At 41.4% G+C, this 111,521-nt stretch overlaps 2 protein-coding genes across 3 annotated transcripts; one reads left to right on the forward strand and one right to left on the reverse strand.

Annotated features, from left to right (window-relative positions):
* The first annotated feature begins 11,407 nt into the window (after nucleotides 1-11,407).
* On the forward strand, nucleotides 11,408-47,189 carry mmut (methylmalonyl CoA mutase). The gene is made up of 12 exons (XM_078541991.1): nucleotides 11,408-11,800; nucleotides 17,811-18,178; nucleotides 20,263-20,420; nucleotides 22,512-22,683; nucleotides 23,718-23,966; nucleotides 28,033-28,144; nucleotides 35,515-35,630; nucleotides 36,725-36,840; nucleotides 40,378-40,509; nucleotides 41,294-41,441; nucleotides 43,057-43,224; nucleotides 46,691-47,189. Exons 1-12 carry the CDS (start codon nucleotides 11,446-11,448, stop codon nucleotides 46,817-46,819), a joined length of 2,223 nt encoding a protein of 740 aa, XP_078398117.1. The 5' UTR covers nucleotides 11,408-11,445; the 3' UTR covers nucleotides 46,820-47,189.
* Nucleotides 47,190-59,729: 12,540 nt separating this feature from the next.
* On the reverse strand, nucleotides 59,730-104,620 carry LOC144680719 (protein downstream neighbor of Son-like). 2 transcript variants are annotated; one of them, XM_078541993.1, is made up of 9 exons: nucleotides 104,086-104,620; nucleotides 82,851-83,323; nucleotides 80,553-80,744; nucleotides 75,500-75,678; nucleotides 73,434-73,612; nucleotides 72,890-72,995; nucleotides 64,554-64,673; nucleotides 61,947-62,133; nucleotides 59,730-60,897 (listed from the first exon to the last, which is right to left on the reverse strand). In XM_078541993.1, the coding sequence occupies exons 2-9, from the start codon at nucleotides 83,046-83,048 to the stop codon at nucleotides 60,700-60,702; spliced, it is 1,359 nt and encodes a 452-aa protein (XP_078398119.1). In that variant the 5' UTR covers nucleotides 83,049-83,323; nucleotides 104,086-104,620; the 3' UTR covers nucleotides 59,730-60,699. The 2 variants fall into 2 exon arrangements, with proteins under 2 accessions (XP_078398119.1, XP_078398120.1); XM_078541994.1 differs by lacking the exon at nucleotides 104,086-104,620 and adding an exon at nucleotides 90,006-90,119.
* Between the last annotated feature and the right edge of the window lie 6,901 nt (nucleotides 104,621-111,521).

The following is a 111,521-nucleotide window of genomic DNA, read 5'->3' on the forward strand; positions in this document are numbered from 1 at the left end:
GCAGCTCAATTTCCACCAAGCATGGCACAGTGGTACCATAACTGATCAAGCAGGCCAAGTCTTCAAAGATTTGGTCGCAGACTGATACTACATCAAATGATTAGTGAAAGAGCACTTAGAACCGACCTACTTGACCTTGAAATTAAAACAAGAAATTCGAGAACTACTCAGCACATTTGGCAGCATCCATGGCCAGAGAAACAGGGGATTCCTCTAGTCAATGCTTAAACTGAGGAATTGTAAATCACTGGTGGAACATCTCTATGTACTACACTATGCCTACATGGCACTCCCTCCAAGGTAAAAATATATCATTCCGAAGGTGTGAAATTCAGAACTGCTCACAGTACTCCAGGTGTGGTCTAGACATTACTTTGCATAGTCGAAGCAAGACTTCTAGACCTTTTTATTCTAACCCCTAGATTTAAATGCCAGCATTCCAAAAGTCTTTTTGATTATTTTCTCTACCTGTTCATGACATTTGAATGATATATTTACCTGGACCCCCAAGACTCTTTGGATCTCCATAGTTTCTAGATTTTCATCATTTAGAAAGTACCCTGTTCTATCCTTTTTAGATCCAAAGTGGATTACATCAAATTTGCCTACAATGAAATCCACTTGCCATGGTTTTGCCCAAATAACTGAACCTACCAATAATTCTTCGCTGCTTATAATATCACCTATCTTTGTATCAACAAATTTGTATATGTGGCTTTCTGTCCCATCATCTAAGACATTATTGAGTATAGAGAATAATTGAAGCTCAAACACAGGACAACACTGGGCACATGCTGCTAATTAGAGCACCTATCCATTTTTCCTACTCTCTCTCTTCTCTGCTCAACCAATTAATTTCCTAGCCAGGCTAATAGTTTGCATTCCACTGGTTCCAACTTCAGCCAACGGCCTCTTATAAAGGACTTTATAAAGTACCTTCTGGAAGTCACCATATCAAGCATCAAACTTGCTCAAACCAACGACAAGTTTTGGAGACAAAAAGCAGGCACATTCTTCTCCTTCAGGCCCAAATTTTGCATTGCACTAAATTCACAGCTTTTGCCCTTTATTCTAGAATTTCCATTGAAGAATCATGTTGATATCGTCCCCTCTCTGTTGAACAAAGCTGGCTTGTGCCAGAGGTAGATATACTTTAATTGGAATTACTCATCAAACAGATGATCTGACTTCTTGCCCAACTCATTCAGCTTAGGGGGGTATGGTGGAAAGGTTACCCTTCATATTGTTTGGTGTTCAACTTCCTCAAATAGAGGTGGGACAAGTTGGGTTGGGTGGCAGCTGGGTAGGGTGGTAGGCGGGTGAGGTGAGTAGGGTGGGTGTGTGGATTGGTGAGTCAGGGTAGTTGGGTCAGGAGGGGTTATCAGGTTGGGGTCTAGTCAGGTCTGGTCGGAGGAGAGTCAGAGGTCAGGCAGAAATCGGGTGGTGGGGTTAATCAGGTCAGGGTGGGGGTGTCAGGTGGTGGGGGTTAGTCAGGTCAGGTTGGAGGAAGTCAGGGAGTCAGGGAGAATCAGGTGCTGGGGGCAAGTCAGGTCATTGGGGGCAGTTTTGATGGGGGCATTGTCAGCAGGTACTCTGAGGATCCAGGGGCGAGTCTGGGATGTCAGTTGTGGAGTCTCCCAGGAGTTAGACTAAGAATTTTCTGCAAGGACAATTAAGTTGGAACTCTCCGAAGTCTCCGACTCTAAGAGTGGAATCTTCCCAGATTTGCACTAAATGCGATAGCGGATGGGGAAAACGATGTTTTACCTGCCGGCTGCAATGGTGGCTTTTCATGCCATATCATCCCAAACCGCCGCATTAATTATGCATTCACAGGAAATACACGGTTTCATGGCAGACAGGCTCTCATTTGCCCGCCACACTATCTCCTCGCCACTTCATTACACCAGGCGCCATATTTAAACGCAGCCTTGCGCACACTTCTCAGTGCTTCCAGCACATGACTGCTGCACAGAAGACATGGCCCTGAAAGGCAAAAAGACTGCAGTGCCCAGGTTCAATTGCGTGTCCCGCGAGCGCCTTTTGGATGCAGTGGAGGCTCACCGTGATGTGCTCTACCACTGCTCTGGCTGCAGGATTGGCAGCAACATCACTAATCCGGCTTGGGAAGTGGTGGCAGCGGTGGTCAACGCCAATGCCCTTCAAAAGAGGACAGCCGCCCAGTGCTGCAAGAGGATGAATGATCTCTTCCCTTCTGCCAGGGTAAGTCACTCTTCTCATCACTCTCGACTCACACACTCACAAACCCAACACACATCCACAGGGATCTCACTCACTGTCAGTTCAAGGGTCATCACCATTCACTCTCTTATACGCTCCTTCATTGTCCTTACCCTGTCCGTGGGGCCACTCACCACCCACACATGCCAGGCATACATCACATGGTCTGGCAGGCGTCCCGCTTACATTCTCTCCATCTCTATTCATGCAGGACACGCTGGCACACAAGAGGGAGAGGTCGCTTTCCTGTGGAGGAATGCCTGAAATCAAAGTCACGGACTTTGAAAACAGAGCCATCTAGCTGGCCGGTGAGGATCTGGACCGTTCCTGTGCTGGCGTTGAATTCAGCGGTGCTCTATCAAATGAGGATCCAGCAGTGCAACATCCATCAGACAACAATGCTGTGAGTGATGTGTCCTCTTTCACAGGCCACTGCCATGCACTAATTATCTCCCCTTGCTTTCGCAGGCACATCTGCCAAACAACCAAGGGAGTCCATGACCCAGGACCTCCAATCAAGCCCTGAAGAAACCTCTGAAGAGGAATCTGAAGACACCCTCCTTGAAGTCCCGTCACAGCGCTCACCCACAACTTCCACTAGTGCAGAGACACACACCTCAGTGGGACCTAGCTTTAAAGTAGCCTCAGGATCACAATCTGGTGAGCACACCATACTTTCTGATCCACAGCAGGCGGCGGCAGGGACTTCCCAGCTGTCCGGCACTTGGAGGGATGCTGGAGGCCAGAAAATTGCTGAGTCCGAGTCAGATGACGAGCATCCGGACTCGGTCATGTCACAGTTGCTGGAGCTGCAAAGGCAAGCTCGGGAACATCAGGAAGGAATGTCCGCTGCACTCCTCAGGTTGCAAGGCGCAATGGAGGAGTCCATCCACCTTCAGACTGAGGTGATAATGTCGAAATGCCAATGCACCAAGACCAACACTGGTAGGATGGTGGCTGCCTTGGTCCAGGATGTTGCTCCTGCAGTGTTGTGTGGGCTTAACTCCATGGCTGACGCCATAGTTGGCCTCCAACTGTGTGTATGTGAGACGGGTGCTGGGCAGTTCAATCTCACTCCAGCTACCCTTCCTCCTAAAGGAGTCAACCAAGGTTGCATGGGCACCCATAGGGAGGAGGATCAGCAGGTGCACACCCCAGGGCCATCCACCCATGTGACTCTGGGAGCGTCCAGCCCATCCGAATCCCCTCTTCCTGTGACCTGAGAAGCTCCAGCTCCACAGGTTGAGGAGGGTGCCACTGCCACACAGCAAGTCCCTGAAAGCAGGCCGGTGCCCTCCAGGTTTTAGCCCTCGAGAGGACGCCCATCAAATTCATCACAGACAGGGCGTTGCAGTCAGTAGGCTGCCTCCACCTCCGCTGTGGATGTCTGGGGCGCACAAAAATGTAGCGGCAGGGTTAGGAAGGTTAAGAAGATGTAGTTACACAGCCTGGGCACGGGTGTTAATCACTTGTACATACTGTTCACGATTACCAATAAACTCCCAAGAATGTCTCCCTGCCTATGGCTCCTTGTTCTGATCAGCATTGTCCCTGTCACTCAGATGTAAAATCTTTCTGCACAAGATAAAGGCAGGTATCTCAGTCCAGGGCCTCTTCCCTGTGCTTTGTGCAGCCTTCAGACCACAGTGATGGTCCAGCCTCACAATCCCTGGACACATTTCTGATGCCTGCACCTCGATGGTTCTTGTCATTGCTGCCAGAATGTAGTGGGGAGGTGTCACAGAGTTCCGTCATTCTCTCTGTGTGCTCTCAGCACCTTTAATGTGGGGCTGAGCCCTATCTCTTCAGCTTCTGTGACCAGTGATGCTGTGCTCCTGAAAGGGTCAGGTACTGAAGGTAGACAAAGGACCAGATGCTTTTAAAGTTTTATGGATGCGTCTTTATGATATGACTGAGCTGCCCTCGGACAGACAGGAGTCAGACATTCTCAGAGGCTGTGTGAAGGTCTATGGCGTGTTCTCGCTGCATGTCGTCATCATCTTCCTGCAAACGTGTGACTATTAGGGCCTCCACTGCATCTCCATCACAGGAGCATTATCACAGAGTGTATGTGTGCTGCCTCAAGCCAGGTTGGAGTCAAGAGTTCATAGATGCAATGTGAGGATCTTATGGTGTCTCCTCACTGCATATCGTCATCATCCTCCCCAACCCTGCAGCTATGAAGGCCTCCCAAGCGTGCCCGCCTCGTCCTGGCCAGTGCGAGGTCATCATCATCTTCGAGGACCTCCTCACCCTCATCACCATCGATGTCCTCCTCATCGGAGGAGACCTCCATCTCCTCCATCTCCTCCTCAGCCAGCTCCCCTCCCCATTGCAGCGCCAGGTTGTAAAAGGCACAGCAGGCAACAACGATGCTTGACACCCTCTGTGGACTGTATTGCAGGGCTTCACCAAACTGGTCCAGGCAGCAGAATCTCATTTTCAGCATCGCAATGGTTTGTTCCACCAAGTTGAGAGTTGCAATATAAGCCTTGTTATACCTTCACTCTGTTAGAGTCTGAGGCTAAATCTTGAGCGCCACGGTCACTTTCACGGCCACTGGCATTGGATGCCCTCTATGTCCCCATGGTGCCTAATCCTGCAGCAGGTGGCAGGTGTGACCAACCAGTTCCCTGGACATGCACAGTCTTTGATGACACTGGTTGTCAGTCATTTGGAGGAATGAAAGGCGGCTTCTATAGACCCTGTGTATAGCTAGGCGCTGACCAGTGAAGGCTCACTGTAGCTTTTCAGTGGTGTGTGTGGGAATCCCAGTCGCCCCTTCTTCCAGAGGGTGCTGCTCCTCCCTTTGAGCAGCCTGGCACCTCAGTCGGTCTCTTCAATGCCTTCACTCTCTGTACGCCATGAGGCATACAGCTAGTTGACCAGGATCCACGATCCTGATGTACTCCTGCTGCAGGATGAAAGAGAGAGATGTGTGAGTTAGCATGGGTGTGCTAAGAAGTTCTCTTGGTTAAATCTGAAGGTCCCTTAACACATCCCGGGGAGTGTTGGCCACCACTTGGATGGCCAGAGATTAGTGTGCTGTACGGCTGCCCGAAATGCAATCTTCCTCCACTCCACTCCACCTGACCAATTGGTGGCAGCTTTGCCCATTGGACTGTGTGCTGTGCTCACAGCTCAGGCACAGGCATTCTCCTAACCCACACTGTAAGGCTGCACTGTTAGCTTGAACCATGGGGGAGACTGGTCCAAACGGGGATGATGACATTGCAAGGGGCTGTGAGCACCTCCACCAGTGACTGCTCCATGGCCAGCTTTAGCAAGTGGATTGTGCAACTTGCCCAGTCATCCAACTGTTCTTCAGTCCACTAAAATGCTCATTAGTTTGCAGTCTGTGACCAAGGGGTCAAAAGCTCTGGAGCACTTGGTGCCACTTCCATGCCTCTGCATTGCTTGAGTGGGCAGATAAACTAGGGGCCTGACTCCAATCATATCAATATGGCTGTTTCTGAACTGTCCCAGCTGCAGAGGAACGGTCACTTCGTACAAGGTATCCCTAATGCGTGGCCACTTCCCTTGCCCACCCAACCCCCCATGTGCTTGTGTGCTACCTTCAACCGCAGGGAAGCCTTTGCACCCTCCCCCAAAGTCGCCTCAACCACAGGGCAACCTTTGCACCCTCCCCAAAAGTCGCCTCAACCACAGGGCAGCCTTTGCTCCCCAACCCGCCACCCCAACACGTCTCAACTTTGAAGTCCAACCGGCGTCCCTTGTGAGCGCTCCGCAATGTTACTGTGCACTCATCCCTGAGTTCCCCTCAAAGTACAGACCACCAAGTGCACACCTTTTATATGCTGTTGTGAAACATGTCGACGTGATTCGTGGGCGGACAATCCAACGGTGGGGGATGATTGCGATGGGCTAACCGTATAATGGTATACTAATATATTACAATGAGGTTCCTGACATCCGATGGCAGGAAATGCGGCCCGCCATCGATGGGCTGAGCAGACGATTGCAAACTGGTTTCATGATGTTGTGAAACCGATTTTTGGCCTTCTTGCCATATTGTTCTGTCACGCCACCAAACACGCTTGACGCCAATGGGCATCGATTCCGCCCTAACTCAGAGTTGGAGACTTTTCTGCGGATCCCAGGGAGCAGAGAAATTCCCCATCAGAAGTTTCAACTTCTCATGGAGTAATTGCATCGACACTACCGCAGGGTTCCAAAACACATCTGATGGGGTACATCCAATCTCCTAACTTTTGAGGAAAATATCATCCAATTGCAGTTTTATGCTGATCGTGGCCCCTTAATCCAGAATACTGAACAGTACTGAAGCAAACCCTGGGTTCACTTGGCGTCATTCATAACCTCAGTATTTCCTGTGCGGCAATTAAAATAACATTGGATTCCTAACACAAGAGCAAAATACTACAGATGTTGGAAATCTGAAGTAAAAACAGAAAACGCTGGAAATACTCAGCAGGTCTCGGAAAAACAGGGCTAGTGGCCAGATCTTCCTGTCTCTGGATTGTGGGAGACTGGACATAGCCCCCAATTTGCGTTTTGGGACCATGCAGAAGTCCCGATGCAATGACTCTTTGAGAATTGCCTGGGAAGTTTGAACCTCTGATGGGCAATTCTCCTGATCCTAAGGTCCCTTTGTTATGACACGGCAGATGATGTGTGCCAGGTTGATCAAACCCATGAGGGAAAATTGATCATGCGATCACAATGGTTTTGCAATTTATATTTATTTCAACATGCGTGCCCTGAATTCAGAAGTAATAAATCCACCAAGACTTCAGAGCTTCTTAAGAAAACTAAATTAAACATTTATTAACAAAAAGAAAGATTTCAAGCACATACATAGGTCTACAAATTATTACTATTATAACTCCTAAAACCTCTAATTAATCTGGCTTCCAGTTACACCACCATTAAGGCAACAATTTAAAAAATTGAGTTTAAACAGATTCCAGCAAGTCAACACAATACCCTGGACAGTGGAATTCAAAGTGGCTTCTCCTAGCTTCAGTTTCTGTAGACAGCAGGCTTAATGCACAAATACTGGAGGCTTCTCATACTTCTGTTAGATCTTACAATGCCTTTCATGACACAGCCTCATTCTCCTTTTTATATGTTTCTCCCTTTTAATGTAAAATCCACTGTACCCAAATGTCTTTGGAACTTTACCTTTCTCATAATATAAATCTTTTTATGGTGCTAATATTGTCAGTAACCTTTGGGAAAAATAAACACACTGTTTGGCCTCACTTATCTGGCTAGGTGTAAACATCCTACCATCTCTTTGAAATTGCTGCCCTGCCCTGATTTATCTAAAAGTGTTAATTCTCCTCACCTGACATTCTAAGACTTCAGCCATGTTTACATATTTAGTATTTCAAACCTAGCTTCTTTTGATGAGTCAAAGCCTCCAGACCAGCTGTCTCCAATTCAATTAAATCCACCACCCCCCTCACACACACACACACACACACACACACATACACACAAACTATCCAAACCCCACTATTAACCTACTTTTGCAATAAATCACAATAATATTATGAGAATTATTATACTTTCATGACACCTTTGAAAAAGTCTCCAGCTCTGAGTTAGAGTCAGAGACTTTGGACAGTTCCGACTTACTTACCTGGATAGTTTCGCAACAAATGTTAGAAAAATCCTAGTCTAACCTTTGGGTAACTATACAACGGACACCCCCGACATCCCACTCGATCCCCGCCCCCCGCCCCCCGCCTGCAGCAACTACATCTCCCCAGGATGCCCCGACTCCCCTCACAACCTGACTTTCCCCCTGAACCCCCAACACCCCTGACTTTCCCCCCCACCGCCGACAAGACCTTGCCCCCAGCCTGACAATGCTTCCTAACCTGACCAGAGCCAACCACCCCAACCCACTTACCCATCCTACCCACTTCACCCACCTAACACTCTACCTAGCTTCCACCCTACCTAGCTGCCACCCTATCCCCTTGCCTACTTAGCTCACCCACCTCACCCACTTACATGGCTACACATTCACCCATTCACTCAACACTGGAAGGCTACTTAAATGCCCCAAAGCTTTTCAGTGTGTTCGTGAATACTTAACAGAATATGACAGCTGGTGCTGTAGAATGGGGACATGGCTTGACTTCCCCCGGTGATCCATTGCTACAAGGAAGCAGTTCGCTGGAAGACCACTCCGCATTTCTGAAGCCAGTATCAGAAGACCCGGCCAGAAATGCAGACCAAAGTTGTGGCGCAGCAAAGTAGGAGTGGAGCAGTGATCTGATGGTAATTGCTGCTTCATGGAAGATTCGGGCCAATGTTTCAAGTCAACATTTTTTTTTAATTCATTCATGGGGCCAGCATTTATTTCCCATCCCTAATTGCCCTTGAGAAGGTGGTGGTGAGCTGCCTCCTTAAATCGCTGCTGTCCCTGTGGTGTAGGTACACCCACAGTGCTATTAGGAAGGGACTTCCATGATTTTGACCCAGCGACAGTGAAGGAACGGCGATATATTTCCAAGCCAGGATGGTGAGTGACTGGGAGGGGAGCTTCCAGGTGATGGTGTTCCCATGTGTCTGCTATCCTTGTCCTTCTAGATGGTAGCGGTCATGGGTTTGGAAGGTGCTGTCTAAGGAGCCTTGGTGAGCTCCTGCAGTACATCTTGCAGATGGTACCAATGGCTGCCGCTGTGCATCGGTGATGGAGGGAGTGAATATTTGTAAATGGAGTACCAATCAAGCGGGCTCCTCTGTCCTGGCTTCTTCAAGATGAAGCCAAGTATTTATCTTTGCATAACATAAGATCTTTAATCAGGGCTGCTTCTGAGAGTTCTTTTTGGAGGAGTGTCTACTTATATTTTAAATTTGTTTTTTTCTAGTTAGCGCAAGATATTTTTCTTCTGTCCATTTTTTTTTTTTAATTCTGCCTACTTGGTGTTGGAGCTGCACTCATCCAGGCAAGTGGAGAGTATTCCATCACACTCTTGACTTGTGCCTTGTAGATAGTGGACAGACTTTGGGGAGTCAGGGGGTGATTTACTCACCACAGGATTCCTAGTCTCTGATCTGCTCTTGTAGCCACAGTATTTATATGGATAGTCCAGTTCAGTTTCTGGTCAATGGTAACACCCCCAGGATTTTGGTAGTGGGGGATTCAGCAATGGTAATGCCATTGAATGTCAAGGGGCAATGATTAGATTCTCTCTTGTTGGAGATGGTCATTGCCCGGCACTTGTGTGGAGTGATTGTAACTTGCCACTTGTCAGCCCAAGCCTGGATATTGTCCAGATCTTGCTGCATTTGGACATGGACTGCTTCAGTATCTGAGGAGTGGGGAATGGTGCTGACCATTCATTGCACCATTCACTACAATCATCAGTGAACATCCCCACTTCTGACCTTATGATGGAAGGAAGGTTATTGATGAAGCTATACTCATTGTAGTTTAAAAGTATGAGAGATTATCTTATTGAAACATAAAAGATTCTGAGGGGATTTGACAGGGTAGATGCTGAGAGGATGCTTCCCCTTTGGTTGTGGGTGGTGGGCGGGGGGAATCCAGAACTTAGGGGCATAGTTTCAGAATAAGGTATCATCCATTTAAGATGAACATGAGGAAAAATGTATTCTCTCAGAGGGTCATGAATCTTTGCAATTCTCTAACTCAGAGAAATGTGGAGGCTGACATTGAATATAGTCAAGTCTGAGATAGATAAATTCTTGAACTATAGGGGAGTCAATGATTACGGGGATCAGGCAGAAATGTGGAGCTAAGGCCAAGATCAGACAACCTTGACCATATTGAATGGCAGTGTTGGTTCGAGAGGCTGTATGGCCTCTACTGTTCCTATTTCTTATGCTCATATGTTCAATACACAAATATTAATGAGTCTCCTGCCTCTCCATCATAGGGGGCTCATCAGCCCTTATACTCACTGGTTAATAACGTAGTGGTGGGAGCGACGTTTTTACAATTTGATCCCTGTTTGACTATTTTTTTGGCAGTGTGTAAAGATGAAACCAACTAGTTATCTTTGCATAACATTAGACCTTTAATCAGGGCTGCTTCTGAGAGTTATTTTTGGAGGAGTGTCTACTTTTCCTTTAAATTTGTTTTTTTCTAGTTGGTGCAAGATATTTTTGTCCATTTAAAAAAAAATTGCTGCTTACATGGTTGCTCAGGCAATCATGTATTATGCTGTATGGGCTAAGACAGATGACCTGACCTTGAAATTTAAATAACTACCTAAACATGCTGATTCAAATACACAGGAAGGAAAACCAGGTACAAGTTTCTTGTATCCTCAAATCACTTGGTCGGTAGGACCTTGTGTTCCTGTAATGATTACAACATGATTATGGAGGCACAATGCATCACCTGACCTCCCAACTCCATTTGGTTTGACTTGCTCTCTCGTTTCTTATTTATGGAGATAAAAATTGCAAAAAAAGGCAGAGTGGAACTCGGTGAGTTGTTTTTGATAAGAGTGGGCCAAATGTCTTCCTGCTGTACTTTTACCACTTTATGGCATCCTTTGTTTTCGGATGGCATGGGTGAGTTGGGTAGGTGGGTAAGTGAGTGACTGAATAAGCCAAGTTGGGTCAAGAGGTGTTGTCAGGTTGGGTTAGGTTGGGAGGAATTGGGGGTTGGAGGGAGTTGTTAGGGGAGGGTGATGTTGATGGGGGAGTCAGGGGTGTCAGTTGTCCAGTTACCCAGGAATTAGATTAGGATTTTTCTGTCTAACATCCTCAGGGGAACTATCCAGGCAAGTACGTCGCAACTGTCCAATGTCTCCGACTCTAATTCAGAGTTGGACACTTTTAGGGAGGGTCCTGGGGAGCAGTGGAATTGTCTATCAGAAGTTCAAATTTCCTGGGTAATTCCCATGGAGGCAGTGAGTCGGGCCCGCCACACTTTGGGTTATACATCCAATACGGAGACTGGAGGATCTGGGCCATTAACTTATTCTCTCTACAGGTACTGCCTAATTTGCTGCGCATTTGCAGCATTCTGCACTCAACTCCGTGACACTTTGACATTCGCAAGATCCGCCCCACCCCTGGCGCCCATTGGCTGATGGCACGTTCCATTGTGATCACGTGTGATTGTCAGAGGCTGCGATTGGTCGGTGTTGCTGTCACTCAATCTCCGGGCCGGCAGTGACGGACTGACCCCCAATTGGTTTGTGGTGCTCCAGGCCTGGAGCCGGCGACATGTTGCGGGCACGGCGAGTGCTCTGTCAGTTTTTGAGGCTGCGGCCCTCCGGCGCTGATGTGCTGCGCCGAGGCAGGCACCTCTTGCACCCGGAATGGGTCGCGTTAGCGGAGAAACAGCTGAAGGGGAAGAAAGCCGAGGATCTGATATGGGAAACGCCGGAGGGGATCGCCGTCAAACCCGTTTATACCAAGCAGGACACGGTGGATCTGCCCGAGGAGCTGCCGGGCTTGTGGCCTTACACCAGGGGCCCCTACCCAACCATGTACACGTATAGACCTTGGACCATTCGACAGTACGCCGGCTTCAGCACGGTGGAGGAGAGCAACCGGTTTTACCGTAATAACATCAAAGGTCGGCAGGGGGGAGGGGTAACGCTCTGTTACCACCTTGCACTTATCTATGTTGAAGTTTACTTTGCCAATTACTGACCCATTTTACAAATATACCAATCTCTTTCCAGTATTTTGTCACTTTCTCCTTTGTGTTAACTACACCACCCAATTTGTTGGTATTCGCAGATCTTGAAATTGTACTTCTGATTCCCTAATCCAGACTGTTTATGTAAATAGTGCACAACAGTGATCCTAGCACTCATCCTTGTGGAATACCACTTCCAGCATTTGCCAAGCTGAGTAACTACCTTTATCCCTTTAGCTCTGTTTTCTGTTTTGTAGCCAGCTTGCTACTTATAAGACCATAAGACATAGGAGCAAAAATTAGGCCATTCAGCCCATCGAGTCTGCTCCGCCATTCAATCATGGCTGATAAGCTTCTCAACCCCATTCTCCCGCCTTCTCCCTGTAACCTTTGATCCCCTTACCAATCAAGAACCTATCTATCTCGGTCTTAAATACACTCAATGACCTGGCCTCCACAGCCTTCTGTGGCAATGAATTCCATAGATTCACCACTCTCTGGCTAAAGAAGTTTCTCCTCATCTCTGTTCTAAAAGGTCTTCCCTTTACTCTGAGGCTGTGCCCTCGGGTCCTAGTCTCTCCTACTAATGGAAACATCTTCCCCACGTCCACTCTATCCAGGCCTTTCAGTATTCTGTAAGTTTCAATCAGATCCCCCCTCATCCTTCTAAACTCCATCGAGTATAGACCCAGAGTCCTCAAACGTTCCTCATATGTTAAGCCTTTCATTCCTGGGATCATTCTCGTGAACCTCCTCTCGACCCTCTCCAGGGCCAGAACATCCTTCCTGAGATACGGGGCCCAAAATTGCTCACAATATTCTAAATGTGGTCTGACCAGAGCCTTATAAAGCCTCAGCGGCACATCCCTGCTTTTATATTGTAGTCCTCTTGAAATAAATGCCAACATTGCATTTGCCTTCCTAACTACCGACTCAACCTGCAAGTTAACCTTAAGAGAATCCTGGACTAGGACTCCCAAGTCCCTTTGCACTCCAGATTTCTGAATTCTCTCCCCATTTAGAAAATAGTCTATGCCTCTATTCTTCCTACCAAAGTGCATGACCTCACACTTCCCCATGTTATATTCCATCTGCCACTTCTTTGCCCATTCTCCTAACCTGTCCAAATCCTTCTGCAGCCTCCCCGCCTCCTGAATAATACCCATCCCTCCACCTATCTTTGTATCATCTGCAAACTTAGCCAGGATGCCCTCAGTTCCTTCATCTAGATCATTAATGTATAAAGTGAAAAGTTGTGGTCCCAACACTGACCCCTGCGGAACTCCACTTGTCACCTGCCACCATCCTGAGAAGGACCCCCTTATCCCCACTCTCTGCCTCCTGCCAGACAGCTAATCTTCTATCCATGCTAGTACCTTGCCTCTAACACCATGGGCTCTTATCTTACTGAGCAGCCTCCTGTGCGGCACCTTGTCTAATGCCTTCTGGAAGTCCAAGTAGATAACATCTATTGGCTCTCCTTTGTCTAAACTACTCGTTATCTCAAAGAATTCTAATAGATTTGTCAGGCATGACCTTCCCTTGATGAAACCATGCTGACTTTGCCCTATTTTATCATGCACTTCCAAGTATTCTGAAATCTCATCCTTATTAATGGACTCTAAAATCTTACCAACGACCGAGGTCAGGCTAATCGGCCTGTAATTTCCTGTCTTTTGCCTCACTCCCTTCTTAAACAGGGGGGTTACTTTAGCAATTTTCCAGTCCTCTGGGACCCTCCCTGACTCCAGTGATTCCTGAAAGATCACCACTAACGCCTCCACTATCTCTTCAGCTATCTTCTTAAGAACTCTGGGGTGTAATCCATCTGGTCCAGGTGATTTATCCACCTTCAGACCTTTCAGTTTTCCTAGCACCTTCTCCTTGGTAATGGCCACCATAATCACCTCTGCCCCCCGACTCTCTTGAACTTTGGGGATGTCGCTCGTGTCTTCCACCGTGAAGACTGACGCAAAGTACCTATTCAGTTCCTCCGCCATTTCTTTGTTCCCCACTACTACTTCTCTAGCGTCATTTTCCAGTGGCCCAATGTCCACTTTTGCCTCTCTCTTACCCTTTATATATCTAAAAAAAACTCTTGCAATCTTATTTTATATTACTGGCTAGTTTACCCTCATATTTAATCTTCTCCCTCCTTATTTCTTTTTAAGTTGTCCTCTGTTGGTCTTTGTAGGCTTCCCAATCCCCTGGTTTCCCACTGCTCTTCGCCGCATTGTATGCTTTCTCTTTAGCTTTTATGCTGTCCCTGACTTCCCTTGTCAGCCATGGTTGCCTCGTCCTCCCTTTAGTATGCTTCTTCTTACTAGGGATGAATATTTGCTGTGTCTCCCAAATTACTCCCAGAAACTGCTGCCATTGCTGTTCCACTGTCTTTCCTGCTAGGCTCATCTCCCAGTCAATTCTGGCCAGCTCCTCCCTCATGCCTCTGTAGTTGCCATATCCCATGACTCCACATGTTCTGACCTTAGCCATGAGTCTACTATGTGGTAACTTATCAAAGGCTTTTTGGAAATTGAAATGCATTACATCTACTGTTATGGAGATGCATAATTTGTCCTGCAGCTCACTAAATTCCCAGATGCCCTATTGCCCTTGCTGTGCTACTATCAACTTGCATGCCCAACAAGTTACGGTACAAATTATATTCAAGTTGAACAAAAACAAAAATACCTGGAAAAACTCAGCAGGTCTGACAGCATCTGCAGAGAGGAATACAGTTGACGTATCGAGTCTGTATGACCCTTCATCAGAACTAAGGAAATAGAGAAATGAGGTGAAATATAAGCTGGTTGAGGAGGATGGGATAGGTAGAGCTTGATAGGGGGCCAGTGATAGGTGAAGGCAAAGAGGAGAGATTGCCAAAGATGTCATAGACAAAAGGACGAAGGGGTGTTGACGGTGGTGATATTACCTAAGGAATGTGCTAATGGGGACATTAAGGGTAGCAAGCAGGACAAGCTAGTGGCAGATGGCCCTAGTGGGGGTGGGGTGGAGGGAAGGGATCAAAATGGGCTAAAAGGTGGAGATAAAACAATAGATGGAAATTTAAAAATAAACAGGAAAAGAAAAATATATTTGTAAAAAAATTATAAATTATTGGAAAAAGGGGGATCGGAAAGGGGGTGGGGATGGAGGAGAGTTCATGATCTGAAATTGTTCTGTCCGCAAACATGACCCAGACCTCCCTGTCGCTTGCCATTTCAACACACCACCCTGCTCTCATGCCCACATGTCCAGCCTTGGCTTGCTGCAATGCTCCAGTGAAGCTCAACACAAACTGGAGGAACAGCATCTCATCTTCCGACTAGGCACTTTACAGCCTTCCGGACTTAATATTGAGTTCAACAATTTCAGATCATGAACTCTCTCCTCCATCCCCACCCCCTTTCCGATCTCCCTTTTTCCAATAATTTATAATTTTTTTACAAATATATTTTTCTTTTCCCGTCTATTTTTAAATTTCGATTTATTGTTTTATCTCCACCTTTTAGCCCATTTCGATCCCTTCCCCTCCACCCCACCCCCACTAGGGCCATCTGCTACTAGCTTGTCCTGCTTGCTACCCTTAATGTCCCCATTAGCACAATACTTAGATAATATCACCACTGTCAACACCCCTTGTCCTTTTGTCCATGACAGCTTTGGCAATCTCTCTTCTTTGCCTTCACCTATCACTGGCCCCCTATAGAGCTCTGTCTGTCCCACCCCCCTCTACCAGTTTATATTTCACCTCATTTCTCTATTTCCTTAGTTCTGATGAAGGGTCATACGGACTCGATACATCAACTGTATCCCTCTTCGCAGATGCTGTCAGATCTGCTGAGTTTTTCCAGGTATTTTTGTTCTTGTTCCAGATTTCCAGCATCCACAGTATTTTGCTTTTATATTCAAGTTGAAGTCTGCATGAGAAAGTCCAGCTAACAGTGCATAAAAGGAACAGAAGCTGGAGTAGGCTATTTGGCCCTTCGAGCCTTCTCTGCCATTCAGTCAGATTGCAGCTGAACTTCTACCTCAATTTCACCTTTCTGCACTATCGCCATATCCCTTAATTCCCTTAGCACCCGAAAACATGTCAACCTCTGGTTTAAATATAATCAACAACTGAGCTAACTGGCCTGTAGTTCCCCATTTTTTCTCTTCTTCCTTTCTTAAATAACGGGTTAATATTTGGGAATTATTCTAGAAGCTAAGGAATTCTGGAATATAAGAACCAATGCATCCACTATTTCTGCAGCTACCTCTTTTAAAATCCTAGAATGTAGATTGTCAGATCCAGGGAAATTTGTCGCCACTTAGTCCCATCAATCTCTCCAGTACTAGTTCTTTGTTGATACTGATTTCTTTAAGTCCCTCATCCTTGCTAGACCATTAGTTGCCATTATTTCCGGAATGTTTTCTGTGTCTTCTACTGTGAAGACTGAAGACAGATACAAAGTAGTTGTTTAGTAACTGTCATTTCCTCATTATAGTTTCACCTGGCTCTGCCACTGATGGCCTATATTTGCTTTCACTAACCTCTGGCTATTTACAAATGTATAGAAACATTTACAATCTGTTTTTATGTCACTTGCTAGTCTACTCTCATGTTCTCATTTCTTTTTCCTTATCAATTTCTTGGCCCTCCTTTGCTAGATTCAATCCTTAGGTTTAAATTCCTTTTGGCAACACTATAAGCCCCTTCTTTTGATCCAACACCATCTTTAACTTCCTAGTCTTTGTTGAACCACATTTTCTCTGGGTTTCTTGTGCCTTAAAGAAATATATTTTTGTTGCAAATTATGTATTAATTCTTTAAATGGTGGTCATTGCTTGTCTACCATCATATCTTTTTCAATCTACATTAGCCAACTCACCCCTCATACCTAAATTGTTTGCTATGTTTAAATTTAAGACCCTATTTTTGAACTTAAATCATTTTCAAATTCGGTATAAATCCTATCAAATTATGGTCACTTCCCTAGAGGCCCCCTTACTACAAGGTGATGAAATAACCCTTTCTCATTGCACAACACTAGTTCCAAAATAGTGTGATCCCTAGTTGGTTCCTCAACACTGATTTAGAAAACTCTAATGATTAAATTCCATGAACTTGTACTATTTATTTTTTTTATATTCATTCATATTAATGTAAAGATTAATGTATTTTTTTTTATTCATTCATGGGATATGGGCGTCGCTGGCTAGGCAAGAATTTATGGCCCAACCCGAATTGCCCTCCTTGTTCATAGGACATTTAAGAGTCACATGGGTCACATGTAGGCCAGACCAGGTAAGGACAGTAGATTTCCTTTAAAGGATAATAGTGAACCAGATGGGTTTTTACAACAATCGACAATGGTTTGATGATCAAATTCGAGATTTTCATTGAATTCAAATTCCGCTACCTGCCGCGGTGGGATTCGAACCCTGGCCCACTATTAACCTGGGTCACTGGATTACTATTCCAGCGACAATACCACTACGCCATTGCCTCCCCCTTATTATCCTTATTACATGTACCTCAAATTTCCTACCTTATACTCTTCCCTAGACCACAGGGGGCTGATAAACAATTCAATGTTTTTTTGCCCCGGCTGTTTCTTAGCTCCATCTGAACCATTTCTACTTTATTTTATGAGCTAAGATCCTTTCCTTCTACTGTCTTTGCCCATCCTTTACTATTAGGGCAACCCGTTCTCCCTTTCCATTTTTGCCTAGCTCTTCTAAAAGTTAATTATCCTGGAATATTTTGTTCCCAAATTTGGTCACTTTGGTCACAAGATGCTCTGCTACAGCAAAATCTGGCCCACTATATTATCAGCTCACAGCTCAATAATATGATGCTTTTTGATGTCAAGCTAAATAATTTTGTATGTTTCAATGTGTATTTTAACATAGACAATTCTGGCTTACAATAATGGCTGATTCATTTATTCTCCTAAAGCTGGCCAACAGGGACTTTCGGTGGCTTTTGATCTTGCCACTCACAGAGGGTATGATTCAGATAACCCTCGTGTTCGTGGAGATGTTGGAATGGCAGGAGTTGCAATAGACAGTGTTGAAGATATGAAGTTGTTGTTTGACTCAATCCCTTTGGAAAAGATGTCTGTTTCCATGACTATGAACGGTGCGGTGCTGCCAATTCTGGCTATGTTCATTGTGACAGGACAAGAACAAGGTGTTCCTGCAGAGAAATTAACAGGCACCATTCAGAATGACATACTAAAAGAATTCATGGTCAGGAACACTTTCATTTACCCACCTGAACCTTCCATGAAGATTATAGCTGATATATTCCAGTATACTGCTGAAGTTAGTATGTTTTTGGTTTGTATATCAAAAATGTTTTGTTCAATACATTGCTACATAGGAATGTGGGTGCGTTTTTCTAAAAATCATTTATCACAGAATTGTTACAGCACAGAGGAAGCTATTTGGTCTGTTATGTCTGTGCTGGCTCTCCGAATGAGTAATGTACCCAGTACCATTCCCCTGCCTTCTCCCCGTAACCCTGCACATTCTTCCTTTTCAGATAATAATCCAATTCTCCCTTGAATTCCTTGGTTGAACCTGCCTCCGGCACTCACTTAGACAGTGCTTTCCAGATCTTAATCATTTGTATTAAAAAGTTTTGCATGTCTCCATTTATTCATAAGAAAAGCCCTTGAGACACACTGCCATACGACTAAATGTAGGCCATTCTCCTCCTCAATGACAGGCCAACTTCACATAGATCATGGTTCATTTGTATCACCTCCTTATCTGCCTTTGTTCTGCAACCCTTAATTAATACCCTTGCCTAACAAAAGTCTATCAATCTGTTTTGAAATTTCCAATAGCCTCACCAGTAATTTAGGGAGGGAATTCCATATTTCCACCACCCTTTGTGTGAAGAAGTGCTTCCTGACACCAATCTTGAATGGTCTATCTCTAATTTTAACTTTATTCCCCCATCTTGTTAAGGACTTCCACACTGGGAGAAATAGTTTCTCTCTATCTACCTTATCAATTCCTTTAATGTTCCTCGATATCTTAATTAGATCACCCCTTAATCTATGCTTGAGGGACTACAAACCTAGTCTATTCAACCTGATCACATAATTTAATCCTTTCATCCCTGATATAATTCTAGTGAATCTGCACTGCACTCCCTCTAAAGCAAATATGTATCCTTCCTGAGATGATTTCCCCAGAACCGATTTAAATGGGGCCTAACCTGAACTTTATGTAACTGTATTGGTTTCCATTGTGATTTGTACTCATGAATATGTCGTGGATTTTTACAGCAGTCGCTAAGATGAGAGTTTTTTAAGTGGCGGTATTAAACATTTTTTAAAAATTCAAACAGGAAATGCAGGTTTGCTGGCACCTGAATAAAGAAAAGGATAGTTTAACATTTTATGTAAAACACACTTACCAACACTGCTATTAAACCTAAAGGAAATTTTTGTGAACTGGCTTTTTAACCTGTTGAAAATTGTGCTGGTGTTTCAGTGACTGAAATAAATACTCTTGCTGAGTAACACCCTGAATAGCAAAAAAAATTCAGTAGCAACATTGCAACTGATGTAAAAGGTAATTGCAAATAAATAAACCCTTAAATACACCATCAGGACACCCTGATGATTTTAAGTATTAGTACGATTCTAATGTTACCATGGAGAATAAACTGCATAATGAGTAATCTGCAGTGAGAAACACTACTCCGAGCAAGAAAAATAAATAAGAACAGGACTTTTAAGCTGAAAAAGCCTCGCTCTCTGCTTGATCATGAAAGATATAGGAGGAAAAAGTGCTTAAATGGTGAAGGAAAGAATCATGTGCATAATCAAGTTAGACTTGAATACAAATCTCTACTACAAAATGGAATAAGACAAGAGTTACATATGAACGTACAAAATAGGAGAAGAAGTAGGCCATTTGGCCTCTTGAGCCTGCTCCACTATTCAATAAGATCATGGCTGACCTGTTTGTGTTTCGGGTTCTACATTTCCATCTACCCCCGATAACCTATGATTCCCTTGCCTAACAAGAATCTACCTCTGTCTTAAAAAATACTCAGTGACCTCGCTTCCACCGCATTCTGCAGCAGAATTGCAAAGTTGCACAACCTTCTGAGAGGAAAAAAATTCTCCTCATCTCTGTCCTAGAAGGGTGACCCTGAATTTTAAAATAGTGCCCCCTAGTTCTGGACTCGTCCACAAGAGGAAACGTCCTTTCCATTTCCACCTTGCCGAGACCTTTCAAGATCATAAATACTTCTCTTTTGTTTCACATTCAATTTCCATATTGGTCAGTAAAGAAACATATTTTCTTTCGTTCTGCTTTAATATATCTATAGAAACAGCAACATTGCTGAATGGTTTTATTTTAAAAATCTGCTTTCTTCTCCACAGCATATGCCTCGATTTAACTCCATTTCTATCAGTGGATACCACCTCCAAGAAGCTGGTGCTGGTGCTGTTTTGGAATTAGCTTATACCATAGCAAATGGTTTAGAATACTGCAGGACTGGTATCCAAGTTGGACTTAACATTGATGACTTTGCACCACGGTAATTAATATTACAATTTTGCATTTTTGGTGAAACAAAAGCAATTTGTCTATTAAAAAGTAACTTGTTAACCTGATGTTATCAGACCTTCTTTAAATCATGCATTTAGTTGATACAATATAGTGTTTAAGATATTTTAGTTACCTGTAGATTTAAGAAATACTTTAATGGGGAAATCAGTTAACTATATAACATTTGGAAGAAATATGCCAACCATTGAGAAGTGCATGGAACACCATAATTGACACATTGTTTCAGAAAATGGTATAGATTTGGGTTAGTTAAATTATCCCTTGTTTAAAAAAATGTAATATTCTGGGGTGTGTTTTTATGGCACCTTTCAATTTAGCACTGCATTGATGTAATTAAATGCATGTTAATACAGCAATTGGCATTTTAATGTAAGTGAATAATGGACTCTTGTCTTGGCTCTGTAATATTAAACAGTGGTCCAGCAAACTATCCAGGTTGTTTCTAACCTTTCATTTGATGTGGTATTTTTAGCTTTGCATAGTATGTGGCTGCTTCAAGTGGTTTTACACTTTGTACAGAAATATTCTGAACAGTGCCAGTTTGGCAGCATTTATACTGAATATCTGTATTTTGTGTCAGCGCAATGTTAACACTGCTTTATAATGATGTAAATGACAATCAGATTAAAATATTTCAATCCATGTAGTTGAAACAAAAAGTAATGGAGATGAGACTGCTCCATCCTTTAAATTTTTATAGCTTTAGTGTATGGGATTGAATCTTCAATGTGATTTTTATAATATGTAGCACATTATCGTACATCTGTGTATTCGTACGGTGAATTAACCACAGTTAACCAAAATGCTGAGCCCTTTGGCTCCTTGGATCCAATATCATTCTGTCTTATGTTGAATTTCCGAAGATGTCCTTCACCCCATCTCTTGCATTGTAGAAAGTAACTGGACCCTGCTTCATTTTCTCTAATAATGCTGTTCAGCTGTACCTTTATTACACTAGCTTCTAAAGTGCATTATGGTTCCCCCAGCTTCTGCCCACAGTAATGCAAATGAGATATGACCTTGTATCATTTTTGTACTTTTAAAAAAAAAAGTTTTGTACAAGAAATTATCTTTCTATAATCTACCATTGAAGAAAGAAAGAACTTGAATCTATTTAACGCTTTTCATGACCTTAGGACATCACAAAATGCATTAAAGGCAATGAAATATTTTTAATTTTAGTCACTTGTAATGTAGGAAATATGGCAACCAAATTATGCACACCAAGATCCCACAAAAAGCAATGACCTTTCAGGATCTTAAATACTTCTCTTTTGGTTTCATGTTCGATTTCCATATTGGTCATTGCCTGTTTCAGTAATGTTGGTAGGGATAAATATTGGCCCAGAGACCAGGGAATCTCTCCTGCTCCTCTTCAAATAGTGCCATGGGATCTTATGCGTCCTGCTGATAGGACAGATGAGGCCTCTGTTGTCTCATCTGAAAAATGGTACCTCCAACAGTGCAGCAGTCCCTCACTACTGTGCTGGAGTGTCAACCTAGATTTTGTGCTTGCGTCTCTGGAGAGGGAGTTGAATACACAACCTCCTGACTGAGATGAGAGTGCAGCCTTTGAGCCATTGCTGACCAGATCAACATCAAACTTATTGAGAGAAGATGAAAAACAGGACTCCATTTCAATTCTGAAGTTCTACAACCCAATGTTGTATAGAAGTTGCATTTCCAACAAATACCTGGATCAATGGGTTTATTTGAAAGAAAGCTGGTGACTAGAGTTATCACATGAGCAAGTCTAATTCTAATTGAATCTTAATTAAAAATCACCATGCTGCAGGTGCGTAAATTCTGGCAGCTTACATTTCCTTAGTTGAAAAAAAATTTTTAATTTTAATGACCATAAAGTTATAAGCTCATTTTATATTTTGCCCCAATTCAGAAAATTATACTGATAATTGAAGCAGTATTGGGCCATTCAATTAACAACAGTATATCCAACAGAAAAAATAATTGGTAGTATTAAAAGTAATTCTAATATTAGTGGGAAATTTGAAGGTATAGAATTCTTTCAGATATTAATTTTGTCACCTTTATATTACAGACTTTCTTTCTTTTGGGGAATTGGTATGAATTTTTACATGGAAATAGCAAAGCTGAGAGCAGCTAGACGGCTCTGGGCTCATTTAATGAAAGAAAAATTTAATGCTAAAAATTCAAAATCTTTGCTGCTGCGAGCTCATTGTCAGACCTCTGGTTGGTCCCTCACTGAGCAGGTTAGTGTACCTAATAGAAATCTAGCATTGAAAGGACCAAAACAATGGCCCAGATTTTATTGTTGTAATGACGACAGCAAATGTGAACAGTTTGGCTATCACAACTGTAAAACTGAAAGCAACTTCTGGCATTCGTGCGCAGTTAAAGGGAAATTCAGAAGTTGCAGTCAGAGATTTCCCACTGCTCTCCACAGGTTGCATTATTGAAATCCCCACAGATGGATATCTTTAGAAATCACTTGCATTGATGTGAACTTTCACCCTTAGTCTCGTTGTAAAAATCCTTGTAACGGTTATGCCTTGTTGAATGAAATATAACTGAGTTTTTAATGGCACATTAAGTTTATAATTTGAATTGAACAACCTCTCTGATCCTGAAAATTTAATTTTATAATTTGTGGAATGTCATATTTCTTCAATGAGAAAATTTCATTGATTTTTTTTACATTTTCTTTTAAAGCTTATGATGTTTCAGTTTCTACCTCAATCTCGTGTATGCCCCAATCTTTATTTTGCGGTCTAAAAAGTGAAGGATAAAAAATGTTTTTTTAATTTCCTGGCTCAACATTCTGAAGTACTTAGTTTGTTATGCAGGGACTTTGATCCGATTGTTTTTAAGCAGAGGGATAAAAGTTGACATCACAATTTCATCCGAGATGGGCTTGGAAGTGATTATTCTCAGATATGTGCATAATAAGAAAGGGAGAGTATGATGTAACAGTCCTTATTTCTCATTGCTGGGACATGATTTGAACAATGAATGTAAAATCTGAATCATACCCAAATATATAACATTATCATTCATCAGACATGGTGAATTGCGCATTTTAAATATGGTATCTCCCTATTCATGAGGGAAACAAAAATACAAATATTCTCAAGCTGGAGCTCAAATATCTCCTAATAGTTCTTTTTTCCAGAGTGTGTTTGTCTAAAGTAGTTTAAAGTGAATTATTCCTTTGCACTGTAGTTATTTTACTTAATATTCTCAAAGTTTATATTGTTCAAATGTTAATGTAATATTTCAATTTCAGGATCCACATAACAATATTGTTCGCACAGTGATTGAGGCAATGGCAGCTGTGTTTGGAGGAACTCAGTCATTGCATACTAATTCCTTTGATGAGGCATTAAGTCTACCCACATTACAAAGCTCACGGATTGCCAGGAATACTCAGATCATCCTACAGGAGGAATCTGGCATCCCAAAAGTGGCAGATCCTTGGGCAGGTTCATTTATGATGGAGTCTCTTACTAATCAGGCGTATGATGCTGCTTTAGAGGTCAGTGCATCTAAGCATCAATGTTAACAAACACTATTGATAATGGTAAATTACATGGTGCCTATCTATGAAACTTAATACAGTGCAACATTGAAAAAATAAATTATACTTTTATAGGATGATAATTAGAGATATAGACCACTGAAATGATGTTTTAAAGGGAACATTCATGTCACAATAGTTTTACAGATGGAAATCTTCAGCCAACTTGTGTCTAGAAACCATTTTTTGAGTTTTTTGGGTTTAGTTTTGTTTTTAAAGTATGGTTTTTAACTTGTTTTAGCTTTAAATGCCTGCCTGTTTTTGTTCATCTTGTTACCTTTGCTGGATTCTGAAACTGGGACCTATATCTCTTAAATTTAGAAACAAGGCCAAGCCATTTGGAACAAGAATTTTCTTAGGCATAACAACTTTTAAAAATCCTAATTCTGCATCTTTTTCCCCTTATCCCTTGCATTACAAAATTTCAGATCTGCACAAAATATTATTCAATGTCACTAATTTCTCTTGTAAATGAGTCTCACATCCCTTATGAACAAGAGTTTACCTTTGCTGCCCAATATCTAGTCATGCAGTGGCAGGACCCAGGACTGCAACCATGAAACCCATTGTTATGTGAACTGGATACTATAGTCTCACAATTCCCCCTTCCCCATCATGTACGTGTCTCCCATCTTATAGAATGCCAATTGTGAGACACAGTAGTTAGATTAAACAAAATATAAACTGATTTATGTTTAACTTGTGAACATTTACAATTTTGATCTGTTCTGCAACGCTTTTCTAACAGAAATTAATAAATTACCCCATGCTATCCTGATTAGCAGGCTAAATACACTTCACTGACTAGAAATTTCTCTGAAACTAGTCAGCACTAAACTTACTGTTGTTCTCTGTCTGACTTTGGGTCTTTTGCATCCACCTGAGAGGAAAGACACGCTTAATGTCCCAGTGAAAGATGGCACCTTCAGCAGCGCAGCACTCCCTCAGAACTAGAGTATCAGCCTAGATTTTGTGCTAAAGTCTTTGAGGTGTGGCTTTAACCCACAACCTTCTGATTCAGAGGCAAGAGCGCTATGACTGAGCCATGGCAAGCAGCATATGCTGCATAAAGAAATAACAATTCCTCAAACCTGTTTAGTATAGCAGTTGCGTTGACATGCTATATCACTCTGATTCAAATTTCCCCTCCCATCCCTCCCGATGGTTTAGTAGATTATGTTTGTATATGCCTTTCCAAGTACCGTCCTCTGAAAAATAGTATACAACCCCATTATTACCATCCCCTCACATAAATCATGGCTCGTTTATGTCAGTAATATGTGCCTTATTACTTACTTAGAGTTTGGCAGGAGCAGAGGATTGTAGGGCTGGAGAATGTATTGAAATGATATGAATAGGGGTAAGGCAATGGAGTGATTTAAACACAAAGCTGAACATTTTAAATTTGATACATTTGGGAACATTAATGAGGACAGGTAGGATGGACAGGCATGACTTGGAGCAGAACAGGATATAGGAAGCAGAGGTTTGATAAGTGAAGTTTATGAAGGATAGAACATTTGAGGCTGGAAAGGAAATCTATGGAGAAATTGAGGTGACAAAGGTATAAATGAGCATCACAGCAGTGTATGGGCTGAGATGGGAGAAAAATAATGGGCAAAATTTTGCCGTCGGTGAGCAGGGGGCGGGGCCCGCTCGCCGATGCATAAAATGATGCAAGATGACGTCGGGCGAAACCCCCGACGTCATCCCGCCCCATTTAAATTTTCAGGAAGGCGGGGGCACCGCAAAATCAGCTGTGCGCCCATTGACCTGGCCAATTTTTTTTTCTCTGTTTTTAACATTTTTCAAAGTGGAAGCGATCTCCCTGAGGCTGCAGTTAGCCTCAGGGAGATGTGTGCTCTTTTGTACGCATGCGCGAAAGAGCGCACTCTCGCTTTTGGGGTTTCCCCCCGTCCGCACAGGAAGCGCATAGTGCTTCCCGCCGGACAACACGCTGGTCGGGCCTTAATTGGCCCGCCCACATAAAATGGTGGTGCGGCCCGCTTCGCTGGCGGGGATCAGCTCCCCGCCTGCCGGAGATTGGGTCAGGCCTGCCTGCCCGACAGGCAGAAAATTCTGCCCAATGTTGTGGAATTAGGCAGTTTTTTGTAATAGAGAGGCTATGGTGTTGGAAGTTCAGCTCAAACAAGATGCCGTGGCTTTGATCTGCCCCGTGTTTATCTGGATAACGTTAAAAGCTCATTTGAGGCTGAATGTACATTGACAACACCCAGCTGTACCTCAACACCACCTCTGTTGACCCCTCCAGTGCATCTGATTTGTCACATTGCTTGATGATAATTAGATGAGCAGCTATTTCCTCTCATTTAAAATTTGGAAAGATTGAAGGCCCACTACAGCTTCCATTCCCTACACATCTGCCTCCCAACCTACTTTCTGAAGCTAAACCAAGCCATTTTAATCATGGCATCCTATTTGACCCAGAGATAAGCGCTATATCATCGCCATCACCAAGACCAACTCCTTATACCTCTAACATTACCTGCTTCCACCCCTGCCTCAGATCATCTGCTGCTGAAGCCTTTGTTACTTCTAGGTATGACTCCCACCTTGTACCCTCTGTAAACTTGAGCCCATCCAAACTTGCTGATCTACATTGGCTACTGGTCCAGCAACACCTTGATTTTAAAATTCTCATAATTGCTCCAAATCCCCCCAAGGCTTTATTATGCACCTGATAGCCAGTTGGTGAGGAAGAAACCAGAACCAGTCATTACTTGAAATAGATTTATTTGCAGAGTGAAATTTGACAGGCACATATTACCTGACTCCACTCCTGTGTCAGTAAGTGTCTCTTTATATATGCTCAAGTATCCATCCAATCAATGCCCTCCACATATCTATACTTAACCACAACTGATACAATTAACAGGCCTCATCTCCTTCTCTGTGTAATACCCTCCAGATCTACATCCCCTCCACCCCCAGCAACATCTCTTCAATCCTCCAATTCTGATCTCTTGCGTTTCCCAAGTTTATTTTGATTGGCCATTAAGGCTGTACCTTCAGCTGCCTAGGCCTTAAAAGTCTGGAATTACCATCCCAAACTTTTATGTTTCTCAACCTTTCTCCTTTTAAGATGGTGCTGGAAGTCTACCCATGACCAACCTTTTTGGCACTGATCCTAATATCCTTCTGAGGCTCTGTGTCAAATGCTTCTGTGAAGGGCTTCAGGAAGTTTTATTTTGTTAAAGGCACTATATATAAGTTGTCAAGCAGTCAGACAACAGGGAGGCATTGGAGGGGTGAACAGAGGTGTTGCAAAGAGAGGTGGGGATCATCAGTGCATGTGTAGAACACGACCTCGTATTAATCAATCACGATCTGCTTTTTACAAATGTATGCTGAATGTCCCTGATTAACCTTTTCTAGATGTTCACTAACTTCATCTACTATGATAAAGGTTTACCCACAGCAAGAATAGACTTATTGGTCAACAATTTACAAACTTCTTTCTTTATTCAACAATGATTAAAGCATTTGTCACCTTCCAGTCCTTTGGTGCAATTCCCAATTCTAGAGCATTTTTAAGGATTTGTGGACAATACCTCTGCTGTCTCCTTTCTGTATTATGTCCCTGGTTAACATGTTTCTTTTTTCAAAAAGAATTCTAATTTCTTTATTCGTGAAACCCTGGTTTTCTCATTGGAATATATTTAACTGCTGCTTATTCTTCTCTGATTTTAAGCATCTCCTTGGTGATCCACTTTTTGATCTGCCGTTTGTTTTCCAACCAGTCAGTCAGGGCTAGGTGCCCTTTCATCCCATCAAAGATGGCTAATTTCCAGTCCAATATCTTTTATCTTGGATTTTTTTTTTCTTCATCTATTCTTTAAAAAACACCTAGGTGACATAACCATTTTCCAGTTGTTCTCCTTTCTTTAGATTGCTTAATTATCCCATTTCCTATCCACAATCAAATCCTGTGCAACACTACAGTTAAATGAAAATATTGTTGCAGCAATTTTCTAGACTAAAATGTAATTGTGCTTAATTTTAGCTTATTAATGAGATTGAAGAAATGGGTGGTATGGCTAAAGCGGTAGCCGAAGGGATCCCAAAACTTCGTATTGAAGAGTGTGCAGCCAGAAACCAAGCAAGGATTGACTCTGGTAAACAGAACAACAACCATTAATTGATGCTGAAAGGAAATGGTGGATGAAAGGATGAAAACTAGTCTTATTACAGTAGGCCAGATATTGTTTTTGGTTTGTTTTAAAAAGATAAATTTTTAGTTTTAGAAGTTTGAGTAACAGCACAAATGCAAAGTAATTGTGTTATACATTGTGCCATATCAACAATATCATTAAATTGGTTCAATAGAGAGAAATTGATACTGAATTAAAAAATAGGAAATTACCAGCACTAATAATCTTGTAACTGTAAATTCGGTATAATGATTTTTTGGACTGGATTCTGTTTAAAAAAAAAAAGTATTATATTCCAGTGTTTGTAATATGAGTTACCTGTTCATCTCACCAATTTCTGCTACATTGAAATGCAGGACAGAATTTAATGCTTGCGACAGTGGACTTGCCCTTGGGCTGGAGAGCAGGTGGCAACCCCGCTGGGACCAATGGGCACCCCTCTCCTCCCCACCCGCCCACAATCCTGACCCCGAGTTAGTGCCATTCAGGCACTTAACCTGTTTGGGGTCGGGCTCCTTGTCATCCTCTGGAGGAATTTCCTGCCCCTGAGAGCTGCCAGCCAATCAGAGGCCAGCAGTACTCCAGTACTGGCATTGCTACTGGGAGCGGTGGCCACCGCTCGTCCTGCAGGAGACCCACACAGAAGATAAGCAATCGAGCCCCAGGAGTAAGGTAAGTGGGGCAGGTTTGCCAGGGACAGACAGGGTGGCCCTGGCGGGAGCGGGTGATGGCGTGGTTGGTACTTAGGGCAGGCATGATCTTCAGGCATGAGGGCGGCCTCAGCTTCAGGCAGGTATTTCCATTGGGCATGGGTTGCCCAAGCAGGAGGGGCCCTACCCCACCAGGGTTTACCTAACAGGTTGCTCACATAGTGTGCGTTCCGCCCCCCGCCCTTCAATTGTTGCTGGTTTAATACCAGCAACAGTGGGATGAGGCCCTTAATTGGGTTCCACGTGGGAAGGCCGTCCATGAGCATTCCTGCCTTGGACTTAATCAAGGGAGTGGGGGCAGGAACGTGATGGAGTCTCTACCCCACTCCTTCCTTTCCAATTAAACAGGTCCCCCACCTCTCCTGTTTGCCTCCTGGAGGAAAATAAAATTCCACCCACAATTCCCAAGGGTGAATGGACAGTACCTTGTCCATTCTACATTAATTAATATCTAACAAAGTTAACTGAACCTTCCGTGTATAGCTTCACAAAGAAGGATTATTGAGTTGTTTCTTTACAATTGTGTGTATAAGAAATCTTGGCAATATAACTAAACTTGGATTACACAAAAGAAACAAATTAGATGTGATATAATATACAATTTACGAAAACACAAGTATTTGGCATTAAAACATTTTTACTTTACAATTTCAAAGATTAATATCCAGCTTTGCGTTTGTTGAACAGTGCTTTTTAGTTGCATCTCCTTGTTAAGCCGCACGTTGTATGAAGAACACTAACACTGCTGCATGTGCATTCACTGAAGCTGGACAAATATTTAGAAACTACATGTAGCTCTTAACTGGGTAGGTGAACCATACAGATCAGGAAGGCTGTAAGTTTGTTCAGTCTTTGCTGAGCTAGCTGATATTAGTGAGGTTAACAATAGGAGGGCTTCAATTTGTTCGGGCAGGGAAATCATCCAGGGTTCCTGTTCCTAATTGCTTTGCAGTGGCCTCTGCTGAAACTTCCTGCATGTGAATGTGAGGGGCAGGACATTCTAAGACTTGGTTGTAATGCTTTCTGCAGTTGAGTAGCTTGCTGACTCTTGTTGGGTTTGCACTTGGGAATGGCCACTTGGATGAGGTACTCCAATTACCATGAAACTGCACCCAAGCAAGGAGTAATAGAGGACAAAGTATTAATGGAAAAAGGATAAAAACAATAAAATAACTTGTATTATCATGTTTAAATCAGATACATTTCTTAAACTTGCAGTTTTTCTTTGTCTTTCTGAAGAAGATTCCATCATTATAACTTTAGTTTTATCATAAACATATCACAAGACTTTGCCACCATGCTCTGCCCTCGGTTGGCTGCTGCAGCTCATTGCATTTTGAAGGAAACTTTAAAATATTTGTATTTTTAAAACTTGGCAGGTTTTCTACAGGCAGTGAATGTTTGTTTGTTTGCTATAAGCTAACAAGCTTTAACATAAAACGCAAAGTTCCTTCAAAATTAAGATTAGGGATATTCCTCCTCAACTGGAGGAAAGCACATGGTGTCAGCAACAAGCACTTCCAGTGACTGACATCAAGCACAGTCAACCATAGTTAAGCCTGTTTTTATCTGCTCTAACAAAATGCCCCAGTTCCAAACTTGAGGACATCCCTGCCATATCTGATTGCAAATTCCATTTCCTCCACTAGTGGTCTCATGCAAAATGGGTCTCCAACTTGGTTACAAGCTATTAATACCTGTCATATGCTGTGATCCTATGAGGAAATAGGACCCTTACAGAGAACAAACCAAGGTGACTATTCATCAGTTTGATCCTGATTCAAACTGCAGGTCCTAGAATGTGAATAGCCAGTATGCCAACTGTCTACACTCCAATCTCTCAAACCTATAAATAATGTACTGCATTAGCGTGTGCTTGTAACTGATACCTAAAGTTTAAATTACTTTATCACTGTTTTATTTGTGATTTTCTTGTGTCCCCACTATCATCCTTGATACAGACACTTCTTAATTAACTCTACTCACTTGATGCACTTGGCTTACTTTAAGTTTTCTTCTCTGGGGTTCCCAACCTGAATATTTTCCAGGCATTTTCATGCATGTGATATCTACATCACCATTCTTTGTTGTCTGAGCACTATATTTTAAAAATCTGTCGCACTGGTTTTCTTCAGGCTAAATAGTTTCTGAACTAAAGGACTTGGGAGTGTGTATGACGCAGTCAGATTGTAGCTAGAACTATTTTCTTATATATTTTTCATTTGGATGAAGTAGATATAAATTACCATAGTAAATGCAATTAAATATTTTTTGGAATAATTGTTTTGCCATTAAAGTTTTATTTACCAGAAAACATTTTTTGGTTTCCAATCAGAATATGAAAGTGAGTCTCACCATTTGCAACCTTTCATGTAACACATAAGTGTTCTGAATCCTTGATGAGCTCAATGCACTGTCAAGTTACTCCAGCCAGTTGCAGGGATTGCAATCTATGCTAGGTTCAGCAATCTATGGTAGGTTCAGCAAATGGATTAAATTCTAGTCTTACTGTTCTAAACTTACAGATATTGGAAAGCACTTTAATTTAGTGATTTGCGTAGACTTGTCAGAAGTTAGGTGTCTCACCAAGACTGATTATCTCACTTGGATAACCATTTCATAGCAACTATGCTATTACTGTTGGCAAAATTAAGGTCTGTGATCAGTGATATAGCTGTACTGAATAACCTAAACAATATATCTTTCGAGTTATCAACAAAAACTATTCTGTCATTTAGCAACTTGGGAAAGGCAGTATTGTATATCATGAAGCAATACTCCAAGACCAGTCCAAGCACATCAATTAAAATCATTTTAGCAATTTAAAATGAGAATCTCCCCATAAACTAAGTCACCAGTCTGATCTGTCAAAATATTTCACATGACTTGATGCCAAACAGATGAGCTCTGTTAAATCTAGAACTAAAAAAATTAGCAGTAATATTATTAGCATAACTGCTGGGTCTGTTGGTGGTGTATCAGCTTTCTCGAATAAAAACAGCGGCTTACTTAATGATAATAGTGTTCCAAAAGTTTTGATTGTATATATGTTTTTTGTTCATGTGGATCTTTTTTTCAGAGGATGTTCAGGCCTTCCTTTTTTTAAATAAAAAGAGTGCATTCACTCATCTTGGCCAGAGCTAGGATCTCAGAAGGTTTTGAAAGACACAGAGGGGTTTAGGGGTCAAAAAACTGAAGGCTCTTCTACTGATTTTTTTTTTCTTTCATGTGATGTGGACACCTCTGGCTAGGCCAGCACTTATTGCCCATCCCTAATTGCCCTTGAGCAGGTCTTCTGTCTTCTGAAACTGCTGCAGTCCATGTGATGTAAGTAGTCCCACGGTGCTATTAGGGAAGGTGTTCCAGGATTTTGATCCAGCGACAATGAAGAAATGATGATATAGTTCCAAGTCAGGATAGTGTGTAGCTTGGAGGGGAACTTGCAGATGGTGGTGTTCCCATGCATCTGCTGTCCTTGTCCTTCTGGGTGGTGGAAGTCATAGGTTTGGAAGGATGGAGTTAAGGGAGTGGGAATGGACAGAAAGTTACTGTTCGCATGGAAGGGGGTAATAGATGGAGAAAGTTCCAGATGTTAGAGTGTCATCAAGGTTGTGGAGGGATTTGTAAATGAGGACAGGGACCTTAATTTTGCTACGTTGGAATTGAGGGATCTTGTGTAGGTCATTGAGCGTTGCGATGATGAGCAAGCAGGACGGAATAAGGAATGCAGAGTTTTGGACAAGTTAGAGTTTGTGTACACTACCAAACATATCTTCCCTTCACCCCCGCCCCTGGCGGCTCTCCGCAGGGATCGTTCCCTCCGGGACACCCTGGTCCACTCCTCCATCACCCCCTACACCTCAACCCCCTCCCACGGCACCTTCCCATGCAACCGCAGAAGGTGCAACACCTGCCTCTTTACTTCCCCCCTCCTCACCGTCCAAGGGCCCAAACACTCCTTTCAAGTGAAGCAGTGCTTCACTTGCACTTCCCTCAATTTAGTCTACTGCATTCGCTGCTCCCAATGCCGTCTCCTCTACATTGGAGAGACCAAAAGCAGACTGGGTGACCGCTTTGCGGAACACTTTCGGTCTGTCCGCAAGCATAACCCAGACCTCCCTGTCGCTTGCCATTTCAACACACCACCCTGCTCTCATGCCCACATGTCTGTCCTTGGCCTGCTGCAATGTTCCAGTGAATCTCAACGCAAACTGGAGGAACAGCACCTCATCTTCCGACTAGGCATTTTAGTCTTCCGGACTTAATATTGAGTTCAACAATTTCAGATCATGAACTCTCTCCTCCATCCCTACCCCCTTTCCGATCCCCCTTTTTCCAATAATTTATCAGTTTTTTACAACTATATTTTTTTCTTTTCCTTCCTATTTTTAAATTTCGATCTATTGTTTCATCTCCACCTTTTAGCCCATTTCGATCCCTTTCCCCCACCCCACCCGCACTAGGGCCATCTGCCACTAGCTTGCTTCCCTTAATGTCCCCATTAGCACATCTTTTAGATAATATCACCACCGTCAACACCCCTTTGTCCTTTTGTTTATGACATCTTTGGCAGTCTCTTCTTGGCCTCAACCTATCACTGGCCCCTTATCGAGCTCTCCTGTCCCACCCCCTTCTACCAGCTTATATTTTATCTCATTTCAATATGTCTTAGTTCTGATGAAGGGTCATACGGACTCAAAGCGTTAACTGTATCCCTCTCCGCAGATGCTGTCAGACCTGCTGAGTTTTTCCAGGTATTTTTGTTTTTGTTCTAGATTTCCAGCATCCGCAGTATTTTGCTTTTATCTTAGAGTTTGTGTAATGTGACAGTCATGGTTTAACTTAAATTAATGTTTAAGATTTACCATTTGATTCCACTCAGTAACGGGAATTCATTCGTTGGTGTCGTCTTCTTCCCAGAAGGTTGACTGCCATGGATCCCCACCTCTGTCTATGCTATGCTGCCCTTACACATTCCACATAAGCCAACTGCATCCAGTCCATTATATCCGTAATCCATTTCCTCCTCTGCATCCCTCTCCTATGTTTTCCATCAATCTTCCTCTTCAATAACTGTCACTGTCTACTATCTACTCTAATGATGTGACTGAAGCATTGTATCTTTCTTTGATGTTATGCACTAATTTCTTTTCTTCAGCCATTTCTAACACTCATTAGTCTTTCTGTCTATGTAGGATATGCAGAATATCCTATATATCCACATCTCAAATGCAATCAGCTTATCAATAGTCTTTGTTGTTCATATCTCCAAGGCATAAAACATAGATGACATATGTTGACAGTGGTGGTTTTATTTGCTTTCCTCAATTTTTTTATTTTAAAATCTGGCTGTGCACATGTCAGTGAATAAGACTAAAAGAGAAAGAATGTGGCTGTGGCAATAGGACCAAATGGCAAGAGCTGGCATAATGGGTATTTGTGTCAGAGATTCTAAGAGAAAAAAGGATGCAAAAAGGATATTTGTCAAAACTCATCCCTGTTATATACTACTCTCCCATTGTAATATCCAGCTGTATTTCCAGCAACGTAAATGTTTAGGTCTCTAATAACCTGCCTGACAGAGTATACCAAACATTATCATCCCGTAAGCAAAGATGTTTTTCCAAAAATGTTGTTCTAAATTCACAGTATAAAAAAGTATAAATTCAAATCTTCTATATCTAAATATATTGTATCTCAGTGAGGTTCCTACTTTCGGATAATAGATCTTGAACTTCTCATTTCTTTCTTGTATCTCATCCTGTTTACAGTTGGAATCAGTCTTGTGCTATACTCTGAACCCAGTCCAATGCATACATTTATCACCGTTTCTTCATTACAAGCCTTTGAGATCTCTGATTCTCCAATTTTGGCCTCTTACACAATCCCAATTTTAATCACGCCATCCTTGACAGCCATGCTTTCAGCTGCCTAGGCCTAAGCTCTGGAATTCCCTTCCCAGCTCCCTACTTCTGTCTTACTTCAAGATGCTCCTTATAGTCTACCTCTTTGACTAAACTTTTGGTCACCTGTCATAGTATCTCCTTATGTGGGCCAATGCCCAATTTTGTTTGATAACTCCTTTGTGAAGAGCCTTTGAACTTCTTATTACGTTTAAGGTGCTATATAATATAAATCGTAAAATACTTTATTCCACGTGTTTTTTTTTTAACATGTACCTTACGTGTACCTTGACTCCTACTGATTGTATTAACCAGTCTGTAAAGTTAATACAAAGGAAGCCTAGAGATAGGGGATAGAGGGGGGAATGGTTGTTACCATTTGGAAAATATTAGTTCATTTTCCTTTGAATTTAAAGGTTTTTGTTGGTACTTCATCTATCTGGAGTCTGAAATCTCAGCTTTGAGTGCCTTTTTAGTTTAAAAGCTGCTAAGAGCCAAAATGATGGCCTCTGAGAATAAATTTTCTTGTAAGGTATTTTGAATCCTAAATTTTAGCTTCAGCATCTGCTGTGATAGGATAAATTTGAGGCTTTGAGATCTATAGTAGGAACCCCTTATAAACTGTAGACTTACATCATATGAGGGATATTATCTTCCCAATATAATATTCAATGGTTCTTTTGAGCAGTAACTAAATAGTGTTTTTCCCCCCATTTACTAGGTGCTACGGTAATCGTAGGAGTAAACAAGTATCGTCTGGAGAAAGAAGAAACTGTTGATGTGTTGGTTATTGATAATACTGCAGTGCGTAATCAACAGATTACAAAGCTGGAAAAGGTAAGGTGTTTCCACAGTTGTTACATCTAGTAGAGCTGCAACATAATTGGAAAAATTTCCCCCCCACCACTGTGGGGGGGAAGTGCGGGTGCGGGCAGGCGCGCCTCCGATTGCTGCCATTTTACATGGCCAGGCCAATTAAGGCCCACCCAGTGTGACGTCCGCCAGGAAGCGCTATGCGCTCCCTGTGCTTGGGATGGGGGGGTTCCCTCAGCCGGGAGTGCGCTCTTTCACGCATGCGCGCGAAAGAGCACACTGATCTCCCTGAGGCTAAGTGCTGCCTCAGGGAGATTGGCTCCAAATTTAAAAATGTTAAAGAAACGATAGCAAAATTTCCCTGACATATCCCCTCATGTGACATTGTCACATGAGTTGGGACATGTCCATCTCTTTTACTGAAACCTTAATTAAATATTTTAAAACTCATGAAACCTCATCCCGCCCGTGGATGAGGTTTCATGCTTTTTCTTAAGCCCGCCAGGGCTCCCAGCCTGCCCACCAACCTTAAGGTTGGTTGGGCAGGTCCATTGATGTCAATTACTTTTTAAATGGCCTCAATAGACCATTGACAAGTCAGTGGGCGTGCAGCTGATTTGGCTGCACCCCTGCCGACCAGAAAATGGAAATGATGCAGGGTGACATCGGGAGTTCCATCCGACGTCATCCCACATCGTTTTATGCGTCGGCGAGCAAGCCCCGCTCGCTGACTGGAAGATCCTCCCCAATATTGTACTGACACTCATTATAATGTTCTAGTTTCTTTAATTTCTGTGGAGATCTTCAGTTAAGATTATGAGTAAGAGTTCGGAAGATCCGCAGAAATCCCAGCAAAATACCATTAAAGGCTGTTTATACCATTTTTCTGGGGTTTCTGTGGAGGTGGGAAACTCTTGTGGAAATATTACTTCTATTTCACAGTTGGCTATGTAACAGTGCTAAAGTTCTAGTGTAAAATGCATACTTAGACCAAGCAAAAAAAAAACTGGTGGAAAGAAGTAAAGAATGTTTCCTTTTTTTTATTCCTGTTAATCGGATTAATACTATGGTTCAGTAAGCACTGTGCTTAATTCAAAGAATACTCTTCTTCAACTCAGCTAAAAGCATCCAGAAATCAGGCAGCAGTAGAACAATGTCTTGATGCCATCACCGAATGTTCACGCTCAGGAGGGAAAAACCTACTGGCTCTTGCAGTGGAAGCTGCTCGTGCAAGGTAAAGCAAGACTCCCTAATGCCAAAAATGAATATCTGAGATTTGATGCGTTGTCACTTCACAGAGCTGACCATACCTTGCAAGTTTGATAAGTCAATTCATTTGTGGAATTAAAGTGCATTCTTGTCTTGAAACTTGTATATAAGTTTTCTGTTGTGCAAAATTATATTTCCTTCAGTATCCTTTTAGCAAAGTGTTCAAGTGAGATTCTTTTTGCTCTCCTTGTGATTTAGACTTTGCTTTTGCCTTGGTGGATTTGCAAATAAGGTGTTGGAGGTATAATTTAATAAGTTTATAAATAATATTGATCTGGCATCAGGAAAAAGCAACGGAGTTGCATTTATTTGGGGGCCTTCCACATTATACACAAGATGATGTCTAATCCTCAATTTTCACCCAAATTGAATGCGATGTCAGCTGTACTACCTGCCTAAAACTGGAATGGGAGTGGCAGGAAGGTGGCAGAACTATTTCAAGCCTCATGTTAGTGCTGCCAGAAAGCTGCAAGCACCAGACAAAAAGCACTTTTGCAGCTTGCCGGCTGTGGGAGGGTGGGATTGATCTGGTTGGCAGCTTGGACTGATAGAGGTGGGGTGGCCATTGAGAGCTTGCAGTGGCCCTCATATTTTTGTTGAGCTAGCAGGAGTACTCTTGCTGCTCCTGGACCCATAGAAATTCTTCCAGAAAATTATTTATGCTATGTTTTGAATGATCTATGGCCCCTTTAAGGACTGCTGGCCTAAGATTCTCAACATCTCGTAACAATGGGCATGGTGCACATTTCGCTTATTTATACCGGACAATTGCATACTAAGACCCATAACTGGCAAAAGATCATGATTTGCATAGCTAAGCAATCCCCATCCAGAAACGGAATATACTCCTCCCTCCTTTACAGGCTCACCTGAAAACTGCTTCGGGTTGGATTAATAAGGTTAATAAGCTTAATAAAGTTAATAAGATTAATAAGGTAACCAAGGAAACACCCGCCCTTCCCCATTCCTGATTTTTTAACTGCCAGCCACCCGTTTTTCAGACAGAACAAGGATAGCTGGCCAGTGAAAATCCCCCACAATCTTGAAACACACCCTTGAACCCACAACCATCTGACCTCAGTGCTTACGTCTGAGCCGGGCTGACAATTCCCAGAAAACCGACAATAGACAAAAGATCTGAAAACAGATTACTACATTTTTTGGTTTTTTTGGGCTTTCCACTGAGCTCTTTGTTTAACTGTAATGGAATAATCTAACATGACTGAAACATAGTTTAAAAAATCTCTCACAGCTTGGTCATATGGAATCACAGGTGATCATCTTTAGAACAGAGTGACTTGCTAAAACTAAATGGATCACATGATGAAATTCAACGGCAACATACAGAAAAAGGATTATTTTGATGGAGGGAAGGGAATACAGTAAAATCTTTATTATCTGGCATATGCAGGGAATGGGTGGTGCCTGTTAGTCAAAAATGTCAGTTTACTGAAAGTTCCATTTACCTATGGAATACAAAGCAATACTTGTTGCTTGAACTAATATGCACGTACACAGGAAGTAAAGAACAGTATTGTTTTTACCTTAAACAGTACATTAAAACATAAAGTATAAAACAATAGTTACAGATACAGGTTCTGGATAACTTTGTAATTGCTTCCAGTTGGTAAAGAGATATTAGGGAAACATTACAAATTCCGATTAGTAGAGAATTCAAGTTGGTAGACTGTCGGATAACACAAAGTTTACTGGAAAATCATCCTAAAAGTCATTAAACAATGGTGAAGTAACCAAGAAATTAATGTTTGAATTTCTGAACAGAAAATGTTCAGAAAACCTCAACAAAGCTGAGCTGCAAAGAAGAGTCATACGGACTCGAAACGTTTACTCTATTTCTCTCTCCATAGATGCTGCCAGACCTACTGAGTTTTTCCAGCATTTTCTGTTTTTATTTCAGATTTCCAGCATCCGCAGTATTTTGCTTTTATGTTTGAATTACTGACCTTTGCAAAAATGTAAAAGTTGCAGAGTGTGAATGCACCCTATGTGTTAAATTCATTTTGATTGGGTGCATATCCTTAATTGCATTGATTCATTTAAATAAGATTGAAATTCAAATGACCTTGTGGGGTTTTTTTTCCATAATGTCTCTGAAATATCTTGGGACAATTTTTCTACATTAAAAGTATTATGTAATGAAACTTTTTGTTCATCCTTACGGAAGAATGCTGATGTACTTTCTCTTAATTTGTTCGCATTCTTTCCCACTATAAAACAGACCACAGTCAACCTTCTTTTGTAGTTCCCTATCCTCCCCCTGCGTTCCTTCTACCTTGATATTATTATCTCTCTATTTTGGAATTAGTAAAATAATTACAGTCGAAAACATCTTTTTAGAAGTCGGTTAACATAGACTGAATTATTCCAGCTCCCTGACGCAATGAATATGCTTCATATTTGTTTTACTTCCTCTGCCCAGAAGGTTCCATCATCTTCAGTATATGAGGAGCTGCCCTCCATCAAGATGACTTTCCCCATATTTGTCAGGATTTTGAAATGTTGAATGTTTGAAGAAAGTGTAATGCAGCAACACTGTATTTCATCTTTTATGATTACCTTTGAAGCTTCTTTCTAAGGAGGTTTTCTTTTCTCCATTTGCTCTGTTTTCTGTAGTCTGCATTTGCAGCATAAGGATGATTTTATGTTCCTGGATCCGTTGTGTTTACCTTTATTTACAGAACAAGAGCTGTCGGCAGAGTGATAGAGATTGAATCTTTGGTGTTCCAGGGTGTGATCCTGGGGTTAACAGAATCATCTTTTGTAGCATGGGTTTTCTGGACAGTTGTATGGCTTGCTGATGCTTCTTTAGGAAAATGATAAATCAGTGATTTTTCCACTGAGAAAAAATGAGAAACGAGAGCTTTCCAATAATTCTTTAGAAGATAAAATCAACAGTTTGGAGCAGGCTCATTAAGTTTAACGGTGATCTAGATATTGGGATAAAAACAGAAAGTGCTGGAAAAACTCAGCAGGTCTGGCAGCATCTGTAGTGAGAGAAACAGTTAAGTCCAATGTGGCTCTTCTTCAGAACTAGATATTGGGATTCTGAATTTGGTTGCAAAGAGAGAAAATTGCATGCCTGAGCCACCTAAGGAGGATGTTAGAGATGTTACTAGAATTTGTTATTGCAAGCATATGTGAACTGCAGTAGTTCAAGAAAGCAGCTCACCACCACCGTCTTGAAGGCAATTAGGCATCAGCAAGAAATGCTGACCTTGCCAGCAACGTTCACATCCCATGAAAGAATAAAAAAAATTCAAATCACTGTCTTCTCTTTTGTGAAAATTGGCTTAACCCACTAAAGCACTATTGGAATGATATTGTATCAAAAGAGCACTTCAATAGAGGAAAGGATTGACACATATATCTTTTTACCCAATCACAACCTTTCCTTGTCTATCTAATTTAACAGAAATCATTGGTAAAGTGACTAAATATTTGAGCCATACTATGTTCTAAATATATTAACTTATTTATTTAGATGTACAGTTGGAGAAATTACAGATGCAATGAAAAAAGTGTTTGGTGAACATCAACCTAGTAATCGCATGGTGAGTGGTGCATATCGACAAGAATTTGGTGACAGTGAAGAAATGTCTATGGCAGTAAACCGGTGAGCTAAAAATTAAGTTAATGATAATATTTATAATTTGAGGGTTTGCTGATATAGGAATGATTATATATGATAAAATCCCTAAAACATCAATATTTTAATAGACAGTTATTCCTCAGCAAATGTATAATTAAGATGTACTTCAACTATTTTGAATTAATTTGTCCAACTGCCAATGAGTTTGGAAGTGTGGGGAAGGGGATTCGAGTTAGGATTACACAAGCATAAAAGGCCTTGTCTTAGACTTCCCCACTAGTGGAAAATTTTTTTATCTACCCTGTCAATTACTTCAAAAATCCTAAAAACCTCAAACCTGCGGGAGGTGGTGGCGTAGTGGTATTGTCGCTGTAAAATCCCACGTGGTTCGTTAATGTCCTTTGGGGAAGGGAATCTGCTGTCCTTGCCTGGCTTGGCCTACATGCGACTCCAGATCCACAATAATGTGGTTGACTTTTAAATTCCCTCTGAACAAGGGCAATTAGGAATGGGCAATAAATGCTGGCCTAGCCAACGACGCCTGCATCCCATGAACAAATTTTTTTTAAAAATCAGCCCTAACCTATATGTACAAGAGTACAAGGCTCATAATATAACCCTTGGAGCCCTAACATTCTGGTGAATCTGGACTGCGCTCTTTCCAAGTATATTCAGTTAAGAGAAAAGTACAAAGTTAAATATATTCTTAAAGTGTCTTAAAGATATTCAGCAGAGGTTTGAATTGTCAACTGAAATTTGTGCATTGTTTGCCGATAAACAAGGCTGGCTTTGATTCTTTTACGTTTAGGATTGAGAAATTTGCTAAAAATGAAGGCCGTCGACCTCGTCTGCTTGTTGCTAAAATGGGTCAAGATGGGCATGACAGAGGAGCAAAAGTTATTGCAACAGGATTTGCTGATCTTGGCTTTGATGTGGATATAGGTCCACTTTTTCAGGTAGCTTAACGGATACTATTCTAATCTGAGGCAGAAACTCGTTTAAATTCCAGTTTGATGATTATGAAGAAAATAATTGTCAAGTAGTTTCCTTGATTTGACCATTACATATTGCCAAGCAGATGTACATCATGTGCATCATTCATTAGAGAAGGGTATAAACTGTTTTGGATCAGATAAGCTAGTAAAATGCATCACATTTAAAAAAAGTCTCCTTAGATGATGCAGAAAAAGACTCATGGTTCCACTTGGCTGAAGCTGTGATATTCCCTTCTTTGTACTAAATGGTAGATATCTACTATGCTATTTCAGTTTGTTTTTCTTAAAAGCCTAAGCTTGAGTTTAGTTCTGTAGTAATTTTCCCAAGCTGTCTCCTCCCTTTCCTGTGCACATTGACTGCCTACCTAATGAATATAAGCGAAAAAATGGTTTTAAATTGCATCCCTCTATGAAAGTTGCAATCTCACTATTAATTCTTTATTATCCAATGCTTATTACTGCCAGGTGTCGATAAAAGTTGAGGCTACAATCTCACATGATTGTCTAATGAAATGAATTACCAAAAATAATAGAGCTTCACATAATAAATATTCCTTATAACAAAAGAAGTTTTGAGACATCTTAACAACAGTCAGGATTCCTTAAAACTTTTTTTTTTACATAAAATATATACTCAAAGCCACAATTTGGCTTGAGACAGTAGTATGGGGAGCTAGTGGGGTAAATTTGGGAAAATAAACCAGAGTACAGTCCCATCAATTTAAAGATAACCCAAGCACAAAGCTTTGCATTTGACTAGTTTCTAATTCCATTTCCTCTATTTGCTGATGAGGATATCACAATCCTTGACTATAGCTTGTTTCATCACAACTGTCTGATGGGCAATGAATGGGAAAGAGGCTTCTGAATCAAAACAGGATAGACTAGCACTTTATTTCATTTTTCCAAGAGCTGACTAGGATAAGAAACTATTTTATTACAGCAAAACTGAGTATTGACTGAGTTTAAAATGGGAGCCTTCCCTGAGAGCACAATCAACTAAAAATTGTCAGCAATTGGCATTTTCAAAAATTATGCAGATAGTACTAGTCTTTGTACTAAAGTATTTCTGTAGATTTTTTATTCACAGACTCTACTCCCTTACCATTGAGTATCAACCAAGGAGAAGACTACAGGGTTGTTGATAAGGGCAGGGAACTAAATGGGACCAAGCATGATTCCCTAAGGGCCTCTGCCTAAGTGATGTATTAAAACAAATTATCCATTTATAAAGACTACTCTTTCTCTCTCTCCCCCCCCCGCCCCACCCCCCAGTTGTCTCATGTACATGCCACATGTTCATTTTAAGCATTCAATAGGCAAGTTAAAAGGGGTTCAGTGAGATCAAATGCCATGTGACCAAACTATCTTAGATCCTGCCACAAGTATTATGATGTTACAGATCAGAAATTAGCCAGAGTGCTATTAATTGATACAGTTGTCTAAGAACCTGCTTCTGTTTTAAAATAGATAATGGAAATGTTATCATGGTGAAGTATGGTCATTTCAAATGTTAATTAAAATATTATTATAATGTAATTAGACCTCTACCAAACCAACACTATTTCACTTCTAGACTCCTCGAGAGGTGGCTCAGCAAGCAGTAGATGCAGATGTTCACTGTGTGGGTGTCAGTTCGCTGGCTGCTGGGCACAAAACTCTTGTGCCAGAACTGATAAAAGAGCTACGTGATCTTCGGCGCCCTGATATTTTGGTCATCTGTGGTGGTGTGATTCCTCCTCAGGTACTACATTTAAGATGTAACTTCACGATCATTTCTTGTACTGGGAATAATGATACATATGCTGATATTGAGTAGGTGCTTCTTTAATCACACTTCTTTTGTCAAGATTGTGTTAGATAATGGCAATTGGAGAAAACTTTATGATTATGCTATTCTTTTGCTTGCAATTATAATATTAATCATTCAGACATAAGGAATGGGGGAAAATGGCTGTAAAAACAGCCTGCAAAGTAAAACATAGTAATATACTACTATACACCTGCCATAAAATTGGAATAATGATCATTTGAATTACTGTATTCTGTAATAGGAAGAAGTCTTGTTGGTTCTCGTTTGGTTTTCCTTTTTAATGTCTTCACAGCATAAAAGGCCTGATTTTTCTGATTCAGGTTGCTTTCGCTAACATGCGCAGAGCTGTTGGATTTGGCTAATTTTGATAAAGTTTTTAAGATATTCTGACTAGCGGGTAGGGGAAAGGAGAGTAAATGTGCATCAACTTCCAGAAGTTGAGGTGCAAAAGAAGCCCTACATAAGATTTTCTCAGCAAGTGTTATGGGATGTATTTTAGTTAGGCAGGATGTGGATAAGTGTATGCTCCAGCCACATGAGATGGAACCTCTTGTTTTTCATTTCCAATTGCACAAGATAAATGACAGTGTAGTTTGGTGAAACCAAATTAGGGAGTTGGAGAAACTGAGGATGAATGGTGGAGGACATGAACAAGTTCGTGGAGAAAGCAAACAAGTGGCAGGTGCAATTCAATGCACGAAATCTGAATAAATGGTAAGACTATAAAGTGAATGGAAGAAGGGATCTATGAATGCAGGAATGCAGATAAGTTGATCTTTAAAGGTGGGGATGTGGAAAGAAAGAGTCATAAAATGTAAATATGTTTGAGTTTTAAACATAGAGACATTGGAAATAAAAGCCAGTAATTGATAACTTTGTACAGGACAATGTTTAGGCTACAATTGAATTATTGTGTACAGTTCTGGGCATTCTATTATAGGAAGAATAAGCCATGGAAAATGTGATGGTAATTCCTGCTTGAATTCAAATAAATTAAGGCTATTGTGAAGAAAGATTTGCCTTACAGCCAGAAATCACGATATTCTAGCAATCCTGATTCTGTAAGTTATTTAATTGGAGATATAAAGTTGGCGTCTGTATTAGCAGCAGAGTGTTACTCAATTTCCTTTTCCCCCCCTTCATTGTGTGCTATGGGAGCCTGATTTAAATTGAGTGAAATGTTCTGGCGTGCAAAGATGGAACCTTTGCACGGCATGCTACCCACTGATGTGAAGATGACTGGCTTGGGATATGTTTTGTCATCTTAAGCTTTTGACCAACCTGTCTGTGAAGATAATATCAAACCAATGAGTCAGGAAGCAAAAGTTAGGAAGGGTGATTGAATGCTTTGTCAAAGAGGTAGATCTTGAAGTGGAGAGGCAGTGATATTACCTTGGAGATTCAGCAGATCTATTAGTGAGAACCTTGTTACTGTGAATACCGTCAAAGGTACAGTGGCCAATTAAGGAAACTTGCAGCAACTTTCCCAGTGAGAGTTCCATTGACAAAATCAGCTGAAAGTTGTGCCACCAATGGTGGGGAAAAAGGATGATGGGGAAGTACAATAAGAGGAATTGAACATATAGGAAGGAATACAAAGAAAGATTTGCATTTATATAGTGCTTTTCGTGACCACCAGACGTCTCAAAATGCCTCTCAGCCAATGAATTACTTTTGAAGGGTAGTCGCTGATGTAATGTAGGAAATACAGCAGCCAATTTGCACACTTGGAATATAGGCTTCGAAGAGATTAGAGGTAAGTTGGAGCCAAGCCATGGATATATTTCTAAGCAAGGATAAGGATTTTCAATTTATAATGTTGGGGAGTAGGGAACCAATGTAGGTAAACAAACATGGGAAAATAAGTGACCAGGACAGGATATGTGCAGTAGAGCTTTGGACAATTTAAGGTTTATGGAGGAAGTGAAATCAACAGGAGAGTGTTAGAGTAGTCAAATCTGGATTGATGGAGACGTGTCCAAGTTTTTCAGCTGACGTAGGGGAAGACAGTGTTCCTAGACGCTGAATTAAGCAGCATTGTAATGGATTAGAAATGGAGCTTAATACTCAATGCACAAAAAGATATCAATATTCCTAACTGTCTGGTGCAATGTGTCCCTGGAAGAGGTATGGAATAAGTGGTAAGGGAGTAGAGTCTGTGAAGGTACCTAAAGACAATGGCTTTGGTCTTTCATTATAGAGCTAGAAGAAATTGTGACTCATCTGGCATTACTATCAGACAAAAAGTCTAACAGCACAGAGGCAGCTGAGAGCCCATGAAGAATGGTGGAGATGTCGTACCTGTACATGAAAGCCAACCTCAGCCTCTAGATGATTTCATCAAGAGGGCAGCATGTGAATAAATAAGAGAAGGTAGTCTACAATTAACTCAATCATTGCCTGTACAGGGAAGGGAGAAGAAGCCAAGATTGAAGAAGCACTAGTTGAGTTCAGATAGTTGAGAGTAGAACAATGCACAAGCGATCCCATGGACCTGGATGATAAAGAGGCATTGGAGGATAATGGCATGGTAGATTGTATTGAAAGCTCGAGAACAAGTAATGCGCCATGGTAATCGTCTCAAAGGACTTCATTTGTGATTCCTGTTTCAGTACTGAGAAGCACAAAGCTTGAACTGGAGGTATTTGACCAGTTCCTGAGAGATGGGAGATGTAAATCTGATGGAGGACTTTAGAATGAAAGCGAAGGTTAGAGATGAGATGGTGTTAGAGTGGACCGATGGATATTTTTAAATAGGGGTCATGACTAAGGTTTTGAAGGACAGGAATGATGTCTGAGGAAAGGGAACCATTGATGATGGTAGCAAGCATGTGGCGGGGTAGGAGTTGGGATCAGGAAGATAAGTTAAGTTGTCAGGAATTAAGTGACGTGGGATCACGGAAAGATGCACAAGATGAATGTGGTGACGGTAGGGGAAAGATGGGTGAGAAACTTCAAAAAGTCTTTCCAATGATCCCTCCTTTGCAGGGCGCACACTAAAATTTGAAAACTGCTGGGCTACAAACTTAGCAAGTCTAACCAATTTGAAGAAACAACTCTGATCAACTTCCCCCACGAAAGAAAAAGAGCAACAGCTTCTTTTCTGAATTGTATTGAATACTTAAAACTAGAAGTTCAGTAAAACTTTGAGAGTGCACCTTGCGATCATGAAGTTGTTTTTTAAAACTGAAAATTCCACTTTTTTCCATTAATATTCTCAGTTGTAATGCATTCTAATGTGGAATGTTCCATATATTGGTGAAAGTACAGCAGTGCTGTAAACACACAAAGGAAAAAGCTTCCTATAAGAAAATGCTCAAATTCAGGATTGTAAGACTGATATATGTCTGAAACAGTGGAAGACGGTACTAATATTTGATGTTTTTAACTTTTCTAGGATTATGACATCTTGTACAAGTCAGGCGTTTGCAACATCTTTGGCCCAGGTACCAGAATTCCAGTTGCAGCTATACAGGTGCTTGCTGACATTGAGAGAAATTTAGTCAAGAGGCAGCAATCAATGTGATTGTGAATGTCATCAAATACTTTTTATTTCACAGATATGTTATGAAACTTGTTTTCTGTGATGTCAATCAAAAATAATTTGAAATACATTTGTCTTCTGTACTTTCTGGGAAAGTTTGTAGATTATCAATATATTGTAACTATTTGTATCTCAGTTCATTTACTAGTGTAAACTATGATCACAGACTGCAAGCTTTTATGAAGATGATATAACAGCTCTTGTGTAAATGGCATGTTGGTGCTTAAATATTTAAATTTAAGCTAAATGCCTAATATTGACACCTTTTCAGAATTCACTTGCATTTACATGATTAATGATTGTGAACAGTTACAGTTTCATGTCCAGCCAGACAAATAAAATTATGAAAATATTGTATTATTTTTGGTCTACTTTTCTATTTCTACTTTGTGTTTTATAGCATCATGAACATAAAAAGACATTTCACAGAGGCAGGAGGAAAATTGGTCCAAAGAAGAGATTAGGAGAAGTGAACAAAAATTTGTTCAGAGATCAGGAGGATCTTAAAGAATCAGAGGGAGTTCAAGAGATGAGTCAAGGGAGGGAATTCTACAGATTAGAACTTGGCAGCTGAAGATTTAGTTGCAAATGATTGTCAGCGGGTAAGGGTATTCCCATTGGCTAGAGTTAGTGGAAGAAATTTGATATAGTCTGAACTTGAACTATTTCATAAAAATATAGAAAATCTATAGCGCAGGAGGAGGCTATTTGTCCCATTGTGTCTATGCTGGCCGAAAAAAAATTACGAACGTTTTCTGCAGCCTCCATATACCACCGGGATATAAATTAGTTTTTTAGATCTGAAAAACGACATGCTGAGCAAGTGCATACCATCAGCCTTGTGATCATGTAGATAGGAAACACTGCACATGATGATCTGCTGTTACAAATACAAAGCTTATAAGATTGTTATGTTTTGGGACTGTGCCTTTAATTTAGGGTAGGATGGAGGAATGAAGGGGGTCATATGAGCTGCTCTGAATCCTGCCATTAACAAGCTTGACTGGCTTGGTTAAAGGTGGTGGGGGACAGGTTTTTTTACTGGGAAGAAAGTGAGAGATATTCACACAATGACCAGAGCAACTGTGCTGAGGGTGGATATATTTTTAGTCTCTCAGGGAGGTGTTAGGAATGCTAGGCTTTATAAACTGTTATACTTTAAACTGTCTATTTAATTCCAAGATAGAATGGAGTTGGGGGTTCTAGAGGATACCTAATTAGCATTTCTACCTGCATGCAAGGCCCATGTGATTCATGTTGCCATGGAGATGGGCTTTGAGAGGGGACGAGTCCATAGCAAGCCATTGTAGTATCAGCTTAAAGGTTTTTTAAGATATCCTTGAACCTCGGTCAGTCTGCAAGAATCTGAGAGAGCAGAGAGATAGAGGCAACCAGTCTCTATTGTTCTCTTGAAAGTTCCTGCTCAGATTGAAGGGACCAGGTTTGTGAGGATTTAAATGAGGCTGGAAGATTCACCTAGCTTTAACTCAAAGGTAATCCTCACGAACAGCAAGTCAGTTGGGGGATTAGAAACTACTTGGCTGGAAAGGAAGCAAGCCATCAGGGGAGCCAAGAATAGCTTTACACTGATTCCTTGGAGAATGAAGCGCTCATTTAAGGGACAGAGAAAAGCATACCCATGAAGGGGGATTTTTGATCATTTCAAATGTTAAATAGGGGATCTTTCCTGTAGTTTAGACTATAAGTTGCCTACTGAATAGTGTTTAGACAATGTTGAATTCAGTTTGTTTATTGCAGTAAAAGCCTTAAATTGAAATCTTATCATGTGATCCTTCCACTCAGCCACTGAAAATCCAAATATTTTTTAAGTTACTCGCATCCACGGGGTTGTAACACTGCCAAATTGCATGAAGTCCTAGGATCTGCACCACTCATTCTTATCAATGGACAGGAGAGGAAGTTGACAGCAGAAAAGTTCTGTTTCTCACAAAATGATGCTTCCTAAAAAGCATAATAGTTTCTATTAAGGGCATACATGTCAATATGATTGACATCAATGTGTAACAGAAGGAGGAAAATGGTAAGCAAAGGCTTTTATGTCTCCAATAAAATATGAAATGGAATTAAATAAAGCTAGAAATTGTAGGCTATAAAAATGACAATTAAAGCTGACTAAAGTAGAATCCTAACTGGTTCACGATTGTCCTTTAGGGAAGTCTGCTGGTCCTACTTGGCCTGGCCTGCTTGTGACTCCAGTTCAACACTCTGGTTGTCTATAGAGCATAAGTAGCGAATAAATGCTAGCTTTTAGGCTTTAATAGGTTAAAAAAATTACTATTCATCAAAGCTATAAAATAGTCTTCAATACCAAAATCATGCAAACCATAAGCCAAAGAGGCATGTGCTCTAAGGTGATTACATGTTTTAAGTGAAACCTTTGAAATGAATGAACACTAAATCAGTGCAGTTAGATGTAGGGTTTGTGATATATTGTAAAACATAAGCTGGCAACTGTCAAGCACTCATTCGAGGCTTTGAGCGAAGGTTCAAGCACAGAGCAACGTTTGATTTAATGGATTAGGTGCAAACATTAAGAACCATAACTGGGCTAGGTAACTCAATTTAAAATCGTATTGGTTCACTTTATTCTCTGTTGAATTAGCACTTGTCTACTTATCCCGCTGGCCTCTCTAAATCCTACTGTGATATTTCACAATCCTTTTCACAATCTGTCGTTCCCTCAGTTTGGTGCCCTCAGTAAATAAGGGTAGCTGCAACCCTGTCTTGAACATATTCAATGACTGAGCCTCCACAGCCCTCTACAGTAGAGAATCCCAAAATTCACCACCCTCTGTGTGAAGAAATTCCTCCTCATCTCAGTCCTAAATGGCCTACCCTGTGTCCCCTGGTTCTTTTGTATGTTTCAATGAGATCATCTCTCATTCTTCTAAACAGGCCCGGTCTTCTCAAAGGACAATGCTGCCATCCCAGGGATCAGTCTGGTGAACCTTCGTTGCACTCCCTCCATGGAAAGTATATCTTTCTGTTAGGAAATAGAGATAGTTTAAGTAAGTTATATTTGTATTTGTAGGTGTTAGGAATGAGTTTTAGCTTTAAAGTTTAAGTTTGATTTGTATTTCTGTATTTGTGTGTTAAGAAAAGGTCAAGTTGAGTTTTAGTTCCACTTTAAAAGGTGAAACCTGGGATTTAGTTTCATTTTTGAGGGAGACAGCAGGACTAAAGCTGTTTGTTCGCATGCATTTCTAATGAGTTTTACAGCTCTGAGAAAAGTTAGAACAAACACGAATAGAAAAAACTGTGCTGTTGCCTAGCAACAGGGGTCAAGAGAGACACGCACAAACACACACAAAAAAAACAGCAGTTTGAGTACAGTTGGAAGAAGGTGCTTGAACAAGCAGGACGTGAAAAGCTACAGACGGCAAGTTCCAAGCTAAAGAAGGAAGGTCCCAAGGCAAAGGGGTGACACAGAAACAGCAGAAAGTCCCAAGAAGACCTTCTAGTCAAAGGAAGGACAGGAACCTGGAAAAGGTCCTGTTAAGTGAAGTTAAGAGCGAGGGGCAGAGGAAGGCTCCAAGCTTCAAGGAAGAAAAGCTGCAGGAAGATTTAAAGCGAAACCAGCTTGTTAGAAGTCAGAAGGTCCAAAGAGACAGCTGAAGGTCTGTAACTTTACTATGGCCATGTGATGCAGTGGTGTACTGTTGGCACATGCTGAGCATTTGAGAGAGGGTGCATGGAAGGAAGCTTGAATGCACATGGTGATCCAAGGGAGAGGAACATTGGAAGAAGAGTTCGAGACCCTGGAGGTGGATGTTTGTGGAAGGCATCTGAGAGAAAGCATTGGTTTGGGAGGAGATTCCAAAGCGAGTTCTTGGAGACCGGAGATTGGAAGCCCTCTTGTGAAAGGCGGAGTTCAGTGAGACCGGTTGGCTCACGGTGTGACAAGCGTTTGGAGGGGGGAGTTGAGGAGAGATCCAGAGCATCTGTTTGGGGTGGCATCCGTCACTTAGTTTCAGAGTGTGGTGTGTCTGACCACAGGTTGCCTATTAGTTTACACGGACTGTGTACTTACTGTGCCCATTAGAGCATAAGATAGCTTTTGTAACTTGTGTTATCCTTATAAACCTGTATACATCTGTAAAGGTATAGTTGTGGATGAAGGAATAATGTAATATAGTTCATCTTTTCTTGTTTAATATAAGAACATAAGAAATAAGAGCAGGAGTAGGCCATTCGGCCCCTCAAGCCTGCCCTGCCATTCAATAAGATCATAGCTGTTCTGCCCTAGGCCTCAACTCCTCTTTCGTGCCCACCATCTGAAGAGTTGGGGGAGAACACATCCCTGCCAATACTGCCTGCCCCACAACGATTTAATGCTCCAACAAGCATTAACTGGCTAGAGACAGGACTTCTGCCCCTCACTCAGTAGGAAGTCCCACCTCAGAGAGCTGCTGGCCAATCCGATTGGCCAGCAGCTCTCTAGTCCCTGCAGCGCCAGAAGCTGCAGTAGACAGGACTGGGACTGCAAGCAGTCCCCAAATATATGTTTTATTCTCTTGTTAAAAGTCATCAGCTGATTCCTGTGACTCTGTTCAGTAGTTACTCTCTCTGTTTCTAAACAAAAAAAATAAAAGTTAGGATCTATCAGGTTTGGCTCCAACCTGATATCAGGCTTGTCCAGTGGTAACCTCAGCTGGAATCATAACATTTCCTTAGGTAAGGAGACCAAAACTACGCAATACTTCGGGTGTTCTCATCAAGGCTCTATACAATTGCAGCAAGATATCTTTACTCCTGTACTCAAATATTCTTGCAATAAAGGTCAACATACCATTTGCCTTCCTAATTGCTTGTTGCACCTGCATGTTATCTTTCACTGCTTCATGAACAAGGACACCTGGGTCCTTTTGGACATCAACACTCTCCAACCTCTTACCATTTAAGAATACTCTGCCTTTTCTGTTTTTCCTATCATAGTAGATAACTTCACATTTTCCACATTATATTCCATCTGCTTTGTTTTTGCCCAGTCACTTAGCCTATCTAAATCCCCTCGAAGCCTCAGCATCCTCCTCACAACTCACATTCCCACCTAGTTTTGTGTTATCAGCAAATTTAGAAATATTACATTTGGTCCCCACATCCAAATCATTGATATAAATTGTGAATGGCTGGGGTCCAAGCACTGCACCTTGCAGTACCCGCACTAGCCACAGTCTGCCAACCTGAGAATAAGAATGACACATTATTTCCTACTTTCTGTGTTCTGTCCATTAACCAATACTCAACCCATGCCAATATATTACCCCCAATCCCATGTGCTTTAATTTTGTTTACTAACCGCTTGAGGTACCTTATCAAAAACCTTCTGAAAATCCAAATACACCACATCCACTTGTTCCCCCTTAAATATTCTGCTAGTTACGTCCTCAAAAAAACTTCAACAGGCATGTCAAATATGATTTCCCTTTCATAAATCCATGTTGACTCTGCCAAATCCCATAATTATTTTCTAAATGTTCAGTTGTCACTTTCTTTGTAATAGATTCTAGCATTTTCCCTACTACTGATGTTAGACTATCAGGTCTGTAGTTCCCCGTTTTCTCTCTCTCTCCTTTTGTGGTTACTTTTGCTACCTTTCAATCTGTAGGAATTATTCCAGAGTTTTGAAGATGACCACCAATGCAGCCACTATCTCTACAGCCATCTCTTTCTGAGATGTAGATCATTAAGTCCAGGGGATTTACCAACTGTCAGTCCCATTAATATCTCCATTACTACCCTTTTTATTAACACTAATTTCTTTCAGTTCCACATTCTCACTGGTCCCTTGGTTCTCAAATACTTCTGGGAGGTATTTTGTGTCTTCCACCGTGAAGACAGCCACAATGTATTTGTTTTGTTTTTCTGTCATTTCCTTATTCACCGTTAGAAATTATTCTGTCTCTGCCTATAATGGGTCCACATTTGTCATTGCTAATAATATCATTGCTAATTAGTCCTCATTTGCTGAATTCTAAAATGTTCTCAATCCACAGGCTTACTAATTTACCTGGCAACTTTATAAGCCTCTTCCTTTGATCTAATAAAATCTTTAACTTCTCTTGTTAACCATGGTTGAATCCCTTTTCATGTTGGGTTTTTGTGCCTCAAAGAATGCATATTTGTTGTAAATTTGATTCTTTAAATACTAGCCATTGCTTGTCTACCATCACACCTTTTATGTAGTTTCCAAATTTACCACAAGCCAACTTGCCCCTCATAGCTTTGAAGTTTCCTTTGTTTAGATTTGAGACCCTAATTTCAGATTGAACTGTATCACTTTCAGACTAAATGTAAAATTCTATTATATTATGGTCACTCTTCCCTAAAGGCTCCTTTACAATGAGATTATTAATTAGCCTTTTCTCATTGCACAGTAAAAAATAGCCCATTCTCCAGTTGGTTCCTCAACATAACTGCTCTAGGAAACCATCCTGTATACATTCCAGGACTTTGTTCTTCACAAAATTAGTGCTAATTAGGATTACCCAGTCTATATGTAGATGGAAGTGCCCCATGATTAACCTTGTTAAGTGCACCTGTAATTTCCTGAATTATGTGTCCTGCATTACCACTACTGTTTGGTGGCTTATAAACAACTCCCAATGTTTGCTGCCCCTTGCTGTTCTTAGTTCTACCCAAATTGATTCTACATTTGATCTTCCGATCTAAGATCCTCTCTCACTAATGTACTGATCCCATCTTTTATTAACAGCACCATCCCACCTGCTCTTCCTTTTTGCCTGTCCTTCCTAAATATCGAATACCCTTGAATATGCAGTTCCCAGCCTTGGTCACCCTGCTGCCACATCTCCGTGATGGCAACTAGATCATACCGTTTATTTTTATTTGTGCCATCAATCCATCTACCTTTTATGAATGCTTTGCGCAGAGTGCCTTTAATTATGTCTTTTTTAATATTTTCCCACATTTTGACCCTATTTGATGCTATCCTTTGTTTCTACTGCCTTCCAATTTTGCTTACTATTTTTCTTCCTATCATTACCAACTTTGTTTCCCTCTTATCTGAATTCCCTCCCAGGTTCCCATCCACCTGCCAAGCTAGTTTAAACCTAGTTGTGTGTTCAACTGCCTAGGCCTAAAACATTCAAATTTTCCTAAACCAATATATCTCTCCACTTCACTTTATTCCTTTAACACCCTCTTAAAAACTCTTTTTGACTTAGCTTTTGACCCTCCAAATAGCTCATTTGTTTGCTTGTCCAAAGGCATTTCTTCCTTATGCCTCTGATGTAGCTTGGGATGTTTTCCTATGCTATAGGTGCTACATAAGTACACATTGTTAATTTTCCAATTGTAAACAAGTTTTTCACATGCCAGATGTGTTATTAATCTCAACTGCAAACAAGAAGGGCATTATATTAGTCAATTTCAAACTTCATGAATAATAAAGGCAAAATTGACTTGCTTCACCAGGTAAGGTGCAGCACTACCACAGTACAAGTGCCGTCACACAAATGAACCAAGGTCTTTGGCCAGTTTGATGGTTCAAGTGGTTGTTAAAGATCCCATGACATTATTTGAAAGAGCAATGCTATCCTGATATCCTTGTTGCTGGACTAGTAATCTAGAGACCCAGGGTAATGCTTTGGGGACCTGGGTTCGAATCCCACCATGGCAGCTGGTGGAATTTGAATTCAGTAGAAAATCTGGAATTAAAGTCCAACGATGACTATGAAATCATTGCTGATTGTTGTAAAAACCCATCTAGTTCACTAATGCCCTTTAGGGAAGGAAATCTGTCGTTCTTACCTGGTCTGGCTACATGTGACTCCAGACCCACAGCTACGTGGTTGACTCTTAAATGCCCTCTGAAATGGCCTAGCAAGCCACTCAGTTGTAACAAACCATTACAAAGACACAAAAAAGGAATGAAACTGGACGGGCCACCCAGCATCGACCTAGGCACCAGAAATGACAACGGCAATCGCAGCCCTGTTGACACTGCAAAGTCCTCCTTACTAACGTCTGGGGACTAGTGCCAAAATTGGGAGACCTGTCTCACAGGCTGGTCAAACAACAGCCTGACATAGTCATCCTCATGGAATCATACCTTACAGATAATGTCCCAGATACCACCATCACCATCCCTGGGTATGTCCGTTCCCACCGGCAGGTCAGGCCCAGCAGAGGTGGTGGCACAGTGGTATACAGTTGGGAGGGAGTTCCCCTGGGAGTCCTCAACATTGACTCCGGACCCCATGAAGTCTCATGGCATCAGGTCAAACATGGACAAGAAAACCTCCTGCTGATTACCACCTACCGCCCTTCCTCAACTGATGAATCAGTGCTCCTCCATTTGAACATCACTTGGAGGAAGCACTGAGGGTGGTAAGGGTGCAGAATGTACTCTGGGTGGGGGACTTCCATGTCCATCACCAAGATTGACTCAGTCACACCACTACTGACTGAGCTGGCCGAGTCCTAAAGGACATAGCTGCTAAACTGGGTCTGGGGCAGGTGGTGAGGAAACCAACAAGAGGGAAAAACATACCTGACCTCATCCTCACCAACCTGCCTGCCAGAGATGCATCTGTCCATGACAGTATCAGTAGGAGTGACCACCGCACAGTCATTGTGGAGACAAAGTCCCGACTTCACATTGAGGTTCTCCATTGTGTGGTGTGGCACTTCCACCTTGTTAAATGGGATAGATTTCGAACAGATCTAGCAACTCAAGACTGGGCATCTATGAGGCGTACTGAGTCATCAGCAGCAGCAGAATTGTACTTGAACACAATCTGTAACCTCATGGCCCGGCATTTCCCCCACCCTACCATTACCATCAAGCCAGGGGTCAACCCTGGTTCAATGAAGAATGCAGGAAGGCTTGCCAGGAGCAGCACCAGGCATACCTAAAAATGAGGTGTCAACCTGGTGAGGCTATAAAACAGGACTACTTGCGTGCCAAACAGCATAAGCAGCAACTGATAGACAGAGCTAAGTGATCCCACAACCAACGGATCAGATCTAAGCTCTGCAGTCCTGCCACATCCAGTCGTGAATGGTGGTGGACAATTAAATAACTCACTGGAGGAAGAGGCTCCACAAATATCCCCATCCTCAATGATGCAGGAGAGCCCAGCATAGCAGAGCAAAAGAAAAGGCTGAAGCATTCACAACAATCTTCAGTCAGAAGTGCCGAGTGGATGATCCATCTCGGTCTCCTCCGGAGGTCCCCGGCATCACAGATGCCAGCCTTCAGCCAATTTGATTCACTCCATGTGATATCAAGAAACAGTTGAAGGCACTGGATACTGCAAAGGCTATGGGCCCTGACAATACTCCGGCAATAGTACTGAAGACTTGTGCTCCAGAACTTGCCATGCCCCTAGCCAAGCTGTTCCAGTACAGCTACAACACTGGCATCTACCCGGCTATGTGGAAAATTGCCCAGGTATGTCCTGTACACAAAAAGCAGGACAAATGCAACCCGGTCAATTACTGCCCCATCAGTCTACTCTCGATCATCAGTAATGGAAGGGGTCATCAACAGTGCTAACAAGCGGCACTTGCTTAGCCAATAACCTGCTCACTGATGCCCAGTTTGGGTTCCGCCAGGGCCACTCAGCTTCTGACCTCATCACAGCCTTGGTTCAAACATGGACAAAAGAGCTGAACTCCCGAGGTGAGAGTGACTGCCCTTGGCATCAAGACAGCATTTGACCGAGTGTGGCATCAAGGAGCCCGGCAAAACTGGAGTCAATGGGTATCGGGGGGGAAAGCTCTCCGCTGGTTGCAGTCATACCGAGCACAAAGGAAGATGGTTGTGGTTGTTGGAGGTCAGTCATCTCAGCTCCAGGACATCACTGCAGGAGTTCCTCAGGGTAGTGTCCTCAGCCCAACCATCTTCATCAATGACCTTCCTTCCATCATAAGGTCAGAAGTGGGGATATTTGCTGATGATTGCACAATGTTCAGCACCATTTGCGACTCCTCAGATACTGAAGCAGTCCATGTTCAAATGTAGCAAGACCTGGACAATATCCAGGCTTGGGCTGACAAGTGTCAGGCAATGACCATCTCCAACAAGAGAGAATCCAACCATCGCCCCTTGATGTTCAATGGCATTATTATCACTGAATCCCCCATTACCAACAGCCTGGGGGTTACCATTGAGCAGGAGCTGAACTGGACAAGCCATATAAATACTGTGGTTACATGAGCAGGGCAGAGGCTAGGAATCCTGTGATGAGTAACTGACCTCCTGATTCCCCAAAGCCTGTCCACCATCTACAAGGCACAAGTCAGGAGTGAGGGAATGCTTCTCACTTGTCTGGATGGGTGCAGCTCCTACAACACTGAAGAAGCTGGACACTGTCCAGGACAAAGCAGCCTGCTTGATTGGCACCACATCCACAAACATTCACTCCCTCCTCCACCGACGCACAGTAGCAGCAGTGTGTACTATCTTCAAGGTGCACTGCAGGAATTCACCAAGGCTCCTTCGACAGCACCTTCCAAAACCATGACCACTACCACTTAGAAGGATAAGGGCAGCAGATAAATGGGAACACCACCACCTGGAAGTTCCCATCCAAGTCACTCACCATCCTGACTTGGAAATATATCGCCGTTCCTTCACCGTCGCTGGGTCAAAATCCTGGAACTCCCCTCCTAACAGCACTGTGGGTGTACCTACACCACATGGACTGCAGCGGGTTCAAGAAGGCATCTCACCACCACCTTCTCAAGGGTAACTAGGGATGGGCAATAAATGCTGGCCCAGCCAGCAAAGCCCACATCCCATGAATGAACAAAAAAAAATCCTAGCCAACCAACCAACCTCTCTCAACCAACATTTCCAAACAAGTCATTAGTCAATGATCTTGCATAGAATTTAACATCACGAAAACAGGTCTCCACTGGTGTTTATGCTCCACATGATCCCCTCCCAACCTTACTTCATCTCACCCCATCACCATATCCATCTCTTTCTCATGTACTTACTAATTTCCCCTTAAATACATCTAAGCCAATTGGCACAACCTCTCAATTTAGCTGAAAGGTTCACATTCTCTGAGTAAAATTTCTTTTGAATTCCTTATTGGATTTACTACCGATTTATATTGATGCTCCCCAGATTTGGATTCCCCCACAAGTCATAACATCCCCATGTTGGCTATTAGGCTACTTCTCAGTCTTCTCTTTTCTAGAGTAAAGAGCCCTCGCCTATTTATTCTTTGCTAATATTGCATCCTCACAGTTTTGAAATCATCTTCTAAACCTTTTGCACTTTCTCCAGTGTTTCTATATAATGTTTGTAATACGAAGACCAGAAACATCCACAGTATCCAAAGTGTAGTCTAACTAATGTTATTAATAAGTTTAACATAACTTTTCTGCTTGCTGACAGAAAATGGCTGCCATGCTTGCTTACATAACACCAGAGTGGCATGAATTGTGTGGCATGTTTGAGATATTTCAACATAACATATATGTATATGTGCAGTATATTAACACAACTGATTTTCTGAATCCAGTCTTTCCAGTATCTTACTGGAACTGGGACTGTTCTCGCCTGGCTCTATTTTTATCTATCCAACTGTATTGAGAGTGCCTTTTGCAATGGCTTCGCTTCCTGTACCCACACCTTTGCCTCAGGCGACTCTCAAGGATCGATCTTTGGCGTCCTTCTATTTCTCAACTACATGGTGCCCCTCAGTGACATTATCCAATAGCACGACATTAGTTTTCAAATGAACTGATGATACCTAGCTCTAGCTCTCTACATCTCTCTCAACTCCTCCACGCTGCCAAATTATCAGACTGCTTATCCAACATACAGTGCTGGATGAGCAGAAATTTCCTCCAACTAAATACTGGGAAGTCTAAAGCCATTGTTTTTGGTCCCCACTACAAACTCTGATCCCTACTAGTGAATCCATTTCCTTCCTTAGCAACAGTCTAAGAATAAACCATCTGTTCGTAACATCACCTGACTTTGATTGTCTCAACTCATCTGCTGCTGAAACCCTCATTTAGCCTTTACTAACTTTTGACTTGACTAATCCAATGCACTCAGGACTGGACTTCCCACATTCTACCCTCCGTAAACTTGAGGTCATGAATGCTGCTGCCTGTGTCTTACCTTGCACCAAGTCCTGTTTGTCTATCACGTCAATGCTTGCTCACCAATATCCTATCAAACAACGTCTTGATTTTAAAATTCTCATCATTGTTTTCAAACCCCTCCATGGTCTCACCCCTCCCTAACTCTAATCTCCTCACATCCCTCCAACATATCTGCATTCCTCAAATTTTGGCCTCTTGTGCATTCCCAATTTTAACTGCTCCACCATTGGCAGCCACAGCTTCATTTGCCTAGGCCCCAAGCTCTGGAATTCCCATCCTGCATCTCACCAACCTCACTTTCCTCTTTTAAGACACTTCTTAAAACCTACCTCTTTGACCAAGTCATTTGACTTAATATCTCTTTATGTGGCTCGGTGTCATTTCATCTTATAATGTTCCTGTGAATCACCTTGGGCCATTTCATTACGTTAAAAGCACTGCATAAATATAAGTTGTTGAATATTTCTATCTTCTTTCAAATCTGCAAAAGTACCATTCTACATGCTGATACTCTGAAATATAAAAATTACTGCAGCATTTCCTTCTCTAAACTGTTCTTTCCCACAATCCCCAAAAATGTAATTACCAACTTTAAGTCCTCCCTTTCTCCTATAATCGACAGACTTTTAAAACCAAAGATATGCATCACCTAAGCAACACCTCTTAATTTATCATAAATTCTCTTCTACCATTTTCAACCTTGGTGATATTCTGAACTAAGGCGTCTCAATAATACAAAAATTACAATAACACAATAATTTAAAGACTGTGAAAATGACTATTAATCTTGATTTTTAATTGTTTCGATAAATTTGGAAAATAATTATCAACACAAATGTATAACAACAAACTGTGGCATTAAACAATATATCATATATATGTACATTTAATTGACAAGGAGACAATTAAATAACTTGCATGTTGCAATGTATGTCATGGATCAAAGATGTAGCTTACATGGAAAACATTACAGGTTACACTGTGACCCCAAATGATTGTGCATTACAGCATTAAAGATATATAATTAATTTTATTTATTACAGCTGATATCACTTAATACAGATTATCGTGCACTAAATATAGATAACATTTATTTTTATACCCAATATTTACCAGTTAATTTAATGCAAAATAATTGTTAATAACGAGATTCCCTGCACTGTATCCAGACTCTGCTAATATCACTTACTTTTTCCTATTAATGGTTAATACACAATATAAATATAACTCAGTGGATTCTATTGCCATAATCAAACTAGATTATAAAAAGGAATATACATATATTCACAATATTGATCAGTATTGTGCCAGATACAGAAAAATGTACTTTCACAATAATAGTGTTGTTAATGTTCATAAAATAATTAGGTATCAGTGAATGAACTCTGTGCTAATAGTCAGCACACAAGGGACCATTCTGGCCTGTAATGGAAATGCTAAAACTGATAGGTTCTTGAAAAATACATTTAATCGCATGACCAATCTACATCGGGAAGATCATTACTGCCTTTCATTATAGGTATGAGTATTGTTAATTTTTTAAAAAATATACTTATTTTCCATAACAGTTCCCTTAGCTTCAGGAGTTCAGCTAGGCCTCAGGGCAAGGATGAATTCTGAAGAAATGAAGAATTATTTGCTGGAGGGGTACAACAGTTCTTGGAAAAAGTTTTTTTTTTGAGTTTTTAAAATACAACTACCTCTGATATAGTGGTGACAATAAACATGCCGTGTATCGATTTTGACTAACTAGATAAATGTACATTGAAGACAGAGGTGCACTCCTGAACATTAACAACAGTCAATGTTCCACCATACTCATTACATTGCAGAATATGATTGATACAGTCCATAGAGTGAGGAAGAATGGGACCTGTGATCTCTAAACTGTAAGAGTCTGTAGGGCCAAGGCAACCTTGGACTTTTCCGCAAGTATTAGCAACCTACAAGACAGAGAAATCAAAAAAAGGTCTATAATTATATTATGTTATATATCATATACGCTAAATCTTATGGAGTGCTTTCAAAAGGTTTAACACATAGGTGGTCATATGATGTTAAAACAATAATACAGTAGTAGAGGAAGTAAGGAAATAATTGTGTGCACTCTGTCTAGATTCTTGTTCTCCTCCCCACTAAGTCTAGTGACCTCAACTTAAATAGGCTTGTTCAAAACTCCCAACGGGCGAGAGAGAGGGTTCAATTTGAAAATATACAAAATCCCGGCCCCAACCACCATGAAAATGCCCTCTTCCCTTTAAAACACAGCTGGATTTGGAATATGCAAGTAACCAGCTCCACAGCAACCGGCCCGAAATTGTAATATGTAAATATGACTCCATTCCTGATATTTTGGCAATGATTTAAGTTTCACGGTTGATGAGTTAATGAGTAGAAAGCAGCAAGTGAGGGATTCACTGAGGCTGCTTGTGGGCCAGGGATAGCATTGAATGTTCTCAGTCCTCCTACCTACCACACCTTCCAACCGGCAATGTATCTCAGTTACCGGGGACTGTCTACAACAGACCCTGCCTACGACTTTTTACTGGCAGCTTTATCCAAATGGCAGCTAGCTGCTGAATCTAACAGGCTGCTGAGGAGGAAGCAGAGCTAAAAAACAATGATGGCATCCTGCCTTTAAATCAGCAGACCACCACAACCCTGGCATTTCCTGACTTCCTCCATCGCTTGCAAACATGCCCCCTCGTTGCCTCCCTGTGAATATGAGGGCCATCCTTTTCTTCCCTTAGATTTCAAGACAACAGCTGACAGCAAACAACATTTCAGGCTCACAACCATAATGAAAGCAAAATGATAATGCCCACACACAAATTCACATGTTACCTGAGATTCCTCCTCAAAGTAAATTCCATATTTAAAATTTGTTTTTCTTTTTAAATTACTAAGTGAAAAGTAATTTTTCAAAAATTGTTTTGACAGATCTTTGATTCAGTCACTTAAAATGTTTTTCAGTTCATGTAACAGAACCTACCTGGAGCAACTGTAAAGATGCTCCGGGGAAGGCCACAGGGCAAAGCAGCGTGGGTGGCAGTCCTCTTTGTACACCCTCTTGTGCGACCATATGTGGTGAGTTCATTAGAAAAGTTATTAACGATGCTGTATAGGGTCCTTCAACTGCAACCAGGAATTTCAGTTGTGTATCCTGATATTGCCGATGCCTGATCAGAATAAATTAAGGATGATATTTCCTACAATCACATGAAATATTAAATTACTGTAATACTACTGTTAGACTATTGGAATAGCTTATATTGTACACTTGTCTTTGCACATCATGTTGTCATGGGATTTTTCTGTTTTCAGTGCAGGGAGGAAGCGATATATGTGACAAAAATGAAAGGACACATTATTGCAGTTAGTCCCACACTGATGAATATAAAATTAATGTATTAAAATGTAAAACATATAGAATTAATCAAAGAAATTTAAAGCATGGAAGGAGGCCATTCAGTCCATTGTGTCCAGACCAGCTGACAAGGAGCCATGCAGCTTATAATCCCACTTTCCAGCTCTTGGTCTGTAATTTTGTAGTTTATGGCACTTTAATGCTCTGAGGGTTTCTGCCTCTACCACTCTTTCATGGAGAGAGTTCCAGATCCTCACCACCCTCTGGGGGAATAGACTTCCCTCAAATCCCCTCTAAACTTCCCATCTCTTAGATCTATGCCTCCTGGTTAAGGTCCCCTCAACCAAGGGGAATGGAGTGTTCCTGTCCACTCTGTCCTAGACCCCCTCATAATTCTATATACTTCAGTTAGGTTCCCCCTTTCGTCCTTCTCTGTGCCAAAGCAAACAACCCTAGCCTATCCAATCTTTCCTCATAACTAAAATATTTCAGACCAGGCAGCCTCTTTATAAATCTCCTGTGCACCCTCTCTAGTACAATCAAATCTTTCCTATAGTGCGGTGACCAGAATTGCACGCAGTACTCCAGCTGTGGACTAACCGGTGTTTTATACTGTTCCAGCATTACCTTCCTGCTCTTATATTCTATGCCTTGGCTCATATATCAATGAAAGTTGCATTAGAATGTAGAGCTATTACTGGATCATAAAATTGCCATATAAATAAAGTTAACACCGAAATGTGGAAATAAATGTACTGGAGAGATGAAACAGACTGGAACTAGAGAGAAGCTTGATTAATGACAAAAAGAAAATCAATAGGTTCTATGCTCTATAACCAGATACAGAAAATAATATACTGTACTGTATGTGAAGTTAATCGGCACTCACCGGTACAAAGATTGGTATTCATCCTTGTTAGCTATTGTAGCTAAGTATACTTATTAGTTTCACCTTATGTGGACTTGTTAAACTTTTTTTTGGTGTAATCATATAAAGAGTAGATGTGGCACTAATCATATACATCTAGATCCACAAGAGCTTAAAAGGAGAGATCTTGGGTGGCACTATGTGTACATATCCTAGAGAGCGTGGAAACAAGTTAGCACCGATCCTGCTTAGCAGACTTTTTAGTGATTCCCAAATCGGTAGGAAGTTAGCTTGTTTAAGGGCTTTATGATCTGTTTCATTGTTGAATCTTTGACTTGCCAACAAAGCCTATTAAAAAGGGCTAAGTCATGCAGTGCCTTTTTTGAGAAATCGGAATTAAATTATAGCCATATGCTTTAAAGATTCGTCTAATAAATGAGCTCAGCATTTCTTTAAAAATCTTCCTGTTTCAATAGTTGCCTTGTCTGGTTATTTCCTGGTATATATCCATTACTCTTTATTTAATAAATGCTTTTAATTAGTGCAACATTAAGAATAAAGAAAAAAAATGCACTTATAATACATTTTTCCAACAATCGTTTCTGTTATTCAAAGCTTGATATCATAAAAAGTATTGGATGTATTCCTTACTCAAGTCTTAAAATATAAATCCAAATATGTCATAATAACAGAATTAGATCTCTGGACGTTTGTATAATTTGCTTGAGTGATGTCGCAGAATAAAACATACTGCGACATGTTTTTGTGGAGAGAGAAAAAGAGTTAATATTCAGGTCGATGACGTTTCATCAGAAAGACCAGCAACCTGAAACGTGAACTCTGTTTCATCGTCCACAGATACTGCCTACCTGCTAAATATTTCCAGTGTTTTCTGTTTTTATTTCAAATTTCTAGCATCTGCAATGTTTTTGTAGTGATTTCTTGAGTACGATCCTAGGGGTTGATTCTTCCTGCCACAACTCAGAGCAACCCCACCACCATCAAAACTAAATCAACCAATTCAACAGGACCCAGGAATCAAATCTAGGACCTTAATGACCTACACAGTTCAGCTACTCACTGAATAAACTCAATGAGTATTGATGGAAGCTATGTTGTGTACATCTATCTTAGTGTCTAATGAATAATTTATTCTGTTTCACCTCCAATTCCTATTATGTTCTGGAAACTGAACAATATCTGAACTAAATTATAGGCTCTTGCAGAAGTCTGACACCAGTAATACTCCCAATACATGAAACACCTTAAAAGGTGAATATTAATAAGCTGGACACCTATGGTTTTTTGCCACTTTTTGACACCTTGCTGGAAAGCAAATTCCAACAACATATTGAAAAGGATACAGATAACATTCTGATGACTCTGATGTAGGAATTTCTTCTTGAGGTTCTGTCTTTATGGGTGGAAAAGACTTCTGTGAATGTGAATCAGTCACTGCTTTTTTACTATTTCCTATATTATTTCTATTAAAAAGAGAAAATTAAAATATTAACATACAGTACATTTGACTAATAAAGGAAATTGCCAGTTAAATTACAGATTATAACCAGAAAACTGCTGAAAACCAGAAAAGTTGTGTCAAACCTAAGACCAATGGTAATATCATGTAACAGCGGTTTAGTAAGCGCTGGTTAGCCCTCACGTTTTGACCAATTCATAAATACTAACTTTAATGGACAGAAAATCGTGAAGGCTGTGAGTCAAACACACTGGCCTCCACGCTCATATTCCTGATGTGTTCGCATCACATGAAGTTCTGCATGGAAATCTTAAATTGGAAAACTAATCCATTCAAATTTCTGGCAGCCCATGGGGTTGCATTCAATGCATTACCAGCCCCAGAATTAAGAAATAGGAGCAGGAAACGACCATATGGTCCATCCTGCCTGCTCCGCCATTCAATATGACCATGGATGATCTCTGGCTTCAACTCCACTTTCCAACTGCTCCCAATGTCCCTCAATTCCCAGACAGATCAAAATTCTATCTCAGCCTTAAATATTCAATAATGGTGCATTGTCCAGTCCTAAATGATCAGCCCCTTATCTTGAAATTGTGCCCTCTTGTTCCAGATTCCACAGCTGGGGAAACAAGGTCTCAGTCTCTACCCTGTCAAATCATTTCATAACTTTGAGTGTTTCAATGAGGTCACCTCTCATTCCTGTAAATTTCAGAGGGTATAGACTCAATTTACTCAGCCTCTCATCACAGGACAACCCTCTCATCCCAGAGACCAATCGAGTGAACCTTCGCTGTACAGCCTCCTATGTAAGTATACACTTACTGAAATATGGAGACCAAAATTGCATACTGTAGCAAGACTTCTTTATTCCTGTGCTCCAATTTCCTTTGAATAGAGGCCAACATGCCATTTGCTTTCCTAATTGCTTGCTGTACTGCATGTTAACTTTTTGTATTCCTTGTATGACCACACCTAAGACTCTGAACATCAACGCTTACAAGTTTGACACCTTTTAAAAAAATATTCTGCTTTCCTGTTTTTACGACCAAAGTGAAAAACTTCACAATTCCCCACATTATACTCCATCTGTCATCTTGTTGTCCACTCAATCTGTCAATATCTCTTTGTAGCCTCTTTGTGTCCTCCTCACAACTTGTATTTCCAGCTAGCTTTGTTTTGCCAGAAAACTTAGACGAAGAGACAGAGAGTGCTATATCAGTCATTAATATAGGTTTTAAATAACTGAAGCCCCAGCACTGATCCTTGCAGCACTCCACTAGTCAGAGTCTGCCAACTTGAAAATGCCCTATTTATCCCCACTCTCTGCTTCTAACCGCTAACCATTCTTCAGTCCATGTTAATGTATCACCCCCAACTCCATGAGCCCTTATCTTATGTATTAACCTTTTGTGTGATATCTTATCGAATGCCATTTGGAAATCCAAGTATACTACATCTACTAGTCCCCCATTATCTACCCTACTAGTTACATCCTCAAAAAACTCAAATTGTCAAACAGAATTTTCCTTTTATAAAACCATATTGACTTTGTTTGATCGATCTATGCTTTCCTAAATATATTGTTAAGATCTCCTTAATAATAGATTCCAGCACTTTCCCGATGACTGATGTCAGGCTTACTGGCCTGTTGTTCATGATTTTCTCTCTCCCTCCTTTCTTGAATAGCAGTGTTACATTTGCTAACCTCCAAGCTGTTGGGACCATTCTAGAATCTAGGGAATTTTGGAAAATTGTAGCCAGCACATTCACTATCTCTGCAGCTATCTCTTTTAGATACAGGAAGACCACCAGGAGTAGGAACAGGCTTGAGACATTAAGTGACATATGGGGTGCACTCTCAAGCTCCTCTGCTACCTGCAAATACAATGGATCTGTCATATCAGGCATAGTTACTTAGGATTGACACAAGATGCATCTTAGGAGGCTAAATTTAACAAGGAGACTGCAATGGAACTGTGCTAATTTTTTCTGGAAGACTTCCAGATTATCGCTAATATCTGTATGGCACTGCCAGTTGGCAAATCATCTTGGTCATCGATTTATAAGTTTGCAGTGTCTTCCAGCTGAGCAATAGGGAGCACCTGCAGCATTACCAAGTTTTTGTCCACAGATGCATCAAGGTCATAGGCATCATCAATTTCACCCAGGGCTAGTGCAGTAACATGACTTGGTAAATCAATAAATCTATAGAATTGCCTTTCCCAATGTCCTGGGGTCATAAATGCCCGTGCACATTCCTGTCTCTTTATAAAATGAATGGAATTTTGTTCTGTGAATGTGTATCTGGTATGTGACTACTAGCATAGAATCATCCTTCAGATATCTCAACTAAAGAAATGTTAAAGGATTTCAGTCACCTGCTACATAACTTTAACCTCCAAACTGGCCTCAGCTGTACAGTCAATGACCAGCATAGCCGAGCAAGGGGATGAAAATTAAAGCAATCGATTAAACTGCAATAAACTGCACAACCAGGTGCCTTCCAAACAATGCCAGACCTACACCATTTCATAAAACTGAAAACCACAGGAAAATAGATATATGAATCACCTTCTTGTGCATTTACATTTATTCAACTACCAACATTAGGAACATAGGAACAGTAGACCATTCAGCCCATCGAGCCTGCTATGCCATTCAATTAGATCATGGCTGATCATCTACCTCAACACCACTTTCCTGTGCTATCTCCATACCCCTGATGTCATTAGTCTCCAGAATCTATTGATTTCTGTTTTGAACATGCTCAATGATTGAGCTTCCACAGCCCTCTGGGATATAGAATTCCAAAGATTCACCAACGCCTGAGTGAAGAAATTCCTCCTCATTTGTTTTAAATTGCCTACCCTTAATCCTGAGATTATGTCCCCTGGTTTTAGACCCACCAGCCAAGGGAAATATCTTATTTACATCTACCCTGTAAGAATTTTGTAACTTTCAATGAGGTTACCCCTCATTCTTCGAAGCTGTAGAGAATACAGACCTAGTCTCCCCAATCTCACCTAATAAAACAATCCCACCATCCCAAGGATTAATCTGATGAACCTCCATTGCTCTCCCTCTATGGCAAGTATATCCTCCTTAGATAAGGGGTCCAAAATTGCACAGAATACTTCAGATGAGGTCTCACCAAGGCCCTATGTAACTGCAGCAAGACATCTTTACTCCTGTACTCAAATCCCCTTGCGATGAAGGCCAACATGCCATTTGCCTTCCCAATTGTTTGTTGCACTTGCCTACTAACTTTTAGTGACTCATGAACAAGGATACCCAGGTCCCTCTGGACACCCACACTTCCCAATCTCTCACCATTTAAGAAACAGTCTGCCTTTCTGTTTTTTCTACCAAAGTGAATAACTTCACCCTTATTCACCTTATATTCCATCTGCTATGTTCTAGCCCTTACACTTAGCCTGTCCAAGTCCTCTTGAAGCCTCCTTGCATCCTCCTCACAACTTACCTTCCCCAGTTTGGTGCCTTCAGCAAATTTGTAAATATTACAATTAGTCCCTACATCCAAATCATTTATATAGGTTGCGAACAGCTGTGGACCGAGCACTGATCCTTGCAGTATCCCACAAGTAACAGCCTGCCTTCCAGAGAATGATCCGTTCATTCCTACTTTCTGCTTTCTGTCTGCTAACCAATTCTCAATCCATACTAGGACAGCGCTTCCCATGGCTCCTTCCCATGCAATCGCAGAAGGAGCAACAGCTGCCCCTTTATCTTCTCCCTCTTCGCCGTCCAAGACCCCAAACACTCCGCTCAGGTGAAGCAGCGCTTCACTTGCATCTCCTTCAATTTGGTCTACCATATTCACTGTTCCCAATGCAGTCTCCTCTACACTGGGGAGACCAAATGCAGACTGGGAGATCACTTTGCAGAACACCTTCATTCAGTCCACAAGCAGGACCAGACCTTCCTGTCGCTCGCCATTTCAACACACCATCCTGCTCTCACGCCCCCACATGTCCACCTTTGGCCTGCTGCAATGTTCCAGTGAAGCCCAATGCAACCTGGGGGAACAGCACCTCATGTTCTAATTAGGCACTTTACAGCCTTCCAGACTTAACATTGAATTCAACAACTTCAGACCAAGAACTCTTTCCTCTATCTTTACTCCCTTTTTAACCCAACCTTTTTTTATTTTAATTTTTATTCATTATTTTTCTATTTACTTTTCATCCTTCTTCCCCAACACCCCCCATCCCCCCACAGGGCCATCTGTCACATTTCTATGTTGTGCTTTCACAGAGCACTGACCCTTGTTCTGCTATTAACACATTCTGCTATCTTACCTTTATGCCACTATCAGCCCCTTCTTTAGTCTTTATCACTACCATTAACATTCCCTTTGTCTTATATCCATGACATCCTTGTCAATCTCTCCTTAGCTCCCACCTATCCCTGACCTTCCATCTTGCTCCACCTGCTCCAGCCCCTCTTAAACAGTATAAAATCCATCACATTTCTACTTCTCTTTAGCTCTGAAGAAATCATACAGACTTGAAATGTTAACTCTTTCTCTCTTCACAGATGCTGCCAGATCTACTGAGTGTTTCCAGCATTTTTTGTTCTTATCTCAACCCATACTAGTATATTTCTCCCAATCCCATGTGCTCTAATTTTATTTACTAACCTCCTGTGTGGGACCTTATCAAAAGCCTTCTGAAAATCCAAATACACCACATCCACCAGTTCTCCTTTATCAATGCTACAAGTAATATCCTCAAAAAACTCCCAACAAGTTTATCAAATGTGATTTCCCTTTCATAAATCCATGTTGAATCTACCCAATTTTTTTTCTAAATGTCCAGTTATCACATCCTTTATAATAGATTCTAACTTTTTCCCTACTACTGATGTCAAACAAATAGGTCTATAGTTCTCCATTCTCCCTCTTCCTCCCTTCTTTAACAGTGGGGGTACATTTGCTACTTTCCGTAGGAACATTTCCAGGATCTATAGAATTTTGAAAGATAACCACCAATGCATCCACTATCTCTCTAGCCACCACCTTCTACACTCTTGAGATGAAGCTCATCAGGGGGTTTATAAACCTTCAATCCAGTGAATTTTTCAATTACTACTTCTTTACTAATAATAATTTCTTTCAGTTCCTCATGTTCACAAGTCCCTTGTACCTAGTATTTCTGGGGGATTTTCTGTACCTTCCTTCATGAAGACAGGTGCAAAGTAACTGTTTTATTTCTCCGCCATTTTCCTGTTCTCCACTATAAATTCTCCTGTCCCACCTGTAATGGGCCCATATTTGTCTGAGCTAAACTTTTATACTTCACATACCTAAAGAAGCTTTTACAGTCCGCCTTTATGTTCCTCGCTAGTTTGCATTCATATTCTCTTTTCCTTTAATCAGTTCCTTGGTCCTCCTTTGCTGGGTTCTAAATTGCACCCAATCCTCAGGCTTACCACTTTTTTTGGCATCCTTATAAGCCACTTCCTTTGTTCTAATGCAATCTATAACTTCTTTAGTTAAACACAGTTGATTTACCTTTCCCTTTGATGTTTGTGCCTTAGAGGAATGTATATCTGTTTCAGACAGTGTAGTACTTCTTTAAATATGAACCGTTGCCTGTCTACCGTCAAATCTTTTAGTGTATTTTCCCAATCCAACATAGCCAACTTGCCCCCTCATACCTTCATAACTTCCTTTCTTCAGATTTAAAACCCTAGTTTCAGAATGAACTATATCGCATTGAAACTTAATGCAAAATTCCATCATGTTAGGGTCAGTATTTCCCAAAGACTCCTTTACAGCAACATTATTAATTAGCCCTTTCTCATTACACAACACTAAGTCCAAAACAGTCCAATCCCTAGTTGGCTCCTCAACGTACTGTTCCAGAAGCCCATCTCATACACACTCCAGGAATTCATCTTCCAGAGCATTAGTGCTGATTTGGTCAACCTAGTCTGTGTGTAAATTTAAGGTGCCCATTATTATTGCATTTCTCACGTTACATGCATCTCTAATTTTCTGATTTATACCAAGCCCAACATGAGCACCACAGTTTGTTGGCCTATAAACAATTCCCTTTAATATTTGCTGCCCGTTGCTGTTTCTTAGCTCCACTCAAACTGATTCTACATCTTGATCCTTCAATCTAAGATCATCTCTATACTATTTTATTGATCTCATCCTTTATTAAGAGTGCCACACCACCTCCTTTTCCTTTTTGCCTATCCCTCCTAAATGCCAAATATCCTTGGATATCCAGTTCCCAATCTTGGTCATCCTGTAGCCACGTCTCCGTAATGGCAATTAAATCATACCCATTTACCTCATTTTGTGCATTCAAATCATCAACTTTTTTGCGAATGCTACATGCATTCAACAGAGTGCCTTTAATTCTGCATTATTAATATTATTCTCTATTCTGATCCTACTTGATGCTTGCCCATGCTCTGCCTGTGCTCTATTTTAGCTTTCTACTTTTCTATTTCCTTTTACCAGTTTTGTGTCCCTTGAATCTGAGCTCCGTCTCGGGTTTCCACCCCCCCTGCCAATCTAGTTTAAACCCTCTCTAACTACACTAGTGAATCTCACTGTGAAGATGTTAGTCCTGGTCCTGCTAAGATGCAGCTCGTCCATCTTGTACAAGTCCCATCAACCTCAGAACCGGTCAATGCCTCAAAAATCTGATACCCTCACTCCTACACCAGCTCTCCAGCCATGTGTTCCATCACTCAATTCTCCTGTTTCTATGCTCTCTGGCACATGGGACTTGAAATAATCCTGAATTACTGCTTTACAATCCCCTTCCAAGTTCTTTGAAATCTGCTTTCAGGGCCTCATCCCCCTACCTACCTAAGTCATCGGTACCGACATGGATCATGACCTCTAACTGTTCATCCTCCCCCAGAAGAATGTCCTGCAGCCGCTCCATACCATCCTTGACACTGGCACCAGGAAGGCAACATCTGCGACCACAGAAACACCTGTCTGTTCCTCTAATTAACGAATCCCCAATAACTACTGCTCTTCCCCTCTTCTTCCTCCCCTCCTGTACAGTGAGCTGCCCATGGTGCCACGAACTTGGTTTCTCAGAGGAATGCAGTCACAGCAACGCCCTCACCAGTATCCAAAACAGAAAACCCATTAGCAAGCGGGACCTCAGGTGACTCCTGCACTACCTGACTAGTTCTCTTGGAATGCTTGGTGGTCACCCTTTTTGCCTCCATGCTCCTAGCCTGCCACCGCCCAAGCTCAAGTTTCTGCACCTGTTGACACGTCCTACATATGTAGTCATTTAGGTCACCAGTAGCATCCATGACTCCCCACATATTACAGGACATGCATTCCACGTAACTGAGCTGCCCTGCCATGTCTTAACTTTGCTCCACTTACGTTACCTTTATTTTACTTTGCTTTACTTACATTAATTTTACTTGCCTTAACTTAATAAACCTACGATTACTGATAAATCCAACTAACACTTAACGCACTTTACGAGTAGCAATAAACCTTACTTAAGCACCTCTTTGCACCGTGCACAGAATTCCCACGTGAACATAATTCACTGTTCACTTGGTTTCTGTCTCACTCAGGGGTTGTCTCCTAACCGTGCGCCCCTTACTTGTCTCCTACCCTGCGCCCCTGCTTCGTCTCCTGACCATTCACTCCTTACTGATTGACATCTTTTCTGTGCTTTTTGTTTCATTGTAACCAATGGCAAATAAAAATTCAATATAATGTTGAAGTCAGATGCAATGCATTTATTTTGTCCATTGTTATGTGATGGTTCTTGGCTTATTGGACCCAATTAGAAAACAGCATACCATCTAAAACTACTAAAAAAAATATTGAAACACCATAAAACTCTTGCTCAGTAGCAACTGCAATCAAAATGCTCAATTTTGAAATCCCATGTTCATAAATTTGATTTGCACCACTGATCTACCATCATCATTCCTTGATTTAGTTACTAGATAGGATACTCTGTTTTTGTTCCTTTTACATGTAGGGAGAAGTGAAAAGAGATACTGTTCATATGCCAGCTCAGGAGAAAGGGACTAACTGACATACTGTTTGTTTGGCCTCACCATATTGCTATCTGGCAATATAGAGTAGTTATGTCAGGAAAACAATAATGCAAAGTATGCAAATATAAACAGCAATAGGGAGTGTAAAGGAACTACTGGCATAGTAAAAAAAATATATATTAGGCTACTCACAAACAAGCTGGGTTAAGATGCACTAACCCACGTCCATCTGGTGAAGAAAGGTTCATGTTACCAGTTTCCTGAGAGTGCTCCACTAAATATGTTGAAAACACAACTTCTGCAAAATATGAAATACATTCATAGGCAAAGTCTATTGAAAAGATGTAATCATTTAATCCATTCATCTCCATAAAACTTCAAAATTTTGAAAGCATTATTACTTAACTTTTTTCCATTTATAAAGACGCTTGTTCCAAGGTTACATTATTTCTGGACTATTAGCTTTCATAAATTTTCAGTATCTACATTTTTGGTTATGTTTATGCAATTGTTTCAGTCACAGCTGACAATGGTGCAAATGAACAAAATTGTTATGCAAAACAGTGCAGCAACTGTTGGCAAGCATGCATCGTCAATACTCATAGGAGTGAAGAATTTTTTTCAATACACCACATTTAGAATTTCATTATTAGTGCTACTCGATTCCCAAGAGTGCTATTAATTTCAGTGCAATTGTGCTCAATCCAAAGTGGATACTGCAATATAAATCATTTACCTGACAATCTCATTGCTTCTAAAACTTCCACATTTGCTGGGTACAACAAGGCAGTAATTGATTCTTTTCTGGATTCCTGAGCAGCCCTGAAGAGCACTGTGAATTGGTATGTACAGATGTAAAAGAAAGGGCAATGACCAGACTGAAGAAGGTCAAAGAGTGAGCTAAAGGTCGACAACCTAAAATAGAATTTATTACAGATTTCAATATGTGAAAAACTAAAACAAGTTTAAAAAATGTAAGGTGATGATTTTGTATTCCTTTGGCCAGAAACACTGACACTCTTAACAGTTTTAAATGTAATGTTTATTTTATTATTGCTGAAAAAAAAGATATGCTAAAGCTTTTCGTCTTGTACTCATCAGGACACTTCGCAAGAATGCCAATATAAGGGGAAAACAACATTTTATACTGTATGAGAAGGGTGTGCTGATTGGTTGGAGTCCACTTGCCAACCAATCAGCACTCTCTTCTCATACAGTATAAATTGTTGTTTTCCCCTTACATTGGCATTCTTGCAAAGTGTCCTGATGAGCATAAGAAGAAAAGCTTCAGCATATCTCTTTTTTCAGCAATACTCAAGTTCTGTACTACCAAATGACTGTTTATTTCATTCCCATAAAGAAAAAAATAATTTCTAAATATTGCTAATTTACCATGTTTACAGCACAAATTCTGCAAATCTCTAACAGCATAATTTATCATTAGATATAAACTTGTGTTTTGTTGGCATGGTGAATGTGATGCCCAAGGATATGACTGCATGAAACAGGCTGGATGGACAAGTGGGACTTTTCCAGTCTGCCACTTTAATAAGTTCATACACAGGCAAGGAAGGCCATGTCACATTGTACTTCATCTATCCAGAAAAGGCTACACCCATCACAGCATCCAGAATTCCATTCTGCATTCACTGGGCAGAATTTAATGCTCGCGGTGGTGGGCCCATCCACCAGCTGGACAGCCCTTGACAAATCCACTGCAGTCAATTCGGGGAGCCCCATCGGGATTAAATCCCAGTCAGACAGTCTGCTGACTGCTGGAATTTCCTGCCACTGAGAGCTGCCGGCCAATCAGGGGCCAGTAGTTCTCCAGTACAACAGTGCCTCCAGGAGCAGTGGCCGCTGTCGGTGCTACAGTAGGCCTGTGGAGGAGAAGAGCACTGCAGACCTGGATTACAAGCAAATGGCCAGAATCACAGGGGCCAGTCGCAGAGCTCCAACAACGTGGGTGGTGGGTAGGGGTCAGTGTACAGGGCATGGAGTGTTTTCCCGTGGGGGCAGCTCTTGCCGCCAGCAGGTCCTTCTGTTGGGCAGAGGGTGCCTGAGAAGGAGGGACCTCCTAACCTGGCTGTAGATGCACACCAAGATACTCAACTGCATGGTGTGGCCCCAACCGCACTAGTTGAATAGCTGTCTCAATGGGCTGAGGTCATTAAGTGGCCATTTAAGGGCCTCAAATTGGCCTCTGGGCAGGAAGGCTGTCCACGATCCTTCCCATCCCTGGCTTAATTGGGAAGTGGGGCAAGTTAGGTAGGCAACAGTCTCGCCATCCCAAGCCTTCCCGCACCATTATACAGCCACGTCCTGGGGTGGGGTGGGAAGGGCATTAAATTTCACCCATTTTGCGGGAACAATGACTGATGTCAGTCCTAAATTCAGTAATAATTTACTCAGTAATAATCTACTGATGGTTAAAAAAAAGCAATGGCATTGGACACTTTATAATTTGCGTAGTCTTCTAAAAGTAGAAAAATTCAGGAAAATTTTAGAACAAAAATTCATTACATATATAAATATACATACACATGAACATATAGAAGCACTCTAGATAAATTGTTATAAGTAAATAATCTGCAAGGCACAAACTTTAGCTATTCTAATCTTTGCTAAAAGGATTTGCTTTTGTTCCTCATGCATTTCATTCATGGAAGAGCACACAATTCTGGAACTGAATACAACAATGCAAAGAGATGGATGCATTTTTTCAGAACTAAATATCTGGGCTTGTCTGCTTCTGTCTATTTTCCCTGCATGTTGCTTCTCAGCTGGTTATAACTGACTTACCAGTCTTTCATTAAAATATTCTGTATCTTGTAATCCGGAGACCACTGTAAACCATCATCAACTGTTACACTGTCAACACCAATTCTTGGAAAAAGCTGTAACCAGGGCAGCCTGGGGTACATCCAGTATCTCATATTCTGCTGAAAGGCACATTTTAAACTAGGGCTATCATCAGGTTCCTGAATAAGTGAATAAAGAGAATCAAAATAAAACAAATAAGTATCTTTTGCTCTGTACAAACAAAAAAGCTAAAGGTTTTTTATGATTTTTAGTACAGGTGAACAGTACAGTAAGCCAAACAAGGCTAAACGTACAAGACCAGTCTCCATTCATCATGCTAAATTTTTTAAAAGAGAAAACGTAATTAAAAATTAACACATCAGTAAACTTTGCAGTGACATTGTAGTGCAGCAAGCAAGGCAATTTACAAGACAGTGGAAGTTTAAAGTTTTTGTGCACATGCAGTAGGCCAGTATTTCACTCTTTTGTGAGAATCTAATTGTTGTTAATACTTGGTTTATCTGCAGAAACGAAAAAATATTGGATAAAAATCATGTCCGTATTTTTTTCCAAACTCAGTTACATGTGGCAATTTTCATTTTGAGTTCATGTGGGTATCGCTGTCAAAGCCAGTATTTGTTGTGTTATGATGTGGCAGGTGATATGTGCCAGGCGGACCAAATCCACAAGGGAAACTTGGCCACGTTATCACAACGGCTTTGCAATTTGTATTTATTACGAGAAGATTTGTGCATTGAATTCAGAAGTAGTGAGTCCACTAACAATTTTAGAGATTTTAAAAATTAAATTAAAATATTTATTAACAAAAGAAAAGAATTCAAACACAGACATAAGATTACATTTACTTGATATTATAACAAATCCCAGAATTCCTAATTAACCTGACTCCCAACTACACACCCACTTCAAGGCAACAGTCCAAAATAGATCTTAAATTTAAATAAGCAACCCAGCTAGGTTACCACAGCACTCACTCAGCAGTGGAATTCCAAACGCTTTTTAACATAACTTTAGTTACTGGACACAGCAGACTTCTGCAAAAGTGGCTAGAGGCTTTACATGGTGTACCTTTCAAGATGTTACACGGCCACCCCCAAGTAACTTTCCACCCTTCTTACATATGTTTCTCCCATTGTTCTACATGTCTTCGGACATTTAATTTTCCCATAATATAAAAATCTTTCATGTTGTTAATATGGCCTCTTTCCTTTTGGGAAACGTAAACATAATAACCTTGTTTATCTGGTTAGTTGTAAACATCCTACCATCCCTTTGAAGATCAAACAACCCTTCACTTATCTAAAAAAAATGCAAATTTCATTTACACCTTATCCGTGGAACCCTTATCCTCAATTGTCCATCTCCATTTCAAAAGTCTACTTTACAACTAATCCTTATGAGAATTTCAATCTTGTAGTCTATCTGACTCTAATTCAATTAAATCAGTCACACAGACAGAACCATTCACACTCACAGCCATAAACCTACCTTACAATATCCCACAATACTATTATGAAAATTATAATAGCTTTGTAACAGTTCTCCATCCCTACTGCCCATGAATTGAGAGGCTTGCACAGCCACTTCAGAGGGCAGTTCAAAGTCAACCATTTAATTGTGCGTCTGGAGTCACATGTAGGCCACACCGGGTAAGGACGGTAGATTTCCTTCCTAAACAACATTAGTGAACCAGATGGGTTCTTATGACTGAGATTAACTTCCAATTCTAGATTTTATTAATTGAATTTAAATTCCACTAGCTGCTGTGGTGTGATTTGAACCCATGCCGCCACAGCATCAGCCTGGGCCTCTGGATTACTAATCCAACGACCACTATGCCAATGTCTCCACCTACATTACTTGTAATTAACTCCAGGCTGGTCTCCCTGTCAGTGAGATGTGCCATGGTCCCCAACGAGTGACAAGTTATAGGTTCCCTTTTTCCCCAGTCCACATCATCTTCATTAATATAGGAATCTCAAATCAATTGTGCTCTTTAATCAGCCCCTCCCAAGGGTTACTTTTATTCTGTTGTAAGCCACCATCAGCTGCTGATGTTCTTAACTCCAATTCAATGTAGGAAATTCAAAGTCGTTCACACAAGGACAAGAACTCCAGGAGGCAACTATAACTTAAATACAAAGAAAACAATGTGTACGTAAAATCAAAGAGAACTGGGGCTCCTGACTGACAATAAATTTCAACCATCACAACAACGCTCAGGCATTAAAGCAAATCAAATGTTGGGATCTACCAAAAGGTTAATATTGAGCCAAAGTAGTGGGATAATAGTGCTGCTTTATAAACAATTGGTGCGACCACTATTAGAATACAATGTACTGCTCTCGTCACCAATGCACAAAAAGGATACTGTAGCTACTGAAAGAATGCAGAAAAAAGCTACCATAATGATTGAAGGGATGGACAGTTTGGATAATGAGGAACATTCTGAAAATTGGGCATATCCTTGCTGGAAAAGAGGATAGTTGATTTAATGCTGTTTTCAGGATTCTACGGGAACTAAATGATGTAGACCATGGCAGGGCTACAGATTTTCACCTTGTCCGGAAGTGGAGCCAGAAGACACAGCCTGCACTTGAAGGAGGGCAAATTTGAAAAGAAATCTGTGGAAACAGCATTTCAGTGAGTGAGTGTTGATCATTCTGTAGGACAGGCTCACTTGGAAGATGGTAGAAATTACTCGCACCAACACTGAACTCACTCTAGTACAAAGTGGAGTGGGAAAATGCGGGGAGATAACTATGACTTTAATTGAGCTGTCTGAAAGTTCCACTCCAGTATTGCAGTGATCTTGCCATGCTCTGCTGAGAAACTGACTTATCAAATAGATTGTACTTTTTCTACAGGACAGTTGAGAGAAACCGCCAAGATGCACCTTCAGCCTAACAAACTGGTACTGTTACTAAGAAGGTCCCAACATGGTCACTAGGTTTGAAAACAAGGAAACATTTTCCATTTTCAATCAACACCCAGAACCTATCCAAATGTAGTCTAAATCTTTTCTAAACTGATATAACGAACTATTGAGCCAGTAGCTTCTAATGGTCTAATAATTGTCCCGTGTAATTTTAAACCAGGGCCTGTGTGGGAAAGCTGTTGAGGCTTCCTCACCAGACCAACCTGGTTGCAAGGGGAGGGCTGGAAGACTCCAGAGAGGTGGGTTAATTTTAATTTTTTTCTGCTCCCTTGTAGGCCAAAAAGAGCAGAGGTGATCCTCTGGGCCCATACAGAAACTTTTCACAGACTCACCTGTCTTTCCGATCCCATCTCTCAGTCTTCCATTCCTTTAGGTCCCTGGCAGTGACCTCCTGCCACCTGAAATTCCACCATTGCTCACAAGTCAGATAATGCTTCCTGCTAGGTTCAAGGAGGAGACTGACAGGGCCAATGTAGACAAGACCTCGGACTTAAATCTCCCAGGTTTCACGTTATGAATGACCATGCTCACACAACTACCACTGGGAGTTGTGATCAGTCCTTTTTTGAAACAAAAACTGAAAATGCTGCAAAAACTCAGCAGGTCTGACTGCATCTGTGGAGAGGGAGGCAGAGTTGACATTTCAAGTCTGTATGACTCTTCTTCAGAGCCTTTTTTGAGCCTATTCTGGCACTGAAATTACAGGAGCATGGTGCTACAATAAAGTGCCGAGACTTTTCTTGTCTTTCTCTCCGCAGGGCATGTTAACTGACTGACATTCTGTCTTCCCTTCCTTCTGGCCAGAAAACTAACAGTTGACCCTTCCCCTTTGGGAAACATTTTTAATATAAATCATACAAAAAAAAATCAGAAAAATTATCAACAATTCAAAAAGTGGATAGCCATGGATTTACATATAAATACAATAGTGCAATTACCAGGATTTCAGTAAAACGTATACATGTTGGATGTGTGAAATGTTCAGATTATGTGTACACTGAAAAGCATCAAGTTATAGGACCTGCCTTTCCAAACTTTAGCTACGTCTGGGGAAAGGATTTTGAGCTATACAAAACTAGATGAAGTATTGCCAATTGAAGGTCTGCACTCAGTGTAGGGAATAATTTGATGTGATAAATTAGCAGTATCATGAGGATAGGTATTGGTAAAAAAAATAAGCGTATTAGCTTAAGTGCAATTTGTTATGCACAATGTTCTAAACAGGGCTATTAACAGCAACATTTCAGTATTTAATAACATCTCCAGGTATTTACTCTTTCTGAAATTAATGGTATTTATTTATTTATTTTGCTAAATCAAACAGACCAAAGTGCTCTTGCTTCAACTTTAGGTCAACAGAGTATTTTAATGCACATACTTGATTTATCATGGTGAGAAGAATTTATGGATTAGATGATAGATTATCCAAGATAGCTGACTTTGGGGTATTTTAATGATTTCACAAAAGTTAAAGCATTCCTTTTCAGTAAATCTTCTGCGCTCATTAAATAGCAAGCTTTCATACAAACAAAAACATGCTGATTTTCAGTCTTTTCAAGAAATATTTTCATCATCATTCTCCTTTTTGATTAATTGGCAGTTAAATGCTTTGGGGCATACTGAAGCCAAGTAAGGAATTTATATAAATGCAAGTTCTTTCTTTCAATTCCTACTCAAGCTGTTGGATACACTGTTTAAATGTTCAGAATAATGACAAATACCAAAGCACGACATAAAAAGCGAAGGGCAACTTTACAGGAAAGTGCTTACCAACTGCCTCATAGACAACTCTTAGAGAGAAGGAAAGCCTGAAATGACAGGTTTTTAATTGACTGGAAGGTTAACATGCTGATAATCATAATGCTTCCTACAAAGGAGATTTTTAAACATTTTTATTTTAGAGTATGGTTATGTGGAAGGATTTCTTTATGCTTGAAGTATAAAGTAAGTTAAAAGGTGGGATAGGGAGCTGTTCCCTTAATTACTTTCATATTGTGATTCTTAGTAATAAGGTATGCCAGAAACAAAACAGGCAGGTTACTATAGAGTAGTGATATGTGCCAGCCATAAAGAATATCTTTAAAAAGGCCTCACCTGTTTAATGTAAACTTCATCAGCTTTTATTGTTGTTCTGGGAATGGATCCCGTTTCTGATAACAATTTGGTACTTGATTTTGCCCAGGAGAATGGAGTAGGTGAGGTAATCAGAACTCTTGTCTTTATACTCCAGTCAGTATAGCAGTCTGGGTAAACACTAGGCTGAACTGGGCTACATTCAGCTGAAGCCTAAGAAAGTAATGGTCAAAACAAATATGATGAATAGACATTTGCCACAGTCGCACTATATTCCCGTGTGGGTTATTTTCATGCAAGCATGAACCACTTTATGCCATCAAGTCAAATTTCTACCCTTACTACATTTTGAATGAAAACTATTTCTTCATATCCATTCAATGATTCTGAAAATGATATCTTACACATTTGTAATTATGAGCAATGTTGAATTTTAAAAAGAGTGGATAGGCTGGTGAAGTGATTTCCAATATCATTCTATTTATTCTTTCCCCACTAGCCTGGCTGAATTTAATGCTAGGTTTATTTATTCTGAAACTAGTGGGAAAGCCTCTCCATTTTAACCAGGTTAACATTGGCATTAAAATGATAAAGATCATAGAACCCAGATTTAAAAGGTCCTAAAGGCAGTACACTCACAGCACAAGACAGTCAGCAGTACAGCAGAAGGCTTAAATTAGGCTGAGAGCTGTTATACCAGGATTAGGACACCGCTTTGTTTCCTGGAGTTCCAGATTAGGTATTGGCCTGAGCCCCTAAAGAAAATACGTTGTGCCTTTGGGAAATTTTAAAAGGTGAACAGTAAGCACTTCAAATCCTACCATAGGGTCTGGGAGGCAATGAGAGGTAAAATCAATCATCCAGTACAGCATTACCCATCAACCCCTTCCCCACCTCCCCCCTCAGGTCTGGTGAGTCATGGAGTCATTACAGCACAGATGCTGGCTCTTTCTACAGCAATCCAATTAGTCCCACTCCCCCGCTCTGTCCCCACAGCCCTGCAAGTTTCTTTCCTTCAAGTGCTCATCCAATTTTGATTTTAAAATCATTCGCCACCTCCACTTCCACCACCCTTGGAAGCAGCCAGTTCCAGGTCAACATCACTTGTTGCATAAAAAAGTTCTTCCTCCTATCCCCCTGCATTTCTTGCCCAAAATCATAAATCTGAGACCCCTTTGTACTGTTGGCTAATGGGAACAACTTTGTCTACCTTATCTAAATCTGCCATAATCTGCACACTTGTATCAAATCTCTCCTTGATCTCCATTTCTCCAAGGAGAACAACCCCAGCTCCTCCAAACTAACATTGGGTAAATTTAGTGATAGCGATGATGTGAGTCCCGCCCACCAGTTAGAAAACTGCCAGGGATCCCGAGTTGCCTTTCTGTGGGAGGCCCGATGCTACTCTGAGGTAATCAGGCACTTACCTGGACACTGTCAGGCCTCCCACTGAAGTAAGGACCCAGTAGGATGAAAGTCCCACCCCCAGTAACTGCCAACCAATCAGAGGCCAGCAGCTATGCAGTACCAGCTGTGCCACTGGGAACGGTGGCCACTACTGGTATTGCACCGGGGCTTACCCAGAGGATCTGTGATGGATCTTGGAGATAAGTTGTGTGGGCGGGATTGGGTTCCCAAGACACTGACAGGGGGTGGGGGCAGGAGGTGGGGGGGGGTATGCGGGGAGGGGGATCAATAGCATGGGCAAGGTGTAAAACAAAAATTGCTAGAAAAACTCTGGAGATCTGGCAGCATCTGTGGAGTTAGTCAAACGGACTGGAAATGTTAACTCTGTTTCTCTCTCCACAAATGCTGCCAGACCTGCTGAGTTTTTCCAGCATTTTCAGTTTTTATTTCAGGTTTCCAGCATCCACAGCATTTTGCTTTTATTTTAGCATGAGCAAGGGGGTGGCTTTCTACAGTCCTGCCCCTTCCCGGTGCTGGGTCCCTCGATTGGACACAGAATGCCTTTGATCGAGGCACTCTCCCTCGAAGATTGCAGGCAAACCTGACAGGGTTTCTCCCTATTTACTCATTAGTCTTGTCCCATGTTTGCACATCAACAGTTTTATACTAATCACACTTATTTCTGTTTCTCGTTGTCTTGATGACTTCCAATTTGTTTTATGGTTTCTTCTTAACAATAACTCACCCAAACTTCTAAAACCTTCATGACCAGCACCTGTCAAAGCTAATTTAATAAACAGTAAATTCATTTCTTAATAAAGTAAATGAAAGAGAAACAACTTTATTATACACGGTAAACAGAAACAAAATGTACTTAACATTGCAAGCCACATTTTTAAGTTCAGAACTTACTTTGGTCTGCAGCCGTCGAATTGTTGAATAAATTGGAAATTGAGTGCAACATTTGGGTTCACCATCTTTAAATCTCTTCAGCTCCCCACTGATTTGATTATATTCCGCCTTTAGATACCGATGCTCATCTTTCAACCCAGCAATTTCTGTGTTCAGTTTTTCATTTATTTGCTGCAGTGCCTCACACACAGTGGTCATCTGAACACCCTCGTAGCCCGAATTAACTTTAAAGATATCTAGCAGAGTCTGTGCAGCTTCAAATCGGGCTTTCTCGTCATCGCCCTCTTGGTGATTCAGTGATAGGGATGCTACAACTGATCCTTCCTTTGAAACCGTAGGACCGGCAAAAGGTGTTTTGGTTCTTTTTGGAAGATCCTTCTGTTGCCTCTGGGCATATTTCTGCTTTGTCCTCTTGTGAAATGCCAAGACATTCTGGGGATAGTTAAACTGATTGCCACCTTGTGACTGCTGGTCTGAAGAAAAATAAGAAAACTTGCTGATGTTACACTGTATAACTGTCAGCAAAAGTGTGAAATTTGTTGATATTAAGAAAATTCATGGTTAACAGAAAAAATGGTAAAATAACCAGGATGCAATTAAAATGTGTACTGTACAGAGTAGTTGTCATAGTTATATCCACATTTTGATGATTTACAGTTCCTTCTTCAAGCAGATGTTTCTGGCACTTTACAGTTGCTGTCAACACTGGCTGAGAACAGCAATGCTAGTTATGCTCCTGTGAGGTGGGATTGATTTTCATAGAGTAACACTTCCCTTCTTCATAGGAGCTCAGTCAATATTTTTACATATTTTACACCCAGATTCAAATAGCTATCAAAGCTACAATTCAAACCTGAGTCTCAATAAACACCAGGGTTTTCGGCTTTAATAAGGAAAAAATTATTTATGTCTGATGAGTAGATAATAATTTAAGTGTTGTTATATTAATGACACAAACTGTGGTGTTTTATTCAATTAGAATTAAAGATTATTCATAATATACAGTAAATGGTTTTAATGTGACTACTCTCAGCTACAGATTGTAGGACTGTTCCAAGAACATAAGTATATTGAAATTCTCATAATTCTTGATAATCTGAATTTGTTCTGGAAGAGAACAGTATTTTATTAAAGGCACTTTGAGGCACATCCATTTTTTCTGATATAGCTGTCTCTCCAATAAATTACCCCAAATGGTCCTCTCTTCAGTGGTTATGACACAAGCCTGAGTCTGTTGAGTAACAGGATAGAGTGAAAATAATTAACTTATTCTTGGCCAATTAATAGTGATAGCTGCATCTCAAAAAGTACAGCATAAAGATCCTGTTGCGTAGCTGCACTCAAAAGGCCTAGCGCCACTTTTGTGATGTGCTCTGGCCAACGGCCATTACTGTGCAGCCCACGCATCATTGCATAAGGACGAGGATGCTCAAAGGTGAGTTCCTTGCATGCACTGGAAGGCTCTGCGTCAGCGCTACCCTGATGTCACACAACCGGCTGATGTGATGCCAGGATTCTAAATTTGAATGCCACAGGTTCTGTGTCATATTCATTCATCACTCTTCAAAGATCTGATGTGAGGCTGCAAGATGGGCTCCGAACTCTCATTCCTTGAAGAGTCAAGCATCCAAATTGCAGGTCAGGTAATTTTTCACAACTATTTCTATTGTAAAGTATCTGAAAGTACACTGGAGTGTTCCAGGATTTCTTTTGTCTTGGGCTCCTGGAACTGCTGCAGAGTTTTGCTGCATTAACAGGGAGGGCAGGGAAGTCGGGTGCCAGTCCACAAAAAGGCTGTACAAGGTAGGGGGCAGCAGTGGTAGTGCCCTGGGGTCTGGGGGACGGCAAGGGAATGGAGTAGAGGCTGTTGAGAGGGCAAGGTCTGCATGATGCTCTCTGCGAATTCAGGCCCGGACTGCTCCTTGGGCCTTGACAGTGACAGGAGGCTGTCTGGCAGGCCAACCAATGCTCACAGCATCTTGGTATGCACGTCCATCAGCCCTCTCCTGTTTTCTGCCCCATCGAGATCCTCATCTGAATCCTCTGCAACAAAATCTGTCACGCCACCCTGCAAGAAGCCAGCAAATAAACCATCTTTCACCCCTGGCTTGGCAGCATCCCACTAATGTTCAGATGACTCAACATGTGCGGGAACATCCCAACATCCTCAATATTCTCAGTGCCGCCAATGCCAGAGGTGCTGTCACAGCTGGCTCCATGATGGTGAGAGCCATCTCCTCCATAACATTTAGCAGCTGCAGGCCTCCTTGTCCCCTACCAGTTCTGCCCTGCTCCTTTTTAATGTGTCCCATCTTGTCCTGCAAGAGAGAGGGCAAAAGGTCAGTGGTTTTGTAGCAATGAGTTTGGGTGAGGTGCCTGCCATAGCTGAAGGTGCATGGAGGCAGTGACGGTGGGCGTGCAGCTGACTGCATTTTTAGGTATCAGGGTGAGGTGGAGTATCTGGATGTTGGGCATGCTTTCTGAGTGGTGCTGGGTGAGTGATGTATTTAGCATCATGAGCATATTGTTGTAGTGGTTAGGAGAGGTTATTAGAAGATGCATTCATTAGACCTCTTGTGGCACCTCTGCCCTCAGGCCCAGACTCCAGGTTTTGACTTTCCTGGCCACCTCCTCCTACCCCCTCCTGAGGGCCTCCTGGTCACCCTGCAAAGCCATGGCATCTTTCCAACTACACCACTAATGCCTCCAACATCACCCATCAAGCTGAAACCATCTCTCTGCCCTGGTGTTCAATTTTCTATGTCCTAAATTCCAGCAATTCGCTTCAGTGCAGCTTCCCATTAAGAGGCATAGCCTGCCTTTAAGAAAAGCAGGCTAGCTGCACCACATGATTTGTGAACAAAGCTACTTGGGTCCCCAGCTAAGCATAGGAGAACCCAGCAGAGTTAAGAGGAAGGAAGCAACGCAGGACCCCCTTTGGCCAGACACTACAATCATGCAGATGAGGTAGGTACACCATGTTGCCTATATCAATCTGGATGGACACAGGCAGGGCACGAATCATGACCCCTGTGCCTAAAACACAGTAAACCAATTGTTAGCCTTACATGTGTACACAGAACCTGAAACTTACATGAACATATTTGCACATGTGGCTTTATAGCTACATAAATATATTGAATTTTCGCAAAAACAATTAAAATAATTATAGAGCACTGTAACTAAAAAGAAACTAAAATAATACAGAAGAAAAATCCTCTTTATTAAATAAAGGACTACTTTTTGTTCAGATAGAAAACCAGAAAAAAACATAAATTTATTACTGTGAAATGACACACATCAAAATCTTATTTCACTGCTTTTTGCATCACGCGGGGGAGGAGGTAGCGTAGCGGTATTGTCACTGGGCTAGTATTCTAGAGACCCAGGGTAATGCTCTGGGGACCCGGGTTTGAATCCCGCCATGATGGTGAAATTTGAATTCAATAAAAATCTGGAATTAAAAGTCTAATGATGACCATGAAACCATTGTCGATCGTTGTAAAAACCCATTTGGTTCACTAATGTCCTTTAGGGAAGGAAATCTGTCGTCCTTACCTGGTCTGGCCTACATGTGATTCCAGACCCACAACAATGTGGTTGACTCGTAAAGTCCTCTGAACAAGGGGAAGTTGGGGTGGGCAATCAATGCTGGCCTAGCCAGCGCCTCCCACATCCCATGAACGAATAAAAAAAATTTCTTTTTAAATTTATGTGCAACATCAAAAGCTGAAAATACTACATGAGGCTTTCCTGACACTTCAGTTGTAAAGACACTGCCCGATGTGGAACTGAACCAGACAGACCAAGAGGGCTCAGGTTCATTTACTGATCCGAACTGATTCTATTGATCTCAGATGCCAACGGCATGTGTGGGTTATGGAGTGGGGCAAGTCAACCAGAATCTGAGCTCCTGAATGTTATGTAGAAGCTCCTACAGTGAAGTGCCTGTGTGGGCATGCCACGTGTTTCAGTATGCCTTTCCCTTCCCCATGGTCAAATTGCAGGCTGACAATTTACCATCAAAGCTCAGATGTTAAGCATAGCCACTTTGGCATGGTAAGGGGGTAGCATATATCAGGAAACCATATTGAGCACAATTCAGTACCTGCTGGAGAAGAGAGAGGGAAAATTTGGGAAAAAAGGAGGAACTACTGATAACATATACTTATGAAGAATATGGACTAATTTATTTTGTAACAATACAGGTTACACATAATTCAAATGTATCACACACTGCCACTGGAACTACCTTAGAATGTGTAAGTGTCGGCTCCCCTTAGCAATTTTATCAATAATAATACATAAGCAAGTTTGAATAATGGGATCACTGTCTATAAATATATGTTTGGTGAACTAAGCATTTTTCTAGGAATAAAAAGAACTAATAGTGAATTGTGTATATGGAGGTGCTCTGGAGCCGTTTGCAGGACTTAAGCCAATTTTAATCTATATGCACGCTTCAAAATTCAATCTGATGCTGTAATCGAAGGTTCAGGGAATATTTAATTGGGGTCCATTTTAAGCAGGTCTCAGCTGACCTAACTCAAGAATAAAAGCATTATGCTCATGGAAATTGAAGCCAAGATTGGCCCAACAATGTACTATCTTACAGTCGCTTCACTCCGTGTCGCATTCTCGAGTAACTCTTTCCTCCATATAATTTTCAGCTTTTAGATTGTGCTATACCAGTCAGCATGCATTAAAATCAAATTTCTCACTCTCTAGGGAACTACCTCATCAATTACCACAGTTCCCCATGGAATACTGCATTCGTTTTAATGCATGCTGACTCTTCCATCATGCACTATTGTCTCTGCTAGGTGCTGAAAGACTGGCACTGTGACTTCAAAGCAGACAGACAAGCAGAACTAGGTCAGAAGCAGATGGATGTGCACTCCAAAAGTGAGTTACAGAACTGTCCAGCCAAATGATATGAAATCCACCATTCCTCTCACCTGTCATTTCATCCCCTACCTTGACCTAAATTTCTTTATAGGAGGCTATATGGTAGCCTGATCATGAGTGTGCTATCATACAAAATCACTAACCTTAATTTGTCAAACATTTACTCAATGCCACTTGTGGTAGGACAGGAAAATAACCTAATATGGAACAAAAATGTAAACATAAAAGATGTCTACATAAATGCAGTGATAATCCTATTTATAGTTTGATGCTATAGAGATTGGTGGTGACTGAGAGAATTAATTCAGAGCTCACTGGTTTCAGTCATGCGTGTGAAACCGTAGCAGGAAGATGGGTAATGTTTCACTCTGCAAGATAGTGTATTTTTTGAATGACCAGAAATAAGACAGCACTCTCAATGATGTCTTATTTAAAATTATGGAAAGACTAACCATAAAAGGTTAGTAGGATTACTACTAAGGATTATGCCTACTGGTATCACCGAACGCTATTGGCACCAACATGCTATTGCAAAAACCGTACTTCTGATATGGTGTTAATATGCTTCTTGGTTCAATATTCTTCACTTTTCATCTCTACTTTCTGTCATCAGCACCAGTGACAGACCTATAACCATCAGGCTTCATCACAGTTTTTGTCACATTTTATTATTTTCCCATAAAATAATTTGGAAAGAAGTGTACTTTAACTGTTATTTTGTTAAAGTTTAGTATCTGTGAAAATATAGAAAAAGGGTGGAGGGGTTCTGATTTGGCAGGTAGTTAATATGCTAGCTTTGATGTTGTTTCCTTGTGACGTGCAAGTAATTAGCAATTTGTTCTCTTGTCTCTGAAATTGACAAATATTTTATGCCCACTGTTTTGAAAAAGTTTGATCTCGTTCTGGGTGAGAACAGCCAGAATTAAAGTGAGAGGCTAGCACTAAAACAAGACAGCCTGACTTTTGCAGACAGCTTACTGCACAGGCAGTCAGGCTAATAAAGGCAGGCTCAGGAAAAGACAGAAGCTGGCAGGGAGAAGACATTCTTCTGTGAGCCATAGGAATGAATACAGAAGAGTTACTCAGAGTTAAATAAGATGGCTAGTTGAAGTTGAATAGTAGCGTGTTCATCGGTGCAAAGATAACTTTTACTAATTCATCATAACTGCTGCTCTCTGTGTTCACTTCATTACGTAATAAAGCAGATTAGTGTCCATTTTGCATCTGCTCACCAAGCATTTGTTTAGTTTGGACGATTGAAAAAATTGACGTGTGAAAGACATAGATATCCAACTGGAGGATGCAACTATTACACCTGAGGTTATGTTATTGTGCAAGTGGCTAAAGGGTAGTGTAAATCAACTCTCATTAAAGCAGCAACTGAGGCCACTGAACCTTACAAAGTATACATTGGCAGATGACTGACTGACGTAGGTCAAAATGTTTTTATCCAAAACTTCCTAAGCTTGGGAGAAGAAAAATTCTATATTTGTACAGGTGCGTGCTTTTCTGGGTCAAACATAATTTGGATGAGATTCACAGTATGTTCTTCCAGCAATACACCTCAGTACCAAAATGCTTACAGCAATGCTTCCATTGCACTAGCATGCCATTTTCATGTCATACACTCAATACTGTTCCAACCTTTGAATAACTGTGGCTCCAGTTTTTCAATATTGGCAGTTTTATGCGATGTAACTGGGCTGATACTCTTCAAGTGGCTTTATTTATCGCCATCACATCTAGAAGAGAAAATCTCATCTCAATTACGTGGCCATTCAAACCTAGATCTCTTAGGTGAAAGGACAATGTTCACCACTGTAACACCTAGTTCACTGATCACAAGCTTTTTGTCTATTACTTTCCTATTCTATCTTCTCCTTCTCTACAAGATGAATTTAGATTAGGAATTTACATTTAGTAGGTACACTTTAGTTTTAAACATACTACTTAAAGTTTTGAATCTGCCTTAAGGTATTCTACAGCAGTGCCAAACATGCCCATTAGCAGTCTAAGCATCATATTTGTGGAGTGTAACAAAATCTCTTATTTATAATGTAGTGTAACTCAAGAAAGTAACAACAGAACCCTCTAGTAATCTGATCTGTCTTTTGCAAGCGCCCTTACTCACTTCTCCAATCTTTGCAAAGACAAACTGAGAAACTTTAGCCCAACAGGACAAGAGTATGAGTGTTTACTTTAGGCAGTAAGTGAATGTACAGAGTAACAGAAATAATCGAGTCTCACCTTGTTTTAATTAATTACAGAACTCTCAAGGCAAATTACACCATCTCTATTAGCAGCTTTGCTGAATCTTTCCCTAGTCAGCCTTCTGATCCTGTCCAGTTCCGGGCTCGAGAAGAGCAAGTTTCCCTTTGCTCAATCAGGCCAAACCTAGCTGGCTGACCCACTGTTCATCTGTTCCCAGCCTGTGAGAAGGCAGTGCCTATGACATTCTTCACCATTCAATGATTTGTGAGTGGACCTGTAAGTAAAACCAGCTACCTCGCCTCTCCATTTTATTATTCCCAGAACAACTGCAATGTATAATCAATAGATTGTTGGATTCCTTTTGGCAGCATTTATAATCAAAATTTTGATTCCTTCTTAAATTTCATTATCTTGTCTTTCTATTGAAGTCATAGCAGAGTGTACAAAGCTATATGGAATAAAAGCAAGCAATGCAGCTCATTGTATCTTTAAAAATGGAATCAATGGTGGAATCTCTTAAATTTAACAAATAGCTGGAGGGAAGTGAACTCTGAACTTTAATTTTCAAAAAAAATAAAAGTCAGATTTTATTTTCCCTAGCCCTCAAACCAAATTCTAAAATATGTATTTAAAGTTAATAATTTTCAATCATAATTGAATTTCATAGCAGGAGGTACTGCATTCAACTGCCAGGCATTCAGTGTATAGAGTAGGAGACCTTTTGTTAAAATGCCAGAGATGTCACTATTCTGTCTGTGGTCATTATGTGGAATTGAATTTGCTCCATTTGGTTCATAGACACTTGTGCTGAATCTCTAGCCTTATTTTTAAATTCACTCAGGGGAATGTGTCATTTTTCCCAATTCTAATTGGTCTTGAGAAGGCCAATGGTGGGGGGGGAGGGGGGCGGGTTATCTGCTGGAATCCATGGTATGCGGGGTAGGGGGAGGAGGGGTCATTTTACGAGGAAAGGTTAGACAGGCTGGGTCTGTATCCATTCGAGTTTAGAAGATTGAGAGGCAATCTTATTGAAACATATAAGAACCAGGGGAGACAACAGGGTAGATGCTGAAAGGGTGTTTCCCCTTGTGGGAGAGACTAGACCAAAGGGGGCATAGTTTCTTAACAGAGGATCTCCCATTTAAGGTGGAGACAAGAAGAATTTTTTCTCTCAGAGAGTCGTACATTTTTGGAACACTCCTCCCCAGAGAGGGGTGGAGGCAGGGTCACTGAATATTTTTAAGGCATAGGTAAATGGATTCTTGACTAACAAGGGAATCAAAGGTTATCTGGGACAAGTGGAACGTGGAGTTGAGGCCACAATCAGATCAGCCAAGATCTTTTGAATGGCGGAGCAGGCCCGAGGGGCTTAATGGCCTAAACCTGCTCCTAATTCATACGTTCATGTATTCATTCGTAAGGTGGTAGTGAGCCACCTTCTTGAACCCCATAAGTCCATGTGGTGTAGGTACACCCACAATGCCATTAGGGAGGGAGTTTCAAGATATTGACCCAACAACATTGAAGGAAGTCTGATATAATTCCAAGCATCTGCTGCCCTTTTCCTTCGAGGTGGCAAAGGTTGTGGGTTTGAAAGGTAATGTCAAAGGAGCCTTGGAATGCATCTTGTAGATGATACACGCTGTAGCCACTGTACATCGGTGGTAGAGTGAATGCTGAAGGTGGTGGATGGGGTGCCAACAAAGTGGGCTGCATTGTCCTGAATGGTGTTTGAGCTTTTCCAGTGTTGTTGAAGCTGCACTCATCCAGGCAAGTGGAAAGTATTTCACCACATGCCTGATTTGTGCCTTGTAGACAGTGGACAGGCTTTGGGGAGTCAGGAGATCAGTCACTCATCGCAGAATTTCCAGCCTACTCACAGTCACAGTGTTGATGTGGCATGTCCAGTTCAGTTTCTGTTCAATTGTGATCCCGAGGATGTTGAAGGTGGAGAATTAAACAACGATAATCCCATTGAATGTCAAGGAAAGATGGTTAGACTTTCTCTTGTTGAAAATGGTCACTGCCTGGCACTTGTAAATGCTACTTGCCATTTATCAGCCCAAGCTTGAATGTTGTCCAGGTCCTGCTACACGTGGGCACTGACTGCTTCAGTATTTTTGGTGTTGTGAATAGTACTGAACACTATTCAATCATCTGCAAACATCGCCACTTTTGACTTTATGTTGGAAAGTCATTGATGAATCAGCTAAAGATTGTTAGGCCTAGAATACTGCTGTGGGGGACTCCTGCAGTGATGTCCTGGGATTGAGATAATTAGCCTTTTACAACCATAACCGCCTTTGTTTAAGCTAGGTACAACTCCAACCAGTGAAGAGCTTTCCCCCGATTCCCATTTACTTCAATTTTGTAAGACCTCTTAAATGCCACACTCAGTCATCTGCTGCCTTGGTGCGAAGGGCAGTCACTCTTATCTCACCTCTGGAATTCAGCTCTTTTGTCCATGTATGGAACAAGGCTGTTGTGAGATAATAGGGCAAGGGCTCCTGGTAGAGCCCCAACTGAGCATTAGGGAACAAATTACTGGCAAGTACGTTGCAACTTGATAGCACCGCCAATGACACTTTCCAACACATTGCTGAAAGGAAAAGGTAGGGCAAACAAATCCAGAGCTTGCTGGATGAAAAAGGAGGTAGAAATTAAGATAAAGAAGAAAAAATTTGCTTGTGACAGGTGTCAGGTAGAAAATACAATTGAGAAACAAGAGGAATACAGAAGGTTCAGAGGGGAGGTGAAAAAGCATTTCGGAGAAGCGAAGAGAGATTATGATAAAAGACTGGCAGCCAACATAAAGGGGAATCCCAAAGTCTTCTATAGGCATATAAATAGTGAAGGGTGGTAAAAGGAGGAATAGGGCTGATAAGGGACCTAAAAGGGAATTTACACATGGATGAAGGTGCCATGGCTGAGGTATTTAAAGAATACTTTGCATCTGTCTTTACCAAGGAGGTAGATACTACCCAGGTCATGGTGACAGATGAGGAAACTCTGTTACTATAAGGGTTCAAAATTGACAAAAAGGAAGTGTTGAATAGACTGTGGTTACTTAAAGTTGACAAGGCACCGGGACCAGACGAGATGCATCCAAGGATATTGAAGGAAGTAAGAGTAGAAATTGCAGGGGCACTGGCCATAATTTTTCATTCTTCCCTAGACTCAGGGGACGTGCCAGAGGACTGGAGAATTGCAAATATTACACCCCTGTTCAAAAATGGTTGTAAGGATAAACCCAGCAATTACCAACCAGTCAGTTTAACTTCAGTCGTGGGCAAGATTCTAGAAATAATTATTTGCAATAGAATTAGTAGTCACATGGAAAAATATGGGTTGACGAGGAAGAGCCAGCATGGATTTCTAAAGGGGAAATCGTGTTTAACTAGCTTACTGGAGTTTTTTGAAGAGGTAACAGAAAAGATCATTGAGGGTAACGCTGTTGATGTGGTGCACATGGACTTTCAAAAGGCATTTGATACAGTGCCACACAACAGACTAGTGAGAAAAGTTATTGGTCATGGAATAAAAGGGACAGTAACAACGTGGATAGAAAATTGGCTGAAAAATAGGAAGCAGAGAGTAATGGTCAATGGATATTCTTCGGGCTGGAGGAAGATTTGTAGTCGAGTTCCCCAGGGGTTGGTATTGGGACCCTTGCTTTTCCTGATTTATATTAATGACCTAGATTTTGGTGTGCAGGGGACAATTTCAAAGTTTGCGGATGATATGAAACTTGGGAGTGTTGTAAACTGCGAGGAGGGCAGTGTAGAAGTTCAAAGGGACATAGACAAGTTGGTGGAGTGGGCATATAGGTGGGAGCTGAAGTTCGATGAGGAGAAGTGTGAGGTGATACATTTTGGTAGGAAGAACATGGACAGACAATAGAGAATAAGGGGTGAAATTTTGAAGGGGGTGCAGGAACAGAAAGACCTGGGCATATATGTGCATAGATCATTGAAGGTGGCAGGACAGATGGAGAGAGCAGTTAATAAAGTTAATAAAGTTAATATAGTATCCTGGGCGTTATTAATAGGGGCATAGAGCGCAAGAGCAAGGAGGTTATGCTGAATTTATATAAGACACGTGTTAGACCTCAGCTAGAGTATTGTATACAGTTCTGGGCGCCATATTTCAGGAAAGATGTGAACACATTGGAGAGATTGCAGAAGAGGTTTACAAGAATGGTTCCAGGGATGAGAAACTCAGTTATGAAGATAGATTGGAGAGGTTGGGACAGTTCTCCTTGGAGAGAAGGTAGTCAAGAGGAGATTTGACAGAGATGTTCAAAATCATGGGGGGGCTCGACAGAGTAGATAGGGTGAAACTGTTCCCGCTTGTAAATGAATGAAGAACGAGAGGGCACAGATTTAAAGTGATTTGCAAAAGAAGCAAATGTGATGTGAGAAAAAATGTTTTCAAACAAGTAGTTTGGGTCTGGAATGCACTGTCTGGAAGTGTGCTGGAGGCAGGTTCAATCAAGGCATTCAAGAGGGCATTAGATGATTATTTGAATAGAATATGTGCAGGGGAATGGAGAAAAGGCAGGGCAATGGCACTAGGGCATACTGCTCATTTGGAGAGCCGGTGCAGGCGCCATGGGCCAAATGGCCTCCTTCCGTTCCGTTAAAATTCTGTGATTGCGAGTAGACTGAAGGGGTGGTAGTCGGCCGGATTGGACTGTCCTGCTTTTTGTGGGTAGGACATACCTGGGCAATTTAACACATCGTCAAATGTGTGCCAGTGTTGTTGCTGTATTGGAACAGCTTGGCTAACGGCCTGCCTTGTTCTACATCACAAGTCTTCAGTACTATAGCTGGGATGTTGTCAGGGTCCATAACCTTTGACTATCCAGTGCCTTCAGCCATTTCTTGATATCATGTGGAGTGAAACAAATTGTCTGAAGAGTGACATTTGTGATATTGGGAAACTCAGGAGGAGGCCGAGATGGATCATCCACATGGCACATCTGGCTGAAGATGATTGCTTCAGGCTTAACTTTTGCACTGACGTGGTGGGCTCTGCCATCATTAAAGATGATGTTAACAGACCCTCCTCCTCCCTTTAGCTGTTTAATTGCCTATCACCATCCATGACCTGATGACTTTGTCTTCATGAGGACTGTGTGGTGGTCACTCCTACTAATACTGTCATGGGCAGATGCATCAGCAACTGATATATTGCTGAGGATATGGGGAGGTGGTGTCGTAGTGGTATTGTCACTGGGCTAGTAATGCTCTGGGGACCCAGGTTCAAATCCCATCATGGCAGATGGTGGAATTTGAATTCAATAAAAATCTGGAATTAAAAGTCTATTGTTGACTGTTGTTAAAAACCCACCTCATGTAGTCTGGCCTAAATGTGACTCCAGATCCACAGTAATGTGGCTGACTCAGTTGTACAAAACAGCTAAAAACAAGTCAATAAGGAATGAAACTGGACGGAACACCCGGCATCAACCCAGAAACAACAACGGCAAACTCAGCCCTGCAAAGTCCTCCTTACTAACATCTGGGGGTCTGTGCCAGAATTGGGAGAGCTGTCTCATAGATTAGTTAAGCAACAGCCTCACACAGCCATCCTCATGGAATCATACCTTACAGATAATGTCCCAGACACCACCATCACCATCCCCGCAGAGGCAGTAACAAAGTGGTATACAGTCAGGAGAGAGTTGCCCTGGGAGTCCTCAACATCGACTCAGTCTCATGGCATCAGGTCAAACATGGACAAGGAGACCTCCTGCTGATTACCATGTACCGTTACCCCTCAGCTGAATCAGTGCTCCTCCATGTTGAACACCATTTGGAGGATACACCGAGGGTGGCAAGGGTGCAAAATGTACCCTGGGAAGATGACTTCAATGTCCATCACCAAGAATGGCTCGGGAGCACTGCCACGGATCAAGCTGGCTGAGTCCTAAAGGACATAGCTGCTAGACTGGGTCTGCGGTAAATGGTGAGGGAACCAACAAGAGGCAAAAAACATCCTTGACTTCATCCTCAGAAACCTGCTTGCTGCAGATGCATCTGTCCATGACAGTATCTGTAGGAGTGACCGCTTCACAGTCCTTGTGGAGACGAAGTCCCATCTTCATGACGAGGATACCCTCCATCGCGTTGTGTACCACTACCACCTTGCTAAATGGGATAGATTTCGAACAAATCTAGCAACTCAAGACTGGGCAACTACGAGACACTGTGGGCCATCAACAGCAGCAGAATTTTACTCAACCACAATCTGTAATCTCATGGTCCGGCATATCCCCTACTCTACCATTACCATCAAGCCAGGGGATCAACTCTGGTTTAATGAAGAGTGCAGGAAGGCATGCCAGGATTAGCATCAGGCATACCTAAAAATGAGGTGTCAACCTGGTGAAGCTATAACACAGGACTACTTGTGTGCCAAACAACATAACCAGCAAGTGATAGACAGAACTAAGCAATTCCATAACCAACGGACCAGATCTAAGCTCTGCAGTCCTGCCACATCCAGTCATGATTAGTGGTGGACAATTAAACAACTCACTGAAGGAGGAGGCTCCATAAATATCCCCATCTTCAATGATGAGGAAGTCCAGTACACCAGTGCAAAAGATAGGGCTGAAGCACTTGCTATCATCTTCAGCCAGAAGTGCCGAGTGGATGATTGATCTCGGCCTCCTCTGGAGACCCCCAACATCACAGATGCTAATCTTCAGCCAATTTGATTCATTCCATGTGATATAAGAACATAAGAACTAGGAGCAGGAGTAGGCAATTCAGCCCCTCGAGCCTGCCCCGCCATTCATTACGATTATGGTTGATCTCATTTCGGCCTCAACTCCAATTTCCCGCCCTCTCCCCATAACCTTTCAACCCGTTACTAATTAAAATTCTGTCTATCTCCTCCTTAAATTTATTCAGCGTCCCGGCATCCACTGCACTCTGAGGTAGTGAATTCCACAGATTCACGACCCTTTGAGAAAAGTAATTCCTCCCCATCTCTGATTTAAATCCACCACCCCATAGCCTAAAACTATGGCCTCTCATTCTAGAATGCCCCAGAAGGGGAAACATCCACTCCACGTCTACTTTGTCTATCCCCTTTAGCATTTTATATACCTCAATTAGATCTCCTCTCATCCTTCTAAACTCTAGCGAGTACAGGCCTAAACTGCTCAATCTCTCTTCATAAGACAAGCCCCGCATCTCTGGAATCAATCTAGTGAACCTCCTCTGAACCGCCTCCAGTGCAATTACATCCTTCCTTAAGTAAGGGGACCAAAACTGTGCACAGTACTCCAGTTGCAGTCTCACCAATGCCTTGTACAGTTGCAACAACACTTCCCTATTTTTATACTCTATTCTTTTAGTAATAAATGCCAAAATTCCATTTGCCTTCCTTATTACCTGCTGTACCTGCATACTAGCTTTCAACGATTCATGCACAAGGACACCCAGATCCCTCTGCACTGAAGCATTCTGAAGTTTCTCTCGATTTAAATAATAAGTCGCCTTTTTATTCTTCCAACCAAAATGGATAACCTCACACCTATCTACGTTAAACTCCATCTGCCAAATTTTGGCCCATTCACCTCACCTGTCCATATCCATTTGTACATTTCTTATTTCTTTATTGCAACTTACTTTCCCACCTATTTTGGTGTTATCTGAAAATTTAGCTATAGTACCTTCTATCCCTGAATCCAAGTCATTAATATAGATTGTAAATAGTTGGGGCCCAAGGACCGAACCCTGTGGCACCCCACTAGTTATAGCTTGCCATCCAGAAAAAGACCCATTTATCCCGACTCTCTGCTTTCTGTTGGTTAGCCAATCCTCTATCTAAGCTAATATATTACCCCTAACTCCATGTGATCTTATCTTATTAATCTTTTGTGCGGCACCTTATCAAAGGCCTTCTGGAAGTCCAGATATACTACATCAACAGGATCCCCATTAGCAAATTTGCTTGTCACATCTTCAAAGAACTCTAGCAAATCAGTCAAACATGATTTACTCCTCATAAAACCATGCTGACTCTGATGGATTGCATTTTGACTTTCCAAATACCCCATTACTACTTCCTTAATAATGGATTCCAACAATTTCCCAATGACAGACGTTAAACTAACTGGTCTATAGTTTCCTACTTTCTGCCTCCCCCCTTTTTGAATAATGTATTAGCATTTTTCCAATCCACTGGAACCTTTCCAGAATCCAGGGAATTTTGGAATATTATAGCCAATGCATCCACTATCTCTGCTGTCACTTCCTTTAAGACCCTCGGAAGTAGGCCATCAGGTCCTGGGGACTTGTCACTCTTTAATCTCAATAGTTTGCTCAGTACTTTTTCTCTAGTGATGGTGATTGTTTTAAAGTTCCTCCTTCTCTATATCCTCTGCACTACCTGTTACCAAAGGGGCGGTACCAGTGTCCTCCACTGTGAAAACTGAGGCAAAATATTGATTAAGCTTCACTGCCATTTCGGCGTTCCCCAATATTAACTCTCCAGTCTCATCCTCTAAGGGACTAACATTCACTTTAGCTACTCTCTTTCCTTTTATATACTTGTAGAAGCTTTTGCTATCAGTTTTTACATTTTGCGCTAGTTTTTTCATAATTTACCGTTGCTATTTTTATTATTTTTTTAGTAACCCTTTGTTGATCTTTAAAAGTTTCCCAATCTTCCAGCATGCCACTGACCTTTGCAATTTGGTATGCCTTAGTTTTTGCCTTTAAGTTATCTTTAACTTCCTTGCTTAGTCATGGATGCTTTTTCCCCCTCTTACCATCTTTCTTCCTCATTGGGATATATTTTACTTGGGAGGAATTGAATATCTCTTTAAATATCTGCCACTGTTCATCAACTGTCCTATCTCGTAGTCTTCCTGCCCAGTCGACTAGGGCCAAATCTGCCCTCATACATATGTAGTTACCTTTGTTTAACTCCAGAACACTAGTATGGGACTCAAGTTCCTCGCTCTCAAACTGAACTTGAAATTCTATCATGCTATGATCACTCTTCCCTAGAGGATCCTTTACTATGAGATCATTAATTAATCCCATCTCATTACACAAAACTAAATCCAGAATAGCCTGCTCCCTGGTTGGTTCCACAGCTTTTTTGCTCCAAGAAACAATCTCTAATACACTCTATGAACTCTCCCTCAAGGCTACCCTTGCCAATTTGATTAGTCCACTCTATATGCATATTAAAATCACCCATGATTATTGCCGTGCCTTTCTTACAAGCTCCCAGTATTTCTTGGTTTATACTGTGCCCTACTGCTAAACTACTGTTTGGGCACCGATAGATTACTCCCACCAGGGACTTCTTTCCCTTGCTATTTCTTATTTCTACCCAGACTGACTCAATATCTTGCTCTCCAGTGCCTATATCATTCCTCACTATAGCACTGATCTCTTTCTTTACTAACAAAGCTACACCACCTCCGTTTCTTTCCTGCCTATCCTTCTGAAACACTGAGTACCCTTGGACATTCAACTCCCAAACCTGTTCTCCCTGTAAACACGTCTCAGTAATTGCCACCAAATCATACCTATTTATCTCTATTTGCGCTGTTAACTCATTAGTTTTATTCCAAATGCTACGTGCATTCAGATATGAAGAAATGGCTAAAGACACTAGGTACTGCAAAAGCTATGGGCTCTGACAATATTTCAGCAATAGTACTGAAGACATCTGCTCCAGAATTTGCCACACCCCTAGCCAAGCTGTTCCAGCACAGCTACAACACTGGCATCAATCTGACAATGTGGAAAATTGCCCAGGTATGTCCTGTACACAAAAAGCAGGACAAATCCATTCTGGCCAATTACTGCCCCATCAGTCTACTCTTGATCATCAGTAAAGAGATGGAAAGGGTCATCAACAGTCAAGCGACACTTGCCTAGCAACAACCTACTCACTGATGCTAAGTTTGGGTTCCCCCAGGGTCACTCAGCTCTTGACCTCATTACAGCCTTGGTTCAAACATGGACAAAAGAGCTAAACTCCAGAGGTGAGATGAGGGTGACTGCCTTTGACATCAAGGTCGCATTTGACCGAGTGTGGCATCAAGAAGCCCTAGCAAAACTGGAGTCAATGGGAATCAGGGGGAAAACTCTCCGCTGGTTGGAGTCATACCTAGCACAAAGGAAGATGGTTGTGGTTGTTGGAGGTCAAACATCTCAGTCCCAGGACATTACTTCAGGAGTTCCTCAGGGTAGTGTCCTAGGTCCAACCATCTTCAGCTGCTTCATCAATGACCTTCCTTCCATCATATGGTCAGAAGTGGGGATGTTTGCTTATGATTGCACAATGTTCAGCACCACTTGTGACTCCTCAGATACTGAAGCAGTCCCTATCCAAATGCAGCAAGACCTGGACAATATCCAGGCTTGGGCGGTCAAGTGACAAGTAACATTCGTGCCACACAAAGACCATCTCCAACAAGAGAGAACCTAACCATCGCCCCTTGATGTTCAATGGCATTACCATCACTGAACCCCCACTATCAACATCCTGGAGGTTACCATTGACCAGAAACTGAACTGGACCAGCCACATAAATACTGTGACTACAAGAGCAGGTCAGAGGCTAGGAATCCTGAGGCAAGTAACTCACCTCCTGACTCCCCAAAGCCTATCTACCATCTACAAGTCAGCAATGTGATGGAATACGCTCCACTTGCCTGGATGAGTACAGTTCCAACAATACTCAAGAAGCTGGACACCACCCGGGACAAAGCAGCCTGATCGATTGGCACCCCATCCACAAACATTCACTCCCTCCACCACCAACACAAATTGGCAGCAGTGTGTACCATCTACAAGATGCACTGCAGGGATTCACCAAGGCTCCTTCGACAGCACCTTCCAAACACATGACCACTACCATCTAGAGGAACAAGAGTGCTATACACATGGGAACACCACCACCTGGAAGTTCCCCTCCAAACCACTCACCACCCTGACTTTGAAATATATCGCTGTTCCTTCGCTGTCGCTGGGTCAAAATCCTGGAACTCCCTCCCTAACAGCACTGTGGGTGCACCTACACCACATGGACTGCAGTGGTTCAAGAAGGCAGCTCACCACCACCTTCTCAAGAGCAATTAGGGATGGACAAAAAATGGTGGCCTAGCCAGCGACACCCACATCCCATGAATGAATTTAAAAATATATGGTCAAATAAGTTTTTCTCTCCTGTTGGTTCTCTCAGCACCTGCCCTGCGTGTCCTTTATGTAAAGGAAATATCATTTTTTTTCCTAATATTACTGTGGGTTACTGAAGCAGGCCTGTGTGCGTGCGTGTGTGTGTGTGTGTGTGTATGTATGCTTGTGTGTGTGACTAATTTAATTAAACTAAAGACAGTCAGACTGCAAGGTGTGAATCATCAATGGGGTCAAGTGTAAAAAACAGGCAATTTGAAATAAAGATGGGTAGGTTAAGATGAGCTCTCACCATTTTGTAGATAAGTTGAGAGGTTGTTTGATTTTCAAAGGGACATGATAAGATGTTTTACAACTGGCAAATTAAATAAGGCAAAGTTATTAAGTTTATTTTTCTCGAAAGTGCTGGCCATAAGGACAACATGAACAATTTTTATATTCTGGAAAAAGTAATTTCCAAAGCAAGGGTGAAACAATGCGATTTACAGATCAAAAGGGAGAAAATATATTAAAAGAAAGATGGACAGCTGTATGGTGAGTGGCCTTGTGAGATTTTGAGAGATGGGCTGTGTGAAATAGACCTGTGAAAAAGCAGCCTCTAACCACCACAGAAAAGTGTTGGTTTGGTCCAGAGTGCAAGATTTTGTGAAAAGCCTTGGAGTTCCATTGTCGATTGAGAGGGAGAGAGAAGCTGTGAAATACCTCCCTTATTGCAACAGTGGATGCTTGTGGTAATATTGCTGGATGTTTTATAGATTAAGAATCTATTTGGACTGTTGCCTGAAAGGGGTATGTAGTTGGGAGTCTAGTTAAATAGAAGTCTTATAACAGTTCCCAAAAGATTGAGTATAACTGTATAACCGTAATCTTGTGTGCTTAACTATTTCTTTTCTTTTGTTAATAAATGTTTCAATTTAATCTTTAAAATCTCCAAAGGTGGTAGTGGACTCATAACTTCTGACTTTAGTGTACATACCTTCTCGGAATAAATACAAATTGCAAAATCGTTGTGATAGTTTGACCAAGTTACCCTTTGGGATTTGGTCAGCCTAACAATTACCATCTGCCATATCATAACATTCAGGGCTTGGTCCGTAGTGATGCTACTGAACCACTATTGGCAATGGGCATTGAAGTCCCCCACAGAGTATTTTCTGTGCCCTTGCTACCCTCATTGCTTCTTCCAAATGGTGTTCAACATGGAGGAGTACTGTTTCATCAGCTGAGGGAGGACAGTAGGTAGTAATCAGCAGGAGGTTTCCTTGTCCATTTTTGAACTGATGCTTTAACACCTCATGGGGTCGGAGTCAATGTTGTGGACTCCCAGGGCCACTCCTTCCCTCCAGTGTACCACTGTGCCACCACCTCATGTGGGTTTGTCCTGCTGTGGGACAGGATGCAACAATCTAGAACGTTGGCTGCAAGGTATGATTCTGCAAGCAGGATTTTGTAAAGCTATTGCTGGACTAGTGTGTGGACCAACTCTCCCAATTTTGGTACAAGTACCCAGATGTTAGTGAGAAGGACTTTGCATCAACTGGGATGGGTGTATCTTTGTTGTGTCCGAATCCTGTACTCAGGTCGATGCCATAAGGTCCATTCAGTTTTATTCTTAATTTTGATTTTTGTTGCAGTTTTGATACAGCTGAATGGCTTGCTAGGCCATTTCAGAAGACAGTTAGGAATCAACCACATTACTCTGGGTCTGGGATCATATATGACAGACAGGATAAGGACAGCTGATTTCCTTGCCGAAAGCACATTAACAAACTAGGTGGGTTTTTTTTACAATTCAATAGTTTCATTGTCACCATTACTGGTACTAACTTTGTATTCCAAATTTTTATTTAATTAATCAACTGAATTTAAATTCTGCAGATAGTTGTGGGATTTAAATCTAAATCTATAGATTATTAGTTTAGGCCTCTGGATTGCTAGTCTAATAACATAACCACTATGTCACGATAAAACCCAGCCTAATTTTCCGATCAATCCTAATTGGACACAATTAATCAAAGTTTGATGATACAAGTTTTCCTGATTATTCTGAACTGATATCATAAAACTTGTGCAATACAGAGCAATGAAAGCAGAGGAAATAATCCTAGAAAACAATTTAGCAATTCGGCCAGTGTGAACACTTATGGCTGGCATCTGACAGAAACACCTGGGCCCTTATGAGAATCAAAGAGACAGACTTATGTGAAAGACAAAATGAATAGGATGTAAATAAAATATTGCGGCTGTTGATCATGTAAAATGCCAATAGCATTGAACTCTACTGTACAGTAGGTTTTGTATATCAAAATAACAAGTGCTCACTAATAAATCTGTCACAGAACAATGTCACTGGAATAATAGCTTTTGTCTGATTTAAACTCCACCCCACAATCTTCATTAAATAACTAAGACATTGTGTTTCAATGCACTGTGCCACTGATGGCAGAATATGCAACCCAGCTGAAGTGTCCTTAGGGGAATTTCTACTAAGGATGTGCCATTGGGGGGAGGGAGGGGGGAATTTTTCTATTTTTTTTCTATTTCTATTTTTTTTTTGCTTAATGCCTCTCATTTCTGAGATTTCTTGCCTGACCTACAAAAAGGGAGGTCAAAAAAAGGGCAAGTGTCTCAGGACAATGGTCACATATAGACCAGTTGCATAATCAAGTGTCAATGGAACACATTGCTTTCCTGTTTTCTTAGTAGGGGAATGGCATGATGGAGGAAGCTAAAATTAAACCAGCTGTATCCCAGGCCCATTTGAAAAACACAACGTCATCACAAAATACTCAATAAAAATCAGTGAATTATATAACAGTTACACAGCTGAAGAGTTCAGATTACACTGTAAACAACATATTGCAGCTCGGACAGTTCAAATGGAAATCTCCACATCTGTGCAATTAATTTACAAGAGGACGAATTATATGTAACATACAAACCTGACCGCTGCACCTCAAGATCAAATGCACCACTTAAAAGAAAACACAATTTTCAATTTTCGTCGCTAAATTCAAGGGGGATTTATAAACTTTTGACTTGACCTCGGGGGTCCATTTGCTGCAAGCGTGGAGTCGAGGACTGTACCTGGGGGTGTTGTGTCCCTGGCACCCAGGAGCAGCAGCCTGGCCTGCTCCTTCCTGCGGGATCTCTCGACCTTCACGGGGAAGACGATGGGCACATTGTTCATGTAGGTCTTCTTGCCTCCCGCGAAGTGGGCGTCGCAGACTTTGTGATGGGTTTTGGGCTGCCACACGCTGAATTTTCTCTCGTCCAAACGGGACAGGTTCCTGATCCAAACGCCTCGCAGCGTCTCGTCTTTCGGGAAGACGTGAAAGGAGAGCTCCTTGTTCTTGAGGGTGTTGTTGAAGCAGCCCGGGACACAGCAGTACGTGCCCACCATGGTCACCGGGAACTGGCCTGGGCAAGGGGGGAACTCACATCCCAGCCTGCACCGCGACAACACCAACCAGAGCATGCGCAAAGGGTGGCGCCCCGCCCCCACCACGTGACCCAGGCATTGTGGGAGTTGTAGTTTCTGGTCCCTACCTGAAATCCATCTTCAATTTGTCCCAGTATCTTGTTTTTCTGAAAATAAAACTAAATCACAAATCTAAGTGATTTGCTGAAATTCACTTTAATATTCAGGGATAAAAGGAAAAATTGTGAATTCTGTAAAACTACATGGAGATAATAGAAATGTCGACAATGAGCTTGGAGGGATGGAGGTTAATATTTGGCTGAGACACTTCATCAGAATTTAACTCTCTCTCAGATGTTAACTAAGTGATCTAATTTCCCACTATTCTCTTCTTTTTCCTTTAATCTCTACTGTGGCTTGGATATAACAACTTATATTTATATAGCACCTTTAAGGTAATGAAACTCCAAAGGCACTTCACAGAGGAATTAAAAAACAAAACATGACACCAAGCCACATAGGGAGATATTAGGTCAGATGAAGAAAGCTTGGTCAAAGAGGTAGGTTTTAAGGAGTGTCTTAAAGGAGGAAAGCTAGGTAGTGAAGCAATATATAGTATAGGCAGGGAATTCCAGAGCTTAGGGCCTAGGATACTGAAGGCTCGGTCACCAATGGTGATGCGATTAAAATCGCATTACAAAACTATTCATTTACATCTTCTGGTTCAAAAAAATTGAAAACGCACTGCAGGTTATATGAATAGAATAAGTCTCCATAAATGAAGTGAAAGTAGAGATACATACACTTGACAAGGTCATTAACTATTTGTCAATCTGTCACACACATAGATAAGTCTCAATTGTGAATCTTCATCAATTTATTTTATAAGTTATTTTCTTTATTCATTCATGGGTTGTGGGTGTCACTGGCTAGACCAGAATTTATCACCCATTCCTAATTGCCCTTGAGAAGGTGGTGGTGAGCTGCCTTCTTGAACCACTGCAGTCCATGTGGTGCAGATACACCCACAGTCCTGTTACAGATGGGAGTTCCAGGATTTTGATCGAGCAAGTGAAGGAAGGGCAATGTAGTTCCAAGTCAGGATGGTGAGTGGCTTGGAGAGGAACTTCCAGGTGGGTGCTGTTCCCGTGTGTCCGCTGTCCTTGTCCTTCAAGGTGGTAGCAGTCATGGGTTTGGAAGGTGCTGTCTAAGGAGCCTTGGTGAAGGTACAAAGGCTAGAAGGCACAAGGAGCTGACTGTCAAAAAGCCAGGAAGAAAACAATATGCAACTTGTTGAAAATTCTGCCCAAATATCCAAAACAGGGCATTGCAGAGAAAGGCAAAGCTGTTTTAATTTTTAAAAAGGTGACTAATCAAAAGCTATATTTTTATATTAATTTCCAAGTTATTGACTTAAAAGTACCATTCTGTTACAAAAATAGAAATTGCTGGAAATACACAACAGGCTTGGTAGCATCTGCGGCGAGATAAACCAAGGTAGTGTTTCAGTCAACAACCTTTCGTCAGAACTGGGAAAAGTTAGAGATGTAACAGCGTTTAAGCAAGTACAGAGTGTTAGGAAATAGAGATAGTTTAAGGAAGTTATATTGGTATTTGTGGGTGTTAGAAATGAGTTTTACCTTTAAAGTTTCAGTTTGATTTGTATTTCTATATTTGTGTGTTAAGAAAAGTCAAATTGAGTTTTAGTTTCACTTTAAAAAGGTGCTTGCATTTCTAATGAAAGTTTTACAACTGTAAGCTAAGTTAAGCAAGCAAGAGCAGAAAAAAGTGTTGTTGCCTAGCAACGGGGTCCAGCCAGGCAGATCCCTCCCACAGACACACACAAGAGAAACAGCAGTTTGATTTTCGAAGCTGTTTGAGTTCAACTGGTTTTGAAAGTAACTGCCAGGAGAGCAAAGGGGACAGATAGCCAGTCCCAAGCTAAAGGGGAGTAGAACAGGAGAAAGTCCCAAGAAGACCTTCTAGTCAAAGGAAGGACAGGAACTTGGAAAAGGTCCTGTTAAGTGAAGTTAAGAGTGAGGGGCAGAGAGAAAGGCTCCAAGCTTCAGATTTAAAGAGAAGAAAGCTGCAGAAAGCAGATTTAAAGCAAGGACAGCTTGCAAGAAGGTTCAAAGAGACAACTGAAGGTCTGTAACTCTTTGCTATGGGCATGTGAAGCAGTGGTACTGTCGATGGCTGAGTTGGTGAGAGAGAGTGTGTGGAAGACAGCTTGAATGCATGTGGTGGCCCAGGGAAGAGGAACATCAGAAGGAGAGTTTGAAACCATGGAGGTGAACCTTTGTAGAAGGCATCTGGGAGAAAGCATTGGTTTGGGAGAAGATTCCAAGGCAAGTTCTTGTGGAGTGGAGATTGGAAACCCTTGTGTGAAAGACGGAGTGCAGTAAGACTGGTTAACTCACAGTGGGACAAGCATCTGGCGGAAGTTGAGGAGCGATCCATAGCATCTGGTGGAGTTGACATCTGTCACTTGGTTTCAGAGTGTGGTGTCTCTGACCACAGGTCGCTATAGGTTTACATGGGCTACGTACTTACTGTGGACATTAGAGTATAAGATAGCTTTTGTAACTTGTGTTATCCTTACAAATCTGTATATATCTGTAAAGGTATAATTGTTGATGAAGGAGTATTGTAATATCGTTCATCCTTTCTTGTTTAAAATGTTTTATTCTTTTGTTAAAAGTTCATCAGCTACTCTCCATGTATCTAAACAAACAAATAACAGTTAGGATCTATTAGGCTGGGTTCCACTCTGGGATCAGGCTTGTCCAGGGTTAACTTCAGCTGGGGATCATAACAAGAGGCAGGGAAAGTGCAGGGGCAGGGGGTGGAGGAACAATAAGGAAGGTGACAAATGCTGCTTTATTTGCTGAATGTTTCCGGCATTTTCCGTTTTCATGTCAGATTTCCAAAATCTACAGTTTTTTTGCTTTTGTATTAGTGTTGCCTGTTAGTTTGATATATAGACTGAAAGTGACAAACATTGACAAACATATATTATAATCCTTGAAACTGTGATGCAATTTCAAGTTCACTCTTGAACAAAAACAAAAAGGACCGCAGATGCTGGAAATCTGAAAATAAAATAGAAAATGTTATAAACACTTAGCCAGCATCAGTGGAGAGAAGAGTCAAGTTAAAAGTTCAGATGCAGCTCCTTTATCAAAATTGGAAAATGTTATCAATGAAAAAGGTTTCAATTTTTGTCAGCCAGGCTCAGTTTGTAGCTTATATTTCACCTCTTTTCTATTTTTCCTTAGTTCTGCTGAAGAGTCATACGGACTTGAAATGTTAACTGTGTTCCTCGCTGCAGATGCTGTCAGACCTGCTGAGTTTTTCCAGATACTTTTATTTTTGTTTCAGTTTGTAGCACTCTTGCCTCTGATTGTTGATTTAAGTTCTGATCCAGAGACCTGAGATAATCTAGACTGACACTTCCTTGTAGTTCTGTGGGAGTGCTGCACTTTTGGGTGTGTAGTATTTTGGATGAGATGTTATTGATGTTATTCTTGTTATGGATTAAATGCCATGTGTCCTGTGGTGCACACCAGTCATAAATGGGTTGAAGGGAGCCTGACAATTTGGGTCGACCAGGTGTTTGAGAGGGGTAAGCAGCTGGAGCATTCCCTCCCATTGACATAGCATCCCAGATTTGTGGATAGTGATTTTTGCCAGGGACTTATTGAACAGAAGTTCTTCCAACAAGCCTGTCTCACCTGCAAAATGGATGAACAAGTCTGTCAGTGCAGACTCGATGGGCCGAAGGGCCTCTTCTGCACTCTGTGATTCTGTGAAGAAGTGTAGGAGAGAGGGTTCACAAGGTGGAAGAATGCATGAATGTTCATAACTTGGCTCAATAATTTATTCAAAGTCTAAGTGCCATGCTAGATTCTGAGTGTGTAGCAGCAAATTATACAGGGAATCTCCAAGAGAATTGTGAGGCAAAGAGCTGGGGAGGTTTTGAAGCCTTGTGTCAATGAGCAATCTGTCCTAACGTGAGAGTGAGATCAGATGGAACCACTAATTTAAACCTTCCTCGATATATCACGCTGAGTCTTGGCCTAAAGAAAACTATTTTTCTGAGATGACTTTGTTTACAAGGTGAATGTAATGCAAAGAACATACACACGAACATATGAATTAGGAACAGGAGTAGGCCACTCAGCCCTTCGAGCCTGCTCCGTCATTTAATAAGATGATGGCTGATCTGATTGTAACCTCAACTCCATATTCCTGCTTACCCCCAATAACCTTTCACCCCCTTGCTTATCAAGGACCTATCTACCTCTGCTTTAAAAATATCCAAAGATTCTGTCTCCACCGCCTTTTGAGGAAGAGAGCTCCAAAGGCTCATGACCCTCCGAGAGAAAAAAAAAATCCTCATCTCTGTTTCAAATGGGCAATGCCTTATTTTTAAACAATAACCCCTAGTTTTAGATTCTCTCAAAAGAGGTAACATCCTTTCCACATCCACCCTGTTAAGTCCCCTCAGTATCTTATCTCAGGATCGAGACGGATAACACCTCTGGTGATAGCCATCCCATCCCATTACAATCCAATTACAATCGTCTTGGGCTCAGATAAGAAGAGGCTGGTTGATCCACATGTAGTTGCCAGGGAGAGGGCTGGCGATAGTAGCTAGGGAACGGAGTTTGTGGTGGGGACCAAGACAGTGGCCTCGATCTTCCTCATATTGAATTAGAACAGTTAAAATGTGAATACTGAGGCTCAGGATTCAAATACATTGACCATAAAATTTCTTGGATAGTGGAGGCCAACCATGTAACCTTCAAATAATAGTGTTCTATTCATCTCTGAAGGTGTACAAAATTAGTTTGTCTCTCAGCTATTCGTGGTTAATGGCACTGCATCTGCTTCCTGTTCTTCATTAGCTGGAACTACAGTATCAACACTGCCAACATAAGAGTTTCTGGCAGCCTCCAACATCCACTATCAGTCCGTTCCTGATTACGAAGTTATGGAGAACACAACAGGCGAGCACAATTTGCTAGATGATGCTGGGGCGTATTCTGCAATACCCAGGATCTTATCCAGGTACCAGTATCTTTCTTTAAGCAACTGAATGGTTTTCTCAATTCTTATCTTTACCTTCATGTATGCTTTGTGGTCGCTGGTGCAGCAAGAAATGGAAAAGTTGCCCAGGGCATTCCTGCTTCATTCCCTGAGGTTTCTGTAAAATCCAAGAAGATTGGAAATACTATCTGCAATGAGTCCCAAGATATGGACAGAAGTCTTCATAAGGCATCTCAGTGGACAGTATCTCTTCAACAGAGTACTTCCACCTTCCACCTTGGTGAATAAGTTGCACCAAACTGCCTTTTACACAATGGTGCATATTGTCAAAAGTCATTAGGAAGACACATGTCCTGTAATTTATGGGTGTTGTCATCCTGTCTAACTCCATTATTTGCATGTGGCTGCCACTGTGAGATGAATGCTCTGAAACTTGTCAAATGAAACCCCTCGATAAACTGGCCCTGGAAATATTGGATACATATGGATACATGGTGGGCATCTCCCAAAATTCTATAGACTCTAAAGCCGTTCCTACAGATTGGAGGGTGGAAAATGTAATCCAACTATTTAAAAAAGGAGAGACAGAAAAAACAGAGAATTACAGACCAGTTAGCCTAATATCAGTAGTGGGGAAAATGCTAGACTCTATTATAAAAGACGTGGTAACAGAACATTTGGAAAGCATTAATGGGATTAGACAAAGTCAGCATGGGTTTATGAAAGGTTTATCATGCTTAACTAATCTACTGGAGTTTTTTGAGGATATAACTAGTAGAATATGTAAGGGAGAACCAGTGGATGTGGCGTATTTAGATTTCAAGAAGGCTTTTGATAAGGTCCCACATAAGAGGCTAGTGGGCAAAATTAAAGCATATGGGTTCGGAGGTAATATACTGGCATGGATTGCGAATTGGTTGACAGACTAGAAACAAAGAGTAGGAATAAATGGATCTTTTTCCGGGTGGTAGGCGGTGACTAGTGGTGTACTGCAGGGATCAGTACTTGGGCCCCAACTATTCACAATATATATAAATAACTTGGATGAAGGAACAAAATGCAATATTTCCAAGTTTGCTGACAACACAAAACTGGGCGGGGTTGTGAGTTGCGAGGAAGATACAAGGAGGCTTCAGGGCGCTTTAGACAAATTGTGTGTGTGGGCAAACACATGGCAGATGCAGTATAATGTGGATAAATGTGAAGTTATATGCTTCAGTGTGAAAAACAGAAAGGCAGAGTATTATTTAAATGGTGATATATTGGGAAATATGGATGCACAAAGGGACCTGGATGTCCTTGTAAACCAGTCAATTAAAGTAAATAGGCAGGTGCAGCAGGCAATTAGGAACGCAAATGATATGTTGGCCTTCATTGCAAGAGGATTTGAGTTCAGAAGTAAGGATGTCTTACTGTAGTTATGCAGGGCCTTGGTGAGACCATACCTGGAGTATTATGTGCAGTTTTGGTCTCCCTACCTAAGAAAGGATATACTTGCCATAGAGGGAGTGCAGCAAAGGTTCACTAGGCTGATACCGGGGATGGCAGGACTGTTGCATGAGGAGAGATTGGTTCGACTGGGCCTGTATTCACTAAAGTTTAGAAGAATGAGAGGGGATCTGATTGGAAATGTGTAAAATTCTAAGAGGGCTAGACAGACTGGATGAAGGGAGGATGTTTCCCCTGGTTGGGGAGTCTAGAACAAGGGTCCACAGTCTCAGGATATGGGGATATTAGGACTGAGATGAGGAAAAATTTCTTCACTCAAGAGGGTGGTCAACCTATGGAATTCTCTACCACAGAAGGCTGTGGAGGCCAAGTCACTGAGTATATTCAAGAAAGAAATTGATACATTTTTGGTTATTAGGGGCATCAAGGAGTATGGAATGAAAACGGGAATATGGC

The sequence above is a fragment of the Cetorhinus maximus genome, chromosome 5 (genome assembly GCF_964194155.1).
Source record: "Cetorhinus maximus chromosome 5, sCetMax3.hap1.1, whole genome shotgun sequence".
In the NCBI taxonomy this organism is placed as follows: domain Eukaryota; kingdom Metazoa; phylum Chordata; class Chondrichthyes; order Lamniformes; family Cetorhinidae; genus Cetorhinus; species Cetorhinus maximus.

Bases quoted from the DNA above. Each gene is read 5' to 3' on its own strand.
- LOC144680719 (XM_078541993.1), bottom strand. From the start codon at position 83,048: ATGACCACTGTGTGTGAGGCACTGCAGCAAATAAATGAAAAACTGAAC. The intron at 75,679-80,552 runs GTGAGGCCTTTT...TCACTTATTCAG, and splicing joins ATGAAGTTTACATTAAACAG to GAACCTGATGATAGCCCTAG. The intron at 72,996-73,433 runs GTAAATGATTTA...CATATTTTGCAG, and splicing joins AGAAGCAATGAGATTGTCAG to AAGTTGTGTTTTCAACATAT.
- mmut (XM_078541991.1), top strand. From the start codon at position 11,446: ATGTTGCGGGCACGGCGAGTGCTCTGTCAGTTTTTGAGGCTGCGGCCC. The intron at 20,421-22,511 runs GTAATTAATATT...TTTATATTACAG, and splicing joins ATTGATGACTTTGCACCACG to ACTTTCTTTCTTTTGGGGAA. The intron at 40,510-41,293 runs GTGAGCTAAAAA...TTTTACGTTTAG, and splicing joins ATGTCTATGGCAGTAAACCG to GATTGAGAAATTTGCTAAAA.